At 39.7% G+C, this 144,179-nt stretch overlaps 1 protein-coding gene across 1 annotated transcript; it reads left to right on the top strand.

The window, feature by feature from the left end:
• Positions 1–39,252: 39,252 nt before the first annotated feature.
• Positions 39,253–129,785, top strand: gria1a (glutamate receptor, ionotropic, AMPA 1a). Its single transcript, XM_059345454.1, is given in 20 exon segments — positions 39,253–39,744; positions 39,883–40,017; positions 60,365–60,604; positions 65,362–65,546; positions 70,660–70,713; positions 76,619–76,777; positions 77,376–77,543; positions 78,502–78,606; positions 81,005–81,115; positions 87,303–87,509; positions 88,416–88,861; positions 107,857–108,055; positions 110,439–110,686; positions 114,910–115,024; positions 121,522–121,656; positions 124,532–124,585; positions 124,587–124,623; positions 124,626–124,693; positions 124,695–124,773; positions 124,776–129,785. Coding segments are annotated over 20 exon segments (3,057 nt in total). The 5' UTR covers positions 39,253–39,656; the 3' UTR covers positions 125,000–129,785.
• The last annotated feature ends 14,394 nt before the right edge of the window (positions 129,786–144,179 follow it).

The raw sequence follows: 144,179 nt of genomic DNA, 5'->3' as shown, positions 1-144,179 counted from the left end.
GCCTTTGGAACACTGTATTTATAGCTTGGCTACGTCACCAAACCCACTCTTACTCACTCGGTCTGTTACTGGCTCTCTCACCTTTCTTTGCACTTCATGTGGGCATCAGTGAGCGAAAGCACAATCACACATGTCTATTCAGTCTCTGGGTTTCTGTGTTTGATAGGCTTTATGTCTCTTAAAGTGACACTTAATTCAGAGAAAGCTGCACCTGTAACCCCTTCGCTTCTTTTTTTCCTTCCTCTCTCCAGTTAGTGGCATTTTATTTTCGAGCTGTGGGCTCTTAAAAATAATCAGATGTACCTCTTAGAATCACAGAGTACTTAAATGTGTTGAGTGGAATGGGTACAAATATACAGCTCGCTCTTCATTTTTTTTATTTTAATAAAAAAAAAAAGTAGGCCTTGAGCAGCAATGATCCTTGAATCATTTCTCCAGTCTTCAGCTCGGATTAACATTTTGGGGGTCGGACTATTTGTGTATTCACGGAGGCTTTGACCTTTGCTGTGATGTATAGGCCTTTTCACAAGTCGCTGACACTTTGGATTCTTGATATGAACTAATGCCTGAAGGCCATCTGTGGATCCGTGGATGTAGTATTCAGTGCTAAATGAGACTTTTCACAGCTGTCAGGGCTCTATTATTAGTGATATGCAGCCCATTAGGACAAGCTTAACATGTAATTATGAGGCACACAGTTTTCTTATGGTTGCTCCAGCTGAGTTTACTCCATATCTTGTGTTGTCCACATCCTTGGCTCGTCTCAGGAGGTGAATGTGACTTTGTGGAAGTGTGGATGTGCTACTGGTATTAAACAGCTGGCTTTGCACAGATCAGCCTACAGCTTTGATCCCTTTACTGCAAATAGATTTAAAGGTCGATAAAGGTCGTAGCCATGAGGGGCCTTTTCTGTACTGAAAACAAATTACATCCCGCTCTTGAGCCTCGTCCCCTTTTGTAGACTTTCCTGCACTTCATGTTTAAATAATGCAAACACTTGTTTACCAGCAAAACCTGACTAACCCCGGGTGTTTAATCAGTAACGGTACATGTTTAATCCTGTTGCATCAGCCAGTGTATAATCCCAAAATAGGCATTTAGCTATACAACGTTTAGCATGAACCATTGCTTTCTATTATCTGGGATCATTGTTGCAACTTGGTATGCACATGTGGAAAGGACTATGTTTTGGACAGTTTGAGGACATGTGATGTGTTTCTATGTGCTAGAGGAGCCCTGGCCCAGACAACAGACCCCGGGGCCAACAGAAGTGTCCCCAGATGGGTTGCCGTGGGGTTGGCCAGGATGACCGCAAAACCCAGTGAGGAGATTCATCATGCTTATGTGATCAACATGATAAGTGTGGAAAAGTGACACTCGACTCGCAAAGAAATGGGAAAATAAGTCACAGAGGGGTGACTCCGTTAAATAAAAATAAGTTGCAGCGTTATTAGTCACTGGTGGCTTGTCTGGAAGTAAAAACCTGCCGTGATGAATGTTCACATACTTTATTTTGGGCACTGTATTCACTAGGAATGGGGTGTTATATTGGTCAGTACGGCAAAATAACTCTTCACTTTTATTTCACTAAAATGGAAAAAGAAGATTTAACCTTACAAACATAAATCCATGAAATTAAAGCCATTTGTTACACATCTTAGTGTGTGTTCAAAAACAGATTAAGGCAGAGGAAAAGTTAGTGATAGAGAGGAAATGGTTATAAAGCAGATGAAGAGGATATTAAAAAGGCAGATACAAAAGCAGAAATCCATCCAGACCCAATGTGGTTCACTGTAAGTTATGAACTAAATAACAGATGATTAGCCAGATTTCGAAAGCCAAGAGTATAGAGGGAAATGTAAAGAGAGATTGGAAGAGAGCAAGGGTAAGTAATGATGGAACAAGATGAAAAAGAAGGGGAGGACATCGACTAACCAACAGGACATCACAATAAAAGCATAATCAGATGGCTGAAATTGCCTGTCAGCAGCAACAGTGTGATAGCATTAAAATAGGGGCATCTTTCATTTAGCTCTCTTAGCACCCTAAGTTATGGGATAAATCATTTTTAATGCATGCCATCAGTATTCACTCAAGTTAAACAGGCCTCTTGTGAGAAGACTTATTCCATAAAGGAATTGTATTAATATTCATACAAGTGCACTTCTCTGGATAGAGCCATATGTTTATGTGTGAGGAGAAGCACGGAGCATCTGCTGACACTCTGGCTCGCCAGATAAGATGCTACATGGGAAATGAGTTTTTGTTAAATCATCTGTGAAGTTTCAAACTGAAAAAAAAAAAAGACTAACGGAACATATGCATGTCACATGTATGGCATTAGATTGTTTTCAGTGTTGGGCTCATTGCTGTTATTCAACCAGCATTACTGCGTTAGCTAAATGCGGAAGTACTGTAGCTCTTTTCAGGCCCAACCCTGTTCCTTAACCTTAACCTTAGTCTAATGATTTTATAGGGCGCCACAGGATTGAGTCCTTATACCCTGAAGTAAGTCAGCATTTTAGTGCCATGGGGTCTAACCTCTCAAACTCAAAGAGGATTTTAAATGGGTTTTTGGTTAGATGCCTGAAATAAGGCCTGTGGTTAACACAAGCTTAAGAGATGTTCACGTTTTGTTGTACAACATAAAATATGTTATTAAATACTCCCACTTGTGAATTTTGGAGAGTTATTACGTGTAATTAAAAAGGCGGTTGCTAACAAGTGGCTGAGTGAATGAGACTACAGTGGTTGTCGGGGACATTAAATGTCACGCGGGACACATGGCATCTCTCTCACTAGTCCACCTCTAGTTGTGTTTTTCAGTGCTCTTGCATACTCTTGTAGATTTTAGATTATGTTAAAAACAATATATTAGACCACATATTCAGTAGTTTGTCAAAATGTCTGGTTAGCTTGTTGGAGACCACCTGAAGCATAACTTATTCACGTAGCAGTCATGTGAACGTGGTGTAGTTTACTATAGCATAACGTTAGCATTTTACTTTCATCGGCTGCTTTAACACTTCAAACATAATAAAACCGGTGTTAATGTGTGAAGATTATCCTTCCTAACAAAATGCGTAAGCATCAGAAACGTGTGTTTGCCACAGAGTTTATTTTCCACAACGATCCAAAATCCAATGCAAAAATCCCATAGGCCAATTCTCAATAGACCCATGGAGATGCTACTTCAGGGTTGGCCTACAAAAATATGTCATTTCGTTTGCTCTCTATTACCCACAGTTAACTGGAAGTGGAAGCTTATTTTGAAAAGTATCTAACTAGTTAGAATGAGAATGTGTCCACAGAAAACCCTCTCTTTACCATAATCACTGCTCTCTATCACAGTGAAGGAAAGAACATAAACACAGACATTGAGCTACAATAATGTCCTATTCGGCAAAGAGACATGGTAAACTAGAATTGACCTGGTTACAATTGTTATATAAGTACATGTGTAGCCCACTGTCACTCTATATGACAGGAGTTACTGTGGAAAATGAAATAAAAGCACAATACAGCTTGATCATTTGTGATAAATCCATATATGGTCACAGGTATGTTATCATTGTGTGAAATCTGATACTGAACTATAAACACAATGGGACCCATTGTGTCAAACATAAATCAGCCTTGTAAAAAAAGCCACATCAGTTATTAAATAACACATTAGTTTACACAATGCTTAGTAATACCCAACACTGATTGCTTTTTATATCTTCTGATTTCTTCATCTATTTACACATCTGGAAAATAGTGTATTTTTCTCACTATCTCCTTGTCTTTGCCTTTCACTGCCCTTCCCTCCTGGTATTCTTTGTTCTGCCATTTCTATCTCATAGTGTTTGCTATTTTTCTCCTGTAATCAGACACACAGATTCATCTCTGTCGCCCTCAGACACCACCTAAATCAATTTCCCAGCACTCTCCCATCTTGGAGGGCCGCTGTCAGGGTTTGGCACCTTGCAGCTTGGGACACACCTATATGCATCCACACACACACACACACACACACTTTGTTTTTCATTCATCCACACAGTCACTAAAGCACACAGACAGGCACATATAAAACACACACAGGTACACACACACACATTCATACCGGTGATTCACCACATCACTGTTCTCTAATGTCTTACTTGCTTCATCTTTGCAACATCCATTTGTCACCGCTGACAGGTCCTGGCAGCAGCATCTATCCATCTCACCTTTATCCTCACTCCGTCAGCCCACACTCTGTTTCTCTCAACCCCGACCTCCCCCTCCCTCTCCCCCCCAGCTCCGTCTCTTTCTGAACTTCAGAGGAAGAAGTAAGGACGGTACACAAATGGTAGCAATGTTGATGCAGGGCCATGTCTTAGGGTGGCACCCGACTTTGATACCAGCCGGCGTGTTCAATCCCAACACGGGGCTTTGGGTTGAGCAACCAGCCAGTCAGCTGTGATCAGTGGTGTCAGGGAGAGCATGTGATGCATTGGCAAGCAGGACTTAGCTCAGGCTGGCATCTTGTGGAGAATTACTTTGACATGGTGTCATGGCTTGTGTGTGTGTGTGTGGTTGATATGTGGCTGAGGACAATACTTTTCTAAAGAGCCACATGATGTTCAACCAATAGAAAACGCACATAAACAAACTTAGAAAAAAACTGAACTCTGTCAGTAAGCTCTAGATCGAACCTAGGGGGGTATGTCGGTAGTTTAGTCCCCCACCTTGGTCCAGACTGACCTATCTCAACTACAGCTGGAAATATTATACAAATATTTATGGTCCCCAGAGGATAAACCCTGCTGACTTTGGTGATCATTTGCCTTTTCGGTAACGCTTTATATTAAGGTCCTTGTAATAACCATTCATTAACAAGTAATAAGGCCCTTGTAAGTCCTTACAAGATGCTTATTAACATTATTGTGTGTTTATAGGCTTATATAAGTGTTAATAATGGCATTACAAACACCCATGACCCACCCATTATGTCTTTGCCATGCCTTTATTAATCTTATTTTGTTTGCTTATTGAAATTAAAATATACTTTATTGCTCATCTATTATAAGTTAACTATGCTTTTTGCAACTACCGGATCTAAAGCGAGAACAATGCCTTATTAATTGTTAATTAATGGTTATTAAGGACCTTATTATAACGCGTTACCGCCTTTTCCTCTAGTACTGCCATGAGGTTGCATTTGTTCTTTAGGAGAAGACATGTTGACAATTATTGGATGTCTCACTATTAAATGTGGTTCAACCATTCACACACCTCTCCAACATTTAAATATGTCCAATACGTTGGTTTATGGTAATAAGAAGAAATTGCCTACACTGTAAAAAAAATGTTTGTAGAAATTACAGTAAAACACTGTCAAATTACATCAGAAATAGGACGTAAAATTAAAAATTGTAGGTCTCTGTAGTAGACACTTTTAATTACCGTAAATCAAAGAATAGCACAAAACTTTAACTTTTTATTGAAGCACACAGTTTTGCTGTAAAAATATGACACTTTCATGTAAAATTAATGGAGAAATACCATGATGTATGAATGACTGACACAATTACCTTAAAAATAATGGGGGATTATTATGTCTAAATTACAGTTTTGCTGATATTTACATATAAATTTACAGTAGAAAACCCACTCACTGTATTTTTTTACGGAGAAGTTCTGGCGACCACAGCTGAAGCACATAACTGAGAAGGTGAACATGGAAAACTGTTCAGATTGTACCATGGACTTTTAAGATGTTTGATGATATCCAAGACCCAACAAAACCAATGTTTGAAAGCTCAGAGATCACACTGTAGCCTGTGAAAGATTCAAAGTAATACTGCCGATATGGACGTTGGAAATTACTTTACTTACAGAAAACAGTTAAAAATGTAAACATTGTAAATTCATTATACTTTCCTCCAATGAATACACTTGAATAATCAATCTTCAGTCATTGAAATGAACATAGGAAATTTTATACTACCTATATTTTCCATTTAAATGCTGAGGACCCAAACTTTTTAATGGAATCACTCTTGTGTAAACTTCACCATGTTAGCGTTGTCATGTGAGCATGGTTATATTAACATTTGGCTCAAAGCGCAGCTGTGCCTCACTGTGTTGCTAGTGTTGCTGTTGAATCTTGCCTTAGTTATGTGTACTTTGGGTACAATGGTATCCAAGTTGTATTTCTGTCTGTATTGTTAATGCAATACTTTTGTGAATGTAACAACCCAAGCATACTTTATACGTAAGAGTAGAGAAACCCTGCTGACTGCATGATCTATTTCTGCAGCACCTTGATGAATAAATATGCATTTTAATAAGTTTGAATACTTTTTTTTTTGTGAAATTCCAGTTAGTGTTGAGTTCAAATTAATAGTGGCAAAGTGTTGTGCAAAGTAATTAAAGTATTTGTTAATTAATGCATTATATGGCTTAATGAATGGCCTTATTAACAAAGCTGGTTAGGTGTAATATATCATGGTGATTACGCCCATGCATTAGTTGGTTCCTTGCCCTTTAAATGTGTGTACAGGAGGTACTCGATCCTGGAGAAAATAGTCAAAACACAAAGGGAATGTGTAAAAGGGTCACTTAGAAGGAGAGAAAAGGGCGGATAATGAAAGATGCCGAGTTATCTACAGTCCTGACCTTAAGAGTAGTCCTGCTCTGCCAGCTCATCCATCTCTTCCTGGTCCCTCCATTGTTTGCCCTACACACTGTGTATGTGGGTGTGTGTCCACTGATCCGACTACCCTTGTCCTAATCAAATATTGATCGCCGATCAAAGACGGGAGAAGGTGGAGTAACAGTTTTTACTTCACAGTTCTTAGTTTTTTTAATTATCAATTTTCATGCCCTCCATTAAGACAGTATGTATCCCACAATGCCTCCAAATATTAATCCCATGCCCAGTTTCACTGTAATTTCTTTTCTTCTGGGTCTTGTCTTTGGTGATGTGTCTCTGGCTGTTTATCGTTATTTAAAGCCCTTTGTAAGGCAGACGACAGCTGTTTTGTCTCGTACCATGCCATGGTGCCTTGAAGATAATGAATACATCGAGGCAGCGTTGTCGTTATATTTGCATCAGCTTTGAAATGTTTTGGGTGTGTGGCATCAGAAGTCACTTCACTGAGGCTGTGAGTCATCAGTGCGTGCTGAAAGAAATCTGTCTCTGCTTTTCAATTCTGCTCACGGTCATAATACTTGTCAACACTGGGGCATTTAACAAAGGAGCCTGGCCTCTGCCTGACAGCAGGAGCAACAGCAGGATAGTATCTAGTCCTTCAGAACACACAGCTGCATCACTACACAAATTAAATATATCATTTCTTTGAACCACATTGTCTGACGTGTTGATGTTTATTTGCATTGAATTTTATACTGAAATCAAACTCTGTAGGGGGGAGAAGCCACATGCAATGCAAAGCAATGGCCAGTAATTGCATTGACAGTGATAAATAGTGATGTGTCGAGGCAAAAAGGATCATAAATCACATGTGACAGCAGACATGGAGCGTGGCTAGAAGACGCGCAAGCATGACGGCATCTTAGGACCTGAAATTTTGTTCTTGGCCACCGCTCCGTTGTTTACTCTGCTTTTTTGCTAAATTGATCTTGTGACCCACTGAAGCTTTATGGTACCATTCTGCTGGAGTCTCAAATTGTTTTGTTTTTTTGTTTTTATCAGGCAGTAAAGTAATCCAGCCATTCGCCGGCTCTGTGAATTGGTTGATAGATCAAGTTAAAGGACGTTTCTTTAGTTTAGTTTAGTTTAGTTTGGTTTAAGTTAGTTTTTCAAGTTTTAGGTAAAATGAGGCTGCAGCAGACTTAGTTAACCTAATTTAGTGGGCAATTTATAGTCTCATCATATAAAATGCCTCTTTCCATTGATTACATATATTTTTCAAAAAGAAGTTCCTGTAGTTCTGCTCACTGTGGTTGGGATTTGGTTTAAGGTAAAGTCATGGATACGTGTGTGGGAATAACTCACTGGGAATACTGATCTTCTCTTAAAACATAAGCAAATGAATGGTTTAAAAAGGGTTTCAGTTTCTGTTTATAGTTCATTTGTAGTTCTGGTAATATTGACCAATCACAATTGAATGAGAGAGCAAAGAGGCAGAATGCGTTAATAAAAATGTGGTTGCTAACATAATCAACTCCAACTCAATTTTTGCATCTCAAGGTGCAAACTGGACTCTAAACAATGACCATTAACCAGAAGGGGATATGGGCCTGGATATCCATTATCCATTTTATAGATGGAGGCTAAATCCTCCCCAAACCGATAGCCGATTGACTCTAAGATTGGGATTAGGATCGTTTTGGGTTGAACCTCCAATAAAAAAACAATAGTTTTTTGGGTACCTGGGGAAAGTGGAAGCGAGTAGTGGTGGAAGAAGTATTCAGATCCCTTACTTAAGTAAAAGTACTAATACCACACTGTGAAATGACACCACTTCAAGTAAAAGTCTTCTATTCAAATGTTACTTAAGTAAAATTACAAAAGTATCAGCATCAAAATTTACTTACAGTATCAAAAGTAAAAGTACTCCTTATGCAGAATGGACCCACTCAGATCTGTTTTATATATTCCAAATGCATTATTGGATAAAAATATGATGCATTTATGTAAGAAATGTAACTACTTAATATACTGTAATGAGGTTTATTTTATTTTTTTTAAAAACAACAAGTGGAATTACTTTAAAAAATGTTTATGTTAAATCTCGGCCTGAAAAGTAACTAAAGCTGGCAACTTAGTAAAGTAGAAAGTAGAAAGTACAATATTTGCCTAAAATGTAGAGTAGAAATATAAAGTTACATAAAATGGAAATACTCAAATAAAGTACAAGTACCTCAAATTGTACTTAAGCACAGTACTTATTTTCCACCACTGGAAGCGAGCTACAACCATAACAATGACACATCATAACTTTTCAAATAGCTATGTGGAACTTATTGCCCCCGACAACAAGTCATTAACCCTGTTGTTGTAATTATGAAAAGATTGCCTTAAATATTGCAGAAGAAGAATGATTTGGGCTAGCACTATAGTTTGGCAGTTATGACAGTATAATTGTTTCACAGCCAGTATGGAGGAAGGACCATTAACATGTAACACACATTTTCAGTCGAGACCTTGACCTTATTTGGGAAGAAAAAAATTAAAACTGGCGACAGCATGTTAGAATCAAATTAATTTATGTCTCCATATCAGCCATGCTCTGTGAACCAAAGTGATCCTAGTATGCCCATGCTTGGCTTGCCACTCTATTAAAGTGGTTTACATTGTAAGTAAGCATATATCTGTCCTTCTTTATGTTTACAAGCCTCAGATGGTTGACAGATGTAGTTCTCTCTGTCTGTGCAGGGTCTCTCGTGTGTGAGAAGGATATGCTTTTATGCTTGTTCTTAATGCAGCGACATGAGCGTTGTAGCGTACTTACTGTAGCGTTCAGGCTGCTAATTCTGTCTATCCCCCCACATGTGCTTAAAGATAAAAAGCCCCAACCAAACTTCATTCTGGCTTGCGATCCTCTCATTTCCTGTAGAGCTGTGCTCTGGAACAGTGATCAAGATAAGTCTGGCAATTTTACTGAGCAACACTCCAGTAGAGCAACAGGGAATACATTTGTATATGGTATCCAGCCAATGCTGACAACGATTGAGAGCTATGGAAGTAGAGAGATCAATGAATAAAGAGTTTTATGAAAACTGCTGGGCTAAGCAGTTTGTGTGACTTTTGTACTTTCACACCCAACAAAAGACCACAATGGAGGGGTGCTGAGTTTATTGGTAAACACGTAAAGCTTACAATCCACTTTTGTGGTGCGACCAGCAACTTTTGAATCTTGTTATAAATTTCTAGAGGTGACCTTGATGTAATACTGATGCTTCAGTATTGTAACCAGCATCTTTTAAAGGGGCTTCAAAAGTTTTTACTGCCTTAACCTGCAGCTCTCCTAAAAGCTGCCTCTTTATTCTCCCCCTCTCTACTCATGAAATGGGTCTTGTGTGCCTCATTGTATCGCAGGGCAATAGACGTTCATGGGTAATTTCACACGCTCATAAAAATGTTAATCTGCAATGATAATACTGCAAATGGAGTTCAATAATTTGATCTGGCATGGTAAAACATCTTTGTCTGCTCAGCCTTCCCTTTCCCCCATCTGTCTCTGCTCTGTCGCTGCTCCTGTCTGGTTTTTCCTGCCTTTTTCACATGTGGCACCCAGTGTAAATTCAGCTGCAGAGACCACTGTCGTGCATGAAATTGCATTAGACATAGCTTTGCCTTCCTGGCTGCAGCCACGCTTCAGAGTCGTCTAATGGAGGCTTTTAGGCAGGGTAACTTTCAGACGGCTGGTTCAGGTCACAGGGTCTGCGGGGTTGACTGCTGGGTAAAGCCCTTCTCTCAGGGGAGAGCCGGCCCAAGCCACTGCCCATGTTTTATGCAGCTTCCAACACCATTATAGTAAGTTTACTCAGGCTGGGGTGTATGCAGGTTAGCCACAGTCTAAGCAGGTAGAACTAGGGTCAGTGATCATAATATAAATGCTAAAAAAAACCCACAAATGATGTACATCCCTCAATCCAAAAGAATTGGGACATTGTCTAAAATGTTAATATCCCACAATGTGATAATTTACTAATCCTTTGTGACATATATTCAATTGAAAATTGTACAAAGCCCATATATTTTATATGCATACACATATAAAATATACCGTACGCATATTTGCGTCTGTCTCTTTGAGACCTGGATTAGCCCTATTCTCATTCAATTGTGAAGCAAACTTTTGAAATGTGGAAAAAAAGGCAAGCCAGTTACGGCCTGTATTCATGGTTTGAAATGGATAAACTAGTGTATAGTGTAGGGAGTTGGCGCTATAGGCGATGCATGGCTGTAATCTGACAGAGTAGAAAACGTAGAGATTGTAATCTGTAAACAAAGCCAAACCAAGTTGCCTTTGCACAACTACTGCATGTTCCATGCTGTCCGGAGACGTAGAAATATTAATATATTGTCTGTGATGATGCAGAAAGTGGGTACAACTGATCAGTCATGTGATTTTAATGTACGTTGGGACTTATTTACGTGCATTAACTCAGTTTTGACAAAGCGAGTGTGAAAACTTTTTTGTAGAAAAGTTGTCTTGAATGTTTTTTTCATTCCGCTTTTCCAATGCAATACTTTTTAATGTGCGTGAAAATATATACATTGAAACACAGATGTAATTTTTTTACTGCGGTAAATGGAAAAAAATCGAATTTGGATGTCCATGATTATACAGTGATCCATACAGTTCTAAGACAACTTACCTGCTTGTAATCACCTGGAGTACAATCAATTACTGACTACCTTGACAGTGAGTGTTTGCTGGCCACACTCCAAAATGGATATAATCAGCTTTAGGTACAATAGATTCTCAATTCTGCTTGCACCCATTCAGTTGGCCAGTCCATCACTTTGATTCACACTGAAATATACAGGGTATATATACTGTATAACTGGATGTACTGCTATGAAATAGTGCAGACCTTCATGGTCTCCTCAGGGTGAACTGTAGTATTCTCCTGACTTTTCCTCTACCATTGTCATCAGGTCAGTGCTGACATCACTGTGCCTAAAAACAGCCCACAGAGCCACTGGAATATCATTGTACTTTTATCCAGAAGTTCAGTGACAGCTTTATAGTTTATGAAATCATATGCTAAACCAGGATCTGTATTTTTGGGTAAACTTAGCATTCAGGCTTAAATCTGACTAAATTAAGCACATGTGTTACCTTTGCATAATTGCATAATTATATGGTTGTGGTTGTACCTATACAATTGTTGAACTTTGAGCAGAAGCTACTGTGGCCTTTGATAGTGCCAGTGACTGTAGGCTACTGCTATTTCTATGCTTTAAATATGGCTATTGTCTCTGAGCTTTATCTAATGCTATACACATTAGCATTAATGCACATAATTTACTGCAAAAGACCTCAATTTCAATCCAAAACCGTTTTTTTTGGGTGAGAATGTGTACATTGCTTTGTAGAACCAAGACCATGAATTACACATTAGTAATTCAATTGGTTCATCTGCTTCCATAATGACATAATAATGGCACTGGAGGTACCACATTGTGGTCAATAGATATGGTAAATATGCCCAATGGGCGCCTGTGTTGAGTTAATTAATTGTAACTATCAGACACAGTCATCGAGTGATAAAGTAAACAGCTTCTGTATTGATTTTCCTCCACAGGACGGTTTGACAGAACTGAGTTACTTAAGAAAATCAGTCTTCCCACTGATAGATATTTGGGAGCACAGTGGTTTATGTTTAGCACATAACAGCACAGGGCAGCAACACATTATGCCTCCTAATGGTCATTGAATTGGATCACCAGCCACAGCGATTATCGTGTGTGTGTGTGTGTGTGTAAGGTCAGCGAGATATACAAAGTGCTGGAGGGAGGGAGAGTAGAAGAAGATGTCCACACAAAGTACCCAATTAATATCACATTGTTTCCAGTTGCTAAGCAGAACAACAGAGTACAACAGTATTTATTTGACTTACAGAGAAGGCAGTTAACTAAACATTGTTTTCAATTTAAATTCTGAATAATCACATATTTTTTGGACTTCAGCATTATTGGTGCAAATGTACTCATTTAATAATTCAATATTGTACGTAATATGGCCAATCCTTTGAAGGTTTTAACATAACTACTGCCATCTGTAACTACTGGACACAGTTGCAGCACATGGGTGATGTAGACAGGAACAGGAATGTAGAATTTTGGTTTCACAACGCCGCCTCCTGGGTCAAACTAGGTCAACCGACCCTAAACACACTTTCTCGATCTTAATTCTGCATCATCTCATTTCCGTCTTACCTCCCATCACAATTCCAGCCCAATGCTATGCCCATTAAAGGAGGACACCTCATAACAAATGTCAATATGGGTCGTAATAAACTGCACCTTCTGGCTCACAATTATGAGGATTATATATGAATTTCAATACATTGCTCTTCACAGTATGACTTTGAGCAGTGAGTGAGAAGAGCCTGATTAATGATGAGTACAAATGTCTAACATAACATACTGTACATTGAGACCTACCCTCGAGATAAAAATGAAAATATGCATCATGGGTGATTTCCACTGGTACATTAGATCATTGATTCATACTTAGCTTGAGGAATGGTTGCAAGTAATCTCATTGATATGTTACCAGCCCTATATATTCCATCATGAAAAGCCTACAGCAGTTAGAACAATATTAATCACATAGAAGGTTAAAGGATCATGTAGCTGCTATGGCTTGCTATTGGGGAACATTTGTTATCCGGTCGACTAACCACAGAACTCTTTCTAGAATTGTGCAATTTCTTATTCACCAGAAACAATAATAGGATGCACTTGATTTGACTCGAGCCTGTGGTTACATTTGTTTTATAAAATACTTTTAGCTCCACTGTCAGGCTCTAGAGATTGTGATTTTTTTTTTTTTCAACAACATAGAGTTACTATTATTAGATAACAGGATTCAGCTAAAACAAATGGATATGGATGAAGTGAACAGGTTTAGGTTATGCACAAACAAGGGTTTGTATGATATCTTTGGAATATGATGGTTTATTAAACAAAGCGGTAGCCGTTTTAAACATGTTAATGTGTAACACGTAAATGGAAGAACGTGTTTGGGTTAACATAACTTCTGTAGCATCCCTGGCTGAATGACGGTCAACTCTTTAACTGATGGTTCAACAAGATTTATTCACAACCGTAGCTCCATGAATTAAAAATAAGACATTCCTTAACCATCTTGTGAATTCACCTGAAGAGCTACAAGATGGAAAAACAATAGCAAACATTAGCATTTAGCGAATAAAAACTTCTACAATAGTTAAGACATCAAAAATAGCCACTAATATATGACAGAAGAAAATAAACTTTTACAAACCTTGTGCCCTGTCAGCCAGCTACTATAGAAGCATTTTTGATAATTTATATCAACTTTATATGAATTACAAAGCACTCATTATTTACCATTTGTTTTTCATTTTATGTTCCACTTCATTTCCTGTCACTACCTTTCAAAATAAAACCACCTGTTTCAAACTGGATGCATCTTTACAAAATAAAAGCATCACAACATTGTAAAACACCTAGAAAATATACAAACATGAAAAACGAGCTAAATACACCACAAACAACCTTGCTAAAGGTAATTTACAACTACAACTGGATGTAATTGCATATAGGTGATGTCGACGTTGATGTAGGATGTGACATGACATAAAGTTAATTTACAGGTTATATAATAAAGAACCTGACTTTTACTTTCAAGTGGGACACAAATACTGGTTTCTTGGGTCAATATCCAAGGTTTATGCCACCCATCAACCACTCCTCCTGCTCGCTCTTAATGGACTTTCTTGTCTTTTTGCAGCATTGTTTTATTCCCTGCTCTCCCGTTCCATCATACTTACTTACAACAAGGGTTCGATAGTTATAAGCCGCCCCTCCTGGCTTACAATTACGTGGGTTTTCTCTGAATCTAACCTTTCATTGGTATATCTAAGAGTAAATGAGAACAGCCTGTAACACACAACATGAAAAAAGTGGATGATTTCGTTGGACAAAGGCTCAGATGGTCCACAAAATAATGAGAAGCCACCTTGTGATAACCATTACTCTCTCTACTCTGTCATTGTTGCATGGCTAGTCTCTGTTGAGGTGTTGTTAGATAGAAGGGCAATCATGGCCACAACAAACTTTTGAAAAGCTCAGCCACAAAGAGTAGGCCGGCTTGTCATTCGTAGCTTTTCAAAGTTTTCTGCTGTACTGTGGGTGAGCCCTCAAGTCTTGAGTGACTGAATTGAAATCCTTTCGACTGGCCAGATATTGTATGACAGACTTAGATTGGCTATGAGTCACCTAGCTGTCTTTCTTCCTGAGAGGTTCCATTGTGGTTGCTTAATGAAAGCTTCTCCAGAAGTGGTTTGAGCGCCAGCATGACTTTGAGTCTTTGGTGTGTGATAGGCAGTGAGACAAATGGCTTGGAATTGACATAATTCAACCTTATTGTCTTAAGGTAAGAAGGAGAAGAATAGAGGAGGAAAGCATTGGAAATGCTACGTCTGATATGATTGATGAGGGGGAGGACGAAGGACAGACAATATGAATTTTACCTCCTCCAGCTAAATGCCAGCAGCTTGCAGAAGTGAAGCAAGCAACAGGGTTAAAGAGGTGAGAAGTCTCCCATCGTGACAGGAGTGCGGCCATTATCACGCAACAGCCATGGGTATTAAATTGAGTTATTTCTGCCACGTCCAGCTGCCAGCTGGAGATAAGCGCTGTTTGGCTGAACCTGCGAACTTACCAGCGTCTCCTGGAACCTGTCCCCGGCACCTTAATTGATGTATGCGCCTTCAGCACTGTTGCCTCATACTAACGCAACAAAATACTGTAGCTGGCATAAGTGGATTGACAGAATTTGATTTCACGAGAAACTGAATTATTGTAATGTAGGGGCAATGCATAGGATAAGAATGCTGATACGGGATAAGCATCAGGCTTCCTTGTTTGTTGTTGTGAGAATAGAAGAGATAATTGTTTTTCTTTTCCCTTTAACAACAATGAATTACATATGTATATTTACTCAGGCATAAATATGACAGGTAAGGACTGTGAACAGATTATTTACCTGCAGAAAGAGGATGACTAAAGAAGATGAAAAGGGAGTCTGTGTTTAATGCGTCTGTTTAGATATTTTCCCTCCTTTCAAGCAGATAAAGTATCCTCTTGATAATGAACAATTTTCTGTACAATTACACTCATAGAACATTCAAATTCACTTTTCATTTAATAGATGCCGTAAAAAGTGCTCAATATAAAAATACATTGATATACTGCATTATCAGAGACAAAGAACCAGAAGTCAGATGATGGATGGCAGAACTGGATATTCAAAAAGTCTGTCGATCTCTAAATCTTTCTAACCTCAATCCTGTCACCCTGTTAGCATCAGAGCACTTGTTTCTTTATGGACCCCAAGTGAATCAGGCTGCCACATCATTTCACAGCAGACACTTTGACTTGTGGGTAAAGATAGTTGGTCTCATTTGCAGGTCATCAAATATGAACACTTTTGGTTGGTAAATGGGCCAAACTAACAACCCAAAGTTGGTATTTGTCCTTGGAATAAGACCCAACAATCAACTATCTTTCTCTAGAATCACATAATGCATCTTCAGACACTAGTCTAACCAATAACATTATGGTTTATGCACTTTACATTTGCCCCCCTGGTCATTCATGCATAGAATATAACTTCGTTTGGGAACCACTGGCTTATACTTAAGAACATTTAGCTGTTCTGACAACATAAACACACAGGTGAGTCTAACAAGCTAAAACTAAAGTGGCCACTTTAGACAGGATAAACCCTTTTTTATTTCAGTAACAACGTGGCCTTTTCCCTGACACCAATCCCAAGCGTAACATTACAAGTGTGCCCAGCGAAAGATGTCGCAGTCCATTTTATATCCATCCAACAATCCATTTTCTGATGTGTAACAAGCTTAACAGCCCCACGGGCTTCCCCCTTCACCTCCACCTACTAAATACAGTGCATGTTGTTTTGCAGTGCTGCCTTCCTTTAATTTCTGTCATAGTGTTATGTAACTATCATCCAACTGCCCCCAATTCCCGGGCCCGGTGAACCATAGCAGGCAATTTGGACTGACTCAACCCTGACACTTTACAGACATGGATCCTCTGTAGACTCACCGTTCTGAGGTCATGTTAGTACTCCGGGTTGCCGCTAATACACATGACAGGCTTGGGAAGACAGGGAAATACAGAAGAATAATTAATTAATATGTGTTAAGTTTATGACAATGAGAGTATTAATTGTAATGAAGATAGGGGTGATGATAATTAGGATGATAATTTCATTCATGCTTACAACATACAAATAACATCAATTATCTCATGGAAACACAGTAAAAGCCTTTTTTAAATCAATCACCCCAGCACGAGACTCTGACCTCTAACTGATTAAATACCCCGGAGCTTCTATTTCTTCAAAGACTGTGCTGCTTTTTAAAATCTAATGAGGTATTTACCCTTTCTGTCCTGATTGGTGTTATATTTCTTGAGTAATGTTCTTGATTTTTAAAAAGCCTCTTGTTTAAAGACTACGTTCATTGGGTTTTAACCTTCACTCCCCGTTGTCAGGCTCAGAACACAGACATCAAAGAAACAGTGTTGTTTTTAATTTCCATTACATTAGCCCCCCAGATGATTGGCTCTGTAACAACCCGCAATTGCAGCCATGGCTTCAAATACCATTACCAGTTTAATGCTCAGCTTAAACAAACAAACTGGAAAGAAGAAAATAAAGTTGATATGCAATATCATACATTATGTTTTTCTATGCATTCGGACAGATTCTCTACTTCAAGATGGAGTGAGGAAGTATGTTGCTTTTGATGTTTTCCAGCACGAGGCTAAGCCTTGGGATAGGCTCTTGTAAAATCACACGAAGCTAAGTCAAGGTTGAGGATTTTCTTGGGAGCTTGGCGTAGCTGCAAGGTTAGCTAGAAAGGCTAGTCTGTTCTAGAACAGGGGGATTAGGAGCTCAAGATCAGACCCTAATCATCCTCAGGTCTGTGCGGTAAGAGCTTCAACACAAGGCCCATTAAACTTACTCATGGCCTGTCATCAAAAACAGCACAGGGCTTAATAGGCTTCTCCAATGAATTCCAGCCCACAGGCCTGTTTCCTCGTCTTCCTCTGGATTCGGATAATATGCTGATAAACCGCTATAAGTGTTGCGTGGCAATCTCTTGACCTTGATAAGTCAACCAGCCATGATGAGGGGCTAGGGGGAATTTATACATCAGCTTATCTAAACAGCTGACTGCCGACAGTTGACACAGAGAGAAAGAAGGAAGCAAAGGGAGAAAGGAAGAAAAAGAGACGGATGTAGAAAAAGGGAAAGTGAGAGACAGACAAAGAAAGAAAGAAACAAAAGGAAGAAATAAAAAAGGGAGAAAGCAGCAGGAGAGATGCTCAGTAACTTGACCTGTATCTTTGCAAGAGGCTCTTTGCCTCTTATAAATACTGTATTCCTGTATGCTAGATGATTGTACATAACAAATAACTGCCTCTAAGGAATAAACACATTTTAATTTGCCCAAGTGGAACAAATTCAGAGGGCAGTATCAGTCTTGCGAAAACAATCCCACCACAGACATTGATCGTTACAAGAATAAATGGTGTGCAAGTGACCTTTTCCTGCAATAAAAAAGCCACAGAAAACCACAGAAGCAACAGAAAAGCATACTGGAACGTCTCTTCTCTCCTTGCACAACTTCTGGAAGCAGTCGTTTAAATTGTGGACATCACCTTCTTACCTGAATAGGTTGTGGTACAACAGGTGACATCTGAAAAAACAAATCCTGTCCTTGTACAGACTTCAAAACTCTCCCTAGAATGAGTAATGAGGCATTGCTCTGTGACAACCATATCGAATGAGAGTCAATTCCTTATAGTGTCTTTTTGACAAAAGAACACTAAAAAATACATTTTTTTGGTGACCAAAATATTAGAATTAACTTTCATGAACTGAAAACACACTATGAAAGAATCAAAGTTTTAAACCGGTAGCAACTTGTCAATCACAAAGTAGCCTTCCGCTTAAGCATACCCTGCCTCATCATGCATTTTTACTCTAAATGGCACCATAATTTACACATTGTTCGTCATGCTGTTTTGAAGAAGACTTTGAACTAGTGATTAAGACCATAAACTCATTAGGAAAGGGTTTACTGTGGTAATAATCATGTAAGAAGTAGGATAATTTTCTCCTAGACTTTCATATAATCTGACTTCTTTTTCAAATCAGTTGAGTCGCCCCCTGCTGGCCATTAGAAAGAATGCAGGTTTACGGCACTTTCACATTAGCTTCTCTCTCAGGCCCAGAGGTTGCTGCTTGGAGCCAGCACCAGAGATAGCTGAATCTTTTGCCATGTGAGCCGAGATTTCTGCCAAAACCCTTTGAATACCGCTCTGCCTTTTGATGAGGGCAATAATTGTTCACAGCTCCATCGGGGAGGTGTGAATGAATTCCATCAGGTTGTGCTCCCACCAGGCCATGTGGATCATTCCACTAACCAATGTGGCAAACGTCCAAAAATTCCCAGCAGCACCACCACCACAGAATGAGCTGCCAACATCAGATCTGGGAGGTGCATAACAGTCTGAGAAGTTAATTAGTTGCACACAAATCTTGAGTCTGTAGGTGTAAAGAACATGGCTCATTTTTTCCACCCGGCCATGATAAAGAGGGCATCAAGGTGGAAATAGACAGGCGTTTCCTAACTGATGCTACAGTGTCTTGAGCATTGTGTTTATACACTGGTGTGCAAGACACTAGGGAGTAGCCAGAAAGTAAATTGCTTTACTTCCTGAAAGGTAAAGAGGAGGGAACCTGCTGATTCTGGGAACCACTGACACATGATAAAATAGGTTTTCAAGTGTATCTTTATACACTCACCAGTGAAAGGCAAGCTTTCTATGGGTTAAATCCAAATATGTGTCCTGTCTCTTATTTCCTTGGGTACCAGAATATGAGTGACTGTTCACATGATCTCATTCCAGTTCACTAATATGCAACATGTCTTCCAGAGAAAGAGTATCAACTTTCTCCTGAAAGGACACAAGGCACTCAACAAAACAAATTCTGTGAATCCCTGGAAACAGCACCAGAATGCAGGCAGGCAATCCACAATGAGGCTTAGACGAGAAAGCCCTCATGTTTCCTCCTTCATCATCAGTCCCAGTGGCTTAGATAAACACGAGGGGGGCTGGAATTAAATGAAGCGCTCCTGTACGGCGACCAGTGACCCTCTCAGGCTAGAGTGGCCACGGGAAGGGAGGGCTGCAAGAAAGAGGGATTACCTTCCACTTCTGTGATGCTGCCCATGAAGGCATGAATGAAAGGCCGCCGACAGAGGAACTGAGCCCTATGGAGGAGAAATGAAGCCCTATGGCTTTTCTTTTCTGAGCCACTGTTGGGGTCTTGGTTGCTTACGTGCACACTTGACTGAACTATCTTCAGACAGTGCATTCACTGAAAAGTCTTGCATTTGACGCCATGATTCTAGAAGAACCTAGACAGCATAAAATAATTTCATGATTCCTACTAAGGATTTTAAATTTTCTGGCTAAGTATCAGCCTCATTAATCAACAAATGATTTGGGCTGTCATGCATATTTCATGAGGTGGAAATTATGAGCAAAGGCAGGATAGGATACAAATACAATCCAGGTTTACCCCAAAACCCACAAAGGAACCTCTTCAACTCTGCTGAAAGGATTATTTACTTGAAGACTTTTGTCCCTTGTAAACATCTACAGTACTGAGAAATGAAACACTACCTTAACATTACCAATACATTTGCTAATGGGTTTCCAATAATGTACATTACTGCAATTTGCCTACCGCAGTGACGTTTTACACCCCACTATGCACATTAATTTGAAAAAAAATTGCTTCAGGGCTTTGGAGGGAATATTGTAATTAAACCGATATTACTCACTATGAGTTTGTTGCTTCTGTAGACGAACAAGGGTGAACGTGTGCTCTGTAAGCCTTACGCAAATATGGAAAAATATTCAACATAATTGCAGCAAAGTAAGAAACAAAACTCTGAGGCATTGTGAAGGAAAAAGTCAGCAGAGGACAAATGTGTGTTTCTGTTTTTAACACTTTTTTTTCTTTGTTTTTTTTATCATCAATCATGCCTAAATTACAAGTAAACTTACATCCATCACTTTAGGGGGTGGCTGCATAACAACAAATGCTTGTGGTATAGGAATAGAAGAAACAAATAAAAGAATGAGCTTGCAGAGAGGCAATAGCACAGGAATCCATAACATCTGCTCTTACAAACCCACTATAATAACACCTCCAGACTATTATCACGTAACACACAATGAGGCAAACAGTGCTATTGCAGCAGTTGGGTTATTTTTTAGCTTCAAGATATAAACAATGAGAGATTCCTAGATACATATACAACTGAAAGTCTCTTGTTGTGCTGTATAGAAGCAGCAGAATAAAGAAGTCATCTCTTTCTCAGCCAAGGGGGCTCTGCCTCACGATTACATCTTTGTCTGTGTGTAAGTGTGTGTTCATATCATACATACACATTTGCAGTATGTTTGTGCACATGCTTGCCAATGCATATTCATTATTTTTTTCTCTTTCCTATTGTTGTGTGTGACAAGGAGTTATGCATTCAATATCTCCATGTGTGTGATGCCTTTATCCCACTCTCTGCTCTCATATCTTCTCCCTGCTTGTTCTCCGAGGCCCAGTGAGCTTATCCCTCTGCTGAGTGTTCATCCAAACCATGCAGCGATGGCACCAACCCCCAAGAGAAAAGGTGATGAAACATCCCCCCTCAGCAGCTTAAAAGAGAACTGCAGTTTCCATAGGAACAGATCTAAAAGCAATTTGATTTGACGTGCAGAATGAGGCTTGATGAGCCATCATTCAGGAATGGCCCTCGAAATTCCATCTGAGACGCGTCGAATCCTCGCCACGGCTCCCTCTCTCTTTCATTTCCTCCTCTTCATTGCTTGTGTTTTCCCCGTCTCTTCTTTCCTCCTCTTCACCAGATGCTACTTTAAAGCAGGCATTCTGCAATGAATCTCATCTTTACATCATGAGGGCCCTATTCATCTTCTGATCAACCGGCATGTCTGCAGAGGAGATCGATGACACATCCTCGCTTTTCTGGAAAAGGAGAATGGGATGATGAGGATGGGGCCGAAGAAGCAAATACAAGGATGAGTTTAGGGGAGATTAGGGACTGAGGGGAGGCATTAAGGAGAAAATTAAAAAGAAGAGAGGGGAGGTAAGGACACAGACAAAGTGAACGATGAGGAGGATGGAGAAAGAGGGCGGGTAGACGATGAGACGAAGAGGGAGATGTAGTGATCGGTGACCCTGCCTTGGGGCTGTAGTCCACGCTCCATTAAGGCTCATTTGCATAATGTTCCTCCTGGCCTCATTAAAGATGAGCAGAGGTGCTAGCAACATTCTGCCAGGTAATACATGTGATAGCATCTCCTCCTCCTTTTCCCTCCTACGCCCCCACCCCGCCATCCCCCTTTATTCCATCGCCGCCCTCCATCTTCACTCCTCAACCCTCCCACCCTCCTCCTGTCCAACCTTCCCTCACTCTGTGTTTCAAAACCGCATAAGAGAGATAAAGGGAACATCTGACAGTCTGCAACCCACTCCACCTCTCATCCATCATACATAAATGCTTCCCTCCCTTTTCTTCCATCGCTGAGCTGCCACCCCCCTACTCATTTGTTGGTATATGTTCTGCCTCCCTTCCTCTCCCCCCCGGCATATCTCCGCTTGCTCTGGGCTAAAGCATGACTGCATGTCAGCAGCAGTTTAGCAAAGTACACATCTTTCCAGGAAGGAATGAATGGATTTCATCCCTACTTTTGCCTGGCTCTTCCCCTGCGTCCCATTAGAATTAACAGAGAGTGACAACAGCTCTGGTGCCAGACTAAAAGGCCACTGGCAAATGGATAGCATGTGGAAATTGTGTTTCTCCCCCTGTAAAACTGAATTTTAGTCATCAGATGTAGGCACCAAGCAATGCAAGTCAATGGTCCCCAGCAGGAGAAATCCAAAATGACATCAAATACCATCCATCACATCCCCCTCCTTTATTTGCCTTAGTCTCTTGACTTAGAGAATAATGCCTGCTGTGGCAATCAATAGATTTCCTCACAACTAATGTCACTCCCTGTTCTGCTCTCTCCCACACACCTCCTCACTTGTTGAGAGGCTAGATAGCACAGCACAGATTTTTTCTCATTTTCCGCTCACACACTCCATTTGTTTTTACATCTTTGTACTTCTCTCCGGCTCTGGTCCCTTTTTCGCTTTCTCCTCTTCTGTCGCTCCCCCTCTCTCTCCGTTTCTGCCTCCCTCTCTGTCTCTGACAGCTGTTGTTGCTTTGCTGTGTTTGCAGCCTACGCCTTATCTGGGCATGAATTCATTTAGCTGCCATTAGATGCCTCTCCACAGACCCTGCCCAGAGCTCGTCTAAAGGAGGGAACCCATTTAAACGGCATAATTCATAACACAGAGAGCAGCAGTACAGATGGAGGAGTAATGTGCTTTAATGCTGTCAACTGTGAGTAGACAAATGGCTGGTCATTAACATCCATATCAATGCATGGGGAAAAAGTAGATGCTCCAGTGTTATCATTTACATAGTATATGTTAAAGTGAGCGCTGCGTGTTTGACATCAAAGTATTCCCCTAGCAAAACGACACATTCCGTGGGATTTATGCTGAAATGTAGGGTCTTATTTTGCTCCCACTGCCTACGTATGCAAATTCTGCTCAACTTTTAAACCTTTTATCCAACTTCCCTGGATTCTCTGGCTCTCATGCTTGCCATCAGCACATTTCTGCACTCACCTATCCAGCTTTGTGCACCATATGTCCTGAAATCTGTTTTTAGACTAAATCCCACCTTCTCTTACATTCTTTCTTCCATTTCTTCTCCTCTTTTTTTCCTTCCTTACAACACATATTGAAATAATAGGTGGGACATTCTGGCTGAACTGTTTTAATCCTATTTTAAAGATAAAGGGACTATTCCATGTTAATCGGTAGTTAAACATCTGAGCGTACAAAAAGTGGAGTTCCCCAAGGCTCTATTATTGGACCTCTTCTGTTTAAAAATATATATGCTCCCATTTGCTCAGATTACAGAAAACAACAGAATATCTCACTTATGCAGATGACACACAGTTCTACATACATATCACCAAGCTTCCCATAAAAGCATCAAGTATGCGCATTAAAGAAATCACTAATTGGATGTCAAAAATGTTTCTCCAAAGTAGCCAAAGAAGAACAATTACAAGTCAGGGCTCTGCTTTAGTTGCTAACAGTAAAGACTGCAAACCAAGTGTAACAGTCAGTCTAGATGTGTATTACTGTAGTACAGTATAGCCCCACAAGGGGGCGGCACCTCTTTCCGGTTTGGGTGTGTATACAGAGCCGCCTTGGTCATTCACCATGTCTCTTGGTCTGCTGACTTTTCTCAGAAGATAACTCTCAGTATATAGTAACGAGTTGGTGTTGGTTGTGCTGTCTACCTACTGCTATCCCTGCATGATTAGTGAGCGTAGCGCCATGGAGACCTGGCTTTGTATGTTCAATGTTTAGACTCTGTAGAATAAAGCCACCGTGTGGAAATCCCCACTTCTATGTCTGTCGGCTCTCTCCAAGCTAACCAGATATGCGGAGCTTCTGCTAATGCTAACTGCTAGCCTCTCTGCCTGCACCAGCTCACGTTACACAAGTCAGACATCTCGGTGTAGTTATGTGCTATGATCTAAATGTTAATATAATTACAAAATCCTTAAGAGTATGTCATGAATTCAAGCATTATGTCTTAGCAGGAGACATAATTTGTCTATGAGTTTATTTTTAGTCGGCACTACTATACAACTATTATGTTATGTCATTATGGGTCTGTAAAAATGTCAGTCAGACAGCTGATTCACTGGATTCCTCACTAAGACCAGGAGAGTAGATCACATATCTCCGGTTCTCAGATCTTTACACTGACTTCTGCTCTGTCAAAAAAAATGGTTTATAAAGGACTGAATGTCAAGGCCCCACACTCAAAGAAGCATTCAGTTTGTATGTACCACAAACCTAATGGCCTGGTCCAACTCAGTTCTTTTGAATCAAGACTTCAGACATTTCTGTTTGCCACGACATTTTATTAAATGAAATTCTGAAATATATATTCATGTCTCTCACTGCAATTTTCTATGTTCTCTCAATGCCTTTTATGTGTTACGTGGAGCACTTCAAATAGCCTTGTTGCTGAAAGGTGCTATACAAATAAACTTGGCTCGCCTTGCCTTTGTCCTTGCTCTGCTGTATCAGTGGTGCGGCCATTAATAGTATGGTCACTTCCTCTTTAAGCCAAGTCATCAGATAGCTTTGTCACCTCCGCTCAGCTCTGATAATGTGTCTTCATATCATCTCTCTCATACAGGCCCACTCATACATATTAATTGGAAATCAAATTGAAGAAGCTCCTCCACCCCCCCCCCCCCCCTTCACTTTTGCAGGGGCATTAATGGAAACCCATTAACCTGTTAACTCCCAGCATACTGTAACGTTCAATTAGCTGACATTATATATGCATTTATTCAATTTTAGTTGCAGAGTTCAAACATCACAGGAAAGCACAAAATGAGAGGCCTCAGACGTGCGGAAATGCAGATAATGTTAATGGTATCTTTAAAGTCTCTTTTTCCCCGTGTCTGTACGCAAGAGTTTGTAATGTATTTGTCTAGTGGTTCCCCAAGTCAAACACTACACTTTTCCTTCCTGCAGGGAGACACAAAATGAAGCCGTTCTCCACTGAGATTTGTTCCGAGTTGCTGTTGTCATCGCTTCAAACTGCCGGGTCATTACTGCACCACAAGCAGCTTGGCTTAATGTCTTTTGACTTAACACTAATGACTGACTCTGCATCTGTCCCTGCAGGGACGAGAGCGGACGAGAGCACTATGAAAAGTCACTCTAACTCTTATTTGCAACAATTAAGGCGACAATTCTCATTTCATCAGTTTTGTTTAAGTATTTCCAAGAGGATGTTTGGGGTTTTCATATGGCCATTAAGACAGAAATTATGTCCTGGGAGAAGAGAGAAGAAGAGGGGAGAGGAGTCAAGACTTGTATATCTCCTCTCTCCCTTTCCTCTCCCTCCTCTCATCCCCTTCCATCTTTCTCTCCCCTCTCCCTTCCTCTTTCACCCCTTTTTTTCCCACTCATGCACTGTGCTGGATAACCCATGCATATTTAACATAGCTGCATCTTCAAAGCTATGAACTTATTCATTAGCATTTAGAGTGCTAATGAAAGCACGCAGAGTGCTAGCACCCTTGCTGTTTCCCTACACCTCCTCTCGACTCCTCTTATCCAACCCTACGCCACCCGCTGCACATTACACAATCTGCAGCACCTCTACCCCCAACCTGTCTGAGCCCCCTCTGTCCTCCTATCTCTCTCCCTTTTCGTGTATTGAGCACAGAATTCAATTAACAGAAGGACAAACTTAAAACAGACAAAAATGTGTGTGAGAGGTAAGCAGAACCCCACAGAGTTTTCTTTCTCTTATCTGCCACCACTTCCACCCAAGGTTGCTCTATTCATATTAAAACATTTTCTTTTCTTTCTTTCTTTCTTTCTTTCTTTCTTTCTTTCTTTCTTTCTTTCTTTCTTTCTTTCTTACTTTCTTTCTGTCTTTCTGTCTTTCTGTCTTTCTTTCTTTCTTTCCTCTCTCTTCTTGTTCTAGCCTGACTGGGGGGAGGAGGAGACGTGAGGAGTTCCCAGGGGTCATAAAGGTGTGTTGTTCATTCCTTCACATGCCCTCATTCTCTCTGTGTGTCTTTCTTGCTGTAATCACTCTCTCTTAGCTTCCCTCTACACACTCACAGAAAAGACAGGAAGCGGCTGGTTGCTTGGCTAATTGGACAGGAAACAATTTCCTCCTCTCCCATTCAGTTCCACTCAGTGAATGAAGTGAAAGGTGGGCTCCTTTTTCGCACAGTCGCACAGTGGCCTTTTTCCTAGCTGCTGGCCTCGGTTTCAGTCTCTCTTAGGCTGCCCCTTTTTGAAGAGAGAAGCTTTTGATGGCGAGGCTACGCGCTCATAACGGGGGTGGATCTCTACACCGCCTCCGCGGCTACAGATTCATCGCTCTCCAACACAAATACACAGGAGCCCAAGCGGGTTGCGTGATTGACAGAGAGCAAGAGAGAGACAGAGAGAAGCAATAAGGGAGAAACTGGAGGGAGTGATGAGGGAGCAGGAGGGAGAAAGACAGACGCTGGAGATAGTGGGTGTGTTGGAGAAAAGAGGGTCTGGAATGAGAGAGTTAATCTGCAGAGGAACAGATTGGCTTCCCATCCCTCCTTCCCCGTCCTTCAAAGCAAAGCACAAATTCAGCACTCTCTCTCTCACACACATACATACACACTCATGGGCATTCACACACAAAAGAAAAAAAAATACACATGGTGAACACTCAAGCATGCAGCTCACACTGCGAGTGTGCACATGTAAAATTTACACAGACACTAATAGCAAAAGGTAATCCAGTCCCATCACACACATGAGCAGGTATAGATGTATAGGCAACACACTGCTCTACCTTATTCATTGGCCCATTTCTGCTCTCCATTTTTGGCACTAAGACACTTAGGGAATGACCAGAGAATGGGTTTGGCGACTTGAAAGATATGGGTCAATAAAACACAAGGGACGTTTTAGCTCAATAGCAAATTGATTTCTCGGTAACCCGAATGTGCGTTGACCTTCACAAACCTTCACAGAGCCCTTTCTTGTGACTTTATGAGGAATGAGCTACATTTCGTCCTTGTTTGTTACAAACAAGTCCCAGTGCTGCTGCGTGGCCCCTTCAGCTGTTCACAGTACATTAGTCAATATTCTGGACTCATCACCACATGGAATAGCTCAATTGGTTTCACTGTGCTTAAAACCATGGGAATCTATGTGAGAAGCCACAGATTCAATCATGTTTTCCCATTTCACAGTAACTACTTAAGTACAAAGAAATACATAAATGAATCTGTGATTATTTATACATCAAAAGATTTTGTAGATAACATACTAGTTTTCTAGTTTAATGGAAAACTTTTTGGGCTTACTCACTTTCTTGTAGATAGTTGTATAAAGAGATCAATACCACTCTCATATCTTTCTTAAAGTTATTTGCTTCAACTTATCATGATGAAGTAAATGCTGATTGCACCATGTAATGGCTTTTCCTCCGAGTCCGATCTCCTGGGAAAATGAAAGTTTACAGCAAAGCAACTGATTATGAGTTGTTTCTATACTTGAATATATATATATATATATATATATATATATGTATATATATATATATATATATATATATATATACTACAAATGATAGCACAAAGTCATTATAGCCTTAACCAAGATGGCACATTGTCATTAGAATCAACTTTGAACTAAACAATATCACAATATTGCTTAAAACTCAATAACATAGCTTCCAGTAGCTATCCCAAGCTAGCGGAAATTGCAAAAGATTGAATGATAGCATTGAGATTGAGGTCCCAATTGGGATTTTTAGTTTTTTTTGGACAGAAGCCAGTAGCTAGCGATAGCCATGTTGATCATGCTAAAATGAACCAGGAGCAACAAGAAAGCCAGGACCACCTTATATTTTGATTTTGTACTAGCAGGAAGACCCAGTTGGCATCTGTCTTGCAGGCTTTTATTTTGCAAAGCTCTGTAAAAGCCATTGGAGATTTGCTCTAGTCTAGTGGCCTCTTGCCACTCATGTCCATTTGCTCGGCAACAATTCTGGCACAACACTCCCCACCACCATTAATCAAAAATGTTTCCAAAACACAGGTCATTTTCTGCACTTTTTCATCAGTGGATCATTTTTAATGAGAAGGAGCATCCACATTTTTGGGTAACGTGTGGCTGCACTGTAAACAGACACGCCAGTTGCTGCTCTGCTGTGTTTATGATAAAGTCCTTGCTCAAGGAGTTCTGTAGTATTAAACTGCACTTGCTGTTAATTCTATAACTACTTCAGGATTTTTCTTTAAATATGAAGCTGGAGCAGATGGGAAGATGGGAACAGGAGTGACATCACTACGTCACAAAAATGAAAAGCTTAGAAAGATGTTTTCTTCATTTTCTCAATTTGCATGTATGTTTTTTGTCCCCTGAAAATGAAGTTTCTATACATTCTCAATTGCGCTTTGAGGGATTTTCTCTCGGATTATATTTGTTTTTGACCTTACCACAAATACACGGTCACCCATAAAGTTGTAATTACATTTTTTTTACCTCTTTCCATGAAATGATTGTGACATTGTTATTTATTTTTCACAGATAAAGTGTATATCTTCTCAAAACTTTCTCTTCCAAAAACATCACAATGAAAATGAAACCACAATTAACAGAAGATTGTGTCTGAAAACAAAATTATTCAAACTTTTTGGCATACCGTGTATGTTTCACATTTGTAATGATCAAACAAAGACTTTCACCCAGGTGACAGCCGTCGGTATCCTGTGTCAAACCAAAAGTCAGCGTTGACTTATTTCAATGTGCGTAAGATAAATTTACCAAGGTACTTAACTGGTGCATGTAAATTAATTTACATAACAAACATAACTACTTCAACCCAAACTATGAATGTTTCCTGAACTTAACAAGTTTTGTCAAGTGTTTTTTTCTGTATTTGAGAATGCAATGTTCTTTAACAGGTAAGGTGCATTGCAGTTTCACCATGTTGGGCTCTCATCAATTCAAACAGAAGCTTTTTTCCCATTGCGTTTAACTGAAAAGAAAAAGGAAATGTACCGTGGTAATAACAACAGTAACAATACGCTACAGTATTCGTAGTTGGGAAGAAAGTGAACATCCCGGTGTGTTTGTGCTTGTATATGCAGCATGTGCATGTGTAGCTGACCCAGTAACGGTGGGCATGTCCACCAGTATTACTCACACTTGTCTGCTCTGCACGGCTGGAGTAGCCCAACAGCACACCGCTATATATCAGGCTCACTACTGAATCATAACTCCATCCAAACCGCAGGACACCTGGGGGGGATGCTTTTTTCACTGTTGCTGTAAACAGTTCTGCCATGTGATCAAAGCAGAGAGTTCCGTGCTGCAGAAGAGAAGCTCCAAGGTTTAACGGGCAACCAGCAAGTGTGATTTTTCCATATGGTTTGACTAGAAGTCCTGTTCCGGGGAATGATAAAGTGTTTACTCTGCTTACTAGAAAATTGTGCTGCGTTTTGGTAAGAGTGTTGCGTTTGTAGTTCCTATTTGCAGAAAGTCTCAAGTTGTGCTGTTTTTATTGACTGCGCTCTTTCTCCTCCTGTCTCTTCCTCCACCACTTCTCACTGACCTTTCCACCCTTGCTACTCTCCCCCACTTTCCGAGACTTTCTCTGCGAGTATCGAGTCAGTCAGACTGCATCAGGCGGCGATTGAGATCATTAGAGCTGCTGATTTAACGAGCTCATAGCACCCTGTGCAGCTGCGGCAGTAAAGGTTTGCGCCGCTGACAGCACACACACACACACCCACAGACGTCCAAATTGATTGGACCAGCGCTGATTTCCCTGGGCAAATATGTGATACGTGGTTGCTTTCATGGGAAGGAGCTGTCAACTCTATTGCCTGCGATGTATACTGCAACACATGAGCCGTGATATTGAACCCTGTGTGTGTAAGAGGGTGAGAGAAATAAAAAGGCAGAGTGGTTATTCAAACCAGCCTCAAAGGTTTCAGAGGGATTTCATGATTAGAAAATTAATTACTTTGCATCCAAAATTTCCTCTTTTTTTTTTTTAATGAAGATTTCCAAAGGCCTGGGTGCAGACTTCCCTCTCTTAAGCCACTGATATCAGCACTGTGTAATAATTAGAGTACACTGGCAAGACAAGTAATGTTAATAATTTTAACACTATATTTTTTTATTATCATTCCCTCTCCAACACTGTTATAATCATATGCAGTTTCCATATTGAGTTTGAAGGGATTTTAATAAAAGCAGTTCACCAAGAAACACTGGTCAGTAAGATTGACAGCTCGAGGTCCTGTTAATCATTTATTTTCCCTTGACCGTCCCTGTAAGCGTGTCTGATCTCATTTGGGCTGACCCTGTTAACCGCTCTGAACGTTAATTTGTTTTGATTGATCATAAATGCTTGTTAGCCGAGGCAGAACATTCACACAGATACGGCAGGCTTGATATTCAAAATGATTAGATAGTGAGACAGTTGGGCAACGTGTCAATTAACACCCCACAAAGTTGCTGTTGTTTTAGCACATTTACCTGAAATCCCTATCATCACTAAGGGATGTGCCATAAACAAATCTAAAGAAACCAATACTGTTCTCAAACAAATAAAATGATGTTTCTCTAGTTGTTTATTGCATGTTCTTTGCAAAAGCAGATGGTGTAGGGACTAAAAGGTTTTATGTAAATAACAAGACATGTTTATCTTCTTCAGTAAAGCAATTAAGAATACACAAGCGGTCTCATTTGTTTATTATAATTAAACCAAGGTGCAACAATTAATTCGACCATTTACATTAAATCCTTTCCACTGCTACACACACAACTTGCAACAGCAACACATTCATACATAGTGTGATATTTAAGTGTCAGTCCAGGTCAGACAACATCAGACAGTCGTGGACATGTTCTTTACTGAATGGTTAGTGACATGAAGGCTCATTGAAGTTTCACAGGTTCCTAATAGGTCTATTTCACAGGGGACTTTTTGACATGTCAGAGTAGGAAAAGAACAGGTGTAACTAATACAGTTTCTAGAGTCCTGGTGTTGTGCACTGTCACACAAGCCCTTTTCATACTGCGTTTCCACAAAAGTGCCGTAACAAGCTCTGCCGTCAGTTCCTAAGTTGAAATGATGGCAGAGCTTGTGACAGTGCCGTGTAACAGAGCTGCGGCTGTATATGTACAATAAGCGAATGGCAGTATGTGTACAATAAGGGACGACAGTATGTGTACAATAATGGCAGTAGTATGTATACAATAATAATGGCAGTATGTGTACAGTAATCAACGACAGTATGTGTACAATAATGACACAGTATGTGTACAATAATGACACATTATTTGTACAATAATGACGGCATTATGTGTGCAATAAGTGACACCAGTATGTGTACAATAACCGAAGGTAGTATGTGTACAGTAACCATCGGCAGTATGTGTACAGTTACTGAAGGCAGTATAAGTATAATAATGAAGACAGTATGTGTACAATAAGCGATGAGAGTATGTGTACAATAAGCGACTGAGGTATTTGTCTAATAAGCGACACCAGTATGTGTACAATAAGCAAAGGCAGTATGTGTACAGTAACCGACGGCAGTACAATAATGAAGACAGTATGTGTACAATAAGTGACACCAGTATGTGTACAATAAGCGACGGCAGTATGTGTACAATAAGCGACACCAGTATGTGTACAATAAGTGACACCAGTATGTGTACAGTAAACAATGGCAGTATGTGTACAATAATGACGGCATCATCGGCGAGTGCATTCAAAAGGATGGCAAAAGAACTGTGCATCTTGCTGTTGCTCGCTGTAGAGATATAACATACTCAAGCAAAGTTGTTTGCATCAAAGCAGCAAAGTTGCATTTCGCTGAACATGATTCAATTATTGTCAGACTCAAGTGAGAGGTGTGTTTCTGATGACACGGTCCACTTACGTTCTTATTACTTGGGTTTTGGTCACACAAATAACGCACATCATATATTTTCTGTCTTGCCAGCTCAGCCAGTTCACATTGATCCCACCTAAAACAGTCTCGCCAATTTAACGCCGCTGTTACTATTGCCGAAGGCGGTACAGAGCCAGGATCACTTCATTTACGCTTCTGGGAGGTTCAGATTGAAGGTGAAAGGTCAGAGAGTCGTAAATATCACGGCTTGAAACGTCAGTCTGAAAGGGGCTACTGTCATGGCTTACTGGAACACTTGAACATAACACAGACATTGCAATGTTATAAGTAACACCTGTGGTTTTACTAGTATGAGAAGTCAGAATGTCTGTTAAAGTATGAAATTGCTAAATCTGCAGAGAAATGCCCATAACTGCCCATATTCAGAAACTGAGCCTTTAAAACAACTGCCAGGGCTTCTGTAAGGTTGTCACAACTAGACTATTTATAGATCAAACTGCTTAACTCAGTTACAGTCATTCCCCAGCTGCAATGATGGTGCAGACACACTGAGAGCACAGATGTGGAAGTCCCAGACACTATGACCAATAAGAGCAGACTGGGTTTTTTTTCAGGAGGAGGACTTAAAGAGACAAATGCTAAAACAGAAAGTTTCAGACAGAGGTAGAAAACAGGTATATCAGACACACAGTTTGAGATAAATAATGTTTTTGGACATTAAAGCATGTAAACAACAAATTCCCCAAAAACTATGAACCTTAAAATGAGCATAATATGCCCCCTTTTACTTGTATTTACAATAACATATGCTATCATGGCACTTCATATACACAATTGCTTCTGATTTCTTAATGTATACAGGGATTTATGTTATTAACATAAAGCCTATAAATGTCTATAATCTACTAACAAAAAGCAACCTCTAAGTCACTCTGTTCATCATTTATTATTCACCATTTGTCATTTAATCTTTTTTACAAAAATCTATTGTAATGAGATGAACAAGTTACTTCCTCTATGGGTTTCTATAGCTTGATTTATTTCTATATATGTGTTGTTGTTGCTCGGGTAATGATAAAGATGAGGTCAATGAGCCATAATTGCACTTATGAGCAGGCTGTAAATTGATAGGTTACAGATACTTTGGTTTTAACAGTAATGCACAGTTTTTAAACTGGATTACCATTTATCCAGAGCTCACAGCGAGCTCCTATTAATCAAGATTTTTAGACAGCCTGATGAATTCCCAATCATGCCACAAAAGAACCTACATTTGAAATTTGGCTGATTTATCACTTACTTCCCTGCTTCACTTTCACACATTGTTAGGAAGCCCGGCTATGAATTTCCTCTTCGTCATCCTTCCCTTGTGTGTGTACAGCTAGACAATGGATACAAAAGCCCCCTGAGTGTGGTCCTATTGTACGCCTCTATGTCCTCCATGAGTTCATAGGTATTCACAATATTTCCATTTCCCTAGAGGGGATTAATCAGGCCATTATAATTTGTTCCCTGAAATTTGTCATGTCTGTGTGCGCCGATGCTCGATGTTCTGGAACCGCACAAGTATCGACTCCATCAATCAGTATTACCACGGTAACGTTGTGAGAGCTCCACTTCCCCCGCGGCCAGTGGAGGGGAAAGGCAATTATGCAGGTAGCATATGAGGGAGAGTGAGGTAGAGCCAGAGAGAGAGAGAGAGAGAGAGAGAACACCTGAAAAGCGACAAAAGGATAGCCAGAAAGAGAGCGTGTTTATTCCCAACACTGCTAATGGATTTCTGTTGTACTGTATGCCTGTGTGATAATTGGCATTATCTGATTGACTGTGCTCTCTGTGCATAAACAGCCTCCTTGGTTGTGTGACACTGAATGATACAAATATTAAGTGTGACCATCTGCAATGCTTTTCCATAATTTGGTAACTGAAAGTGCCAGTGATTTTCTGGTGTAACTCACTTCAATGCGGTGCTACTGCAGTAGTTTTTTGCATGTTTTTCTCCTCGGAGAGGCATCGGTTCATCTCCATTAATTTCACTACAGTACAAATATCAAACCAAAATAAAATGCACACTCTATCTCCATTGTTTTCCCTGGCTTTTAAATATATAAATCAACTTTGTGATAATTGTGGTGAACTATGGTGTTCATAATGTTTGCTTTTAATACATATATTTCATTATTACATTATGGGAACGGTCACACATGAGCAAGATTAGCTTTGGTAATACTTGCAGAATTACTTGCAGAATTGCATCTTTGCATATAGTGGACTTGGACTGGCAAATATCACCTGAGCAGGTGATGGATGTCCATGGATTTCATTTACACTGTATTTGTAAGAGTATCTTTTAGTTTGAAAAAATAGTTTGCACCTAACAACTAATGAGAACACAACAAAATAATGTAACCTAAAAAAAACAGTCTACTGCTTCTAGAAAAGAAAATATATCTGCAAGTGAAATTTTAATTGCATTTTTTTAACCATCATGATATACCGTGTATGTATTTTCAGAACCACTTAAACAAGAGCAAATCCTTTTAGGACTAAAATACCTTATTTTCTTCTAAAACAAATCATGTGAATTCTAACAAAACTTTAATACTCTGTATTTTCAAAAAATCCCAAACTTCTCCTACCTCTAAAAGGCAAGCCTCCTCTCAGGGCAGACCTGCTAAATCAATTATAGCAGCAACTGATTAAGCCACATGTCAATAACTCATCCCAATTAAGGTACAGAGCAGAAATCAGGCATGCATTGAGTCCAGGTCGGTCTGCTTCCTATCGATTCTGTGCTAATGCCAGACATTTGTCCAAGGCTGGTGTACTTCCAGTGTCTGTCAGTCAGTCAGTCAGTCAGTCAGTCAGCAAGTGCTGTAATCAAGTGTGCAGATAAAGTGAGTAACAAGCCAAAAGCATCAGAATCCATTACTGATTTCTGTATGTGACATGAAGATTGATCACTTCTGCACTACTGAGAAATCACATTGAGAGCGATGGGAGGACAATTTTCACACTATCTAGCGCTTTATGAATTGTGTTTTGCTGTGCTTCTTTTGTTTTGTTAGTGAAGGATGGGAGGCAATCGCATGCTCAATTGGTCTAGCCTGCCTTTTTTGATACAGTTTAGTGTTCTCAGAGGCAAATGGACTGGAAAATCTCATAGGATTGGTGAAATTGTTAATAAAAATCTGGGAGGCTCTTGTTTTATGCTTCCTATTTGATATAGTTGTACGAAGAGGTTAGGCCAACCCACGAGAATAAATCGCTCAGCACAACCTGTTTTATATGCTTTCTTTCATTTACTGCTGAAACGCTTACAGTATTAAAATAAACTTCTGTGATTACTGATAAACTATACTCACAGTGCCAACAAAGCAGGGATGTGAGAGTTGTTATCTGTTGTGTAACAGTGTCTGGTACATTGAGCTAACTACTATTAAAGCCAAAGAAAAAATAAGAAATACAAAATAAAGATGTATTCATTAGCTAATTGACTGAATGATGATTGATTTAAGTGAACTAATTATATAGGCTTAATTTTATTTTTCTATATACAAAAGATTTTTGGCCCCTAGTGGGCAGAAAATACCTAAAAGAACCACCAATTTACTGCTTGCTTATGAAGTTGTTGTGGTTATTACGTTAGCACACACATAGAGAAACATTATTATTCATTTGAAGTCATGATGTTGTTGCCACCTGACAAATATAAGAACAGTATAAAGTATTGACCCTTTAGCTCTGTTTTTGCTTAAAATATCTGGCTCTGTAGCAAACGTTAGCTAAATTTCGACTACGCTCACCAGCTAGCTAGTTGCTAACTTTGTCTGCTTGCTGTTGAAATTGTTTTTGGATAACTTTTTTGTTTGTAAATAGTTGCCTTTGAAGAAAATATGTTACATCTAAAATGCAAAAAAGCTTTGCAGAACTACAGAGCTTGGTGGCAATGATCTGTTTCCACACTATTAGCTACCTACAGGTGTTTAATCTAAACATAATGATTCATTTGGGTTGAATAGTCAATCTATCTATCTAAATATGGCTTACTTGATGTAATATTAAAATGCTGACCATATCCATTTTGACCACATGCCTTCTGTCAATAGTTCCTGTTGTACCTGGACACCCATCTATGACAGGTTGCCATTATTTTTGCTATTCCACATATACTGCTTGGCCTGTTTGACATATTTTTGTTACTTTGTCACCTCTGCAACAACATACTTTTGCCTCCAGCAGTATGACGTACACAAGTACTTGACAGCACAAGTGAGGTGGCTCAATTATAGGAGTAACACGCTGGGGAGTTTTTCTTTTTTTCCACCCCTCCGCACTCAAACTGGAGTGGAACCAGCAGATTTGACGGATTAGCCTCATTATACTCTTCACATAGACTTCTATTAAAAACCCTCAGACAGACACTCACATTATGATGTGATGGAGACTTATTTAGGAACAAAAAGACAGCGTATTTTCTTCTTTCTGTTACATAGTGTCTGTCTAATGGTGATATGTTTAACCTCAAACAACAAGCTCTGTGTTATTCCTCTCCTTAGCACCATAGAATATTTAGCCACCGTTACTCATGCTATTCTGAGATCTATTTGCATTAATCAGGAGTTTAAAAAAGATTGCATGGCACTCATTACACATGGGGCACGGCGGGGAAACACACACACACACACACACACACACACACACACACTCACACACACACACACACACACAAAGCACACCCAAACACTGAAGTATGCACTATGAAACAGGCTGGTAAAATATGCATAAATCAAATGTGGTCTGGCACAGAGAGAATAAAATTCCATAAGATGTGAGAAAAAACTGAAGTATTGTAATGAAAACCTGCCCAACCATTTATGTTTGAGCTAACCCCTCATCATTTTGAACAAAGGCGAAGAAAATTGACCATTCTGCCTGTATTTATAGGACATCCATCATTCATAGATTAGATAACCTTTTTTTGCTTTGTGCATTTCCATTGCTCAAGTGTGCATAGTGCGGCGGCATACTTTCTTTTAGAAAGATTTCTGCTCAATTGAAAACACTGCAAATCTAATACAGCAGAAGCTTCTAATCTAAATTTCATTTTCAGGGAGAAATGTGTTAATGGCTGCCTTGGTGTTGTGGAAACAATAAGTGATTTTAACTAAAGAAAAAGCCCTGCCTTGGTCTGATAAGTGAGCTCATCCCTAATCCTAATTGTGTCAAAGCAGGATTTACCACTTCATTTTCTAAACAAGCACCGGGGCATCGCACCACAGTGTGGTTTGCAATCAATCTCATGTGAATATCACCAGTGTCGATTAATTTTTCAATGTGTACAAAAGCACGGGGGCTTGTACCTTTTCTTCAGGAAATAATTGGCTGTAGCTGTCTGTAAATACATGGTTTAAATCATAACCCTCCTTATCAGCTGCTCGCCAGTCCTCCACAGTGTGAGAGGGAGGGGGGAGCATGCAGAGGAAAAGTCCTCTTTCACATTCAGAATTCTAAAAATTTATATTAAACCGAGCCAGTTTAAAGAATAAATCCAGGCAATATTAAGCCCATTATCCAGAGTTTATACTGCCATTCTAAAACTTCTAAAACTCTAAAAGATTTCTCTTGCAATTCAAATGGTCATGTGCTTTCAGCTCCAAAGTGCACTAATCCTTGGTGGAGATGTTTCTATATGTTTATTGTTTTTTCTATTTTATAATGCTGTATTACCAACCAAACAATCAAAATAATGATGGGTTTCCTTAAGAATGCTGAAAATGCAGGAAGCAAGAGCAGATTATGCAAACAGGAATATCATATTTGCTTACTGACCTCATACAGATGACTGACATAATAATGCTGAACAGTATCAATCTTCACAGTATTAAGCCAAATAGGATGTAAATAATTGTATATACAGCCTTCCTTAATCCTTATGACAAATTAAAGCGGTCCAATTGAAAAAAATGAAGCTGCTTTTCTGGACATTTTGTGTTTTTTAGTGACTGCCAGTGATGACGTCAGAGACTCGGTTCTCTTCACAGTAGGAGATAAAAGTTCACTCTTCTTTAAACCGCATGTAAGAAAATAACCTCACCAGAGGTTATAATTATTAGCTGTTTGGAGCTTTCAGTGACATGATCTTTATCACTAGATGGAATTTGTTTTTTTTTATGAGCACTTTAATGATTTCTCATCCATGTTGGTTTGCATATTAAGTTGATTCTCGACCTTTGAAACATCCAAAGTATTGAGATTATGATCTGGAAATGTATATCTGGATCAGCATCCACACTCTGCCAAGTGGTAGTTGTACCACCTGTTTGAGCTTCATGCTTTTAAACAGGTTTGAATTGTTGACTCTATTTCCACTATATGCAGGTACTTAAAACGAATTTGCTTGGGTGATTAACTGTTGCAGTAAAATTCAAGATGCAGAATATACAAAAAGTTAACGTTTTTCTCCTATTTTTTTTTTTACCAAGAAATGCAAAAAAACAACTAAAAAATATAAGCACATTATAAATATGCTGTGCATAGTAATGTGGGTACTTTTGCAGTGCAGGAAAGTGAATGGATATCCATGAAATCCCGTGCGCCTCCTGAGGGACCTGTGGGTGCGCTCTGAGGGTGCACACTGCAAAAAATATCCAGCCCGCAAGTCAATTAGTGACGTATGAACAGTGAAAGTGTTATATTTTGCTTATTCGTTTTAATATTGATTTTAGAGGTGAAGACATCCTTCATTTAGCTGATAAGTCACGTGCTTTCTGTGCAAAATGTGACAGAATTGATCGATATGTCTTTTCCTTTATGAGCGATCTGCTCTGTTCCACCTTGTTGCATTGGCACTTCTCACCGGAGATTGCTTTAAAGAACGGAAAATTGCATGCAAACAAGAAACAAGACAAATGATCTTGATGCATTGCGGGGGGAAAGCGCCGTTTTAAGAGGCAACATTGTGGATTGACACTGAGGCTCAACAGCTTTTGGAGACGGGCGTATTTTTTGCAGTGCGGTTAATGCTGAAGTCATTCTCCCGTCTCATACAACAGCAGCCAAGGACAAGGGAGCATCAGCAGAGAGAGGGAACAGAGGAGAGAGAAAGGTGCCTCCTCCTCTCGCCATTTGCGATAACTGTCTCGGTGTTGACTCGGTGTCGGTGTCCATGCTGCTCTAACAAGGAGGCGATAGGAGTGCTGGATTTAACTTCACACACGGACAAACCTATGCTTGGATTTCGGCTCTTTTTCCCTTCGCCAATGCAAAAGGAAATATGCAGCGAAGCTTCACCATTCTCTACACCAGTTTACTGGGGATGTGCTTGGGATCAAGCTCAAGTTTTCCAAGTAACATCAATATAGGTGAGCACTGCGCGTCAGACCTTTTGTCTCCGCGTTGAAACCTTTATTTCAAGTTTGCCTCGTGTCTCTTTTGATTTATTTGTGTGCTTTTGGCTCCAGTGTGTGCCACGTTAACTCTGCTTCTTTGCTGCTCAACAGGAGGATTGTTCCCAACCGAATCGCACGAATATGAGGTTTTTCGTTTCGCCCTGTCTCACCACCAGGACATCCCCAAACTGGTGCCGCAGGTGGATATGGTCAAGATGGGGAATAGCTTCTCCATGACATATGCCTGTAAGTAGGCTATTGTGCATTTTTCCCATTTTCTGTCAGTGCATCCTTTTTTTCTCCATCCCCTCAATCTGTTTATCCACTTCGTAAAGAGCGCTCGGGAACTCCACGGATAAAAAACCGTGCGCAGGCTATAATCGCATATATTACAGGCCCACTGCAAAGACTCCCGTGTGTTAGTAGGTTATCTTAGTAACTGTTGCGTGGGACCGAGAAGGACTTATTCTCTCTGCTGTCCTCTGCATGATTGCAGCGTGATTTTGCGCTCCGGAGAAGCCACGGGGATTGAAAGAAGAAGAAGAAGAAGACACAACCTCTGCAGCAGCAGTAGAGACCTTACAGTCATATAACATCAGGTTTTACAGCTGTATGAATTTTTTAGAAATCCCTGTGCGCCTTTTTCCTTCTTTAAACCGAGGTAGATAACAAAAAGCCAGAGCGCAGATCAAGGCTCTCAGGCGATGTGAACAAAGAGGAAAATAACGACTCTAGGTGCATTTCTAATTAGCCACGGATCACAATCCGATTATGTTTTTCTGCTAGAACACACACTATTCAACCCTCCCTCCCTAAAACCTACAACAAAGACATGCGCAATGCACGCACAATGCATATTTCAACTTTTTAGGATTACCTGCCTGATCTTTATTAATGTGTGTATTCATTTCTAGCAAACAGAGCTGAGCACGTTTTTACTTTATGTTAGGAGTAAGTGTTGCATTTTATATAAAGATAAAATGCAGGCAATGGGATGCAAGATCTATGGTCAACAAGGAAGTTAAAATAAATTAAAAAAAACATTACTCTGAGTCTTGGTCAGAGCAGTAGGGACGCCATTCTCCTGTGGGTGATAATGTGTGCCATTATGCCAGCCAAACAATAACTCCATGTCTGAGCTTTACAAAGGAAATGCCAGTCGAAATTGTTTCTTCTTTGTTAACCCTGCACTTATCCCCTCTTTGTATTCTGACAAGATTTTGTCGCCCTTGAGGCTTTTCAGCCGTGTTTTTCCTCATTCAATCTTCCACTCCTCTAAAATTTGCCTGTGGCTCACTCACTACAGCGCAAGTCGCACACTTCCAGGAGATACCCTTTGACAACTGTGCCTTCCTGACTCCCTGCCAGGTGTGTGCCTCGGTGACAGCCATTTGATTACTTCTTTCAGACATTGATTTTAGCATTTCCACTTTAAAAACGTGTCTGGAATGTAAAAACTGGCCTTTATTCCATTTCCACTGACTTGGATGCAGCCGCGGATATCAATCGTCAGCTCAGAATAAACAAAGAATTGGGGAAAAAAACCCATGATGCAGTTTTAAAAAGAGCATACAATACAATCATACTGTCATTATGACTCAGCGAAGGGAAGTCTCTAAATTTTTCTCATTCAGTATGTTGAATAGCCACAGACGTCAGCTGAGGGAGGAGGCATTCAGTTTTCTAGGATAGTTCTGTATTTAATACAGTCACCACACCAGTCAACACACTCCAATTCTCCGTTTGTTGGTTAGCATACGGTTGTATACAAAACAACAGAAAAGCAAAGCTAAAAACCAAGAATATTCAACCTTAATGGTAAGAAAATACCTCACCACAACAAATGACTCAACATCTTAATTTTTTCAGTTTAAATTATATGACTGCGTATATCGCTCAGAAATGGAAAATATGAAATACATTAAGGTAATAAATGCAGAATTTGCTAAAATCAACATACTCTAAACAGATCACTATGTTCTTAAATGACCCTTTGCTATACATTGTGAGGGAAAGTGGAGCTTGGAACCAATAGAAAGTGAAGCCACAGAAGGTAGGTTGCTTGAGTTTAAGGCATTGCTGGCTACTCCTCAGGTGGCTGCCAGAGAAACCCTGGCCTGTGTGATCACCTACTTTAAACTGATAGCTCTACAAGTCTCTTGCTGTGAGGAATTTTGTCCACGCGGCTATTATTTGTGTCCATGTAGTGCCAGTTCTCATGATTCGTAAGTTCCTGGACTTCAGCCACAAAGGTGTGCACAAAAACCTTATTGGCACAACTCTTGTCTAATGCCAAACTAAGTTTTGTCTTCAGTACCTGAGCAAACCTGGCGCCAGTTAAAGCAGCAAATCGTTCTAGCTGTGTAATTGACTACTGCTCTTTTGGTAAAATCCAGATCTTCCTGTGACTTTAATCCGTCCATCTGCCACCAGATGAGCAACTTATACGCGGTTCAGATAGCATCATTGCATTGATATCTTCTTGGGGTCAAGTGACTCTCAGAGGTTTTCAGGGAACCTTGGATTGTTCCACGATCATTTTCAGATTTTGGATCAAGATCTTACTTTGGAAGGTCAAGTGGACAATATACCCAAAGGGGTCATATGAACAAGTTGGAGTATTCCATAGGCAGTGATCATAAAATACATGTCAATTTTTGTCAATTTATCGAGTGTGGGTTCACAGGAATCCTGTTAGCTACGATTGATCCAAAGGTCAGTGCAGGAAGATCTTGCATCTGCAGAAAGGTGGCTGATGCCAGAAAGGTCATTGCTCACGCACTGCTAGTTGGACGCCTCCAAAGAGATTGCAAACCTTAACCAACAGAGCTTTGGCTTCCTCTTCTGAACATAAACTCTGGAAACAGTCGTCCACTTTAAAGCACCGGCCACTGACCCACGAACATCTTCTCCCGACTGACTGTAATCACAAACATGCTTGTGCAGTTCATATGTCACGCAACATGGACTGTATGTGGTCCCACACGGGACCCTGATGGGGCACTCATGCTAGCCCTCTGCAGTGTGTGCAGCTGTGGCTTTAGGACTGTAACCTGGGTTGGTTTTAACACCTGAATCCTGCATCAGCTGTATGATGCAGTTCCATAATCTCAACCCTGTTGTTATACAAATCATCTCTGTTGCTGGTCAGCTGTCCAATGGCACAACAATGATGTCAAAAACACTCATTTTTACTTTCCATCTCCTTATTGAGACCTGTACGTAAGTAAGTAAAAAAATCCCAATAATAAGCAAATTTACACAATAGCTAGATAACCATCATGTTATCATTAGCTAATTAATTGGCTAAAAAAATCACTTTAAAATATATGACAGCTTCTATTGCTTACTAAATACTATATAAAGTGGAGTAATTGCAGCATTTGTTAAACGACACACTCTAAACACCTTGTTATGTTCTTATTAAAATTAATATACTAAGCTGAACGGAACAGCATACTAAACATTGCTAAGCCTCCAAAATAAATTATTGAACTTACAGTTACAAATGAAAAGATTTGGCATTTACAAAGAGCTGCATTGCCTTGCAGGAGCAACACCAACAACCTAACCCTACCAACAACTGCAGGAAAAGAACAGTTAAAAGTTAAACTCCACTGCTCATTAAACACTTGGTCAGTGACTGTCTCACAGATCTACATAAGTGAACTAAAAGACCCAGAAATACTCCAACCTGATTGGTAGACACTGATTATTAGGACTGACAGAAGCCATTGAGCATTCATATCTGGCTATCTAGGAGCCTTTTCCCACACAGAGGTTTAATGTAATGTGGTTTGTAGCAGCTCTTATGAGATTTAGTTATGAGCCTAGAATTGGATTGGAAATAAAGCATTATGTGCAACAGCACTCATGCAGATTTATAGACATTTATTGCTGGCTGCTGCTGAATGTTAAACACTATCACAAAAGGAAGTTTGCTCTTGTCTGTCTTGGTACACTGTCAGAAATAATGTGCTAAATGTGTACCTCTAGGGGTAAATGGTTCCCTTACCATTGGCTTGGGAACGTATACTGTATGTACATTTTTAGCCATCAACAAAGTGCACATAGTTAGTTGAGGTCTAATTATTTACCATTGCTAATTACTATACTGCAGAAAGAAGTGGACATAGTGACATCACCCATTAGTTTGGGACTACAGCTTTGAGGCCTTCAGTTTGGCATTTTGTCAGTTTTTTGGAGCCGGAGGTGACCATATTTGGACAACAGCGTAGAGCTGCTTCATGAGCTGAGGCTAGCTTGTTCGGTTAGCAAGTTGCAACTGTGATTCAACATTATTTTCATACAACTGAACAATGACAACATTTTTGTCAGTGAAAGTTTGAGATCATGATGTATTAAAGAAGACTTGAAACTAGCAATCAAAACCATAAATTCATTAAGAAAATGTTTACTAAGGAAAAAAATCAAGTAAAAAAGAAGAGTCATTTTCTCATAGACTTCTATACAATCTGACTTTTCCACTAGGAGTTGCCAATGCTAGACCATTAGAAAAATGTAGGTTTATGGCACATAGGGGTATATAAATGTAATGTAGACCTTGGTGGACAGAAATGGACTCCTGATAGGAATAATTATTAGACCTCAAAGTATGTACCTTCTTGTGGGCCAGAAAGGCACATATATATTCCCAAGCCAATACCAAGAGCCAATACCAAGCCACTATACCCCTAAAGGTACAAATTCAGCACATTATTTCTTAAAGTTTATTAGGCACTTTACACACATTCCATGTTATGTAATATTATTTTCCTACTTTCCTACTAAAAACAGAGTTTATGAAGTTCACCCGGTCCAAAGTTGGCTTTACGGAGTGCATAACTTTGCAGATGCTTTTAAAAACCACAGTAAGAGCTGCAGAAAACATTTGGAAAACTGGACAATCCCCCTGCCGACCATCACCATCAGCCCTACCCCCAGCCATTTAGGTCCGGGGAGCCAGGCAGAGCTGTGTAATGAAAAGTAAACACACCCAAGATGCCCTCATTAATGAGATGGTCCTCTGCTCAGAAGGGAATGTGATGTGAATATAAGGGTCAGGCTGCAGCGAAACGTTTCCAGGGATGTCGCTAGTGGGAAAAAAACACGGTGCCTTTAGAAGCGGGGGAGGAGGGATGGGGGGAGGGAGGGGGGAGCAATAATGTCTTCGTCACAGCGTGCACTCAGTGGAGGAACAGCAGCATATACACAATGGGCTGTTAAAGAGCAATTTGGCAATTTAGATTCAAATTGTTAACATGCAGAATGACGTACCTGCCACTAGCTGCTCTCAAAAATCAATTTAAAAAAGGGTGAATGTGAAAAATCTGATATTTTGCAAAAGGAATACCCTAAATACCCACTAAAATCAATTATTCTGGTCTGGAAGATTTCAGGAAACTCCTTGAAACTGATTATTTGATCAAGGATCTTTATCAATATTCAGGTTTTATGAGAGCTTAAATAGATCCAGGCGCTGTCAGCACTACAGGATATCCAGAGATTTTCCCCTCCATCCAGTCACCCCTCTCAGACTTCAGCACGATGCCATCAAATATGACATCTTTTCTTCAGCGTGTCCCGCGTATCACTGCCGTCCATGGGTATGATGGTGGGCCGTGGAACGAGCGTGTCAGAAAGATTCACAGTGGCGGGAGACTGCAAAAATGAAAGTGACACCTCTTCCTGCTGTGTGTCACTCGTTGTGGAGGCTATAGAGACGTTTTTCTAAGGGAAAAGAGAAGGGCTCCGGGGCCTGCTTATAATGAGTCAGATGAGAAAAACAGCCTATTCCTGGGATTTCTATTTAGCATGCCTGTGTGGAGGAGTGTGCATGTGTGTGTGTTTGTGTGTGTGTTTGCATCTGGGTGCCCATACTGGCATCAGTGTAGGATGTCATGAGTGAGTGACAGTTCACCTCTGTAAGCATGTGTGAGTGTGGGAACATGCTCAAGGCTCTTGGGGTCCACAAGTTTGAAAAGCAGCGGGTGAATGGGCCCTTGTGCACGGAGATGAATGGAGCTCCGGATGAGGGCGATACTCATCAGCTGGCTCTTATGACTTGCCACTTCCTCCAGAAGCAAGCCCTCCCACCACACACACACACACACACACACACACACACACAAACACACACACATACACACACACACACACACACACACATGCTCAGTCACACTTGCTGGCACCTGCCTAAAGAGCAGGGGAACAGGGACAAGAGGTTGGGGGTGTTGGGTGGACTAGGGCAAAGGTGAGAAGAAAACAAAGAGGAGAGAGAAGGAAGAAACATAATAGATAGAGATGCCGAATGTTAATGGCAAAGTGATTCATTTTATTTCCTGCCTGTGGAGTCATCGGGGAAGTAATGACGATGGCAACACTGTCGGCATAATGTGAGACAGGATGCTGGAGCTAATTTGCATTTCTCTGTCTTCTTTCTTCCATTCCCATGCTCAAACTGAATCATAAAGTGAAAGAGAACCTGTATTTTTAGTTCTTAATATTTTAGATCCTCGCTCCTTTTCCTATATGTGCCTTTGCTTTCATATTCTCAGTAAAAGCACTTGCTGGACTGGCTCATTTTACATGTTTCCAGTGGTTAAAAATAACTGGCAGGGATGCTATGTGTATATGGAGATATTAGTCCCTGTTCCTCTCAGTTAGACATCACATTACCATAATCTGCTATTGACTTGGTTTGTAATAAGGACGTCACTGAACCGCTAGCTTCATGTCAAATCCCCTGCAGGCTCACGCCTATATTATCGACTCTTCTCTTTCATATCCTTCATGTGTGTGCTGAGATTTAGGCTAAGCTTTGGCTATTTTTGGTTGAAAAGCAGTCAGCAGAATATCGCACCTAGCAACAAAATGTAACATTTCAGACTGTGGAATTTTGAATTACGTGTACGTTTAGCTTAACGAGTCACTAATTCGGATTTGATTTTGTGTCCGATTCAGTCACCCTGATAATAAACCTTTCATTAAGACTAATTAGTGTTCATGGAAAAGACGATATGGGTTGTCACTGCGATGTAGGCAGCAGTATTTCCCCGGGTCTCTGAGGGTCAGTTAAAGAGGACTGGAAGAGGATCTATGAGGCAGCCATGATCAATGAACTGAGCACCGCACAGAAGCCTCCCCAGCCGATCAATACAGCACAGATGAGAGGGGGATGGGGAGGGCTTCCCTACTGCCGGGCTGAGAGGACAGATATGAATTACTGTTGGATGATGGGATGTACGTTGGTCTGTGTCACAGAGAGATCGTACAGGTAGAGGTCAAGTGCATGGGTGGTCCAACATTAAATGGGAAATCAAGACTAATATCAGTGATGCCAGTGATATTTACTGTCCAATAATGAAAATAAACATCAAAGTTATAACTATATTATCATGGTACAGGGTCACAGACTGCAGAAAGAAGCGGACATAGCTATAGTGACATCACCCATTTGTTTTGGACTACAGCTTTGAGGCCTTCAGTTTGGCATTTTGGTAGTTTTTAGGAGCCGGAGGTGACCATATTTGTACCACATGGTGGAGCTACGTTATGAGCTGAAGCTAGCTAGTTTTTTTTTTTTGTTTGTTTTTTTTTCCTCCTTTCCTCTCCTCACATGTGCTGTATTTCTCTCTCTTCCTCCCTGTCTTCCTGTCCGGTTCACTCTGTCTTATTGTTTGTGTGTGTTGTATACGTTTGGACGGGATGATAGATCAAATTTTCATTGTCCTAGAACTTGTTACTCTGTTCAATGACAATAAAGTTGAATCTCATCTCATCTCATCTCATCTCAAGTTGCAACTGTGATTCAACTTTCTTTTGGCGCAATTGAACACTTAGTCGACCAAAATATTAACGCACAGTGAAAGTTTGAGATCTAAACACACAATGTGCCGTAGAAATGACTTGTCGTCCGAAAGCATAACCTGTTTTAGTCTTTTTTTATTTTAAATGGAGCCATAACTTACAAAATAAACATCATGCTGAATTGAACAGGATGGTGCAAGGAAACAGAGTTTGATGTCATAGGTCTCATGAAGATAATCAAAAAAATACTGAGCTCAGCAGTTCTGCAGTTCCAGGACAGAAAGCTGTGTGTTTGCAAAGGAGCTGATGCTCTGACTTCTTTTAATGCACCATGCCACGTTGCAGGTGGAAGTTTATAAAATACTTTATTGGATTTGGGTTTTTTTTTGTTTTGTTTTTTACAGGAATGGCTTCAGTGACAGTGATGCAGAGGCAGAATGAATGTTCAGAGGCTAGTGCAACTGTGACTCAGCATAACAAGATAATTTGGGTTATTACAATTTAATTTTCTAATTTTGTCCATCACTTATCAGTAATAATATCATTTTACTCATCAAGTTAATTGCTAATTGAATCTGGGGACACTGTGTCATCCATAGAAAAAGTTTGACAAAGCAAAAAACATCAGCAGTCAGACAATCAAAACTATTTTATAGAGGAAATTGTAAAATAATTACCCTTGCTGATTCAACTTTGACATACGTTTGGATTATGATGAAGCAGTGTCTACTTATAATGCATGCACCGCTTCCTGATGTTGTTGGGTTACGACCAGTTCAGCCAAAGATGGATTTTTTCCTGCTTTATTTGAATTATTTTACGGGCCTGCGGTAATTCAACTGAAGTAATTCATCCCAAAGATTAAAGTATTATAGTCGGAGTCCGTCTTCAACTTGCTTAAGTTTTCCTCATCAGCATAGTTTCTTGCTCTGACTGCTAAATAGAAATGTGTGCGAGCATGTGAGACTGCTTTGTGAAGTTCTGCGGTTACACACTTGCACACACACAATAGCTAACAAGAGACTGTGCTTGAGCAGATGCATTTAATGTATTATTCAATGCAGCACATCCAATGCTATCACTTCATGGAGTTATAAGCATAAATATGTAATAATAACTCCGCAGGAAGGAGAAAAAAAAGGCAATTGAACTGGCTGTGTTGAGCACTGTAATGCTTAAAAATACTTTGCTCTCTATAGGATCTGCCAGAAGAAGCTAAAAAAGAAACGTCTGTCTCCTGGAGACTTTATTTCGGTGCATGTTCACCCCTTTTGCTCCAATCGTCCTCCCCTACAGGGGCGAACAACACCCCAGAAGGGAGAGTGTAAGCTGGGATGGAAGTGTCAAGAAGAAGGGGATGTTGGGTGGAGGTTAAGCTGCAATTTCAGACCCAGTGGCTGGTGTCACTGAGGCTCTGGGGTGTTGTATTTTATTGTGTAGCTACTGTGTCAGTCATTGAGGTACAGCTGTAGTGACTGACTTCAACAGTGCATGCATGTTCAGAGGGATTACGGGGCGTTCGATGCATTATTGAAAAAGGCGGACAAATAACAGATCACCGCTCCCTCCTGACCATTCGGGACATGACAGTTATTTGTTGAGGAGAAAACAAAGAGAATGGGGGAGAAAAAAGGAAAGAAAAGAAACTGACGGTTTTTCTCTTGGGCTAGAGTCTGGCAGGTGCTGATTTGATGAATGAGAAGGCTTGGATTTTTTTGCTCTGGAGCGCCAGGGATAGAGAATGGCCCATAGCAATCAATGTAGATCAGCCAAAACTGCTCCCCAAGCAGCAGAGTGATAGAGTGTGGAGCAGAAGGGGGACAGAGATTGTTTCTGTGGGTTGTGTGTGCCTGTGTTGCTCTGCAAAAGAATGGGAGAGGGAATGTCCACATGGGCCAGGGGGTTAGGGAAGAGAGAAATGGTTAGGAAGGAGAAAATAAGCAACCTGTCATTTAATGTCTTCACCTGCTGTGTGACCATTTTCTAAAAACCACTCGCCACATAAAAGTAACCCCGGCGGCCATCCAGTGCCTTGAGGTTTTTAGAATTCTGTGGTGTTGACAAGACACCAGTCTTTATCACACATACTCTTCTCGGAGACACACACACTTAACTGACTGTGACTGTGTCCGCACTGTTTCTATTTGTTCTCCTCATTGTCTTTCTAAGCCTGCTCCGAAACCTTCTCTGTATTCATACAAGCACACCAAGTATTTAAAACAAATCTGTCGTCTCTGGAGGTAATGGCAGCTGGGACGTGGAGGTCTGAGCTGAGACGTGTGGGGCTGGCAATTAGAAAACAATGTGTTCGGGGATGAGGACCAGGATTTGTGCTGCAGGGGTGGAGGGACGAGCGCTGGATGATGGCAGCTGTCATGTTTTTGCGGCAAAGACAGAAGCAAGTCCCTCTTTTGTCATACAGTACATCTCTGGAGCTTCTGTTGTACTTTAATGAGGAACAAAGCCTACAAGCATATTAAACACTGTGACATAGTGTAACTGCTCTTACGCTGACAGCACAAGACTGCTGTGCTGCGCAGATGCTCGCAGTGCTAAGTAACTTGCCTTGCCATGACACCAGACCTGCAACAGTTGCTTAAAGTTGAGAAAGCAAGACCACAAATATTTCTTCAGACTATCAGTGAGCAAGACTAATGCAAGATGCTATTGGTTGTGTTGTCCAAGCCCTGACCCCCCTTACTTACAGTTGTTATGTCTGTTGAGTTAAAGGACAAAGGCAGTTACAATAAAAACGGTAAAAACGGTAGCAGGTGTACTTCAAATTTCAAGATGTTTTTCAAAATAAGGGTCCTTGACTGCAGACAAAAGTGGACAAAAGTAGGGTTCTCATAGCAACCATTGGATTTTTTCTGTAAAAAAATATTGCAAGTATATTTTATTGTGGCAATCTACCTAGCTGATTATTGTTAGTTCCATGACAGTTGGTCCATCTGACTGGTCATCTAAGTGTCCCTGGAGTTTTGACCTCTTTTGCCTGACTCGTCTTGAAAGGATAACCCTGCAAAGGTGTCTTGATTCCCCAACGGGGCTTCTTCTTACTTAACTAATTATATGCTCCTTGGCTTTGGAAATAAGGCTAGATTAGCATTAGGGCTACTAGCTAGTAAGCTAGTTATTCATGCCTACTAATGTTTGCAGCTTACATAATAGCAGATAACTACTCTTTTTTAATTGATTCCACTGGCTTTTGCTCTTGTGTTTTGGGTTTGGGAAAGGCTAAGAAAAAAAAACTCCAAATGTTTAGTAAATTGCTGCTACTACAAGCCCTGTGGTCGCCACTTGAACACGACGAACAATCCAAAGTTCGGCAGACAAGTTTGGAACTGTCCTGTTTCTTGTTTTCTATTGGCAAAAGTTGTGGATAATAATTGATATCAGGTTCTTGTTTGGTACCACCTCAGTTGAGGTTCCAAGCAAGATGAGCTGATACTAGAAGTTGGAGTTAAAACCCTGCAGACCACTTACTGATCAGAGAGAATGCACATTTTTCAACTTTTAGAATATGATTGATTTAAATGAGGGCTATTTAAGTGTTCAAAATGGGAAGTAGATGTACTTTAAATTAATTATCAGCTGATTTAGTGACATCTCTTTCATAATGCAAGTCATTGAGAAAAAGTATTTTCTAATGGCATTATGTGATGAAAACCATGCTGTGTGTGCAGTGCAGTCTTTTTTCTGTTTGCTTGCCATGAAAGGATCCAATGAGAGCTAGATGTCTCAGCAGTTTCATGCAGAGACAATACATCGATTAAGTAGGAATTCTGCCTACACAGATGGGGTATTATCTGCAGTGGAAAAGCACCAGGTCCCAAAAGTGAGTCATTGGGAGATGACTTGAGCAAAACCATGCAGTGAAAATGCAGCATCTTCTCTCCATGCGATAAAGTTCCTTTATTAGTCAGGTATTTATTTTACCCAATTAACCAAAATACCGTCTGGTCATTGTATCTTTACACAATGGAATTTCTAGAATTTGTTTAAGTCCATTATTGAATTCATACAACAGTTCCTAATTAGAATGCAGTTTGTGTATTTGTCTCCTGTTGCTCCACATAGCCACCTCCATCACTACTTCTATCAGATAAAGTGTGTGTGCAGGACCGTCCCTCTGCACCTGTCGACACTGATACGCAGATGGGGAGATAATTGCTAAGGGATGATTGTTAAGGAGATAATTGGAGTTTCCATACCCCCTGACAGGACTGGGTCTGGGCTGGGTATCTGACCCGCTGCCCAGGTAAGCATTTATTCAGCAGGCGGCAGGACTCCGCAGCAAACCAGATTGGAAACGTGGTGAGAAACAGCGAGGAGTAGAGACAATGGCCTCGCGCGAAAGGGTTAGAGAGTGAGACACAGGAAGAGAGAGATGTGTTCGGAGCTGAGGGGAGTGCTCTCACACCCTCGATTACCCATTTAATGAGGCGATGCGGTGCCATTGTTTTATTACTTAGAGGAAATAGGAGAAATCTAGATTTCACCCTGTGGTCCCTGTGTTTCCCACTGCTAGGCTGGCATCTGTTCCCTTTGTTCGCAGCAGTCTCCCTATCATCTCCTCTCACAGACACTAATGCTTCTGTTTCTTCTCCTCTCCAGAAACCAGCTTTGCCTTCTGTCAGTCCTTACCTACATTTTCAAGACACGCTTGCTTTTTGGCTCATCCTTATTAACCTTCCATTACCCCTGTTTCGACTAATGTAATCTCTCATGAGTATCCAACGCTTCCCGACATTAATCTAAGATCTGTTTGGCTGGTCAACTGCTCTGATCACTGCTATTCCCAGTGTGGAAGCTTAAGAATTTAGAGTCTTCCTGTCTGCCATGTCTCCATTTTCCTCCTTTTTTTTCTTCCTTCTATCGTAGACTCACCTCCTTGTCTTTCTTTTCCTCCCTTTTACCCATTATTGTCTCACTTTTTTGCCACACACTGGTAATGCCAGTGACATAAACACAATTTTATTGCTCTTGCACAGGCAGTAAATCTCCCTTAAGCTTGAGGAGCTAAAGCTGTTTATACCAGGGAATAGCGAGCACACCTCTCTAGAGCGCAACACTCCATGGGGCATATAGATACTCTAGAGAGGTAGAAAGGAAATGAGGCAAAGCCCACCCCCTCTTAAGAACACTTTTGCATTTCTTGACTCATTGGAATGGAGTACATTGTACTGTACACTGACACATTATCAGGTAATGAATCTTTTTTTCCAGAATAGATTTGAAATCGTTTGAAGGAGATCCCAGAGAAAACTGTGCTCGCAGTAAAAACCCTCCTACTCAGTCATGTCTGGAGACATTCATGCAGATCTTTGTTGGTGCTGTGTTTCGGTCCCCTGGGTCCCTGTAGTAGGAGATTTATTGCCCTGTGTGAGTCATTCTGAGTTGGAGGGCTCACGGAGTAGGACACCCCCACCCATCACCTGAGGGATTCTTCACAAGCCAATACGTGTGAGGAGCTCCAGCGAGGACATTTTTTGTTGTTGAGGGGGTTGCAAAAAGCGTGTGCAAGTCCTTAATGCATGCATATGTGCCCATGTGTGACTCGGGTATCGACTTCTTTTGCCCAGCCGCTCATTAACGAAGCTGATTAGCTCTCTAGAAGATGGATGGGACCAGAGGGACCAAAGCATGCTCTCTGTTTTTATTACACACATCATCTGACAGTTATTAGCCATGGGTGGCTGAGTGCAGGGTGATTGTGTGCGTCTTCCAGTGTCTGGTGTCAGATGTGTTTATCTCCCCTCAAAGTGCTCTGTGGTTGATTGAGTGACCCTTCACCCTTGTGGAGGTGGTGTATATTACCGCCTGATGTGACAGCAATCTCCCTGCCATCCCTCTCATCTTTCAAAAGGATACCTCGAACTAAATAAGATAGTGTACCTCGGGAATAAAAGTCTTTACCAAGTCAAGAAAGTGAATGCCGGGCACAGTGAATGGCTTTATTAGAAAGCTGACAGCATACAGATGACAGGAAATTAGTGGAGGAAGAGATGGGGAATGATGTGCAACAAAGGTGGCCAACCAAATGTGATTCAGGGAGCTTCCAGTTCACAGTCAGCACCATAACCCTCAGGTTCATAACTGAACTAGTCAACATAAGCACCTATAAGACTAGCAGCAGAGGGTTGGGCTTTATGCCGAAATCATGGTGAACTTTAGTAGAATATTATTTTCAAACTAAAAATTTTCAAACTCTTAATCACCCCCCCCACTTTACATCCCCCCCCCACCTCCTACTTTTTTTGCACTACACTGCACTGTGAACTCATTTTTATATTTTTATGTCTATTGTCTTTGTACAAAAACGCTTTCTGCGGCTACACTTGCAATATAACTATTTTATTTTTACAGTTCTATATTTTATATTCATATTATTTGTACTTTAGTCATCAGACTGACTATATTGTCATTCAGTCAAAGTCCAATGCATTAATCTCTACAAAAAAACACAACAATTGATTTATTGATTTGTCATAAATCATTTGCAGCATGATTAATATGGGATTTTGAGACTTTTCTAGCGGGGGAGTTCACCAATTATCAATATGGCTGCTGATAAAGTAAAAATTTGAGCTCTAATCAAAATAGACATTTCCTATTGTGGATTGTGAACCAATTTTGCACCAATATGATGATGCAATGGTATTCAAAAGGAGTGCTTTCTTAACTTAATAAAGAATATTTAACATTATTATACAATGTATTACACTGTCAACCAGTTCTAGAAATAAATGCTGAGAAAATAAGAATGAATAATGTCTCTGCAAAATTGTATGGCTATCCATCTGATATTTGTTAAGATAAATTGTTGGACAAACTGGCCAACAGACCAGCATTTCCACCAACACACCATGCCGAATTGGCTGTTTTCCTCTCTTTCATATCATGATGAGTTTATCTCTGGGTGGTCAGAAAGACTGTGCTTGAAGTTGCTGCCTTGGGCTGTGGGAGATTATGACATGCATTTTACCATCAATTCTGACTTTATTGATTAAATTATTAATTGAATAATCAAAAAATCTCATTAACCAGTGATGGAAAAAATAAATAGTTGCTATTTTAGATCCTAAAATATAGTGTCCTTGCTTATCCTTGTTGTGTCCTATTTTGCTACCAAGAAGAAAACAGATTTGACCTCCCCAGGCATCACTGCGAAATCTGCAGTCAAGTGGTGTAAGGGTGACATTGGATAGACAACATAAACCCGGGTGCAGTGGTAGGATTGAGACTCACTGAATGAAGGTGTTGTGCGACTCTGGGAGTCAATCTGGCAGGGTTATGCTGAGGTGGAGGAAAGATGGGCTGGATTCAGCAGCTCTCTCCTCCTTTCCATCGTCAATGCCCGGAGGACAAAAAACAACATGATTTCCTCGGAGTGTCAAAGCGCCAAATTCACAGAATGGAGAATAGAATAGAGCTGATCAATAAATAAATGAGCTACTTAATTGGGCGTCCTATTTTGTGGAGTCCCCTGACATGTCACTCCTCGGTATTGAGGCTCTTTTTAAAAAGGACCTTTACGGATGGCTGAACAAGAACCCTCCAATCAGTATGTTCCCTCCAGCTGAACCCAGCTTCCTCCTGTTGTGAAATTCCTTCTGTACTGCTGACCTTAATGTTACACAGGATAATGGCATGCAAGTCCCAGGGGAGGAAAATAGTAGAAGCCCTGTGTTCCTTCTGTGTGTGCTTGTGGAGGCGTATAATGTATATAACATCCATATCAGACATTGTGGTTTGCATGCGGTCACAGTAAACCCATGAGTCCAGGGTACATGTGTTTGCTGAGCTAACACGCTCCAAAGACGCTCCTTATATTGATTCTCACAGAGCTGCTTGTGGCTTCTCCCCAAAAATACATTTGAAAAATTGTTTTGTGAATGCACCCGGTACGATTCAATTCAACTGCATTGATTTTTTTGACATATCAAGCAATGCAGAGCTATTGAAAAAAGAATCACAAACACACATCAACACAAAGGAGCTGCTTTGCAATACCACAGTCCTATTTACAGGGTAGTGTGTGGCTCCAATGGAGCAGCTGGGAGGCAGGTACCATGCACAAGGGCACCTTGACTCCTTCGACTGATGCTGTTTGCCATCAGAAATAAACCTGTATTTACCATAGACTGTATAAGCTATTGACATTGACAATGTCTGAAGACGCCTGAAAATGTCTGTGACGTCTGAAGAGCCAAAAATAATGTGGGTGGCTCCGGCCGTCACCATCTTTTCAATGCCTGACCTAAAAGAGGTGGAGCGTGGTTAAGCTGAGGTTGGCTGAAAGAAGCCTGGTTGCTGAAACACGCAAACTGTGACAGCACACTCCTGCCACTCAAAGCTGCCACACCCTTATTAATGCAGCGTTTAGCTAGGTTTGTGGAAGACTTCTGTGCACATATACACGGTTTGCCCAAAAAGTTGGAATAATTTTGTTTTCAGACACAATCCTCGGTTAATTGTGGTAGTTTTGAGAAGATAATACACTTTATCTGTCAATAATAAATCACATGGTTGCATCATTTTTTTCCCCCATTGGGGGATTAATAAAAAGATAAATCTTAAATGTTTGATCTATTTCATGGAAAGAGGTAAAAAATATTATTACAACTTTATGGGCAACCGTGTAGCAGGTGAAAAAGCAATAGCAGATATAAAATAAATAACTAAAGAAGTCCATTGGGGAACAACTACAACCTAGATTCAAAAAACGCTGGGATGATGTATAAAATGTAAAAACACACAGAATGCTTCAAATTCAATCAGCGTTTCAGTGTGGACATAAAATATGCATTCTTTGCACAGTTGAATACGCTTTCAAAAAAATCAGTTTGTTTTTTTCCATTTCAGCTTTCTGGGAATCAAAATATGATAAGATCTGGGAAAAATCTTTGTAAGTTTGATGAGAGCATAATGTGTCGGGTGCTGCGCCCAAGCCTTGGTTGGGAAAACCCTGTTATGCATAACTTTAAGGCTTAATATCATTTAAACAGGTGATTAAATAAAATCCACCCCCTCCACAGTTGTTCATTCACAGAAAATAAGTTATAGAGATCAAAATAGTTTTTTGTACCAGGCTTGTATATCTGCTGTAAAGTTTGGGATGTTAACATGGGGGTTTATGGGGATTGACTCACTTTTGGAGCCTCAAGTGGCTGTACAAGGAACTGCACCTGTTTTTTCTCACCACTGCATTGGCTTCATTTTTCAGCCTCGGTTTGTATGTCCATAGTGCCCATTCAAATGTTCTCACTTTAATATCATAATAATTTTCTGGTCAACAACAAAAAAAAATATGTCCTTGATACATATGTAGACTCAATCATAATTTCAAATACATAGAGATTTTTATAGCTTTATTAATAATCTAGTCATAAAGTCAAAGTCAGACTTTATTTTTCAGAGTGAGGCTGTAACGCTCCAGTAGTATTATGTGATTTTGTACTGAGCTATAAACATTCATGGGCAGTATGAAGGATGCAGCGATGCCTACCACCCCCTAGCATCACCCTCCCATCATCTACAACTTCAGATGCAGGAACAACTGTCACTAACACGCCCTCTTTGTGCAGCCGGCACAGACACGTCTGTCATTTGATATTTGGCTCATGCTAAGCAGAGGAACAGCTGCAGGGCACAGGAAACAGAGAACAGGGAAGACAGTAGCTGCGTGAGTTGTTTCTGACAGCTCCTCCTGTTGTGAGTGTATCAGTCCCTTTAGGATTTGAGTTTTTCTCTCTCTCCGTGCAGCCCTAAACTCTTTGACCACGCCAAATGCAAATCAACTTATTGTTCATTCATGGGAAAAGTTTAGAACGGGTGAAATTTTAAACTCGACAGACCGTTCTGGTGAGCTTTCCTGCATCATCTGTATGCTGAAGGGTTTTGTTGACTGTAGGAAATCATTATGGTTTTGTTTGAGTGTAAATAAAGCGTGATGCAGTGGAACTGTGCTGCAAATCTTCCATTATTTCAGAAATTATCCGAGGATTCTGCAAAGCCAAGTCAGTTTTGCAAATTTGCTAATTCCTTGAGGGGAAACCTAATTATGACAAAATGTCCAAACACTCACGATTCCCACTTCATCTTCCAAAAGTCCTTTTGCAGCTCTGAGCTACTGTAATCCCTGCCAGAGAAACAGACCGTTGCCTGGGCAACCTCAGTTCTGCCGCCATGGCAGCTGTAGCCGTGGTGAGGAGACACGGAGTGCCAGGGTGGACAGGTGTTGCCGGGGTCTTCGAGATCACTTTAGGTCTCTCAGCCTTGCCTCCAATGTCGTTACACATGTGGAGCAATGCTAACAAGCTCCCTCACACATAAACGCACCGGTTACGCCGCTCCTCTATACTGCTATCAGAACAGGACTGGAGACTGCTGAGTTACACTAATGTTCTGTGTCATGCTCTTGTCGAATTAGACGGGCACACGGTTCTCTTGCCAGCTCGGAGCAGGAGGTCCGTGCCACATGGCTGCATGTTTTTTTTGTCAGACACATACTGTAGGTATGGCAAAATGACTCATATTCAGTGAAACATGGTAACCTGCTGCAGGGCAGAGTAATGGGACACTGCACAAAAAGTCAAACAAGCTCTCATTACCTTTCATCCAGGCAGAACATGAAGGCCACCCCTGAAATTGGTCCTAGAAAATTGTAAGGGGAAATATAATGTGTGCCAGTGGAAAGCAATAGCGGAGAGGGTGTCGATTTAATAGCAACAGCGTGTGCAGACCATGAAGGAAAGATAGTTCTGTTACTGAGTCAGTGTGGCGAGGCTCAAAATGTCTATTTCAGGGCTTGCTTTAAGTAGGGTGAGTCACCAGGCTTTTGGAGCACCAGAGACTGCATATGTGTATGTGTGTTCATGCGTCTGTGCACATGTATTTTTCTGTGATACCGCTGAATTTCTCACTCTCCCTCTATCTCCGTCACAAGCGCACACATACACGTGCCCGCCCGGCGGGTGCAGGTCTGTGACGGGTTAGGCGTTTTGGGAACGGGCCATCCTCTCTCTGTCTTGCCCTCAGCTCATAGCAGAGAGCTGGCCCTCGCACGGGGACAGACAGCGACTTCAATCTGTTTGGTAAATACTGAGATAAGTAAGGCCCACCCATCGCCATGGCAGAAAATAGCCCAGGCCAGACCTGCAAGTGCAAAGATAGCTCGCTATGCTGAAAGCATTAAGAGGGCATACCCTCCGAAGTGAAGACTGTGAACATAAATTAGCTATTTTAAGCTTTTTGAGGGTGTGAAGGAAGTCAGAGTGACAATGGGAGAAAGAGAAATGGAGAGACTGACAGAGAAAAGCAAATGAGGGATGCAAACCGCCTCCTGCTGCCAGTAAAATGTCAATGGAGCCCTGGGGATGCATTGATTAACCTCTCTACTCCTAATCTGCCTTCAGCTTCTGCAGCGCTCACTGAAGACACACACACACTGGTGCTATACAGATGGACAAACTGGCCGGCTCTGCATGAACATGACACACAGTAGTTGAATGGAGGCAAGGACAGGGCTATAAGAGCTATTTTCAACTCAACATTTAAAAGCACTGTGTGCGATGAATCAGGTTTTAACTGAAAGGATGAACAAATTGTGAACAACGAGATAGATGTTGTTTTATGTCTCTTTTCATATTTTTTTCCTTTAATGACATCAGAGATATCTTCTTTTCATACATAGATGACAATGCAAACGGTGGCACGATTAAAAATTTCACACTCCGTTCAGTTCAGTTAAGCATCATTCAATTCAATTCATTCATACAGGACTGCAACTAATGATTATTTTGGTGCTTTGGTCTATAAAGCATCAAATATAGTGACATTTAATCCCGTAATTTCTCAGAGTCTGGGAGTATAATCAAGTGGCAGCCTCTAAAGCTGAAACGTGAAGTCAATGCAGAAGTGCGTAATAACCGCAATTCCTCAACTGGCCACTAGAGGCTGCCTCTAAAAGTGAGTCAGTCACCACAGACATTATAATGCACACGTTACAGCAGAAATAAGCATCTTTACAGCCTGGAATAAAAAACTCTAGAGACAGCTAATTGCATGACAACTGTGAGGGGGGCACATTTTATAAATGTCACCCATTTAAATTATATTAAGGCTTAAAGTTATGCATAACTAAGGGCATGGCCACTTTGAGTGACAGGTGGCTGCCCACACCGGTGACTCATCACTGCATTCAGCCCACCTCAGCTCACCGACCCTCCACCTTTTTTGCCCCGTCCTTCAGGCCAGGGCCTACAAATATAAATTGTTTACATGACTTAAAGTAAAAAAAATAATAATTTTACTGTAATGTTAGGAAATGTGAGGAAAAGCAGCAAATCTTCATATTAGAGAAGCTGGAATCATCAGTCTGATTGATTATTTAATCTATCATTTTAGCTTAAATTCAATACATCACTGTCTCCCCTACATGAGAATATCTATAGGACATAATTTTAAGTAAAATCATTACAAGTCTCAATGGAATGTAGGCATCATGCAGCAACAAGAGACGCAACAGCACAGATCATCAGATTGTGTTGCATTTTGCAGAGGATAAATTGGTTTATGCAAATATAAATATCTATCACATTAAATCTACTGCATTATTGAAAATCCAACAACTTCTTTACACTTTATATTTTTAGTGTTCACCAAAGTAGCAATTGTCTACTTGATGGGAAAATGTGGTATTTACTTTAACAAGAGTTAATACAAATATTCCATAATATGTCTAACTAACATTCTCTGTCTTCTCTTTCCTCTTTGGCAGTTTGCTCCCAGTTCTCCAAAGGTGTGTACGCCATCATCGGCCTGTATGACAGGAAGACGGTAAACATGCTCATGTCCTTCTGTGGCGCGCTGCATGTCTGCTTCGTCACGCCGTCCTTCCCCATCGAGACGGCCAACCAGTTCGTCATCCAGCTGCGGCCTGAGCTGCAGGACGCTCTGGTGGGAGTGATCGACCACTACGGATGGACCAAGTTTGTCTACATGTACAGTTCTGACTCAGGTAGGAAACTTTATTTCACATTGTACTATTTCATCCATTTGGCATCATCATTATTAGTTGACACCTCTAAAAAAGCTTTGCTACAGTATTATAAAGAGATGTGACTGTGAAGTGGGCTCAGCCACATGCAGCTTATTCTCTAAAATATTTCTTTTCATCATCATCCATTATAAATAGATACTTAAATATGTTATCATCTTCATTCATCTTTAACTAGCAACATTTTTACCATGAGATTCCTTCTAAATAGCAAGTCTGTGCACATTAAGACAGTCAGAGGGAAAACCAGTCGTTAAAGCAACTAGCATTAGCCGTCTTCATATTGCCATGGCGACAGCAATGGGGTCAATCGTAGCCATTGTGCAACAATGAGCAGCCATCAGAACATTTATTTCTGATGGCTGCAGACAGAAAACGCAGAAAAGAAACATTGACCTGCTCTGACTAGCAGATAAATCACACAATGGAACAAAAGATAAAGCTTTTCATTGAGCAGTCCTCAGCAGTAACCCGTGTTGCAACGGTCCTTTTGTCAGCAGCATGCCCAAAAAGAAAAAAGAAAAGGAAAAACAGAAGAAGTGCTGTAGCATACAGTTTAACCATCTTAATAGCATTCCTGCAAAACTAAAGCAGCACACCTGTCAGCCTCCTTCTCTTCCTCTCCTCTCGAGCAAATCAGCTTTACCCTTCTTATAACACCATCTGTCCCAGGTGTTGTGGGTTTTGGAGCATGACTGGGAAAGGTGTGTTATAGATTCATGTGCCAAAAAGCATGCACACTTCATATATGGAGCACATGCAAATGATTGCAACTTTTATCTGCCTGAGTGTGTGTGTGAGAGACATAAGCGGGCTTAAGTCAGCTTTAAAAGACAGATGCCATCATGTCACTCTGCAGAGCATGCTGTCAGCCAGTGACAGGGGAGATTTCACACTGGTCTCTAGCCCTATTGATTCATGATGGCCGTAGCACCACACATGTCTCACAGATTTTTTTTATCTTCTGTGATCCCTTCATTACCAACTCACAAACTGTTGGCGTGTGTGTGTGTGTGTGTGTGTGTGTGTGTGCGCGCAGGGTCACCCCTGTGTGATTGAGTGGTGGGATGGAGCCAGTGGAATCCATATCAGTGGTCCTCTGTTGCCTGGAAACTACACTGTAGTCACCCTTTCTACAGGGTTATTTTAAGCCTTTAAGAAAAATCATATTTAGTTGTGAGGAATTTATCCATTTTTGTGTGTGGAGTGTGTGTCCTTTTTGGAAACATTTTATCAGAATATCCTTTTATTTTGCACTTTGGAGTCATTATTGCCCATAAAATGTTACAAGCCATTTTATACTATTGCCTTATATATTAGATATTATCATGTATTAGATATGTATCTATATTTCAGTGTTTAAATCCTGAAGTGGAGAAGGACATACACATATACCATAGCTTTAAAAAACAAAATCTTTTTTTCTCTCTTAACATCTGTCTTACTGTCGTACGATGCAGCATCCACTAATAAAAGTGCCTCTCTTTTTTATTTTCAAAAGCCAAGAATGGGAACACAAATTTGATAGCCCATTAAACCTATCATAAACAATATTCAGGAAATGGTTTCCCCAAAGTGTTATTTTCTCTACTGTCGATTGCCTGGTGCCCAGGTCCCCATGCATTGCCTCCAGCCAGGAGGATGCTTATGACAGCCAGATTCCATTATGATATTATTCTCTTCCAGAATGCCTTTGGAGGACCATTTTTACCTTGGCCAGTCTCACGAGCCCCCCCTTGTCAGGCTGGCTCTGATTTATAGGGGGGCATCAGCCACATAGCTACATTTGAAAAGGCGAGGGGATATTTAATGCGAACATAGTGAGACCAAAAAAAAAGGAAGAAAGGGAAAAGTATGCAGTCCAGCCACAATGCAGACTGATGGGAAGATGACTCCAGGGGTCAGATGCTTAAAACTCTAAAACTGTGTGTAAGCACAAAGACAGAAACATACATAATGGATTCTTTTCATTCAATCATTTAAAAAAAATGTAATTTTATTATTATTTGTTATTGTGATATAGTACAACAAGTGACAAATTAGACAGACAAATATATAAAAAAGAATATCGAACAGAAGTTATGATTTGAATATGATAGGTCCACAGGTTTTCAGTTGTTTTTGTTAGTGGGAGTATAGTAAGTGTTTGTGTGCACGGTTGAGAGTGTGTTGTGTAAGTGTGTTTTATAATCGTGCACAAATAATTCTGAGGGTATATGAATAAATCAGAGGAATGTGCAGGATTGTGCAGATGAAGGTGGGGGAGAGAGAATTAATGGGCAGGTTAAGGTTAATAATAATGATGGTGATAAGTTAAATAGCTACAAAAATATATAAATAAGAAATCAATAAGAAAAACATTAAATAATAATTATATTAAGAATAAAAATAAAATAGTAAGAGGTTTGGTGTCGTCTGGGAAGGAGGCTGTTACCTTATTTTGAATTGTTTTTTTCTTTCCTCATGGGTGTCGTTGTCTTGGTCCGCCCCCAGACCTGTAGGAGTGAGCCAGTCCGTTATGATTGAGTTATGTTGTTGTTATTTTTATTTTATTTCTAGTTGTTTTGATTGAACTCAGCCCATACCATGTGTTCCCCATGCAGGTCTGTTCCAATAAAAGCCCCCAAAAGTATTAATGTAATGTGGGAGTAGATGAAAAGGCATGAATAAATAGAAAAAGGTGACAATGAACTGTAGGAGGGAGGAAAATAATGAGAAAAAAATGGTATAATAATAACATTATATAGTTTGAAAAAAAGTCCTTGACAGTTAAGGATGGCTCAAATGCAATTAAAAATAATGATGAAATGCATCACTCATAAATTATTTTTTTAAATAAATGTGTCTTTGATTGACATTTTACCAAATGCTGTACAACCTTCAAAAAAACTATAAAAAACATTGAAAATGATTATTTTAAGGTTATATCTCTCACCTTATTTTGCGTTCACCTTCATATTGCCTGCAGCTATCTCAGTTGAAACCATGCACACACCACATTTTTCCTTCATGAATACCGGTTTATGCATTAGAAAAGCAGTATGAATGGTGTTTGTGCATACACATCGTTTATGCACTGGCCCCAGGTCTTTCTGTCTCTCTCATTACAGAACGGAACATTCTCAACGCGAAGTGTTAATGAATAATGCACTAATTTTAGCTCATCCTGCCCAAGTGCTGGAACATAATGTACATAATGCAGAACCAGAGTAACAAACACTCACATGGAGACATTAGGGAAGCAGTAAGATAATTAAGAAAAAGAGGGAATTACAATGAAAGTAACTAATAAAGAGCCTCTTTTTACACTGCTGGGTCAGATTAAGTTGCACAGTGCTGTCCATGGTGCTGAAACCTTTCCTGACACCACGACTCGACTCCATTCAAAGACAGTAATTCTCCTCAGGACCCAGTGGCCTTATTCATGGCCATGATTAACTGCCCCCAGTGTTCCCATGCCTGTCATCAGTTTCACAGCGACTACTGAATCTGTCAGCACCAAGGACTGCAATTATTCACTAATGAGCGACAGAGAATGGATAGAGACACCATGAAAGGTGCTGCACGTCCCCGTGTACGTTTTTACACGTGGGTGTGTAATATATTTAGATGTATGGTGTCGTGGTCATATGTGGAGGTGAAACAGCATCCATCTTTCCATTTCTTAATGACCTGGTGTCAAATCAGCAGCGTGAATTGCCTGGAGAGCAGCTGGTGTGCATTTTAATAAGGCCAGGCATTCATTTGTCAGAGGCTTTGACTGCCTGTTTCATTCTTCTTTTGACAGAGTCTGTTGTTGTGGATAAGCCATATTTACATTTGCTCAATGTGCATAAAATGCCAGTATGAACACGAACAAACAGGCATGGAAGATATACAAAACACATTATGTATAGGCCCACGGTGGCTCTGACAGTGTTTGCCAGCTTAGTAGTGGAAAAAACGGATACTGCTACATCATGTATTAGTTTACATTTCCTAAATTTTTTAATTGCTATAATTCATTTGGGTAATGTCTGCCAGTCTGCTGCGGGTGAAATTACTTTATTTACTCTGTGGAACAACTGTGGCTGCCAGCTCGAGAGGAATCTGATTGGTCTACCGCCAGCAGCAAAGGAGTACACCAGTGAGTCAGATTGTAAATCAGAGCTCAAGATCAATGTGTTCTCTAATCGCCTTTTATTTCCTGTCTTAGCATGAGCCTGTAGCTCATTGGCTGCTCCACTTATTCCTCTCTGATGTTCAAGTGTCTCCGCCGCGTATCCGCGGCAGCGTAATTGAGTAACGCCACCTGTAATTGGCGCTCGGAGGACGTAAATCCGGCTGTGAGTTTGTCGTCTGCGATGATGCACGGGCTGATTATTTGTTAGTGTGAAAGTGGTGATTATTCAGACCGGCGCTGTACGAACTGCATAAGCACACCTGTACATGTCAGAGTGCTTAATGGACTGTCCCACTCGTTATACTTTATCACTGAAGCTACAGGGGAGCTTCTGATGGATAAGCTTATCGTGAGCATTTTGGTTTTCTGCACAGCTTCTGTTTTGTTCGCAAATTATTTAATTTATGTCTCAGGCTGCCTAATAAAATCTAGACACTTATGGATCACTCTCGGTAGAATACCAACGAGTCATTCATCACTTCAGTCTCTCGTCTTGGACATCTTCGCAGAACTTTCGACTATAAATGCTCACACGGTTTCCACTCTTCTGTCACAGGGCTGTCAGTGCTGCAGAAGGTCCTGGACACGGCAGCGGAGAGGAACTGGCTCGTGACTTCGGTCAACGTGGAGACCATGACGGAGGCCTCCTTCTTGAAAGTGTTCCAGGATTTGGACAAGAGGAAGGAGGGCCAGATTATCATCGATTGTGAGACCGAGAGGCTCACTGGCATCCTCAAAAAGGTAAGGAGCTTTTCTATGTTTCTGCAATGAGAGGGGATTATGTAATTATGTTGCAATTTATAACGCAATTTCAGCTGAGAGGCTGCAACCTCATAATATCATCAACAGTACAAACTATAGGTTCAAATAAACAAGTAGAAATTCAACATGATTAGTGACTTTTCCTTTTGGACACATATCAAACGTAGTAAAAGCTGAGTAATTAGCCTGCATGTTAAGTTTTAAGGACTATGAACTCATTTAAAATTGTACAGAAAGGAGTAGATAAAAATGGAGAGTGGGGGTTGGTTGGTTGGTTTAGTCTCCTGGAGCATCAGGAACAGGAGAGATAAATAAAGCAGTATTGGCATTTGGAGTCTGCAGATCTTCTGTGAAAGGATCGTCACTTACTCACCTCTGTGTGGTTGAAAGAAAAAGGATCTTTGCGTTAGAATTGACTAAACCTCCCCCCCAAAACAGAGATTGCCCGATCACGGCTTAGTAACCGTAACTAAGCATGGCAGGTGTGTCAAGCTTTGGATTTTACTGCACACTTGAGCAATGTAAGAGTTATACTTAGCATTTAAATCTGTTGGTGGTTTCTTTTTTGTAGCCTTTCCAAAACCGAATCCAAGAAGTATACTACGTTAGTTTGTTGGGCTGCAGGTATAAAGACGCCCAGTTCATGACAAGCACATCTATGAGTAACATTAGCAACCCTTACCTGCTATCAATTAGACTTGTGACAGAGATACAGTAGCTATCATACACTAACTAGCCTACTCAACTGTACATTACTCCTTAACATATTTCTCTGGTAAAATTGGAACATATGTTTAATCCTCTGTTTCAGGTCGTTTTTTTGCTCTTTTTACATTTACACACTGTGGCATTGCAGTTCGATGCAATATATAAGTCATACACCTCTATAGAATCAGCACAATCATGACTAGAAGTTTGTACTTAGAAATATATTTTGTACAGAAAAACACAGTTACAATGGCATACATCATAAATAAATAAAGAAAAGAAATGAAAGTTTAATTTCTCTGATAAATTATATTTTAAAAATTGGAATAAAATATAATTTATATTAACACCACTTTCCCCACACATGTCATGACTATTTTCCAATTATCATGACATAAATAAAATATATTACATAGATACATATTTAACTATTTATATTTTTACAAACTCTCCTGTCCCCTCCTCTCAGCTCTGTGAAAACAGCCTGAGGTTCTGTCTGATTTTCAGTGAATATTTCTTACGTGACTGTTCGTCTCAGCAAAATTAATCATGGCTTTTTCTAGTTGTGCTGAGAAGCACAACATTTTATGTTTTTAAGGATCAGGTTATTCCAAACAGTTTATTTTTGGCTACATTTTAACACATCATCAGATATCATCACATCGACAGATATATCACCATTTTAAGCTTAATTTTGGTTACTTCATCTAACTGAAACTTTTGTTACCTATGATCCATGATAATTTGGGCAATGTTGTAAAGAAAACATATATTGCAACCCCGGGCTGGGGTGGGGTTTACGGGGTTAATAAAAAACAGCCAAACAGGTTTATGTCAGACTAAAATAACAGGATCATGAGGAAGCTGACTTTTGCCTCACATGGAGCTTTATCTTCAGTTTTTAAAGGGGACGTATTATGCTCATTTTCAGGTTCATACGTTGTATTTTGGACTCCTACACAATGAAAAGATAATTTGCAGATAAGCTACCAAACTTTTTTTTTTTTTAATCAAAAACTGCATTCTATTTACATAATTTATGCTTAATAACTAGAACAGATAAAGATTACATTTAATTAGTACTAAATTGCATAACTGGGTTACATGTAACTACCAACCTCCCAACACTGATTGGCATTTGTCAAGAAAAATAGTATTGGAGCCTGCATTTATTTAGCTCTGCCTGAAATCAAATACCCATTGTTTCAAAAATTACTAAAATTGTTGAGCGGTAAATGTGCTCCTGTGATTGCAGACCTTTTCACAGCAGACGTTTTGGCATGTCATAGCAGGAAAAGCACAGGTGTTACTAATAACATACATAACAAGTGCATTTTCATTTTTCTTTATTTTTGCTCACTGGCATGGCTTACTGAGACATTTAATGGAACTAAGCCATTGTTAGCTAAATTTGTTTCACTTGTGCTTTTCCTGCTACGACAACTCAAACTTTCTGCTGTAAAAACGGTGTTGCAAGCTGCATATGTGAGAAGAAAAACTTGACAGGCACAGTAACAGAAAATTATATCCTCAGAAGTATCCACACATTTCTCATATTTGTATTGTTTTGCTTGTTGATGTCACTTGTAAGATTTATGACTTTTCAGTCAGATTTTAATCAGGTTTTTTTTCCGTTTCGGTACATCTTTGTTTATAAGAAGAAAGAAAAAAGTGCACACATGCACTTTAATGATGTTCTCACACAAACACACACAGTCCCCATCTATATGTGTAGGCTCTGTGTGAATGTTATTGATGGCCTGGTGTCTACAGTTAAGGTTATTGCATCAGTTCTCACCAGTTTACAGGAGCTGAGCTTGAGAAGTTCTCCATTCAGACGGGCGCCATCAATCACCCACATCTGCTCCCTGCCTCCACACTGTGCATCCAAGCAATGACGCACACACACGCACACACACACACACACACACACACACGCACACACACACGCACACACACACACACACACACACACACACACACACACACACACACACACCTCTGCCTCCTTTGCCCTTTAAACTCCCCCCCAGTGTTCATCTCATTCATCTCATACAGTACACAGATTCTCCTGCGATAATGTCACTGACAGTTTCCTGAGGGCGACTTCTCACATAAACTGAATGTTGATGCAGCCTCCTCAGAGAGCAATCACCGCAACAGAGGAGCTACCTCGAAAATGTTTCGCCGTACGTTCCTCCATCACAGCGACAAAAAAATGACCCGTTCTCTTGGGGCTGAACTCTGGATGACTCCTCAAATCTGCATGTATAATTAAAACGCTGCTCCCACCCAAAACATTTCCATTTGACAGTCCACTGTGGCAGTAATGTGTGTTCCCCCCCCAGTCGTCGGGTGTATTAGTGTCAGCCGCGCTGGTGTGTGTCTCTCCTCTTCCTTCCCTTCGGTACTTTTCCTTGCCGGGGGCTCGGCCGCGGGGCCCGCCTTGTGCTGGGGTCACCATTAATAACAAATGCCACCTTCTGTCATGACCTACAGCATCATTAGACACACACACATTACACAAAAACAAATGAGAACACTCGCCGAAGTACACGCGAGGGAAAATGCTCACAGAGAGGGAGAGGAGTGAACAATGTGTGAGGTCATGCATAGTGCCTGAACAGAGACAGTGGAAGAGCCTCTTATCCGCTGTCCTGGGGCTATTAATTGGATGGTGCATGGCTTTGAATAAGCGCTGCCCTACTTGGCCTTATTTTATGTGACTGCACAGTATGCTGTGATGACACACACGCACACACATTTGTTGTACAGTACAGCAGGCTCTTCATTTGGGCATAGGCGAACTTGACAGTTGCCACCAGCAGAGATGGGAGATATTTTTCTTATCGTACAACGCATCTACATTCAAATGTCAGTCAAAGTGGTGTCCAATGTGCCCATTTCATTTATAAATAAACTGGCTCTGTCAGTGCGCTACACACCTCTCGCTGTGATGTTCAAACAGCCCTGACCCTCTGTGCTCGGCTGACCTGTGACGCCTGCAGTTAGAGGGTGACAGCAACGCAGGCATAAGAGAGATGTAGGCGTGGGAGAGGGGCTTGTGCACAGTTCAGCGCTGACAGCGTTCACTATTTGATGATTATATTGTTAGATCACGGCGGAGTTCCAGGAATATTGTAAGTTATTTAAACATTAGATCAAAGATCAAACCAGAGCTCTCAGGGGAACACTATTGAAAGCAGAAGAGGAGGAGGAGGAAGATAACAGAGTACAGTATACAGTATTATATTTACAAATTGATGACCAATTTTATGGCACGCAAAAGCCTAGAGGATGTTAAGTGCTTATGTTATTTGCAGTATACTATCATTAAAGATAATTATTTGGCTGTATTTCCTGTTTTTATTCTTTATTTTTTTTAAATGATTATATATTTTGCTTTTAGACTGGTCAGCCCTGGGTGTTTTTAGGGAGCGATTTGCCTTTATTAGTGGTTATACGTCGTAATTATAATATTTTAGTGAATTCATTTAGTTGCTTCTCTTTAACATAATTATGAATAATATCAGTGGTGGATAATATGTTTCGGAGTGGGTGTCTGGCCAAAGGCAAAAAGTTTGAGAAATATCCCAAGAGAGGAGAGGAGAGGAGAGGAGAGGAGAGGAGAGGAGAGGAGAGGAGAGGAGAGAGCAGAGAGGAGTAGGGAAGAGGAAATGAGAGTGAAGAGAAGAAGACAATGGGGTGAGGTGAGGAGGACATGGAAATGAGATGGTAGAGGAGAGGAGCTAACAAGAGGGGAGAAGGAAATGACAGAAGAGAAGAAATGAGGTGGGAGATGAGAAGAGAGGAGGAAACAGAATGTTAGAGGAGAACTGAGGAGGAAGTGAAAGAAGGGAAGAGAAGAAATTAGATTGCAGAGGAAGGGAGGAAACGAGGTGAGATAAGAAGAGAAGGGAGGACGGGAGAGGAGGAAATGAGAGGGGAGAGGAAATGAGATGAAAGAGAAGACGAGGAAACAAGAGAGGAAAGGAAGGAATCAGAACACAAGAGGGAAGGAGATGAGGAATGGAATATTTTTATTCATACTTGTTTCTGACTCCAGAAGGGTCTTTTTTCTTAAAATACTTATATGACTTTTAAGGGATGGCAGCATTTTATGTTGTTGTGTTAAAGACTGTAAATGTTAAGTGTTAAGTCCCATTTTTACTGATGCATTGTGTTCCTACTCTCTGCCTGTCCATGCACGAGGTCAAGTGTTATATATATATATATATATAGGGTCATGTATACTGCACTGACAAAACCTCTCTCTCAGTTGCACACACACACACACACACACCACGCACACACACGCAAGCCTACTGTCTGTTCCGTATCACAGCTTTTTATCCTCTATAACTCCTCTGACCTTGTCTTCCAGATTGTTGAACAAGGCAAGAATGCAAAGAGCTACCACTACATCCTGGCTAACCTGGTAAGCAATCACCATTACACCTCTGCATTTTTATCTACTTAAATTTCTTCAACAAACATTTCCACATGCTCGTCTTTATACTTCCATGCCTCTCTGAATGAATTTGCATTGCTATTAAATGTGCCTTTTAACAGGATTCCAGACTTTCTGTGCTTTATTGCCAGTTTAATGGACTTGCATGCGCCGAATAATTTAGCCTAAAACTATCCGGTTTTATGTCTTTTATGTTCTCTGATCCCATTTTCCTCTTCAGCTCCTTCATATATTCTTTCACTGGACCATCTAACCTGCAGACATAACAGCAGCTCAGCAGTAGACTCAGTAAAGTGCAAGAAGGGAAATGTGTGACAGTGAGAAAATCTATGCAGACTCACAGTGACAGAAAAAGGTCAGGTGGTGAATGTATGCAAGCGTATATCCATTAGCTTGCTTTGTCTGCTGCCATTTTCTCACTGCAAATGGTGTGTAGAACCCTTCAGCACTGTTCAGACTCACTAAATGCAACTAAATGAAGAGAAAATTGACATAAACCGAAGCTGTAGTAATAACAGCATTAATATGCAGCTGCTGCCCCGAACAATTTCTCACTGCTGTGGTTTTAGATTGGCTCAATCTCTCCTTGTCTGGCCAGTTTGCCAGATTTAATTTTGAATGATAAGCCTCGGACGGTAATAACAGCTGATACGCAAAGTGGCCACAGTCATGTATAATGGGCCCATTAAAGATGTTTGTGCAAAAGTGACTTTTTCCATGCCCTTGCACCTTTTCAGAATGTTTCTAATTTACTTAGTTGTGAGAATTTCTGCAGCTGCAAGTATGTGTGTATCCGACACAACATACAGGAGAGAGCAGAGAGAAGTTTGAGTGGTTAAAATGCAGATAAAATATTCGTCAGATACCCCCCTCCGTGTCCGGTGTTAGCAAAGGCTAGTTTCTATAGTAACCTCTTCAGCTCACTGCACTGCATTAGCTCATACATGGAGCAGAAAAAAAGACACTAGTGTGTTCGCTCAGCTGCGAAATATGGACACCTGGCAGCACACAGGTACATTAGGGAGGCGGCAGTGAGAGGAGGGGGAGACGAACGCGCCCCTTTCCTCTGCTTGCATTTGTCTCCTGTATACGGAAGCCCTGAGAGGGAAGTGCCCTGTGTTTATGACCTAAGAACCAACAAGTTATCCAACATAAATGGTAGAAGAGGTCGTGTGTCAGTACCACATATTATAGCGCGTAGGTACGCATCACGGCTCACGTTTCATGGCACATATGAACGTATCGCTAGCGGCTTGCGGCACAACGGTGCATTCTAAATATAGCACACATGTACGCTCCGCGGTTGTAAAAACGGCTGCAGTTTCTGTGGATTTATGTTGTAAAACCAGTGACCTTAGGTTTAGGGCAAAAAACTTCTGGTAAGGCGTTATAAAAGACAGTTTAAATAGTGAATAAATATACATAAATGCCAGAAATTAAATACTTACAAGGGTCACGTGACTACTGCAAGTTATTAAAAAAAATTGAAATCACTCTCTCAGCTGAAAGTCCGCCGCTTGTTTGATCCATCCACCACCCAACTGAATGCGGGAATCCGCCCTTTTAAACTTTGCTTGGCTGTCAATCACTACTATGTCAGCAAGATGGTGGTGGCAGCATTACAGCAGGCGGTGAAATGCAGAAATATAGCTTGTTTTTCGCTGCCTGTACACACAACCTATACTGACATTTTTTACAGGAGAACAGGCTGTAAGAACAGTTGAAACCAAACTTATTTCCAGGACAATCATTCTAACTGCCTAAATTGTTTTTGAGAAAAAAACTGTTGTCATGAGAAATCTTTTATTTACTTCTTTATTTTTATTTTAATTTTTTGGTCAGAATAAGTTTTCTTAAGTTTTTCTTGTTGTAATGCTCATTTTAGCCACAAGGCCTCGTGTTCGGTCTGCTTGGATGAATTAAATCTTGAAAATCCTATTAGTCCTATTTAAATCATAGGGAAGTTGTGCACTTTTCAGCCCCTTGCTGTATTTAACAAACAAACAAAAAAAACGTGGAAGAAAAGTTTTGTAAAAAATCTGTTCTCACAAAAAGTTAAAAGAGTAACTAAGAAAAAACAGCTTGGCATTTTTTTCCACCTGGTCATTTTTCCCCCCACCTTTGACAAAAAAAAGGATTTTTTATCATCCTGGCATAACACTTTTTAACATTTTCTTTATCCATAAACACAGTGGAGAAAATAACTCTGGTCTACCAGATTGTCTTTTATAGATTGTATTATACTGTGTTGATTGTGTTATACTGTGAAATTGACTTGGCACAGCAGCAAAAACAGAAACAAAAGGTGTGAATATAAATAAAAAAAATGTTTTTCATTTTATCGTTTTGTCCCTAAGAGCTTCCATACCTGTGGCCATTTTGATTAGGGCATGAAATGATCTGAATTTTATGCTAGTTAACAGCTATTTTGTTTTTGTTTTTTACTCTATTTCTGTTTACTGTATGGTGGTGAAGATCAGAGAAAGTAAACAAGTGAGAGTTTGAGATAGACATATGGCCAAGAGAGAGCCGCCGTTTCAAATTACATGAAACAAAGTAACATCAGAGAGGAAAGAGAAAAGATAGAAAGTTACGTGTCGTCAGAGATGCCGGAGAGCAGGAGAGACACCAGAGAGACACCTTTTCTTTTCATCAGTCAAAACTTTGCTCTTAAATCTGAGACAAATCACAGACAAATCTTCTCTCCCTGCTCCATCTCTACTCCCACCCATGCCCACTCATCTGCCTCTTCTTCTCCCTGCGCTGACAGGCAGCCTGCTGAGAGAACCCAATCTGCCTCTCTGCCGCTCTGAAAAACAGCCTTCTCCACATAATAGTCAAGGGAAAAAATACATGTAGAAGATACCATTACAGTAAATCGCTTCTCTCTCCATTCTGCTGCGCCCAAGGCTCCCCTCGCATTGTTCCCACTAGTCTATAAGGTTTTGATCCTGCCATTGTTAACAGTAGCCTATGAGAAGTCAGTCTATCAGAGATTAGCTCCGGACTGAACACGGACATGAAATGAGGTTTTCTTTCTCACTTCTCCTTCCCCTCAGGAAAGACGGGGATGGAGTACGGTCAGTGGGATAACCACTCTAAGTGAAAAAGAAGGATTTGTCCTTACTATTGCACTATTAACCCTTGCACTTTTGATGGTAAAGTTAAAAACAGCAACTACGATAAAGTGCATCTTGCAGAGTTAACCCCTGAAAGCCACTTCTCAACCTCTTTGGCTTGTAAAAATGAATCATCACTGTAGGATTGTTGGATTTATTCCAATCATCTGTCAGGGTTCTGGCTGTCACAACCTTCCTGGCTCGACATCTCATCCTTTTAAAGTGGAAACATGTTTCACCCAGCACTCACAATAAATGGTTTTAAGGGGTTCTACAATGTATCAAACTTGAGAAAATGAGACGCTCCCTAAAAGACCTTAAGAAATTGTCATATGATGATGTCCTTAGTAGTCATAAGATGTCCATCATGATATTTTACTATTACTTTTACTTATCAAATTGTGATTATGTGATTGTTAGTATGCATTCCTTCGTAATTCTCCACAGCATGCATTGGTAAACCCAGCACACTTGATGCTTAGGTATGTGTGTATTTTGAGGAACAGACTTTGTGTCTACTGTACATTTGAGTAAGATATTTATATGTTGACCAGGCACTGACCACTTCCTCCAGCTATGACAGTCTAATCGTAAGCTATGGCCAGCCTCATGACTCATATATGTTTCATCTATATGACACGTTAACTATATATGTACAATGTTCAGCAACCTGCAATGTCCAAAATAGCTGGCATCGTGCCATGACAACCAATGTGTCCAGTCTCTGTCACAATTTATGCATCTTCTGTCAGCATGGCAGAGATGAGTCTGACGTCGGATATAATAAATGTGCATTAAACAAACACTTCTCCATTTGTTCTGGCATTAATTCAATAATATTCAGATATCTCTGAGGGTTATAATAGAGGACTCTGATTACTTACATGTTGGAATTTGTTCAAATTAATTGTTGTAGTTGGGATTCAATCAAAATTGATTTGGGGAACTAGTGAGAGCCTGAGTGTCCTCCTCCAGTAGAATAATCTGGTCAGAGCCTTTTTCTAGATAGAATGTAATATGTGACAGTCCTACCTGACCCCGCCCTCCTGTGGTTCACAACTCTGGGGTTGGGACCCCTAAGGCAGCTAGATCTGAGGTGTCACAAGTAGGCCTGTCAGGATAACACATTTTTTAGGACAATATATTTTTCGAGAAACTATTATGATAAACGATAGTTTCGTTTATGTTGTTTTTACGACAATTTTATGTGAGTGATATAATGATATTAGAGCATAATAATCCAAGTACATCCTTTTCAGCAGCAATGAACTTTTACATTTTAAGAATATGAAACACTGGAATGGAAATGCGAAAACTATTATCAAAATATCCAAGATAAATAAAACATAAATAAATGACACTACAAACTACAATCAAAACAAATAGACTCTCAGGCCCTGAAAAATATTATTTATTATATAATTGTATATTATAAATAATATATAAACAGCTGGAATGGCTGCTTGGGAAATATAGTTTATTTTTGTCAGTTCCTACTGCCTGTCAAACATTTACAGCATTACTTTAAAAAGCACAAAAAGTCTGTGTTACAACGCAGTCTACTATTAGAGTGGCGTGGCTCCTTTAAGAGGCAGGGTTAGGGTTGTGTGTGTGTGTGTGTGTGTGTGTGTGTGTGTGTGTGTGTGTGTGTGTGTACAGGTGCATCTCAATAAATTAGAATATCATAGAAAAGTTTATTTGTCAGTAATTGAATTAAAAAATCAAGGTGGAAATAACACATATAGAATTATTACACACAGAATGAAACATTTCATGTCTTAATTTATTTAATTTCTTCTAATTATAATGATTATGGCTTACATTTAATGAAGACCTAAATTCAGTGTCTCAAAGAAAATGTAATATTACAAAAGACCAATTTTAAATAGTATGTTTATTATGGAAATGTTGGCCTCTGAAAAGTATGTCCATCTATATGACTCAATACTTGGTTGGGGCTATTTGACTTGAACTTCTAGAAAATAGACTTTTCCATCATATTCTAATATATTGAGATGCACCTGTATGTGCGCGTGTGTGGAGTGAGTGGACGAGTAAGAAAGAGCGAGTCCACTGCTAGGGTTTTCAGTCGATTCCTGTGAGGACTCTGCATTGCAAGCAGTCGGTGCAATCATGCATTGAGCAAGTGAATGAAATTGTAATTCCCCGGAGCTGTGTTCCGATATCCATACTTACTTGAGTACACCTAAACGCAGTACACTATCCGCACTTACTAAGTATGCAGATTTCAGCAGGTGAGTGACGTTCCAGATCTAATACTCCGTGGTGCACTTACCAGAAATTATGAATGCGACAGCCGCCGCGGCTCGTCACCCGCCAAAAACATCCCGCTTTGAACGGCGAAAAAAAAAACCCTTTATGTAGTTTAATCTTTACTTCTACAATCCTGCAATATGGCTCCATTAACGCAGCAAATCATTTCAGCCGCCATTAAAAAAATTTTTTTCGAGCTGAGCGGCTCTGCCTGGCTCCGCCTCTTCCGCTACGTAGACAAGATGGCCGTTTAGGGCGTAAATTGTACATCGTTGCACACTCAGCGTTTTGACCCTCATGAGGGCATCATCCGGGTCCTTTAGGTACACTATTTTTCGCCGCGATCGGAATCATAACACCCTGCGTACTCATACTAAGTATAGTAAGTACGGGAAGTATGGGTATCGGAACACAGCTATGATCTCTTTTCCTACCTGTAAGTCTCTCTCACCTCTCCTCTTGTTCACTTCTTGTCCCAGGGCTTCCTGGACATCGACCTGACAGACCTGAGGAAAGGCGGGGCCAACATCACCGGCTTCCAGCTCGTCAATAACTCTGAGCCCAGCGTGAGCCGCGTCGTCCAGCAGTGGCTGGAGTTTGACAACAAAGACTCCAAAGTGCCCAAGAGTGGACTCAAAGTACTGACCTCTCCTCATTCTTTTACTCTCCTTCGTCTATCTTTGAGGCATTAATACAACAAGTTGTAAGGTTGAACAGGATATGCTAATATAACTAAATCATGATGGACATCTTTCTCCGGAGTTGTGATAACATTTTCTGCGCAAGGTTACGGTTACCTCGGCCAAGAAGGTTTTTATTTCCCCTGCCAGTCAGTTAGTGTGTTTGTGACTGTCAGCAGCTTCTTGTGAAGAACTAAGAAATGATTTTTATTAAATTTGGAGGAAAGATAACCCTTGATCCTATCGGAGTTAGGTGATTCAGATCTGAGATTTCTGCTATTAAATTACTATTGATTTTTATCCATAACAACTGTCCAGCCAGCTGAGACAGAGGATTAATTCCAAATCCAGAAGTCTGTGTTTTTACAGGGTCAAGAAATAAACAGAAAATCTAAGTAATAGAAACGATGTCCTTGGGTGTAAAAGCAATGCCGGGGGAGACTTTTGGAGTTTGCCAATTTCTTTAGCTGCTGCCATGCCTTTTCACAGCCAAGAACATTATCCGTTTTTATCTCAGTGTTTGCTTCAGTTTGAAAGCTCTGCCCTCTCTTTACAGTACACAGGCGCTCTCACATACGACGGGGTGAAAGTCATGTCCACAGCCTTCCAGAATCTAAGGAGACAGAGGATAGACATCTCTCGCAGGGGCAACGCTGGAGAGTGTCTTGCCAACCCACCAGCTCCCTGGGGACAGGGCATAGACATCCAGAGAGCCTTGCAGCAGGTCTGTGAGCATGCATAGGAGCACATAATGCATGCACACACATACACATGCATACCCCCTCACACACACTTGTGCAAATTCTTGAGTGGCACATTGGCTAACAGCTCCTGAGTTGGGGCTGGCTGAACAAATTAGGTCTCATTCTGTCGTGTAAAGTTCACATTAAGTTGTAGGAGAGCTCTCCAGTATCAAATGTGACATCATGGCTAGTAAACAAAACCTGCAGGCAATAACACTCAGCCGTGATCATCATGGAATATGACATCAGCAATTGAGTTTAGAAATGTAATATTTGGCAGTGGAAATAGGAACGTTGGACTGGCCATGAGAGTTCATGTTGTCCCATGGAGACATTCGTGCATGTATAAACAGGGACATTGAGGAATAAGGACATTATTTTATTATATCTGAATTTAGATTTTTTTTAAAAGGCTTTGCATACATGCAGTTGTCAATAAATAACACAATAAGATGTGTTATTTATGTGCTCTGGAACAGCATTTACATTAAGTATGGAGTTACAGTAAATGTTTGTGAGTGTATGAGTGTGCAGCCCGAGGCTCTGTCTGCAGAGTGGCTGTGCAGAGGCCTGCTCAGTGTCAATCTAACCATCTGCCTGCGGATGGACTGGAGATTGAAGCCGTGTTCGCTCAATTAACTCCATCACACAGCCAAGACAAACACACAGCACTGTACACATACACACGCAAACGATGTCTGCCTTTCACGTCCGCAGGGACCGGGCACTGTGGACCTTCACAAATGAATGCTATACAAACACATGCAATGCTTAACATGCATTGCGTGTAAGCGTGACATTAAAATGCTGGCTGTCAGTGCAGACATGAGGAAAATAGACTGTATGAATATCATGCTTCACGGCAGCCATTATTTACCCATATGCCAGGCGGGTTGGTGCCTGTAAATTACTTATTACATATCTGTGTCTCCATTATAGGTCCGTATAGACGGATTGACTGGTCACATTCAGTTCAATGAGAAAGGCCGCCGAACCAACTACACTGTTAGCGTCATGGAACTGGCCCCCTCCGGACCGAAAAAGGTAAGTCTGCAGCCCGAGGCTCCAATTGAAGATATTTACTCTCAGTCAAGGACGCTGTTTAAAAACTGTGCATGCATGCTCATTAGTAGAAGAACCTTGTGGTTGATTTTAGGTCCTTACACACTATTTAATTAATAAAAGAAATGTCTGGACATTTTATTTATCAAACTTTAAGGATTACACTTAAACTGAACAGCTTTTCCAAGTGGTATTATTGCTCTCCATATTCTTCAGTGCTACCGACAACACAGGACACACAGAGAGGATGTTAACATGATTTCTGTTTGTTAATTTCACATGAAGAAGCAGATCGATCCAGTCAGCCGTCTGTTTGTTGATATATCATTAGCAGCAAGACAACCATAGCTGCCTGGTTAACATTAACAGTCGAAAGCAAGAAGCAGTCATAAGAATCTACAAACTCTGATCTCAGTGCTATAATAAAGGCACAGTAAAACAGTAGTGTTAATAAAAAGGTTTGTAACTTACAGATCTAGCTTAGCAGAAAGAACGTTTTAATCACTCTTTGACTGGGTTGAGTTAATCTGGTGGTTCCATTATTCTTCTTTTTCATTATTTGGGGATAGCTACTGTAAGCTATATGTTAAGTTGCTTTTATAGCAGCATAATAATAATAATAACTTTATTTGTATGGCACATTTCATACATAAAATGCAGCTCTAAGTTCTTCACAGTATGGCAATATAAACAATTAAAAAATGAAAACACAAGATAAAATCATTAATAAAATATAGATAGAGTAAAAGATGCAATTAAATGGCGGAAAAGTAAAAGTGGAAGTGGAAAAAGAGAGTCTTCAATTGATTTTTAAATCAATCAGCAGAGCTCACAAATCTAATGTCCAGCAGCTGCTAACATGCTCTCTGATAAGGTAACGCAGTGTTTATCTGTAAGTCTTTTATTATGAAAGGTAAGAACAGAAGGCGTACAGCTGTAATTCACTGTGATTGACAACATGGGATGGCATAAAGACTTTGATCTCAGTTCACACTACGGAGCCTCAGTGTTACTATTTTATTATCTACAGGCACAACTCAAGCGCTATCCTCCTCCTGTTTTGGGCTGTAAATCAAGCCTTCATTTTCCAAGGAGATCAGACCCAGTGTCATAGACTTGCTCAGAGAAACTGAGGCTTATAGGGAACCAATGCATTAAACTGTGCAATCAACATTTAAGTTCAAGCTAGAAAAACTGTCTGTTGCCACTTTAAGAGACAACTTGAGAGTAAAAAAGATTCAGACACATTTATCGAGCAACTAACTCTTCTTTACACTGCAGTAAAAGTGACATTATCACATGATCACATTATTCATTTCCTGTATGCTTTGAGGAAAAGAGACAGGAATTATTCTACATCCTTTTAAAAAAAATCCTTAGATTTAACTCAGATGATTTTCTGCAAAAGCATGTTCAATTTTTATTACCAAAAAGTTTATTGGAATCACAGGAAATCTCCAGTGGCAAATAACATGTGAGATGAACAATGATGCAATGCTTTTATTATATACTGTGTCAATATACTGCATAAGTAGAGATGAAATCAATTTAAATTTGAAAAAAGTACTTCAGAGAAATCTTATAACATGAAAAATGTAATACCACACTGACAAGTGTGCAATGTGCAGTGATGGAACAAGTATTCAGATCCCTTACGTCAGTAAAAGTACTAATACCACACAGTGAAATAACTCCACTACAAGTAAAAGTCCTGCATTCAGAACTAACTTAAGTAAAAGTACAAGAGTATCAGCATCAAAATGCACTTAAAGTATCAAAAGTAAAAGTACTTGTTATACAGAATGTCCCAACTCTGATTGTTTTATATATTCTAAATATATTATTGGATTAATATTATGATGCATTTATGTTTGTAAATGTATCATTTTATCAAGGTAGGGCTCATTTTAACTACTTAATATAATGTTATGAGGTGTAATTAAAATTAAAATAAAAACAAGTCAAAGCACTTTAATTGTATTTTTCATGATAAATCTCGACCCGAAAAGTAACTAAAGCTGTCAGCTAAATGTAGTGGAGAAAAAAGTGCAATATTTGCCTCTAAATGTAGTGAAGAAGAAGTATAAAGTTACATAAAATGGAAATACTCAAGTAAAGCACAAGTCCCTCAAAATTGTACTTAAGCACAGAACTTGAGTTAATGTACTTGGTAACTTTCCACCACTGGTAATGTACACCTTTTCGCATCCTATCAGATGTCAAAATCAAATGCAAAAAGTGATTAAAACAATCCTGATTTATGTTATTACATTATTTTGTATGTTTAATAAAGAGTAATGTCTTTAGTACAGTCACTTCTAAAGCTGTCTCAGTAGGTGTGTGCAATTTTTTGACATTTTCCATATTGTCCTCATCTTAGGTCGGCTACTGGAACGAAGATGAAAAGTATGTGACTACTGCCAGCTTTGTGAGAGGCAGCAACGACACTTACGGCCTGCAGAACAGAACTTATATTGTCACCACTATCTTGGTGAGTAAAACGCTGAGATTGAGGGATTTTGGGAGGGGAGGGGCTGGTGAGATGGGTGAGACTGACACATAGAAAGGCAGGCTAACATTTTTCATTTTCTTTCATGATAGAGTTCCTAAAGGTTCAGGGCCTTTGAAAGAATTCAGCAGACATCTGTGATTGTACCTCCCTCCCTTGCTTCCCTTACCAACTCTATTCTGCTAACTCTTCTCTGTCTGACTCGTGCCTGCTCAGAATCACAATCACAATCACATCATTTGGCAAGCACAATACAAGTACAGACTTTTATCTTGAGGACACTGACTCGCAGAATCCCACTTTACATATTTACAGTACATTTAAAAGACAAAACAAGGACAAAACTACCTTATGTGTAATGTTAGGAGACACAAAGTGTGTGTTCATCTTTATGCTATACATCCCTACATACTGTAGCAGAGGAGAACACTCATTTCTGAGGCGGCGATGTGCCAACATGCCCTTATATCTTTGTTATCTCTATGTTATTGATATTATTTTCTGTGGCTCAGCTCTCGTCCTCAGGCTGTTCAACACGACTTGTTCAGGTTGTGTTCAGTGCCCTGGCCTACATTACAAAGGCGGAGCTGTTGGGAACTGTGAATGAGGTTGAGAACATTTGAGAACAGTGCAGCAAAGATCCAATCTGACCAGCTCTGGAAGCAGCTACTGTAGGTTATTGTGACCTATCTTTTAAAAGAAAGGAACATAGCTGGCAATAACTGGCTCATATACAGTAGAGGATCATAAAGATTGTAATATATATATCTTTGCAGCACAGGATGTTCTCAGTGGCTGCATGCTGTTGAAAATTTAATATCATGGAATCCTCCATGTCTGTTGATGCCTGGAGCCTAGTGCTAAGTTATTTTTGTAATCCTGGTATGTAGTAGAAATGTCTTTTATCTCTGACACCATGTTGTTTTGTTTCGACTTCAGAGCTACTACAAGAGCTTTTATTTTGTGTTGATTTTGGTGGACAAAAGCATAGTGTTTCTACCAGCGCCATAGCCTCGTGTTGTAAGGATCTTTATCTGGGTAGTTTGCGCGTTTGTTTATGTTTATGTTTTTATTAAAGGATCCCCATTAGCTTGTGCCGTGGCAGTTCGCTAGTCTTCCTGGGGTCCACATTCCAACAAGTAATACTCAACAGTCCTACAACAACTTTAACAGTAAAAATACATTCCAAAATACATTAGAAAAGTGCAGCACAAAAGTTCATTACAAAATGCAGCACAAATTTAAAAGACAGTTTGTAGAATCAAACCATTGAATTATAGCCATTTGGATTAAATGTTTAGGAATAATTGGTCTAATGCATTTGATCAGAAAACAAATCCAAGACAAAAAAACCAAAACAAAACAATACAGCTTTAACCAGTATCATTGATTGTAATCCTGGACATCATGAATCCAGGCAAACATCGCTTCTATAAAGAGTAGCGTCCTTTCAACCAAAATAAACAAAAAAAAACAAAAAAAATTTAAAGAAACCCCCCCAAAAATATAATAAGCCCTACACCTAACATTAACCACTGACAAAGTACATCTTTAATTTCTTTTTGAAGGATATTTTTGCTTTTTTCTTGACGGATATCAAGTGGTAAATCATTCCATATTTTACTTGCTCTATAAAGCACTGTTCTTTTCAGAGAATTAGTTCTTGGATGAGCTTGCACAATATCACCCTTGTCTGCCTTCCTGGTGTTATGTTTATGCACAGTATTACAAAAAACTTGCTTAATGTAAATATCGGCTGATGTAGCAGGGAATCTGATCCTGTGAAAGGCATGAACAATAATCACATGGAAATAACCAATATTTTTGCTGATAGCCTTATAGGTGCATCTCAATATGTTAGAATATCATAGAAGAGTTTATTTATGACAGTAAATCAATTCAAAAAGTGGAAAAAATACAGTATATCAATCCATTACACACAGAATGAAAGATTCCATGTCTTGATTTATTTAATTTCTAATTATAATGAAATATAGACCTAAAATTCAGTGTCTCAATGTTGGCCTATGAAAAGTATGTCCATCTATCTGACTCAATACTTGGTTGGGGGTTTTTGACTTGAACTACTGGAAATGGACTTTTCCATCATATTCTAATTTATTGAGATGCACCTGTATTAACTGATTTAGATCATATACACTGTAAAAAAAAAGATAAACAATAGCTACTCAATAAAATTGAGGCAACAGATTGCACACAATATTATTAATTAAATCTAACTAGGTTACAATTTGAGTTAATAACAACTTAACAGGAAGTGCCTGTCAATTAAAAACGGACTAAAACTATTGTGTTGGATTCATTCAAAATCCTCTTGATTTAGAATTACATACACATAAAGATTATATTTAATGTGTTCAAAATAAGTAGATTCTATCTCAAACATTTTTATATTAAAGTTACTTAAACAACTGCCTCAAAATCAAGGAAGCCTTTATATTTAATACATTTTATCAAGTATATTAAGTAAAATTAAATGACTACAGAATAATTTATTAAAGTGTAGAGGCATCGCTATTAATTATTATTATTGAGACTCTTTGATAACCAGAAAAAAAACTCTGAAGCTTGCAAGCATGCGTAAAAAGAAAACCACACTAGCTCACATTTGAAATTCTACAGCAGACTTCAGCTCTGGCAGGTAATACATGTGCAGCTGATCTTCCTCCTGTGAGGGTTAATGGGGTAAAGGATCTCAACTATGTGGTTTCCTTACCGCTCACCAGATAAAGTGCTGGGAGAAGGTGATGGTGCTGAGAGACAATGTAAAAAAAACATTCCAATCTGTGCAGTGTTTTTATAGAGGCAGGCTTTCAGTCAGGGACCTTGTAGCATCAGCAGAAAACAGCTGAACACGGCAATATATTGTGACATTACCAATGAAAATCATCTGATAACACTGCATTCTTGTTACATTGTACAAGCCGTAAACACAAGCACCCGAGTGGGAAAAACACACCAGGCTGTATTTAAGATAAGGGGAATTTCTGACGGCAACTGTATTTCTCAATTGGAAGCAAAAATTGCCCCAGAGTCAACAAATTGGTGCTAAAATGGTGTGGTTCAATCTAAATAAACCCTGCATTGAGGCCATTACAATCAATCCAACTAATTATAAAGGAGCTACATAGCTTACACAGTTTGTTTATACCCGATTTAACTCCATAATGTTGCACAATAAAACCAGCTAATTTATGCAACTTTTACATGAATTGATTAATGCATTAATACTCCCAAGCAATACCAACATTTACTCAGGCTTCCTATTCTGCCAGCATACATCAGTCCTGATGCAAACTGCCCTGTGTAATTTGAAAATATAACTACACCAAAAGAGTAGATCAAGATATAGAAATTAAGATTTGATTAAAAGAAAGTCAAAACTAGTCACGTTCTGTGTGGTCATAATTATGGTTTGAAAGACTTGGTCTATTTGCGTTGAAAGATAAAGGAAGACTCACCCTGCAGCTATAATTTCTTACATTTCACATGCCAAATAAAACTGTCACATAATGAAGCCCTAGTTTGATGAAACAGTTCAGTTCAGATCTGCTCACAACGTATGTAAGGCCATTCAAAAGTAGCCTAGTTTGAACTCAAATGATCTTACAACACACTGAAAAGGTCCTCTTTTTTTAACATCTCGTAAATTACTTTTTTTTTAAATGCTGTTACTTCAGAGATTTGCTTAAATTTTCAATGTGTTCCTGCTCAGGGTGTCCTTGATAATGACCGTGTAAAATCTGAAATCATTTTACTATCACACCAAATTAAATTAAACATTGGCAACCCACGGTTCAAATAATTTAGCAAATGCGGATGAAAGATCAAATTGTTAAAAGAAGCAGCATGTGCCACTCCAAGGGGGAAGAGCATGTTTGCAACCTGTCCTTATCCCTGATAGTTTAATTGTGTATGGCCATTTTATTGTAACATTATCCAAGTAAAATTATTCAAATGCATATTAATGGATACTTTGAAAACGACTGGTGGTGCTGATGAATGGGTGCTTCACACAACTGGTGAGGTATATTAGACTACAAAGGTTTGGAGTAGTCTATTGGTTTCTCATTAAATAAGAAAAAGATTATGGAAACATCCTTATTTGAACCCGAAGGTTGCAGTCTCCCTAGAGAATGGACCTAAAATAAGTCTCTCTGACATAATCTCTTATCAGTGTCCCCTATTCTTGGAAGATAAATTGGTTCTCTGTCTTGGAACCTAAGAGAAGCGATAAGGTGTGAACAGTTATTGGGCTGCGGGGTAGCAGTAGAGTTTTTACACCGTCTAACTTTTGTGCTCGCTGATTCGTTGCTTTAGGCGGTGTGTTGTTTTGGCAATGTGAAGGTATCATTTTGTGCTTTCCCACAATCCCTACTGTCCCAGCCCATGCACACCGACCAGGCCGGGGTTAACAGGAGATCTGGAGGAGTGAGGCAGAGCATGTTTAATGGAGCGCTGGAGCTTTGTGCCTTCACGATCGTGGCTTTACACTAACACCAGGCCATGACTTGAATTTTAGCTTTAGTATTGGCATGTTCGGAATTGGTTATTAATGGCATACTTGCCGTGTGCAGCTATTAGAATATATGCAGTTATTTTAATAGCCTCTCATGAAGAAATGGCAGCATGCAAGAGCAAATTATGTCATTTTCACAATTCCCTCGAGGTCTATTCAAATTGGTCTAGGAGGAATAAAATAGGTTGATTTCTACACTTTTACCAATGGCAAAACAAATCAATTTTAATTTTTTTTTCCAATCTTGTGTCTTTGCATTTGTACACATAATGTGTGTTTGAAATGTGTTCTTGTGTGTCTGTTTTATTTTTAACACAGTTGAGTGACAGCTGATCTCAGTGGAAGTGTAAGAGGTCAATGAGACTGAGTCCTGGAGGGCCTTCTGTATGCCATGTCAAGCCTCTGTGTGTGTCTGTGTTCAAGCATGAGTTTGTGTGTGTGTGTGTGTGTGAGGGCACGTGCATGCTCATGTGTGTATCTGTCTTTGTCTGTGACTGCGAGTGCAAGTGCATACCCTGTCGAACCTTTTTTCACCACTGTCTTTCCCTCGGGTGCCGTTTCTCTACCACTGGGCCTCAGGGTTTCCATGTGTAACAATGATTACCTTCACCTTAACCATAAAGAGCAGGAGAACTCCAGATAGCTGTAACATACAGAGGAACCCCCCACGCCCCCACATCTCTAGACCCTGATGAAAAATGATGGCGGGATTTGCTCCGCTCAGCACAGCCTTAGCTAAAAGCAGGCACGCGTAACAACTAGTGGGAATTGAGGCCGTCCAAGAGCTGGTGGACAGTTCAGACTGAGTTGACTGGAATTCTATAAGAAATACATTCTTCTTAAAGGCAGGAGCAGGGGCCCCAGGTGTCATGTCAGCTATAAATTCTCAAGTGATCCAATCAGTGTGAGATGTACAAATGTCGGTACGGTATAAGAAGAAGAACAGCCTGTCTCTGGAGCAGAGGTCGGACATGTCTGCTTCACCATCTACATTACTCCAGCAGACACACACACACATGCACAAACACAGATACTTTTCAGACCTGGTGTCTTCTGGTTTAAATAACCTCTCCAATTCCTCTGCTTTCTCATGACCTGCTTCACGTTATCAACACTCCTTTCAATGTAGCAGCGTTGTCCTAATGATCATACTTATGCACCTTTTGTGTTTGAATTACACACCGTACCTTTAAGGAACAAAGCCAAAATAATACCTCATAATTTCATGTAATTATCTTTTCTCTCAAACCTTTCACACTGAGATTTTTATTTTATTTTTCCAAAGCCTCAGCTATGAGCGAGGCTAAAACATAAGTGATCCACTGAAGCATAAAATGCCTCTATAACATCCATTCCCAGATTTTTAAATAGTAATAAAAAATTTATTATCATCCATAATGCTGTCACTGACTTAATTAGCTTAACAAACTGTCCTGCTGTAAGGCTACTTACAGAGACAACAGCTTGTGTCAGAAATGATGCAGACCAGTGTACATACAGTTTTCACATCAGCGAAATTCCATAATTATTTCACAAACTGTTCTGTGATTTCCTGTATGTTATTACTGTCACTGGCTGTAATTTAAATAAAAAAATGTTGATTGCGTGGTTGCCCTTATATCCTTACAGGAGTCACCATATGTGATGCTGAAGAAGAACCACGAACAGCTTGTGGGAAATGACAAGTACGAGGGCTACATTGTCGAGCTGGCTGCAGAGATAGCCAAACATGTGGGCTACCAGTACAAACTGAAGGTTGTTTCAGATGGCAAATATGGAGCCAGAGACCCGGAAACCAAGATGTGGAACGGCATGGTGGGAGAACTGGTGTACGGGGTGAGTGGAGAGTTTTGTGTTGGACTATTATTCCTCATTTAAAGGAGCAATGTGTATGATTTACTGGCATTAAGCTGTATGGTTGCAGATTCCCTCCCTTTCCAAGCATGTAGGAGAACCTAGGGTGCCTTTACATAAATCTAAAAATGTCAAAGGCCTTCTTTAGAGCAGTAGAAACTTGGCAGTGCACCATGATGGACCCCATGGAGGAGGACCTGCTCCCTATGTAGACATGCAGAGATATTTATAAGCTAGTGAAAGCCATGGACTTTATAAAACAAGGACATAGTTGATGTGATGTCAAACACAAGGTTGTAAAGAGACCAAAACCAGTTTTATAACAGGCTTTAAACATGTTTATATCTGTAAAGTTAGGCATTTTAACATGGGGGTCTATGGGGATCAACTTGCTTTTGGAGCCAGCCTCAAGTGCAGTTTTTGGCATTTCTGCATTGACTCACTTTTCTGCCTCGGAGGTTACCGATTCATGAAAACATAACAAATCTTAGTTTCAAATGATTATCACACTAAACATGATTGTGAATATTAGAATTAATTTCCGGAAAATAGATATAAACTTCTAATGTGAATGCTCCTTAGCCTTGACATGCCAGACCAATCCATTAAAGTAAATAATTGTCTTGGTCTTTAAAGACAGAAAATGTGTGCCAGTTTGGCATGTTAACATGCTGATATTTCTAATGAGTACTAAAATATGACCACGGAATGAAGGCATTGCTAACATTGCCATTCCTAGAGCCATAAATAGTGGCTTTTTAATTAGATTATTTGCAATAGATGCTTGATGAAGACATTCCTGTGCTTTTCCCTTTAACACACACATATTGAAGAAGACACTATGTTTTTTTGTTCACATGCCTGCCTGCCTCTATGTCCCTCCTTCAGAAAGCAGATGTGGCTGTGGCCCCTCTGACCATCACCCTGGTCCGTGAAGAAGTGATCGACTTCTCCAAGCCCTTCATGTCCCTGGGTATCTCCATTATGATCAAGAAACCCACCAAATCCAAACCTGGTGTGTTTTCATTCCTGGACCCGCTGGCATACGAAATCTGGATGTGCATTGTGTTTGCCTACATTGGCGTCAGCGTCGTCCTGTTCCTCGTCAGTCGATTCAGCCCGTATGAGTGGCACGCTGAGGACTACGAGGAGGGTGGTGAGCCGCAGACGCCCACCCAAGCATCAGCCTCCAACGGGGTGCAGCAGGGCCAGACACAGGCACAGCAGAACAGCAACCAGCAGAGTCCTGAGCAGACCAATGAGTTCGGCATCTTTAACTCCCTTTGGTTCTCCCTGGGCGCCTTCATGCAGCAGGGCTGCGACATCTCACCACGGTAAGTAAACTTAGGCCACAAATTTTGAAGTATTACAACCACGGTGCTTTAAATCTCTGCTTTTGTTTGTTGATACACAAAGAGACACTAAGCGCCACCTACGTACAATATATTTCTGTCTGCCACACCAACGCTTCAGCGTGCTGTGTTGCTTTCTTGTTCAACTCAGTTGGGCTTTGTTTATTGAGATTTTGTTCTTCGCCAGTCACTTGTCATACAGAGCGCCGATAAAAGTTTGATGAAGAGCAGCAGAGGGAGTTTATGATGTGGTCATGTTGCAGAGTGTTGTGTTTCCATTCTCCTGTTTCCAGATACTTCCTGTGGAGGTATAAACATGCCATTAACTTCTAGGACTATAAAAAGTTTTTTTTTCGGTAGTTCTCTCCAAGGTTTTCAAGATGTTGAATCTATCCACCAGTCTGTTGGTCTGTGTATCTATCTATCAATCAATCTGTGGGTGAAGGTAAATATAAGTCCCTTTCGAGAGTGTTCTGGAGGATCCTGGTGTGAGCATTGAGTAGTATGTGTTGGCTTCCCCTCGAGTGCTCTCATGAGCAGTGGTATGAAACCATTCTCAAAAGGTCACCAATTAAAAATCTCATTAAGTGTCTGAAATTAGAGACACTGAGGTCGACTTTCTGAGCTTTCCAGGGGGACTAGCAGGAGGAGATGAGAAGATAATGTCAGTATTATCACTGTTAGCTCTGAACCAGCAGAGACAGGTCATGGATAGACACAGAGCTTCTTGTCTCTTTAAACATTAAACTACATACATTATGTACACGTTCAGCGTGGTGCTGCACGCATGCATAATACATCTGCCTCCACAATGACATTTATTTTCTCATGCTCACCGGATTGAAAATGATATAAGGAATCAATAGTTTAAAAAAAAACAATGTCTTGTTAATCACCAGAACACACTTTTTTAGGTTTAAGGTTCATTACTATTGTAAAGAAACCATACTTATAAAGAAAGTGGAAAAGTAGTTACAAAGAAAAATGTTTACCGTACACAGCAGCGCCATTTGGGGCACAATGTTAAGTGTCTTCAGTGTTTTCAGCATGAAAAAAGGGATTTTAAAAATTGCTTGTGACGACAAAAATCGTCGTCCAGACTAAGAAAAAAACAACCGATTAGTCAGCTTATCGATTAAGAGGTGTCAGCCCGAAATACCTCAGAGACAGATATCTCAAAACCAAATTATCTGCTTGACAAGAAACCACAGAGGAAGGAGAGAAAACCAACAAATCATCCATACTATGCAACTAAAATAGATGTGTGTTCCTACCTTCTAATAAGACCCACTTGTGACACTTGTGTCGTAAATTATATGCAAAATATGCAAAAATAGCATATTAATCAGACTTCTTTTTGCAACCAGTGGCCATAGAAAGAATGCAGGTTTAAGACACTGCAGAGTTGGCTTCACTTTCAGGCCCAGAAGTTTTCATTGGTTGGATGTGACAAAAGATAGCTAAAACAGTCAAATAATGCTCAGATTACTTGAAATACCAACGTTGACTTTAGGTTTCATTCGGAACAAGACGTACGATATTCTCTTTCCTGTTTTTGTTTGCATCCTCACTTCTGCCTTGGCTTATACACTCCATGGCTTCACTTCCACCTCGGCTTATAATTAATACGACCACTAGAGGGCGATGATCAATTATAGACATAAATATGGGTAATTTTAGGCTGCTTTACAAACACACTGGGTCGTTTTTTTTTGGTGTGGACAGTCAGTAATTTTGTTGCATGTTAAGTGAACTGACCCCTGCGTCCTCTAAGTCTGAATGTGATTATCTGAGGGGTGTTGATGAGAAATAGCATCAGCACTCAGTCAACTTTCCCCGATTGAACAGCTGAAGGTTAAAGAAATTACAGCAGTTTGTACCAGTCCGTTTGTATCTTGGCTTCCATCTCGTGACATTTACAAAATGTATTTTCAATTTGCTCTTACCTTGCACTAATACCAAAAGCGAGGGAGAAAATCTCTGCACCTACAGGCCTGCGTGCTGCAGGTGCTCAGCAGTACATGATGTAGATACCGGATCCCTACTCCCACGGGCCTTCACCTGACATTTACCATTTTCTGCCTGGAGACTCCGCTGTGCTTCTTGCAGGATGAAGCCTATTGTCCGAGCGTTCCTTTCTTACAGGAAGAAAATGCATCTTCAATAACTATTGATTTCTTTGTATGCCTCACAGAGAGAGAGAATGTCACCATGCATCTGCAAATTGTCCATTCCCTGTGGTTTCTCTTTGTATGCACATACACACTCACACGTTTTGTTGTGTGTGCGAGCATTTGCGTGCATGTCTCTGTGTGTGTGCTTGACCACACATGGGTTCACGCGTATTTGCTCAGTATTTGCATTTGTTTTGCTTGGAGGGAAAGCAAGCGCTGCTGATGCAAGACGTTTCACTGACTGTTAAAAAGCACAGAAACAGATTGTTTCTTTACTTGCAGCCATTCTGCTGATGCCACATTTGACTGTAAATTAGCCAGATGTAAGACATTTTGCATTTCATCTCCAATTGTACAAAATGTAGCAAATCTGTTAGCCTGAAGATCCATTCACGCACTGATGAAGAGAGATGTGACACAGTAACCAAACAGTTTGGTACTCTGTATGTCCTCATTTAAATAGATTTCAAGTAGATTTCCTTGGTGTCATCAGTCAGGGTGGCGGCTCTAAGGTCTCTATTCTCCAAGGACTTGAGTCAAATGTCTCCTGTTTCTGGCAATGTCCTTCCAAGGTGACTCTCACTGTCCCTTTTAGTTTTTTTCATTCAGGGGTCAGTATGTCAGCGGTACAAACACTGACCCCAAGTCAGTTAGCATGTGCCGCAGTCCACGGTGCAGCGATCAGCATGGTGGAGCCTGCTTGGTGTCTTGAAAACCAACACAGTAAATGTTTCACCCCGCTGAATTCTGCCCTGAAGGAAACATCTTCCCCTTGAATATTTGGGTGACCTAGTTGCTCTAGTTAGCACAGCAAGCGTTCACACATGGAGGTGCATGTTGATGTATCTCCTTAAGCGTTATAAAGGACATGGCATGTTGTTGCTTGTGTTGTGTCAGATGAAAGCAATAATTCTTGTGACCTCACATGAACACAGTGTATTGCATTTATGCTATAGGGATTTGAGAGTCTTTTGTTCAATGGTGCTTTTGTGAGAATATTATAGTTATTGTATGCACATGAGTATTCTCATTTCTTTTGTATTTGTGCACTTTCTTTTCATGAATATCCAGGGTTTTTTGTGTCCTGTGTTTGTTTAAAGCAGCAGCTGGTTAGTTGGTAGAAATAATTTGACATTGTTGTTTTAGTTAACTGGAGCTAGCTGGATATATTTGGTAGAATTTGTCCATAGCTTCCTGATAGAGGCAGGTGGCACGTGATTGGCTAAAATAAGAGGGGCTTGTGTCATGAAAAATATACATTAAGAATACAGTAGGCTATAGTAAAGTATAATTGGAAAAAAAATACAACAAAAAGGAACCTGAAATTTAGTAAACTTAAACTCATATAGGGCAAATGAGCTCCTAAACCCTGAAGTAAGTTAGCATTTTAGCGCTATGGGGTCTAACCTCGCAACTCAAAGAGGATTTTAAATGGGTTTTTGGTTTGATGCCTAAAATAAGGTCTGTGGTTAACACAAGCTGAAGAGATGTTCATGTTTTGTTGTACGACATAAAATATACTAGTAAATACCCCCACTTGTACATTTTGGAGAGTTATTATGTGTGATTAAAAGGCATTTTCTACAATAATCCAAAATAAATAAAAAATTCCATGGCAATGCTACTTCCGAGTTGGCCTACAAAAATACGCCATTTATGTTACAATGATATCATTTAAAAAAAAATGTAAATTTCTGAAATATTTAACAAATTATTGCTTCATGTATGTATTTTATCTGAAATTGTCATGTGATTATTCATTTCTACTTATTTTTCCGAAACTGTCATGAACCTGTGGCTTCTTATAAGTTAGACTGATTTATTATTGTTATAAAATAGGCAGCGTGGTGGTGCAGTGGTTAGCAACATCACCTGCTTGGTTCTTTCTGTGTGGAGTTTACATGTTCTCCCTGTGTTTGCAGGGAGAACATGTAAACTCATGTGCACTTTTTCCCTCGGGCTTCTCTGGCATTCTCCTAATTGTCTGTAAATTTCCCCTATGTTTTAGCTGCTTGATAGTGTGGAGATAAGCGGTTACAGATAACGGATGGATGGATGTTATACCGGAACAAAAACATGTAAAAGAGGTTCTGTCTCTGAATTAGCTGACATTTCTGAGCATGTGCCTCTAAACCGCTCGTCACTGTGTCTTTGTCAGTAATAGGTGAGAACAGAATGTTCTCAAGGTGCATTCAGCTCTGAAGTAGGCAGCTCAAAGCACCTCACTCTTTATGCTTCTCCATTTAATCAGAGACAAAAGGCCAAGGAACAACACTGACGATCCACTCTGTCCTGGATTAATCCGTAGGCGTGTTTAATTTCCCTGTCTGCATATATCTGCGTGTGTATGTGTGTGTGCAGGCTGATTCTATTAAAAGCAAGCACTTATTGCCATTTTCTTTCTCTGCTGTTGCGCTGCACCTGATTGGTCTGAAGGTATTTCTTGGCCTGGCAGCTGTGTGTGCGTGCATGTGCACATACAGTGTGTGTATACATGCTTGTAGGCATGTGTTCAGACATTAATATGATGCATTACTGTGTACAGTACTTAAGTGTGTGTGTATTAGCCACCCTGCTCCCCCTGCTATTTATTTTCTCTGAGACCTTGTTTACTGTGCTCTTTCTAAATGTCAGCACTGTCAGTCAGGCCCTCCCATAAGCCCCAGTCCGTGCTGTCGGGCCCTCCCTGTGTTTATCTCTGCAGACAGGTGGACTCTGAGAGTGATCCCCCCCCACACACACACACCACTGCATCCATCTGTCCGTCCGTCCATTTACTTCCTCTGCTATCACCTCTTTTCAGTTGTCCTCTCCTCTCATCCGCTCTGCTTTCTATCATTTATAACCTCTTTCAGTGGTTGTGTTTAGTAAAGAATTGATAATGTGTGGCCTATTCCCTCTGATCTCATGGCTTCAGTGGTGCTTCACGTTTCACCTGGCACACCTCACATACTGGGAGGTCTAAGAGTGTGATTTTATCTATTCCTAGCAATACCAGTGGGCGTTTTAAGTTTTACAGTAGTCTTTTCGTGCAACTTCTCAGATCAGAATCAGAAATGCTGGACGGATTTTAAACATGCAATATGTCATTTTCTTCTGCTATGGGGTCTCTCATTCAAAATGATGACAAAAGACAAAGTTTGGCAACATCGTAAAGTAGTATGGCATCATGGGAGTTGTTCTCTTCACCATTGCTACCATTGCAGTCAGCTTCTCCTGGTAAGGATTCCTTCAGTGTTCATTTTTCAGGGAGTTTTTACCGAGAGCCGAATTATCCACAGAGGTCTCCTCCTCTCTCAAACAATCGACATGACGATCAAAATCAGTAAAAATACTGGAAAAGGCAGTTTCAAATTTAAAATCAGTATTTTTGGCGGACAAAGGGTGTGAGGAAGGGGCTCAGCTTGATTCTTTGATAACTTAAGATCCAGATTTTCTATGACTCAACTCTTTCATCTGCTTAAAATATATGGTTGATAACTATTTTTTATAAAAACCTTCCCGCAGTCCAGACCCATTGAGAATGTGTGGCGCATTAATTGCAGCCAACGAAGACCCCCGACTGTTTCACTTTCAAAATTCAACAACTGCTGTCCTCAGTTCCTTAACACTTACTGAGCGTTGCTATAAGGAAAGGTGATGTAACACAGTGGTGAACCAGTCCATTTTTTGTTGCAGTCATTTCATTCAACAATGAAGTTAAAACATTAAATATTTTGCCTTTGTTCAGTTTTCAACTGAATATATGTCAAAAAGGTGTCACAACTTTTTTGTAATCGGGGTTATTATGTAGGTTTGAAAATTGTTGGAAACATGTAAATACACATGCCAACAAAAATATAAAATAAGGTCTAGTTGTTTTAAGACATTAAATGCAGAAAAGTGACATCTTGTTTCTTGTATCTAAGATTTGTTCAGATAATTTAAAATGATTGCAGCTTGATAATTAATTTCATGCAATATGAAAAGAAGAAGGAGCTTTCCTCACAAATAACTCACATTATATTTTCTTATGAAATCTATACATACCATAGCTGCTGGAAACACCAGTGGTATGCTTTTACTGTGAAGGATAAATTGGGATAAAAGCTGATGTAAATCCAGGTGTATTAGAGATTGCAATGGAGGAATTTACTTCTGCACAGCGCTGACAAATCCTGTCAAAGGGGAGCAAATCAGAAAACAAGCTCCTGTCAGTAAAGACAGTAAAAAAGTACATTACAATAGTACAATAGTATATACATTCAGCTGGACCTGTACCTTGTGGATTTAAACTTGGCTCTCAGTTTCTGTGTGAAGCTGGGTGGGAGCTCTTGGCAGGCGGAGAACCTGAGTAAAAGGCCGTGGGTTCATGATGTTCCTCCAGTGAATGTGTTTGAGATGTTTATGTCTGTGTCTGATATCTGTGTATGCGTGACTAGGTGTGTGTGTGTGTGTGTGTGTGTGTGTGTGTGTGTGTGTGTGTGTGTGTCTGTCTGTCTGTGTGTGTGTGTGTCTGTGTGTCTGTGTGTGTGTTCTTGTACTTCCTACATAGTGAGGGCCGGAACATGATTTTAACCAACAGAGTGAGGACATTTTTGCAAAGTGAGGACATTTTGGCTGGTCCTCACTTCTTTAAAGGTTTTTTTGAGAGTTCAGACTTTGTTTTAAGGGTTAAAGGTTACATGATAATGATAATGATAATTAACTGAAACTGTATTGTGTGGTTTCAAAACTAACTTCAATTATAGTGAAAATGTCCTTCGTTTTCGTCTTTGTCAACTTTTTTCATACATAATGAAGATGGATAAGGCAAAAGAAACAAAGGCAAAATTAACTGTGACCTCTTTTGATCTCCCACCCAACAAATACCCCATTACAAAAAACTAAAACTAATAAATACTAAACTAAAACTAAAGCATTTCAAAAAAATAAATACTAAACTAAAACAAGCAAACTCACTCTAAAAACTAATTAAAACTAAATTAATTTGAAAACAAAAATTAATAACAAAATTAAAACAAACAAATGAAAAATAAATAAATAAATAATAAAATAAGTAAAAAAATAATAAAAATGAAAAATAGTACATAAATACATAAATAATAAAAATCCCCAAAACTATTATAACCTTGCAAGGGAATTCACTATTTCAATGCGGGCCTTCACAAAAATAGAAGTACAAGAGTGTGTGTGTGTGTGTGTGTGTGTGTGTGTGTGTGTGTGATGGCCCCATGGAGTTGTCTCCTCTTCTCAGCGTTGCTCTTGTTACATGATTCTAGACCAAAATAAATCAGCTCTGTCACTCACACCCCGCCTTCCATAGCAGCAATTTCTCAGCCGGGCGGTCAGAATCATTCAATAATGGATCAAGTCTGTGGTGTATTATGGTAACTTGTGTGTGTAGTGGGGAGGACAGTATTTCTCCAACTGAGTTTTCTGTCATACGGTGACACTTGTTGTTTATTTTTGTCAATACTGGCTTGTAGTAAATCTATTCTGAACAGATTAAGAACTTTAATATTTAAGATGCCAGAGTGTCCTCGAACGCACCACCTCGAGGAGCTTTTAAAATGGTCCCTGCCTGCAGCTGCATTAGCGCTGGATGATAATGGAACTTTGACGAATAAAGACTTCGAAATGTTCACCGTGGGAGAGAAGCTATCACAAGTTTTCACTTCTTTTCAACTTCATATTCATCGTGCACCCATCGAGAATGGAAACAACTGGCTGTCATCACAGTGTCAAATCTAAAAAAGTAATGTATTACAGTCTGGGATAACTTGTATGCATTTAAAGGGCTAAGTAATGTGTATAGAATGTATGTGTTAGTCTTATTTTTATATTCTTATTCTGTCTTGAGCTGCTGTGACAACTAAATTTTCCCACTGCGGGATGAATAAAGTCATATCTTATCTTATCTTATCTTATTCTAAAATAAGACCCCCATCCATGAGTTTTTAATGCAGTCAAAGCCTGCTTTACAATCATAAATGTAATGTCTGGTATGTTGAAAGACCCTAATGTAAGTCTATTTAAGTGTTAACTCAGTAATTATCTGGATTATTTAATTTATTAGTTAATTTATAATTTTCAATCATTCATTTAATCAATCAAACTGTATTTGTTGACACCTTCACATAGGTTATTGCAGCTAAAAGTGCTTCACAGATGTCTGACAAGTCAACAAGAGGACAAAACAGCAAAAATCATTTTAAAAAAGACTTAATAAAAATGTAATATTAGAGCCCATTGAAGACAATAGATTATGAAAAATAGATGGAATAAATATAGAAATTATTTTTTTAAATAGTCACAATAAATTTGATTTAAATGTTTGTATAGAAATAATTTCATAATAATAAAGTATAAATAAATAAATATATTTAAAAATATATGAATATAAAATAAAAACATAAAAGAGAGACTAAAAACAAAATTATGACAAATAAAAGTGATAATAATTATAATGGCAATAAAAACGATAACAACCAAAAAAACAAATACATTAAAAAATAGGATAAAAATTACCACTTTTTGTCATTATTTTCATCGCAACAGTAAATGAGCTTGTGTTACAAGCCACAGAGTTACATAATTGTGTTGTTAGTGAGTTGCTGTCAAACAGTTGGGGAAAGACTTAGTAGGAGGGAATGATTTATTCATAAAGAGACGGTTCAGTTTAGTTCACGGCATCACTTATGTTTTATTTATTTGGAGATTGCATGAAGGCAACTTTTGATCATACATGCATGCAGCGATCACTGGCAGCAACTCGTGAGACACACACACACACGTACACCCCCAGAGAATCTGACTGGGGTATCACACTTTATACGCAGACAAAGACACCATCCCCTCTGAGGCGTACACTCCGTCAAATCTGCATTTAAAACACACTCGCACTGAGGCACACATATGTTTACTGCAGCAGCGAGGGGGCTTTGCTGTAATCAAACTGTGACAGTGTATGAATGTCTGTCTTGCAACCATGAATTATACACCAGGCCCAGGGCCACATGGGAAATCTACCTGGACCAAAGTATAGGTTGCCAATAGTTTGACTGGAAAGATGCGCGCTGTGATGCTTGGAGGCTTATCAGTCAGTGTTTGCTACCCTGTAAACTACGAGGAGCCCTAATGAGAGCTTTCAGTCTGTAATAGCAATTCTATCCACTATAGGGGTGGCTGCCCTTATAGAGAGAAAGACAGGGAGAGGGAGGGGAGGAGGAGGAGATGACTAAAGTCTCTCTCAGCTCAGCTGTACTGTTTGGAGTGCAGAGTGTGCTGCCATGGCAACCGTAAAGAGACAAAGATTTTTCTGTGCAGCTTCACATCAAGTGTCTCTGCTCTGTAAAACTACAATTGAGGGCACATGCATGTCATCGCTTTGTGTTATTAACCATCTAAACTGAATGCACTCTTAAGTCAGTTTGTATGTGGTATTGATTCTCAGTTGTGATCTATCTGTGTTTGGATTCCTGTTTTCTGGCTGGAGTGACTAAGAGGCTGTGCGTATGTGTGTGGGCGCGTAGCGAGCGCTCTCACAGCTCGCCAGCACTGACTTATCTCAGGTTGCATGAGGCTAAGACAGTATCCGTGATATCAGTCAGCGACCCCTGTGCACAGCCACAGATACAGTGATTACAGCCATATTTCAATCATATCGATTCCTCTGCAGCAATCAAGAAACGGCTTGGGGGCTAAACTGTCAAGACCTGCACGAGCCAAATGTTGCAAAGCAGCATTTAACTCAGCTGCTTCAAACAAACAAACATGCATTGAACAATACTGAACAATATTGAACATAGCTTTCTGAATCAAAACGCTTTTTGTCAAATTGCGTATTTGAATGAGTGTGATTACAGGCATTTGGTGATGTTGCTGCAGGCTGGTAACAACATTATCATAATATTCTCTTTTCGACTCAATGGCATGGTAATACTGACCTTTAGCGGGAAAGAGAGAGAGAGAGAGAGAGAGAGAGAGACAGAAGGGGGAGATGTTTTAATAAATCATTATTTTTTGCTCCCTGCTTAAAGCATGCATGTTAGCTCGGCCTTGAAGATGAAAGCACTCTGAAAATATACTATCTAACAATCTAGTTGCTATCAAAACAAAAGCAACAAAGCAAACAAAAATCAGAAGTAAACCACCACTTTGCGACAATATTGGCCATAACACATTCTCATCCCCCAGAGCCTCATTTAGCAATATCAAGACAGAGGGAGAGACAGAATGAAGTGGTGGAAAGCTTCAAACACACTGTAAGTGTCAGATAAGTGCATTTTCAAAAAGTGTCTGTTGTTTTCTGTGGCCCACTGTGCACTAAAAGCATCATGTGTTGCACATCAAACCAATTTGGCGTGTCTGCTCGGAGCTTAGTTCAATTTTGAAACCGCAGCAGAGGACCAAAATTGCCCTTTTGCGTGTGGTTTCAGGAACCACAGTGACCTATATGGCGGCAGAGTTACATAAAAAGGTAATCACATTTATAAATACTTTATTCTGGTTAATTATCCAGACATGCTCGCATTATTATGCATGTTTTTAACAGGCTGTTTTTCACTGAGGAGGCTATGGGGAATCGAGAGCTTAATAAAACTTTTATCAAGTCATAACATTTACAAGCAACGAAGGCATAGTTGAGGAAACGCTAATTAACAAAAGCCTTGTGATATAAGTCAGCAAATTGAAAGGGCTGTAAAACCAGAGGAGATGTATGGGCAAAATATGAGTACAGTAATTAATTTTTTGTTGATACATATTCGCCCCAAATGATGTGCAGAGTGCAGAATAAATGATGAAACATGTTGTTGTAATTTCATTCAGATAAGATGAAGCCCAACATCCTCTTACTGCAGAGTTCAACAAACACATACAAATGACCCTTGAACTGGAACTAAAGACACAGGAGGCCTGTCAAGCTTTCAGGGTTTTGACTGATGCTCGTGTTTAGATGGTAATGTCAAAATGTTGCATATAATAAACCTGCAAGTCCGAAAGCAGTTTAAAAGCTTCAAAGCAACTGGGATGAAAAATTGGGCTCCGATTAGCTTTTTCCTCTTCCCACTGATTGACACATCTGGGTGATGTTTTCGGATGTGCGTTAGCATATTGGATGTGTTTCCACACCATGACGCAACAGGGAGTTATAAGTAAACATTTGCTTAATATAAAACAGTATATTACCTAGAGGGCTTAACAGTGGTGTAGTGGCTAGCCAGTCGCCGGTTTGACTCCGGCCTGTGTGGAGTTTCCTGGTGTCAGTGTGGGTTCACAATTCAAAGTCCAAAAGTAAACATGCACTCAGGTTAAATTGATGACTCTAAATTGCCCATAGGAGTGAATGAGAGCATGCTTGTCTGTCTCTATGTGTCAGCCCTGTGATAGTATGATGACCTGTCCAGGGTATACCCGCCTCGACCGCCGGTTAAGGATAATGAATGAAAAATATTGGCCTATCAAAGGCCTATCTGTATCGGTGTATATTGCATATATATATGTATATATGATTTATATTCAATTTCTTCTTGCTTACCAGGACATCTATGGATGGACTGAGTGTTTCAGAACAACAGCTCTTGTTTATTTTCTTTAAACTGAAGCATTCAAGAGAGTCCCAGTTAAACATCAATGCAGAGACATTAAATGGGTAAACATTCGGCTTCTCTCTCCTGAGGTAAACTGTGCAGCATGAGCAAATAAGTGGCACATTATCATTTCTTAATATTGTTAACAAAGTGACGTTCATGCACCTCTCCTCTACCGTCTATGTGCCTTTTGTTTGTTTTTACTTTTTGAGATGTTATAAATACTCAATAATGTTAAATTGAACATCGTCAAAACGTTATATATTATATATACTATATTATTGTTGACGATATATATCGCCCACTGCTATATATAATGCAGAAAATGGTTCTTGGTGTGGTTTAGAAATGGTATAAGCTATTGATTGTTTTGACTGAACTGAACAGCAATGATGCTTATTTAGCTATGTATTTTATTCCTATTTATTATTTATTTTCTCAGTTATCATTTGTAGAATTGGCTGACAATGAAACACATTGTTTGTATAATGAATAACAATGTTAAATGTTATTTTGTATATAGTTTTATTTTTGAGAAAGTAGCTTTCTGGACACATTTGCAGTGTGGTAAAAAAAAATAAAACAGTGCACAATCCACATAAAAGAAGTCTATTTTCATTTCAGCAATTACTGTATCGGTTATCATTTTTATTATTCCCTCCTCTAAAATCACTATTGCATCGGCCTTAAAAATCCCATATCTTTAATATTATCTAACTTACCCTGCTGGGAAAAGCGTTGTTGTTCCTTTATATGCTTTTCCCCCTGAATGATCAATAACTACAGGTGCCTGACACTTGATTTAAATGTCCTCTTTATGCATATTGTAGTGTTTTCTGTCTACTTTTCTCTCATGTTTCAGAACTATTATTCCAGAAATTGGCTACTATTTTCTTTCTGATATATCTCACTGACGGATTCGTTCACATGCAAGGTCTAGCAACAGTTACCAGGGGGGCAGGACTTAGAAAAAGGGTCAATTAAATAATTGTAATGAATCTCCCCAGAAGCCACAGCCTTAGAAAATTAGATAGAAAACAGACACAAAGACTGCACATTGAATATCCTTCCAGACAAAACTAATGGAGTAGCCCTTGACCTTGCTGTCCTTATATTAAAGAGAAATACTTATATTTTGCAGAAATAATTGATATGCCCAGCAATACAGGATAATAATATTTACTTGGACTTGTATTTATTTGCTGAAGCTCCAGAGAGGATCTTTGTGTGAGGGCACATAAAGATACACACAGTCTCACTTTATCTGCTGTGGTCTCATTAGTGGCTGCTTTCTGCTGTGATGTTGTGTTTTGTTTTTACATTTTTATTCCATAGAATATTATTATTCCATTTTTTTCCACATCTTGGAGCTGTAGTTGCTAAGGATGTTTCCTGCAGTTCACCACTGCATTGGCAGATTAGTCAGCAAAAACGCTCATGATCTGTTATTACACCGAGTCTGTATACGTATGTGTGTGCGTGTACCTCTCTGTCTGCTGCATCCGTAGGTTTTTCTGCTTCTGTGCATGCAGCCCTGTCACTCTCATTCTGTCTTTTCTAATGACTTGCACTAAATAGGTCTCGTCTCGTCTATCTCGTCCTCGTCATATGGGGAGTGGCTGTGCCCAGTCATTGAGAACATACAGCTGTCTTGTTAATTTTGGGGAAAAAAAAAAAAAAGCGGTGTAGCAGAAAACTCCTTTTCCATCCCTGATTTGTCTTAGAATCACACCATAATTAGAGACCATTTTCTTTCTCATTTAAACCTCTGTAATTCCTAATCCATTGTAATGTGGCCATTACTGGCTCATTTTTTACACTTGCTAAAGTCATTAGTCATTGCTAATTACCATATCGAATAGAGGAGGCCAGCCGGGGGAATTCTAATGAGAGTTTAGTGCAACAGCAGATTCTCAGGGAGCTGTGGGTGGAGATCATATAGCAAAGGATGAAGATCTGGATCTGACATACTGTAAAAAGATGGTCCAATTCGTTTTGCTGTCCATCAAACACACACACAAGTAGTTTTAGTCTGCCTTATGTGGGAGCACATGAGCATGCACTACTTGTAATGCTTATAATACTGTACACATACTATCTATACACATACTTTCTATCAATCTTTATACCAATTTTATAGTCACATTGGATCAAATGACAAATGTTCTTGTGGAAGTGCTCACACATGACGAACCCACAGATGATAACTTTCCTTCTGCTCTACAGAGAGTTTTAGCGTCTTTCAGCTTATTGTTTTGGTTGTTTAGCTTGCAACTTTACAGTTTTGGTTCAGTCTCACAGCTCTCATCCACCCTGTTTCCAGCTGTAGCTGTGGCTGTTTTCTTTTAAAGCCCCCTTCTTAATGTCTCACTATTGGTTAAGTCCCCTCACAGGAAACACCTCATTCATGCTAGAACCGGAGTCAGTTTCCTAAAGTTTTCAGCTAAAAAACTGTAAACACACTGTTGACATTTAGCCTAGTGGATTATTTAGCAACTTAATAGCAGATATTTTCCTTAGGAGTCAGTAGAGACCCGTGCTGGAAAAACATTCAGATCCTTTACTTAGTAAAAGTAAAAGTGCTAATACCACACTGTCAAAGACTCCATTAAAAGTAGAAGACATGCATTCAAAACTTACTTATGTAAAAGTACAAAAGTATCAGCATCAAAATGTAGTTAAAGTATCAAATGTTAAAATATTAATTTTGCAGAATGGACCCACTCAGATTTTTATATGCACTCTAAATATTTTCAGCATTTTAATTTTGTAAAGACAGGGCTCATTGGAACTTTATATACTCTTATGAGGTTTAATTTTAAAACTTTTTTTTTTACAGTAAATCTTGACCTGAAAGGAAAGTAAGGAAGGAAAAAGTAAGAAAATAGCTGTCAGCCAAATGTAGTGGAGTAGGAAGTAAAATATTTGCCTCAAAATGTAGTGGAGTAGAAGTATAAAGTTGGAATGGAAATACTCAAATAAAGTACACATACCTCAAAATTGTACTTAAGTACAGTACTTCAGCAAATGTATTTAATCACATTCCACCACTGATGGAGACCAAAAACAGAATCAGAATTGATTGATTAATCAGCTTCGATGGCTGAGTATATGAGGAACATACAAGGAATTCGACTCCATCCGAGCCAGAAGGGTAGTGAAACTGTCAGGGTGGCTCCATTGTTTTGTATTTGCTGGATGTGTTAATGTAAATTACTATTTTTGTCAATGGAGTCTGGTGGCTTTGAAGAAAGCAGAGATAATGACCCTCATTTGCCACATATTAACTTAAACAAGGCTGTCTGATGGCAAGGTAAAGTGTTGAAAATATTCTTTAGGTGGCTTAAATGTTTAGGTGCTGCCCCCACACACAGCAGTACAGGTGCATCTCAATAAATTAGAATACCATAGAAAAGTTTATTTATGTTGGTAATTCAATTCAAAAAGTGGAAATAACACATTATATAGATCTATTATACACAGAATGAAACATTTCATATCTTAATTCATTTAATTTCTTCTAATTATAATGATTATTGCTTACATTTAATGAAGACCTAAAATTCAGTGTCTCAAAAATATTTTAACATTACAAAAGACCAATTTTAAAAAGTATATTTAATATGGAAATGTTGGCCTCTGAAAAGTATGTCCATCTATATGACTCAATACTTGGTTGGGGCTATTTGAACTACTTGAAATGGACTTTTCCATCATATTCTAATTTATTGAGATGCACCTGTAGTTTCTTAGTACTGCTTCTCCAAACTGGTGATATGCTGACCACCATCTACTGTAGTGAATACACTGACTATCTATAAGTACCTCATACAACTCCACTCCAAAAATCTGATCTATCCCTTTAAACAATTTGCATACACAGTTGTATTGCCTTCCTGTATACATCCCTGCTGTAGAGCGAGTGCTTCTGCTGCTCCCATTACTATTCCTTTTCTTCGTAATGCAATAAAAGGGGAAGACTGAATAATTGATTAATCATTGCCTTAACAAGACTATGAAATTACAGTGCTACTTGGAAAGATTTCCCGTACTGTAATAAGACAGCTTAGTTAATGTTTTACCGAGGCACCAAGGTTGGCTGCTGTGCAATAATGTATGAGGAGCGGAAAGGAGGCTCAAAGGAAGCGAGTTCAAAAGGAAACAAACAGAGACAAACAGGTCTGTGTTTGCCAGTCGCTCCTCTCAACTGGGGACGAGGACTGCTGCAGGAGAACTAACACACACCCACACACACACACACACACACACACACACAAATCTCTCTTTCTCCCAGTCACACAGTAAATGGTGACCTGGTTGTTCTCTTGCACAGACAAACTCACACACACAAACTCACACATTGTCTTCAGGAAGAAAGAGTATGCATGTTTGTTTCTATGTGTGTGTGTGTGCATGCATAGTTGAATGTGTCAGTGTCAGTGCCAAGGTGTAGGCCATTGTTGGCTTGGCCCAAAACAAGCTCCTGTCAGCCCCTCCAGCACATGAAGAGACAGGCAGGCGGCACAGCGGAGACACAGGGTGGATGGAGGGGAAAGGAAAAAGAAAGGAGAGGAGGAGAAGAGAGCAAGAGAAAGAAAAAGAGGACGAGTGAAAGAGAAGGATTAGACAGCTGTTTACTGCCATCTCTAGAGGCCAGCAACAGTCAAAGCTAAGGAGTTTGTCAGCCTCTGGTGGTACTATCCAGTTTACTTTTCATCTCTGCCATTTCTCTCCCTCTGTCTCTCTCTCTTTCCGCCTCTCCCTCGCTCTCACTTGTGTTGCTGTTTTAAACTAACACACTTTCTCTCTTTCCTCACATTCTTCGGGTAGTTCTTTGTTCTATCTGTGTTTCATCCTGAAAACATCTTTGGGTAAAATTCTTATGCAAGCTCCTCGTGAAAAGAGGAGAAGCAATTAGAAAAGTTAAGTTACACTTAGGTCTCATTAGCACTTCTCTTCCAGTGTGATGTTGTGATATTATGTCAGGCAAGATGAATAATAGTTCTTTCTTACATAATGAAAATTGTTTTGATAATCGATTAATGATTCCATTCTTTATTCTTTGTTTTTCAGCCAAAACGTGCCCAAAAGCAGTGGTGGAAAGTAACTAAGTACATTTAATTAACTACTGTACTTAGGTAATATTTTGAGGTACTTGTGCTTTACTTGATTATTTCCATTTAGTGTAACTTTATACTTTTACTCCACTACATTTATCTGCCAGCTTTAGTTACTTTTCAGGTTTAGATTTAACATAAAAAACATGATCAATTTAAAGTGATTAAACATTTTTTTTAATTAAACCTCATAACAGTATATTAAGAAGTTAAAATGAGCCCTGTCTTTACAAACTTCAAACACTGCTTACATAAATGCATCACTAGTAATAATCCAATAATATATTCAGAATATTTAAAACAACCTGAGTGGGTCCATTCTGCACATCGAGTACTTTTACTTTTGATACTTTAAGTACATTTTGATGCTGATACTTTTGTACTTTTACTTCAGTAAGTTTTGAATGCTGGCCTTTTACTTGTAGTGGAGTAATTTCACAGTGTGGTGTTAGTACTTTTACTGAAGTAAAGGATCTGACTACTTCTTCCACCACTGCCCAAAAGTCACTAATTATAGCCACTCAAATGTGAGAATTTGCTGCTTTTCTTATTCTTGTCACATATGATTTTTTTTCATATATATATATATATATATATATATATATATATATATATATATACGTGTGTGTGTATGTATGGTATCTATTTGAATACTCCTTGTATTACTCCTATGTGTGTATGTAGTTTATCTTTTGACATTTCTTTTTGCATAATTGTTGTTTACAGTTTGAAAGGAAAGCTAACATACCACTTTATTTATATGGAAAGGGAATTAGTCATGCAGCTCAGTATGTTTTTTCTTTTATGCAACTAATACAGCTCATTGGCCTTAATTTGTTTGGATGCTGGGAGATGCTGCTAGTTTTTCTTAAGTAATGCTTATATAATTACATAGAATACCAGAGCTCACTGCCTGAATGAGTTTTACCTGAAAGTCTGGCTACCGAGATGTTGTGTGTCGTGACGACTATCAACAGTGTGTTCATTTTTTCACTTGTGTGACTGTACGGGGCTGAAATGGAGAGTTCTGACGCAGGAGAATTGTGAATTGTTTGCTGCAGTACTAAATAAGCACTGTATCTAGAAAAGCTTGTTGCTTTTCTCACTCCACAGAAAAAGCTTAACCTTACCCCTACCCCTTTTGAACAGTGATCAGTGAACAAGTCAAACACACACACACACACACCCTGCAGAAAGCTCTGCATTCTCCCAACTGATTTTCAAAGGCTCTGCATCCATTCTGTGTTTGCTCTGCGCTCGCTCCCTGACTGCTCTTTCATCATCCACCCGTCATCTGAAAAGCATCTTAAATGATTATGTTTCAGCTTCTCCCTTTTTTTTTTTCATACTTAATCTCGCCTTCATGTTCACGCTCCATTTGGCTTGACGGCACAAAGGTGAATCATGAAAGCCTTTTTTGTTTCAGATTTGTGTCATTTTCATTGCGTAAGCTCCGCCGCTCTGTGCCTCGGCGCTTGTCGGGGACCCGATATGTAACGCAACATGATTTCTGCTGTTGCTGTTCAAGCTGGCTTCTCTTGAGGTGAAGAGACACACGGAGAGAGAGAGAGAGAGAGAGAGAGAGAGAGAGAGAGAGAGAGAGAGAGAGAGGAAAGACAGGGATTTGACTCAGGGGATTTTGCTCCCAAATCATCCAGTTGCTTTTTTTGTTTTTTTGTTTTTTTGAAAGTGCAATTAGAGCAGTGGCTAAGTGTCCTCCTCTGCCTATTAATCCCTAACAATTAATGTGCGTAGTTCCATGAAACATATTGGCAACTTTCTTAAAGTGAGATTAATTTGGCGGCAGGAAGCTGAGTGGGCCTTTGTGGAACTGGTTATCTTTCCTTAGCACATTGGTCTAAGCTCTCCAAGCCTGGTGGAACGAAGTGTGTGTGTATGTGTGTGTGCAAAGGGAGTGTGATGCAATGTGGGTCATTTGGATGGTGTGAACATCACAAGGTTTTTAGATTGCTTTTCTTGATTGCGTGCAAAATTGGCCAGGGAAAAAAAAAGAACGATGCTATTTATTTTCCAAGTCACTGCATTAACATATAATTGATTCTTGATTGTTTTCTATTTGCGACCAACCAAAGATCCTGCCCTTCTGTTTTTAGCTCTCTGTCTGGCCGAATTGTTGGAGGCGTCTGGTGGTTCTTCACCCTCATCATCATCTCATCCTATACTGCCAACTTGGCTGCTTTCCTGACGGTGGAGAGGATGGTGTCTCCTATAGAGAGTGCTGAGGATTTGGCCAAGCAGACGGAAATCGCCTATGGAACGCTGGATGCCGGCTCCACCAAAGAATTCTTCAGGGTGAGAAACCAAATGTCAAACATTCAGTCGAAAGTCAAATACCAGTTTGAGAATCATGTATTTGCCTTGGTGTTTGGTGCATACAATAAATATTCAAAACAGTGTTTCCAACAGTCATGGAAACATTATTAGACCATTGTTTTCTTCAATTTCTTGTTCATTCTAATCCCTGGTACAACTAAAAACAACAAAAATAGCTCATAAGTGTTTAATTTAAGAGCTGATATCTCACCATTTTCCATGGTTTTCTTGTTAATAACCAAAATCATTATCAAGAAAACCACAAAAAATTTACCTTTAGTTGTACCAGGCATTAAAATGAACAAGAAATTTAAAAAACAATGGTGGTGTAATATATTTTTCTATGACTGTAAATATGGAATAGAAAAATTACGATAACATAAATACAACTCATACTTTAGAAATACTATAACTTACATACAACTCTGTACAAATTGAATATGATTACTTTGAAAAGGGAGAGCTGTACAGTCTTGTACAAGAAGTGTAAATGTATTTATCAGAGCATGTGCAAAATTTCACAGCATAGAATGTATGTGCAATGAGAAACAATAGTCCAAGGTGTGTGTTAATATAATGCATAGAGACAGATGACTATGGTAAAATTAAATTTACAATAAAAACAACACAAAACAATGCACACCAACGCAGTCATCTGCAGCTCCATCTTGGCATGCAGAGCATTTCTTGCAACTGCTTCACAATCGTATCGACTCGTGTTTCACCAGCTCGATGCTTGTAATGTGCAGCAGCAGCAGTGGGAAATGTTGGCTTTGCATTATCAGTAACAGAATCAATATATCTCTGCTATAGTGTTAGGAGAGTAAACAGTAAACATTGAGGCTGACATTAATGAGATCAAATTACAAACAGTAATTGCTGGACTACATGCATGCATCATGTCCTGTTGATCCGGTGTGGAAATGGCGGACTCTGCCACTAAAAATTAAAACTACTGTATAGAGAACTAGCTACAGAATGTCAACACATTTAGGCAGGAGTTTGTAAGATTAAGTTGCGACCAACTGAATAGCTCTCCATTCATCACTCCCTCTCCAAGCCCTCAGGTAACATTGAAAAGCGAATAGCTGTCTTTAGATCCAGTATTTGGTTTGTCCATACATGCAGTGGTGGAAGAAGTATTCAGATCCCTTACTTGAGTGAAAGTACTAATACTACACTGCAGAATTACTTCACTACAAGTAAAAGTCCTGCATCAAAACTTACTGAAGTAAAAGTACAAAAGTTTCAGCGTCAAAATGTCCTTAAAGTATCAAAAGTAAAAGTACTTGTTATGCAGAATGGACCCACTCAGATTGTTTTATATATTCCAATATATTATTGTATTATTATACATATTGATTATGTTAGCAGCATTTTACTGCTGTCAAGGTATAGCTTATTGTAACTACTTGATATACTTTTATGTGGTTTGATTTATAAACATACATACACATCATAAATTAATTAATATATTTTTCATGTTGAATATTGACCTGAAATGTAACTAGTAACTTAAGATGTCAGCTAAATGTAGTGGAGTAAAAAAGACAATATTTGTCTAAAATGTAGTGGAGTAGAAGTATAAAGTTACATAAAATGGAATTACTCAAGTAAAGTAAAACTACGTCAAAATTATACTAAGTACAGTACTTGAATAAATCTACTTAGTTACATTCCACCACTGCATACATGCCTACTGTAGAAACATGGCTGGGGCCCTAAACAGACATGAAGGGTTCATTCTAAGGTACCAAATACTCAACTTAGTTTCAGATGATTATCCATGAATGAAAAATTTAATTATGAATGCTATATTCCATTTAAGCCAATACAGGTGCGTTTTTATAAATTAGAATATCATAGAAAATGTATTTATGTCAGTAATTCAATTTAAAAAGTGGTAATAACACATTATGTAAATCAATTACACACAGAATGAAACATTTCACGTCCTAATTTATTTCATTCTAATTATAATGATTATGACTTATAATTAATGAAGACCTAAAAAACTGGAATATTACAAAAGACCAATTTTAAAAAGTATGTTTAATATGGAAATGTTGGCCTCTGAAAAGTATGTCCATCTATATGACTCAATACTTGGTTAGGGCTATTTAACTTACTGTACTACTGGAAATGAACCTTTCCATCATATTCTAATGTATTGAAATGCACCTGTAGGTCCCCCTAAATCCTATTTGGTAAAATTACTATAAATGAAAAAAATCAAACCATAATAATATCTAAAATTATAGCTTTAACACAGCATCATACAGAATTAGGATAGATGATAAAGTATTCACACTGACACTTTCTCTGTCTTCCCATCTCCTTCATTTACAATTTTGGTTGTCAGAGGTCGAAGATCGCCGTGTTTGAGAAGATGTGGTCCTACATGAAGGCGGCTGACCCGTCCGTGTTTGTCAAGACCACAGATGAGGGCGTGATGAGGGTCAGGAAGTCCAAGGGCAAGTATGCCTACCTGTTGGAGTCCACGATGAACGAGTACATAGAGCAGAGGAAACCGTGCGATACTATGAAGGTGGGAGGAAACCTGGACTCTAAAGGTTATGGCATCGCCACGCCCAAGGGCTCCCCTCTCAGGTAAGCCCCTGCCACTGCAGCGTGGCTGGATAAAAGCCTCCCAGAGCTTTTATCTGAGCTTGTGCATGAGCTTCATCTGTCACCTATGGATTTGTCCATTGGCTTCACTTCTTGCTGCATCTTTATTTATGCATCTTTTTATCATAATAACCCCACATGTCAGCATTAGTATTCTGTTCCACATACTCTGAATGCATTCTAATCAGACATAAAATGCATGCCATTCATTTTACAGTACTTTATTCAACTTTTTCCTTCTTTTGCACACTATCACAAAGACATTCACAACTTCATCATGCCCCTTTCACCACTTAAAACACTTTTGTTTGTGCCTGTGTATGCATATATGCAACGAGCCTATTCATAGCTGACTTGTGAGCACTAGCAGAAGTGTAAAGTAGGACTATGAGATTCTCTTTAAGCAACACTTGTTTTCCTGCTGCCCTCTAATTACATCCCAAACCTTCTTCATTAGCATTTGTCGTGGCTGGTTTCACGTCTGCCTCTAAAACTGAAGCATCCCCTCAAACACACAGCAACGCTCATACAAAATGCAAATGCACCTCTCACAAAGCAGCAGGGCCCTTGAAAGCAGGATTACAGCTTAAAGGACCACATCCCATATGGCTACTTTTCCCCTTCCGCCAAGGCTCGCACCTTGAATGTGAAGTCAGCAGAGTTGAATTCATTTTTGCCACATTCAATGTGATAATTGATGTCATGAAGGATAATTCACACTGGATGTACTTTTTCTGCCATCGATGTCCGAGAGCAGCAGCTGTCTTTTCATATTGCATTAACACCCTTAACCAACTTCCCATTCATGTTTGTCTTGAAACTACAGAGAGAGCACAGGAGCTGGTGGCATCTGAAGCTTTTAATCTATCTCTAACAGGCCTAATTTATTTTAATGAAAGGAGCCATATGGGGAGATTTCATTCAAACTGGCTAAGGATTCTTTGGGGGTTCCACATTGGTTGGCAGCCAAAGGTCAGAACACGCTGACTAGAAATGTTGCCTTTGTCTAACTCAGGGGCTCCATTAAAATTTAATGCAAATTACATTCCGTACAGCAAGTAAGTGCTGTATTAGTGACAACTGGTGAAATTAATCTGCTCCCAAGACATACAGTCACATCGGTGCAAACTTACAACGCAGCAATGATATGCAGTGTTGAACTGCTGAGGATGGCCCCATTATCTCCCTCTCTCTGTGTGAGTGATTTATGTTATTGTCTCTGGCCCTTCACAGATGTCTGATACTGAGTTTCATGAACAGAACAAAATTCAGGATTGCAAGTGTTGCATTAAAGATAGGAAATTTTGAATAATTCAAGTATTTTTTTTATGGTTGAAGTAGAAATTGAGTATTTTTGCTGCTCACTTGGGATCAGACAACAGTGAATGTCCACTGGATTCAAAGAGTTGGGTTCAATCACACCTGCAATGCATTGTTAATGCATCACTTTGCACAGAGTTCTGAAAGTAAGGCTGCGCTGACTCGACTTCTTTTCTCTCTATGCCAAATCCAATACCTAAACACAGGCTTTCTCCTGATGCCAACTACAGACAGGGAAACAGGGCTCTTCTTTTTTCTTTTCTTTTTTTAGTACAAAGTTCTGAACAAAGGTAGACCATCAAGTTAATCTTTTCAAATACATGTGGCGTGAAGTTCTTCCTTTGAGATAACTGGTGTTTACAGATACAGACCTTACAAACAGCACATGCACCTGCAAAGTTGGGATGCTATGTAAAAATTAATAAAAAAAAACAGAATGCATTAAGTGTATTGAGTGCATATACTGTATTTACAAAAAACAAAGATGTCCTAGTTTTAGCATTAGATATCTTGTCTTTGTGCTGTATTTAATTGGATATATGTCACAAACGAATTGCAAATAATTGCATTCTGTTTTTATTATGTTTTTCACAGCATCAAAACTTTTTTTGGAATCAGTGTTCAAAATAACTTCCCTACAAGAAGTGCAAAATAATCTAAATCCATTTTTGGTTAGCCAAGTAGGAATGCCACTATCATCAGAGTATAAGTTTACTGTTGTCTTCATATTAAAGTGGCTGTACACTGATTTCAGAGCCTATCAGTTGCCTGCACACAGCTCTCAATATGGTGGTGGCTGAGCCGGTAGCTATATGCTAACGGTGCTAGTACCAGGACCAACAGGCCTAAAAATGGCAACAGTGGGGACACAGCTAACAGTGTAACCCGAGGGGAACTGATGGGTGGCAGTGCAGAGCAGCGGCTGCTGTGACGCACACAGGGACACACATACACTAAACACGAACGTGCTGTCAGACAAGCTACCACAATTTTTAGTTGTTTGTTGTCAACAAAGAAAAGAAAAGCTCAGATTTAAACACACACAGCGGTAGCGTGACTACATTCTGTGGTCAGGACACCATTACTGCATTATATCTTCACATGGCAAGTGCTTTTTACTGCTTTATTAATGTTCTGACTGTACAGACTCTTTAAAATGCATTTATTGTGCTTCACAATTGGAAAATAAGAGTTTTGCAGGTTGCAGAGCGCCTTTTTGTTGAAGCCTACAATTTTTAAAAAATAACAAAGAATAGCATTTTGCCGCAACTCATAACCTGTCCTTGAAAAATGGTAATAAAACATATTACATTGTGCGCTTTTTACACTCTTAAGATTTTTCAACTGAAGGCTTTAAGGGTGCTCCTGCAAAAATGCAAGCTGCATTGAGCAGAAAAATGCTAGACGCTCAGGGATGCTAAAGCAGCGAGCAAAACACTCGAAACCGACTGCAAAAAGCCACCACTGGCTACTAAAAGCACTGTGTCTGATCGAAAACGAACAACAGTACCTTAATCAAATTTAGCTCACTGCAGCAAATTAACAGAGCAGAAAAAAATTGAATGTCATAACAGATCTGCTTATTAAGGTCAGCATTAGAGCTGATCCCAATATAACACATCTGAACACCCCTACTGGCATCTGAAAATATATATGCATTTATAATATTTATATTGCAGGCCTGATTGAAAGCAGCACTTTGAAAATAAATGCTAAACTGACTCTTCATTTCACAGGATGTACAGACGGCCTGTCTTCAAACTGCACTCTGTGTTCAGTCTGGGAAATGTTCTGTATTTATTCTCCCTGCTTCATTCCTTACATGTATGATGTCTAGCCACCCCCATGTCTGCCTGACTGTTAATCCCATCCCACCTAACATACAGTCTCGAACCAACTGACCAAACTAACCTGCAGGTCTTCATGTCCACTCACTTTGACTTCTTTCCTTCTGTCTGGGCTGAGAAAGAATTCAGAGGTTTTACCAGCCCTGAGGATACCTGTGTTCCCTACAGCTGTGTTGTGCACTCACGGCCGGGGACAAAGACTCTCCTGCTTCTGCTGCTGAGAAAGGCAAAATATCACCAAACTAAATTGTCACTGCACAGAAGAATTGACACTGATTTTAGGAGGAAAAAAAACAATCTGGCAAAGGCTGTAATCTTCACTTCTTTTATGCAAATTCTGATTGCAGATTGTGTCTTTCTGTGATTTGCAGATGGGGAGAGTCTTTGTCCGCGGCCAGTCAGCTATAGGAAATACACACCCACACTCACCAGGGAGAGAGAGCAAGCCTTGAGGAGATGCTTTGGATGAGCTGGTTCATAAAGATTCATGCACAGGACTCTGTCTATAGTTGGTCTCATGGTTTCCTTTCAGTGTGTTTAACAAATAGATTTGTTGAAGAATTGAACCTGACAGTTAAAACATTGAAAGCCTCTGTCTACATTTGTCTCTGCTGATAGTTCAAAATTAATCAACACAGACTTCTATTCACCACCATGCAGTTATGGGTTGAATATTGATAGGTTAGTTACCATAGCAATCCGTATGCTGGTGCCACTGAAAGGAAATTACCATCTGTAGACAGACTTCCGCATCCAAGGCATCTCCATTTATAGTGTCTGCTCTGCCTCCTTCTGAGGCCCCTGCTTGGTAAAACCTGACTCTACGACTGTATGGGCGCTCAGCATTTCAGCCCATTGCAGATACACAACTAACATGTGCATCTAAAGCCAGTACTCCTGCTTCATATCAGTAGTTTTACGCAGGAGTTTCTAATTGTAAGTCAATGTTGTCATAATCACCACCACCATGCGACCAATCTCTTTATATCTGTCCCATAGAGTGTCTCCTAATGGCTATCGTTCTATATTATTTTCAAGAAACCCAGTAAACCTGGCAGTGTTAAAACTGAACGAGCAGGGCCTCTTGGACAAATTGAAAAACAAGTGGTGGTACGACAAGGGAGAGTGCGGCAGCGGGGGCGGGGACTCCAAGGTCAGAGCCAGTTTGATAAACCCTGCGGGTAACCCACCCACCACTGGGAGTGGGGGGTTGTGGGGAGGGGGGTAACCGGCAGGCCCACGCTGCACTACCACTCAAGCAACACTCAATGTCTCTTTGGTGTGGGGAAGGGCAGAGGAAAAGTGCCCATTGGGAGGGGGGTGATTATTTGGCCTGCAGTGGATACATTTAAAAACTACAGAGGGGGGACTTTTCTGTCATGTCCCCTGCTTAAACAAAATGAACATAGTGTAATTAAACCAACTGCATCTCTGGTGCTCAATGATGTTTTAACCCTCTGAACCCAAAGCAGTTTTTTGTTTGTCACATTTAACTTACTGTGGCTTCATTCTTTGTAGCAATATGTAAGTCTTGCATCTCTATGGAAACAACACAATCATGGCTACAAGTAGAGAGAACTCTTAACTCTTTAAGCAGTATAACACTGCTTCTATAATATCTATTATAATGCTGGAAATCACACATTTCTTTGATAATTCTTTTCACAAAAGTTGGAATTAAATGGAATCTATGAATACAACATTTTTGCAAGCGGCCATACGTTTTACCAGTATAGGGGAATAGGGCCACACATTCTCTACCGATTGAACTATTAACATTTTTACAACCTCTACTTTAACAATCTATTTTTCCTCTCCCCTTGGGTCTGTGCAAACAGCCTACAGTTTAGTCCAAGTTTTAGAATTTAGAACAGAATTTAATGGGTTAGAGCAAAAAGTTCATTTTTGGCCAAATATTAAATGAGACAGGTTGCATAAAGTAAATTTTATAAGATATTACTATTTTGAGCTTAGATAACAGAGCTTATTTTTCCTGATGGAAGCGTCCATCACACATAATTTGTTCAAGGATTGTCAGAAATTTTAAATTCCAGTGATGATTTTTATTTTTCCAATTTCTGGCTACAACAAATATTGTAATTTTGGCAATTTAAAAAGCAAAATAAAACATGCACTTCAAACCCTAGCCAGCAGGTAATGGAGTTCAGAGGATAAAAGCCCCATGCATCCATTTAGTTTGGCCTTGGGCTTGATTTGTTCCATTTTGGGAGGGGGGATCAATCACAATAATTTACTTTTAACAAAAGATACAATTGGAAAATCCATGTTGCATAAGTGAGGGTAAGCAGTGTGCCGGTTACCCAAAGTGATATAGTAATACACATCTACTGCCTTAGGGAGCAAGCCAACCAAGCTAGATGGAGTATTAATGCATATCACTTTGTCTCTGATGCTTCTAATGACGTTTATGCTCTCTATATATGTGTGTGTGTGTGTGCGTGTGTGTGGTGTGTGAAAAACTGTTTGTTTTTTTGTTTTGTTTTTTAGCAAGGTCACATGAACGTGTGTATGTATTTGCTGCTGTGTGTCTCTGAACTAATAACATAAAATAACATGGTATAATATGTTATTTATGTTATTTCCTTATGGTTGGAAGAATCCCAGTAAACCTAGCGGTGTTGAAACTCAATGAGCAAGCCGTCTTAGACAAACTGAAAAACAAATGGTGGTACGATAAAGGGGAATGTGGCAGCAAGGACTCCGGAAGAAAGGTTAGTCTCCGACCTAAACCTGTCACCTCACAGCACCTCCCAGCACAACCCCGCCCTGATCCTAGACCAGCTCCCAAGTCCAGCCCTCAGCCTCTATTACACTGAGCAATACTCCCCATGTGGTTCCAGTCGTACTGCTGTATTGGCCCGAACATAAGACAGTGCATCATGTTTTAGGATCATGTTTCACATACTTGCACATTTACAGAAAAATGTAGACAATAATATTAATAAAAATAATAATAATGATCCTCAAATCCACTGCAGTTTTTTAATTCAAGTTATTTTTGCACCTCAATTAGCTCTTGGTAGAATTTAGTTATTTATTGAAACTTATGGAAAATCAATACATCAGTCTACCAAAACAAATAGTATTATCCTTTTTTCCTTATTTTAGTTTTTGCATGCTCTGTAACTCCAGCAATGCTATATAATTACTCAAAATACAAATTTAAAATACTAATTTGATTACATCCCTTTGGCTTAACAAAAATCTACTCCTACTACCACACGGTCACCCATAAAGTTATAATAAAATATTGTTTAACTCTTTCCATTAAATAATTGTGACAATGTAACTTATTCTTGACAGGGAAATAGGGATATCTTCTCAAAACTTTATTCATAAATCAATCTATTTTACACATATCACAATGAAAATGAATCCACAATTAAGAGAGGATTGTGTCTGAAAACAAAATCATTCCAACTTTATGGGCGACCATGTACTATAAATCTATACTGTTACTATCACGGCTATAATTTGTACTGCTGCTGCTGCTGCTGTTACAAATTCAGTACCTAAAATGTAGGATATTGCTAAATTAGTATTTAAATGTTTGCTGTGTTTTAGCTGACTGTGCAGTACATTTCTGCTGTAACATTAACATGAGGCAGCAGCAATATTTTATATGTAAAGAGAGCTTATGTAACTGGAATCATTGTCAATTAAAAGAACACAGTAAATGCTTCAGGATAGGGTAAGAGTAGTAGAAATAGAGTGGGCTCATAAAGTCAGCAAACTGAGTCATAAAAAGCTAAAAATGTTGTCTTATATTCGGGCCAGTACTCTGGTAGTGCTCTTATGTCTCTTTTTTCCCACTGAGTTTGTGTTGTCAGAATTTAATGTTCATTACCAGCGTGTAAATAAATATTATGTGGTGCATTAGTTCAGATTGTTACAATGGTTTGTATTAGTGAATACAGTTGAATAAATCCTCTTAAAATAGTTTTCCAACTTCTAAAACACACACACATACACACAGATCAAGTGTGATGATAACCTTGAGTTTGTACTGTCGACTGAATATGAATCACTCTGAGAGCAATTTGCAACTCTTTCCCAAGGAGAAAAATAAGAAAAAGAGAAACAGAAGGATGTGAGGAGGACAGATGATGACATTAGGCCATTGGACTTTGTTGAACCCTTCAAACATGTTGAGCCATAACCTTTGCGCAATCCTGCCGAGACCTCTCTCACTGAAGGGTGTGTGCATGTAGGGATGCAAACCCTGTCAATCTGCTAGATCAACCCCGAGTCACAGCAAGTCTGCCACTGTGCATTTGCATGCATTTGCAGTTTATGTTACCTGTCACCACACTACAAGTGCCAAGACTTTATTTTCTTCTTCCCCTTCATATTTTGATCCTTTAGCGCAGGACTGTGTCAAACCATGTGCAACGATGGGCTGTGTGTCCGGGGAACACGTTCGAAAGAAATATTTTCTTATCTTTGCTAAAGCGAGGAGTTCCATTTAAGGAGAGATTTAGTGGAATACACTGCCATTGATCAGTCAAGAACCTCTTTGCAGTACAGTCACATAAGTCTATATTTAAATGTGGTTTACTGGGAAATTTTAAATCCCTCTATAGTTAATATTTATGTGGTTTGGATCATAACTTGACTTTAAAGGAATAATTTGACAGTTTGGGAAATATGCTTATTGACTTTCTTGCAGAAAGTTAGATACCACTGGTATGAAACTAGAATCAGCAGGGGCACCTCTAAATTTAATCACTTACCATGATATATCTTCTTTGTTTGATCTTGACACAAACAAAATAGTTTTTGTGAATGTCTTTGTGTTTAGAGGACACACAAATATGGACATCTGATTGCTTTGTAACCTCACAGCAATGATTGAACTTGTCAAGTTCCTGTAAAACCTCACTGTTACTTAAGTAAAGTTCAGAGATGCTGGTCCCTGGATAGTTTCTGGACCGTATGCCAAGCTAAGCTAAATGCCCTCTGGATCAAGCATTTTATTAATAATATCTGTATGCTAACTATGTAGCTAGCGTCTCCTGCTGGTTAGCTTAGCTTAGCTCAAGGTAACAAATTCTGCTTCACCCGCATCTGTAAAGCTCACAAGTTAGCACATTAAATCTTGTTAATTTGAGTCAAAAACTAAAGTAAGCTAACTAAACCATTAGCTTTTTACCTGTACGAGGCTTTGAGCTAATCTAGGCTAACTGGCTGCTGGCTACTTGGGTAAATTTTTGCCATGCACAGATAACTGTGTGTTGATCCTGTCATTTAACTCGCGGGAAGAAGAAAAAAAGATATCCATTTAAGATAAATTAACACTCACAACCTTAGTATATGATTATTTTTGTTTGGGGTAATTTTCTAATCTGCTTAAAAATCTCATAAGCTCTTTAGAGCAACTCAAACTCACTGCTCTGAACAGTTACTAGCAGGGTGAAGAACTAAGTTTCATTAGTAACTCATGTCTTTTGTTGGTTTTAAAAGTATTTGTAAGTTTAGACACGCACATTTATTCAAAAACATTTCTAGAAATTTGGCCTCTACCCTAGGAAGCGCTCCAAAAACAGCTCCAGGGGATAAACATAAATTCAGCAAAGTAGAAGGAAGTAGTCTCTGAAATTACCCAGTGTTGTCCGTGTTCAAAGCAAAAGCTTGAAAAGTCGTCCTCAGTAGCACATGGTTTCACACACATGCGTTGGTATAAAAACCTTATTTACATTGCATAATGCTACTTAATTCGAGGGTATATGTTGATAATATTTGGTCAGAATACAGACTTAATGTATTGAAATGCAAATGTGCCTTTTATTTAAGTGAATAGAAGTAATACAAGCCTGCACATGGAGGTAAAGTAGAGCTATAATAAAAATGGATTTACATGCTATAACATACTCATTAAGCCCTTTTGTTCCACGAAGAGCCCTTTAGGTTGAATGATTTAAGTCTTTATGTTAATGATTCCATTTAATTACACACTATAAACGGGCATAAATGTAAGTAAGGGCCACTGCGATAGAGCATAATGACCTATTATATGGAGCAATGTCAAACCTAAGACTTGTTTGTGCTGTTGCTGCATGAATGCATGTGATGTGGGGTGTGAACACTTTACCTGTACCTCTTCCCTCTATGATTTCAGAGAACAAAAATGGCTATAAGTGTTTTAACTTAGAAGGTTAATATAGGCCATGTTTGAAATGCTCAGAATTGTATACGTCATAGAAAATATAGAACTGTATATATTTTCATTATCTGGGGCCTGTCTCACAAAGTGAGTGTGATATACTCAGGTTTCAATAATATGGTTGATATTTTAATATCCTAAGTAGCCTGGAACAGGGAAATAAATAGCTGTTCGTTTCTGTTATGATGATGAAAAAAGTGTAGAATTGATCAATTTAAGGGAAAAAAGCAGAAAATTTTCATTAATGTTGCTTGTGTTAGTGGAGAGAGGAGCACTGCGGGAGTTTGATTTGTGAAATTAAAAAAGACTTGATAAAGGCCTGTGACCGAATTGTAGCTTGAATAAATCACTGGGAGTTAATTTTCAACATGCAGATATTCTTTTTTAATTAAAAGGTTGCTCCTCATTAGGACACAGTCAGAATACTTTTTAGGGTAGTATTTATATGACAGCGTCATGAAGCATTCTCTGTTCCTGCAGTGAGGGGATTTGAGTGCTACAGTCTCCAATTACAAGACCTGCTTTGTTTCTCAGAGAGGAAGAGTGACACTACAAATCTTAAATATATTTCTGATGTATCAAATTGTCTTAGGGGGCAGGGAACAAAGTATGCCATTCTGTGCTCTAGTATCTGTCATTTTGATGTTACTAGCTTCGACTCTAGCTGTAGTGTGTGTGTGCAGGGATGACATGTTTTTAGCATCCGCATCACACTCAATTTATGTGAAACCAGAATTTGATCCAAAGTTAACCAGCATACATATTTAATCTTACTTTGTGAGACAAGCTTCCAAAACATGTTTTTATTGCTGATGTTTCTTTTCTGTGTCGAGTTCTGTGTGTGTGTGTGTGTGTGTGTGTGTGTGTGTGTGTGTGTGTGTGTGTATGTATGTGTGTGCTTTACTTTACTACCTATCCAACAGGGGACCTTAAAACCAAAGACACAGTTTGGAGGTCCTCTGTTAGTCATGCTAAAATCCTGTCTAAAACTCTTTGGTTATTTTTTTTTCTATTTTTTTATTCTTTTTATCTTCTCAACTAAAAAAATATCATTATTATTCCCCAACCTTGATTTTTTATTATGTTTTTGTAAGAAAATATAAATGCTCAGCTTCAGTCTTTACCAGACCTTTTAAATTGTTAAGTCCCCAGAAAACACCTTGACAAGTATTTACAAGCAGAGTTTTTGTAATTGACTTTTATCCTCAATCTTTATTTATGGGAATGTTTATTGACTTAAATTACAGAAGAAAGGTCCACACTTGTATGTGCGTGTGTGTTCTTGTGTGTGGGTTTTTTTGTGTGTGTTTACAACCTTTCACTTGTGATTCCTGTTTGTGAGACTAATGTTGTTCCTGTAGTACGTGTGTGTGAATCAGTCTGTCTTCAGTTTTGTGTGTAAACCTGTAGATAGTGTTTTGTTGCCACTACCCCTCCTCACCACTCGGCTCCTTCCTCTCCTCCAGGACAAGACGAGCGCTCTGAGCCTCAGCAATGTGGCGGGAGTCTTCTACATCCTGATCGGCGGCCTGGGCCTGGCCATGCTGGTGGCGCTGGTGGAGTTCTGCTACAAGTCCAGGACCGAATCGCGCCGAATGAAGGTGTCCACCGCGCGAGCCGCTGCCGCCTCAGCCGCTCAGGCCTTTCACTGCTCAGCCTTAGACAGTGGTGCTAGCGCCCCCTACACAGAGCTGCAGAGCTACGGCCTGTACGCCAACAACACTGTTAAGATATAAGGGCAGAGCACAGCCACGGGGTAGGAAACGCTGTGATTCAAACCATGATGATGATGATGATGATGATGACATCCGCCTCCTCACCCTTCCGCCCATCTAACCGTGATCACAGTAGGGCCTCTCACGGCTTCCACCGCAGTGCAAACGCTGTCCTGTACCTCTCTCTATCTCTGCCGCTACCTCGCTCAGTCTTTACGTCACTGATCTACTGCAGTGTTGTTGAATCACTTGATTTTTAAATTGCCATTATGCCTGTTTGACCATGATCTAAAGTTTACATTTTTAGCATTATAGCTGATATGGAAACAAAACAGTCAGTTTTCCTGTGTCAGCATTGCAGGGTTGTTGGAATCTTTAGCATGGTTTGTCTTTAAAGGGACAGTTCACTCCCCAATCCGACATACAGACAGGTGCATCTCAATAAATTGGAATATCATAGAAAAATGTATTTATGTCAGTAATTCAATTCAAAATGTGGAAATGACACATAACATAGATCCATTACACACAGAATGAAACATTGCATGTCTTAATTTATTTAATTTCTTCTACTTATAATGAGTATGGCTTACATTTAATGAAGACCTAAAATGGAGTGTCTCAAAAAAAAATAGATATTACAAAAGACCAATTTTAAAAAATATGTTTAATATGGAAATGTTGGCCTCTGAAAAGTATGTCCATCTATATGACTCAATACTTGGTTGGGGCTATTTGACTTGAACTACTGGAAATGGACTTTTCCATCATATTCTAATGTATTGAGATACACCTGTACTTTACCTCTTAGCTGTAGTACTATTTATCAGTCCAGATTGTTTTGGTATGAGTTGCTGAGTTTTGGAGATTTGCTCCTAGCTTGTGGAGATTAGTTTATAGCTAACCAATACAGCTCGCTCACTAATTGCCTCTGAACAAGCTAACGTTACAGTTCAGCCGAGGAGGAAACTATTATAACTTACATTTCTCGCTGTTATGAGCATCTCGTCCATTAGTAGATGCATGCTTCCATCTGCGTGGTAATACGGCTGGCAGATGTAGTTTGGTAGAAAGAAAATAATTCCTAATTGGGATTTCATGATACCCTAAATTTAGCAGTCGATACAAATATCAGTGGAATTCCACAATTCTCTATACCTATGTTGCTACCATGGTATCCACAAGCTGTGTGCCATTTACTTCTATTATATTAGAGGTATAAATAGTACTACAGTTAAAATATGTATTTTTGATTTTGGGGTGACCTGTCTCTTTAAATGTACCTGTCTCAACCCTTACATTTTATTGACTACGTGTTGATATTAATATCTCATTTATATCAGTTACTTTTAATGTTGGATAATATAAAATCTAAACTCAGTACTTAAATACACATTACACTTATTACAGCTTACGAAAATGTTCCTTCTAGTTTAACCCCATTACTACACTCATTACAATAATCTCTTAGCACACATTCACAAATGAAGACATTTCACTTTGCAGCACAGGTATAAAGGCAATTTGAATCACAGTGGTCCATCTATCTACCTCTGTCGCTCTGAGCAAATCTCTCCCCTGCTCCTTCTTCTCTTTTTGCTGACTGTCTCGCAAACGCAGGGCCCATTGTGGTGAACATCCTTTATATGTATACCATAAGGCAGGCCTGGTACATGTGTTTCATCACTGCTTTAACCTAGAACAGTCTAACACAAGCTGTTTGTTCAGAAATCTGAGAGTAAAGACTTGTTGCTTGTAGTGCCTTATTTGGAGATGTGAGTTTTCTCCTCCGACACAGCAGTGGTATCTTAGCTGTTAGTCATCTGCTTCGTGGATCAATTTGCAACAAACAACCTTTGATTCATTCTTCCAACATCAAAGCCCCTCGCTGATATACTCTTCATGTACGTAGTGAAAAAAAGAAAGCCAGGGCCAAGACAAGGAGTGATCTTCTACACGAATCTCTTATGTTTTAATCAGCCCACGAAGAGGTACCTGATCAGTATGCTGATGAGATTGGCGAGCAGCCTATTAGTGCAGCAGCGCCTTTATGCTGTTTGGCTTGAAAGAAACAACAACGCCGTTCCAATTAGAGGCCGGTGTAATTCTCCAATCCCCACGCAGCACTCACTGGTTGCTCCAGATCTCACTCGCTTTGCCCAATTTAATCAGCTATAGAATAGGGGATGCAGGCAGACACCAAACAGGCACATACACACTCGCACATGTGTATCACACATCATTAGGTCGGCTTTCGAGCCTGGTGGCTTTTATTGTGATAGACTGGAGAATGGAGCTATTAACCCAATGAGTGAAGCCTCAGCTCCCTTTTTACTGCCCACACTTCGCTCTGCTCCTCCTGTTACAAATTAGGACATTGATGCACATCGGCCAACACCATGGTTTACCACCCGCGAATATCACTCAGGCCCAGATAAAGAGGATGAAATGTAGCGCCCTATGACTCCTAACAGCTCATTCTGCTCTTGAATCTTTCGGCGTGCCAGCACCACATTCAGATAGTGACATCAACAGCTGCTTATGCGCATATATTTATGTATCAACGTAGGAGAAATTGCATAACTTATCTTTATTCTTCTATGGCTGAAAAACCTTTTAAAGGACATAAAATACTGTGCACTGCTAGCTCTAACTGTTGCATAAGCTTTCTCTGTTCTGACTAGGACATAATGCATGCATGTGTATGAGACTTAAATAAAGTGTGTAGACTGACAGTAATCCCTTTGTTTGTCCCTGACAGCAATCCATCAACGACGCCATGCGCTGCTCCACCCTGACCAGGATGAGTGGCAACGGGAGCGGCGGAGAGAACGGACGAATCCTCACCCACGACTTCCCCAAGACCGTTCAGACGCTGCCCTGTATGAGCCACACCGCCAGCATGGGACTGGGTGCCTCCGGCATGTGATTATCACATGACTGTGCTGGCGGCGAGGAATAGGCAGGGTGGGGCAGGAAAAAAAGAGCACAAGACTCTAATGACCTCAAAATCATGGCTGTCTGGTTTGACCCATCTATTCTCCCGGCTGTCAGCGCGCCCGACTTGAACAAGACTTTACCTACTGCCAAAATGCACTCTCAAACCGCTCCTTACAAACTACGAACAGAGACTTGCAACATTTTTTTTAATAAGTGGATGTTTGCAAAAGAGATATGGGGAAAAAAAGAAGGGAAATGTGCTGCAATAAAGAAGCGGGCGTGTTTTTGAATTTTTTACGGTGTTCATTTGTGTGGGGAAAAAAAGAACTTTATTCTTCAGTGTGACGCCTGCGCTGTGCCATTTCGATGGAGCTGTTTGACGTTAGTCTGCGTGTGCAATATCTTCACCTCCACTGCTGACCTTGTACTACCTAGATGCTTTCTGATGGCTGACGAAACGTGTCTTTGCACAGATGTGGCAGAGGAGGACAAACACTTGTGACTGCTACGATGATTTAATATTGTTTTGGGACATTCCCGCTCTCTTTCACTCTCACATTTACACGCCATTTTGGAAGGACAAAGTGCTCCGTGTAGCATAGCCAGTTTTTATGATATAGTATATGGTTTACACTGTTGTTGTAAGAGCTTTGTCAAAAGTAGATTGATTTATCCTCGACTGAAGGTTAACGCTGTGTAAATCAGCAGCTGAACAGGCTACAACAAACATGCATTGCTGCTACACCTCATTTAACACATCATGCCTTGTCTTTGTGCCATATGACCATTCTCACAAAATGCACACAGAAACACTTACTGGGTCATATGTTTGACCAACAGATAAATAGAGAGTTTTACTATTTAATGATCACAAAAACAGTCAGAGGGCAAATTCAGAAATGCTCACTTTGACCCGAGAAAGGTGATAGAATAGAGAAAAGACACATTACTCTGTGGCTATGTACAGTACTGAGTGACCTTACACTGTATTCTACTGTTGTGACATTCATAGCATATCCATTGATATACTAGGGAGTCTATCCGCAGCACATGTCATATAACAAAGATCGACAAATTCAGATATAATCTGGAGAAAATAATCCTCAAACTATTGTTGGAGCTGTTGCTGCATATTTTACTCCCTCCTGTGATGTATTTTCAGCTCTATTCAGTTTTAATGAAATGGGCAGCACAGCTATTCACTCTCAATTCATTGAGATCCCCTGCAGATTGTGCATGGCCTAGAAAAGGAAAGTTGGCCTCCTCTTGCTGTTGCTAGCTAGCTCAGGAAGGAGGCGGGATTAAAACACTCGGTGTGACTGACAGATTCACAGTTACTTTTATCTTTGTTTATTGGATATCAAGGTTATGTGGTCACCGCACTGCTCGGCTGTAGAGTTCTCCCTTTCAGATCATGTAAAGGAAACAGAAATCAGAGTGGCAGGCCCTGAACAGTAGAGGGCAGAGATGACAAAGGGCAGACAGAGAGTCTGAGTTGGGCATGTTGGCCTTAAAGGAAAAATCCACCTGAAGACACTTCAGTACTGCTAACACAAAATGACTATTGGTGATGTACTTTGCATTTCTTGGCCTGTTTTGTCGGTTTGCGGAGTATTTTACATTCTCATGACTGACCAGCATTGACAACAGCAGAATATTTAAAGGACATGGTTATATAAACTCGTGAAAGGACATGATAACAATATGTCGGGTGTCCTGTATTTCTGTGAAGCAGTGAGGATTTGGCAATATTTAACACAAAATGTGATGACAGTTATCAGGTTGCCGTAGGCCACTGTCAATCAAACCTGATTAAACCTACTGCACCCACACAGTCCTGATAAAGCTGATTAGTTCTTAAATGTTAAACTCTTATTGAATAACACTTGCAACAACAACAAGTCTTCACTGTGCATCTTTCATGATAAAGTTTCTGCCTTTTATTTTTGTAGTGGATTTAATACTTTCTGATTTCCCTACCCTGCCACTCAATCAACCTTGATTCCTACAGATTCACATACTCAATACAGCTCAAAAAGCATAGTTTCATTTGTAAAATATGCTTAGTATTTTCCTAAAATGGCCAGGTACTGTAGGTTTAACCAAGTGTCACTCAAACTGGAATAAATAGTGAATTTGTCTGAGACTATTTTCAGCAGTGGATTAATACACATTTGGTGCTTTAGTAACTTTATATATAGCAGCCTGACGGTGTGGGATTTACTAAAAAAAAAAAAACGGTGCCCATATTTATGATAATGAGGGAAAATGTCAGCCAGTGCAGCACCGGGGCTCAAGGATGTGTTTTTAATAGTCAATCTTAGTAAATGTTAAAGATCCCCATAGATATTATTGGATGTTTTACAACCTCTAACGCTGTGTCAGCCACTGCCAGTTACAGGCTAACAAACAACATAAACTAGTAAAACATTTAATGTTCACTTTCTGTTCTGGTAACGCCAGCTATTTGGTGCACAACAGACTCCTCGTCTGAGTCTGGAGGCTCAAACATGCATGACTGAATCTCTCCTACATTTCCTCTTAAGTTTCATTCATGCTCCCTTTACGTACAAAAGTTTCAAACTTCCTTTACATTGGTATGGATGTCAAGAAACATATCCACTAGAGGGCAGGGCTGCTCAGAGGCAAACATGGCAACAGTTGAGCTTGTAATAATGTACCACTTTGCACCATGTGGACAGAGATAGTTTTATTTTTTACTAACATCACCTAAAAAAATTACCCGTTTTTAAAAATTCTTCTTCTGATCCTATGATTGTGTCTTGCCTAAACTGTTACAGACAGAAGGCTCCATTTACATATCTCACGATGAGCATTACTGATCTTTAACACATCTCACTGGTCAAACTAGATGGCGGTGGTGGCATAGACTGCATAATAATAGTGGACTGAGTCACTGTGATGTCAGCATATGGTTTGTGGACTCTGGATTTGAAGTCTCCAGTTTTGCTTTTTGTCCATCTCTAACTTGGTTTATGGCCGTTGCCAAATTGTATTTTTGCAACCAGCACATGCACAGAACAGCGCAGGAGTCGGAACGACACTACAACACTAACCAAGCTAGCTAGCTAGGTAGCTAGCAAATGGCAATTGTTATTTAAACTACAGCAAACTCCTTAGAGTTTCTTTTAGTCCAACCGAACACTGAGCAAGACATTTTTAGATGACCAAAATGATGTAGTTAACTTTGATTAATTGAAAACTAACTGTGAAAGGGTCAAAGCTCAAAGACGGGCTGTGGTCGCGACCTGTCAATCATAAGTAAGCTCCACCCTAAAGCGTAACCTGCTTTATCGTCTATTTTACTCTAAGTGGGACCATAATTTGCAAAATAAACATCTTGCTGTATTGAAGACATGACTATAAACTCATACTCAAAATGCAGCTTTCATGCACTTCTGCATTGGCTTCACTTTTCAGGCCCAGAGGTTGCAGCTTGGCGTGGCAGAGACCAAATCCACAATTTATCAGTGAGGGGGGGGAAGAGTAGATGTGCTTCCAACCTGTTTTCCAAGGTGTTCCAAATATCAATCCCCGCAGACATTGTTGGTTTTAGTCTTTTCATGAGAAATATTCACAATAAGAGAGAAACTGAATGTTGCCAGCCTTATCTTTTCAACTCAACAGTCTGAGAGGTGAAAACTGTCAAAGCAGGAAAGAGACCAAAAGCAGTTTTTCACAGTGCATCACAGCCAGAGGCTATGTAAAGGGTACATTCTGTGCCTTCTTCCAACACGAGCATCTTTCCCTCTTACCTCTCACTTTCCCTCCCCCCACCTACACAGATATTTCACTGCAGGGTACAACAATTTCAGATACCTGGATGATCAGAAATAGGAAATCTTTCAGTTAAGTCCGAGCAGATGAAGCAGGTTGGGAAAAAATGGCAACATAAGTCCTGAAATGCACTGAACATCATCATCATCACACATGGTCGATATATCTAAGAGTTCAGCAGTGCCCAAAGGTGTGATTTTACTTTAAGGTGACTGGAAGGTTGTTGCTTGAAATGGGATTTTAACTGCTGCTGGATGCCAGAGGTCAGCTTTAGATTATGTACCGCACACTCCAGCTGACCTCTCGTTTCACAGCAGAGGCCAAGCGCCTGTACAAAGGCAGCACTCATCCCCTGCTTCCACTGCTGGCCGTGTATTAGTTTTCTTCTCCTCTGAGTTTCTGCTTTAAAAAAAAATACGGTACCAAATCTAATGTATGACCTCTCTTTCTCTACATCGTCATACAAGCAAGAAAAATGGGCAGTCAGAGTTTACTGAAATCATACATATCTCCACCTATTATGTATATAAAAGGCTTTTCTCTTCCCCCGAGTGAAAATGTTTGTTCTCCTCCCAATCAAGCCTCAGTGTACCTGAATTAGTTACCTACCGCGTGAGTACTTTTCCTTTCTTCCCTCATCTATGCGTCTTCTTTTGCTGATGTTGTATTAATTAGAACACAGCACAGCACTCTTCAGTGGAGGCTTTACCTCCAGACAGATGTTTTATATGCCATAACAGATTTGTAAAAAAAAGAAGAAAAAAAAGACACTAAATGTTTGTATTATAAAGGAGAGTCGGGGTGCCGGAAAAGTGTTATACACTTTGATGGTTGTAAAAATTAAAACACACACACACACTGATGTTGAATAATCTGTAGACGCTGATGTTGTTTAAAGCCAGTTTTGAGTTAATTTCATTTTATTTTGTTGCAATTTCAAAAAGGATTTCCTGTTGGTGTTTTTTAAGTGCTTGAAATTTAACACCATTTAAATATTTCTTTGTCGTTTTTCCTTTTTCACAGTATTTTATTACTGGAATCTAATCAACAGTTTGTTCATCAGAAACATCATTATTGTTGTTTTTTTAAACTATGGCAAGGGTGTTACTGAGTTTTAAAATTAAAATGATGGTCAATAAATGGGTTCACAGTATAAAAAAAGTAAATAATACAACTATTAGGAACCAGACTTTTGAGAAATAAACGTTTTTTTCTAACCAAAGTGTCCTGGAAGGAAGTCATCATGCTTTTGTAACTGAATAAAGGAATAAACTATGTATATTTGTTCAGTTTTATTTCCACTTGAGTCATATATCTTACTCCGTGCCTCGGGCGAATGGGATATGTCTTTAGATATTACAAGCAGAGTAGAAGAAAGCGCTGCCTGGGTCGGAGAGGAGTGCAGTGATCCAAAAAATAATCTCTGTCTTGCGTGAACAAAAAAGCCTCTGTTACATGAGCTGAAAGATAATTAAAAAGAACCAACTTGTGTCGACTTAATGGTCCTCGCAGGGGTCGTAAAGATTATGGAGTAAAGACAACATTTAATTAAGGAGCGCCTTCGCATGCATCCTACAACTAATTTGCTATTGTATGTATATATTATTTTCACGTATAAAGGCAAGTGAATATACCTGCAGTCAATACGACAAGAAGAAAACAAAGGACACTGTCAGTACCTTAGATTATGCTTTTGCAGACATGTAGATAACAAAGGTGGGGGGAGGGAGAAAGAGAGAGAGATGACGTACAACAAAGGTCCTCGACTGGGTTCAAACTGGGGGCATTGTTATTTTTGTGCCATTTCTTATCCAACATCCATAACAGAATGGGTTGTTTGCCTATGACTAATAGATGGCTGTTCTATTTAACATTGTATAACACTGTAAAACATTGCGGTTTTAAAGATGTGGGTTAAAGTTATTAAAAACAGAACTTGGCTAGGTTAAGGCAAAAAGACTACTTGGTAAGGTTTAGAAAAAAAGTTATGGTTTGGGTTTAAATAAATATGTGGCGTGGTTACATATATGACGTGGTACCTGAACAAATCCGGCACCCGTTCTGCCTTGAGCATGGACGCCTGGCCCTTGCACCTATGCAGGGTGAGACTTGTCAGCAAAAAGGAAGGGGATTCATCATGACACACCCTCACCTTTGCCCTATGCGGACTTTGTTGCTTTTTATACCACATCACCTGACTTTGCTCTAAGCCACTCGAGGTCAGTCCTTAGCATCAAATCATCGTGATAAGCTGTTTGCACGGACGACTTATACACCATTTTTTGGGTAAGGATGGTCTGGTCTTAGAAAAAGATTTTTTAAACCGGCACAGTCATAGCAATTCACATATTTAAGATGACAGAACTATCCGTAAGGTGCCCCCATTAGTCCAAACTCAAATCTTTCTCTTAACCCTCCAGAGTCCATGAAAGCACCGGCACATTACTTCTTTATGACATGAAGACATAAAAATGAAGCCACGTTGAGTCTTGCCGTCAGCTTCCCTCTAAAGTTCTGGCTTCAAACTCCATGCCAGATTTTTTTCATTTGATGATATTCAGCCAAGTAAAAGTAAGAGATATTGTCAAATATATTTAGTATAAAATATTAAACTAGATATTATCCTCATTTTACCTGTTATATGTTATATATGCAACCTGTATTCATATTTGCAATATTTAAATATCTGTGTTTTGAAACATAATCTTCAAGATCAGATTTTATGTTTCCTTAGTTTCTTTTGGGTTCAAAATTTTGATAAAATAAGTCAAAGTTAAAAATTAATTATCAGGACATATAGGTGAGGTAACACTGAAAAAAAATGATACCAACATTGCAGATTTTTAACAGATTTTTTAATAGACATAGTAGCCGAAGATTTCAGAGGGTTAATGTTTAAATAATGACATTACAATTAATGCTTTTTGGTCCAGTACTAGCACATAATTCAGTCATGAATCTGTGTTTTTACTAAGACACAACTTGAGCCTTTTCTCCTACAAACTTGGGCTGACCTTCTCCATAATGCAATCCCTCCAATGTCACCATAATGCAAGAGATAAGGCCACTCTTGGGCAGTGCAACATCTGACAACACTACTTATAAGGCTGATTTTGCGAACCAGCTGTCTAGACATGGACCAAGATTAGCATTCATTTAGATTACTTTGGTAAATTTAAATCCAATATTCACTCCTGTTTTAGCTCTGTTGGTCCCCCACCAACTCCTGTGGGAATGTCTGGCTCTTTAGTTGCTAAATGCTCCACCATTTTCACCAGCTAGCTGCTAACAGTGTTTGTCTTAAAACAGCTGCCTACTGCACCTGGAAGCAGCAACAAACTTATTTGACTGACTTTTTCTTTTTTTTTTTTACTTCTTCCATAATACCTTAGTCGTGCCTTTTCTAAGCACTTGGCTGTGATGTGTGATTTTTTAAAATTCAGTGAGGAAAGTCATTTGGAATAGATTATTATGTAAATGTGGAATATGTTGCTACAGCACTAATGTTTGTCGTCTAGACACTGTCCTCATCACTCTTCAGAAGGAACGGCAAGCTCAGCACAGCAGGAAGTGGGGAGAGATGAGAATCACTTCCCCCCTGGGGCAATGTGAACTCAGAGCCCACAGGTGGATGCTGGGGTGGAGGTTCCACTTTTTGAACATTTTTGTTTTATATTTTTTTAAACACTGTACTTCATATTTATGTACATTTAAAACATGACAACAATTCAAAGAAACATATATATTATAATATATATACGGCAATTTTTAATTTAGTCAAAACTGCACCTCTGCATCCAATCTTCAACCTTTTCATTATGAAACGGTCAATTCACCAAATTGGTTATTACCACTTACCGTGACATGTCAATGAAGCTGCAGTCTAGACAAATTGTCTGGCTCAATACACAAATCTGGAAACAACTGGAAATAAACAAGTCACTATGTCTTTGGAGGTTTCTCCCTAATATATGCACGTTTGAATGTAAGGTGTGCAAAGAGGTGTACAATTTTCTACTTTTACCTTAACTTCCTATGTAATGTTAATTTCGATAATGACATCTACGTTTTTTTCACCATGTTAGTAGCCTGACTAGCGTAATTTGCAAGTGTGCATTTATCTGAAAACTTTATTTTTTTTTTCTTTCCAAAGGGCGGTGTCAATGGGCACAGACCAAAATGCCTCTGGATAGACCTTCAACCAATCACAGCAACAAAACTTAGGCCCCAAACAATCGAAGCAACAAGTGTGTGACACATCAGCCTCCCGTCAAAAATATGAATATAGGTCGTGTGTACAGGCAGCGAAAAAGGAGCTATGTCTCCATCTTTCAAGGTCTGCTGTAATGCATCCGCCGCCATCTTGCTGCCATAGTAGTGATTGACAGCCAAGTGAAGAGTTTAAAAGGGCGGATTCCCACGGTCCGTTGGAGGCTACGGTGGTGGATGGGTTAAACAAGGGGGAGTGGGGTTTGCGTCCCATTTGAAAACAAAAGTAAGCCATTTTTAACTTAAGTGACGTTGTCCACGTAAGTTACGTGAATCACGTTTTTTTTACATAACTCGTGGCAGTCACGTGACCCTTGTAACTACTTCATTTCCGGCATTTACGTACATTTATTTACAGTTTAAACTGTCTTTTATAACACCTTACCAGAATTTTTTTGCTCTAAACCTAAGTTCAGTGGTTTTACAACATGAACTTGTTGGAGAACTTGTTGGACACATGCAAGTTACCTCTGCAGATTCGTCTGGTTTCCATGTTTTCCATGTTCCATGTTAAAGGTTACCTAATGACCACGAAGTAAACATTACTGTGTGGGCATCACAAATTAAAAAAAGAACATAAAAATGGTGTCTGTTGTTTCACGAGCAAACCGTGTTAATTGGTGACTCAACCGAATGCGTCAATGTTGTTGTAGGCAGCTGTTTAAAAAAAAACCATAACATGTAGCATTACGTGTCCTCCTTCTATTTTGCTTAAATCAACATAAATATACTCTTTATTTTATTTATGCCAACCATTTGGGCCAATGTAACACTGTCACTTGTGAAACTGAAACACCAGCAGCCCTATATTTAGTATGAGTGACTTTTCTTCTTTTAACCATTGAAAACGTAACTGCTATTTGGCAGCAAGGCAATAATGTTTACATTTTATGTCAAAGTTTATCATCAGTTAAGCAAGAAACTGAATCATTACAACTTGCTGCTCGATGGCAGAACACAGAAAGCAGTCGCTGGGTTTTGTCCGTATGTGCACAAACACTGCTTGATGAATAATTTACATGTTACGTTATTAATTATTCTTGCTGGATTGCATACATTCACCTTTGTAAGTTACATTCGTGTATAAAAGGTGAAACGAAACCTACCATTTAATACTCGGAGGATACATTTCACGCAACAGTTGTTTCTCAAATTATTATTCAGCCTGGAAGAAGGAATAATTAATATTATGATGAAGATGCAAATATAGAATGTGCCATTGTGTGCTGTCGTGCTTATTGTGTATGCCTATATTTGTGTGTGTGTGTGTGTGTGTGTGTGTGTGTTACATAGAGATAGCAGGGTGTCATGCTGTGTCACACCCCATGATTAGTGACATCAACTACCGGAGAGGCCCCGCTCTCTCTCACTCTGACAGCCAACGGCCTACTGTATAATTAACATCTCTCTCTTTGTCTTTTTCCAAGCTAGGTGTTTCAACAGGATATTGGCTTTTTTTTCCCTCTCACACAGTTCTGAACGTTCTCGTTTATGACTTTGGTAGAACGTGTCTGACGAAACCTGTCATACACTTTTTCAAATGTGATTTCCAGCACCACTTTTTTGCACAACATATAGTTTTGTGCCAACTTCCTGTCGTCGCTTTAGGTCTAGTTTGTGATTGTAATTGTCCAGGGACGGTCCAGTGGACTTCAAGATCATGACACACAGGCGCCTCAGATGAAATTTATCTTGGGAGTATGAAATCATGTCCACAGGTTTTAAGTAATCAGTCTTTATCTTAAATTAAATCTGGATGCGTTACCTGTCCTGGAACTTAATCACGTCCTAAAATTACCATGTCCTTTAAAACTGTAATGTCTTCAGGAGTGCAAAAAAAAAAGAAAAAACACTTCAACAGCCAAATAATGTAGATTCTCAGAAACACCTGCAGGCTTGCAAATGATGGTGAAGACATATTATGCAGGACCGAAGAAGATATTGAAAGTGAATTTTCAACCCATAAAATTCCCAATTAACTTTATTCTTAGTAGCCTAAGTAGGTTTAGAGGGAAACTTATTTTCTCCCAGATTACGTCAGTTTTAAACTCATGGTTAATGTTTTGAAACACAGTTTCGTTAGGTTAAGGCAACAAAACTACTTGATCAAGTTTAGTAAAATCTGGTTAAAATGAGTACTTTTGTCACATAAGTAACATGAATTCAGCGCTGACCTTTGGTTTCACAAGGGACACGTGGTCTCCTTGGTAAAATCCCAAACTATCTATCATCCTTAACTTCCTCCCTATGCACACTGACTGGAAACTTCTTCAGAAATTGTGTTCCCCTTGAAACATATTAAACAATATATTCATGATGATGCAGTTTCATTTTAAGGAAAGGTAAGTAGGTTTAGAAGGAAACTTATTTTCTCCCAGATTACATTTCAGTTTTAAGCACATGGTTAATGTTTTTAAACACAGTTTGGTGAGGTTAAGGCAACAAAACTACTTGGTCAAGTTGAGTAAAATCGGGTTAAAATTAGTACATTTGTCACATAAGTAACGTGATACTCGTGTTGACCGTTGGTTTCACAAGGGACTCGGAAAAAATCCCAAACCATCTATCATTCCTAACTTCCTCCCTATGTAGACTCTGATTGTAAACTTCTTCAGAAATTGTGGTTCCCTTGAAACATATTAAACAATGTATTCATGACGATGCAGTTTATTTGTATGGGAACGTAATGTTTAGGAGACCAGGCTGGAATGCTGGTTATTTGTGTCTAGGTGCAGATTTTCTCAAACACTGTCTGTGCCTCATTAGAGAGCCTTTGATGAGCAGCAGCATCATACCTGCACAAGTGGACCCACACATACTCACAATAATAAGCATATTTACAGATTCCCTAATGGGTACAGTTGTTTAGCAACTGGGAAAGTTTCCAGACAAACACAGGTGTACGCTCACACAAGTTAGTCTTGTGAATGTGTAGATGTACTTTTTGTCTCACTTGTCCTTTAGTTACTGTTGCAACACCTCATGCTTTCCATTCATACTTGACAGATCTGCTATGTCTACAGCGATTTCTTGTACAAGCTGGAAATATAAATAAGCTGCACTTGGATGTTTTGATATTTCTTTGCCCACATCAACTTCAGTGTCTGTGTGTGTGTGTGTGTGTGTGTGTGTTCCAGTGCTTGTGAGAATATCTTCATTAAGTCATAATTTTGGGTGGTTTTGCTTGCCTTGAAAATATTGTTTGTGTGTGTCATAGTGGTGCTCTGTATTGATTTTTGCTGCAGGCATTTTGTTTTATAAATGAGGTCCGTTCCCAAACTCTTTTCTTCTCTTCCTTTGCATTTCAATGATGTTGTTATGAAGAGAGGTGGTCTAACTTTGCTGCTGTGTCTCCTCCTGGCATGTGAGCCATGTTCTTTTAAATAGAGGTGGAAAGGAAATCAATAGCGGTGAAGATGCTGCTGCCAGCTTGTGTTGAGGGGACGGAGTAAAGTCTCGCAGCCATCAGGGAGGAAATGCTGCTTCTCTTTGGAACAGCATGAGTAAACTGCCTCAGTCTGCAGCAAAAGGGCAGACTCACACATATCCTCATGGATGTTGACTCTTCCTTATTATCTTAGTCTTGGAAGTCACTTGTAATTCAACTGTCTCTCTTTCTGTCCTCTCTTGTCCCTGCCCTGTGTTCCCTCCATTTGTGCTGCATACACCCACAGGCAGCTGCAGGCAGTGGCTGCACACATTTCTGTGTGGGAGTTTTCTTCAGCACATATACATGAGCAAATACATAGACACAGACATGGACATGGGTGCGCATAAGCCCAAGCACACACTCTCCGCCTACAGAGATGCTGCAAGACTGAGTTCAATGGCATGTAGCACCTCTCGTCTCTCATCCATCCAGCCCTCGGGCCATTTCTCTCGGTCTGAGAGACTGGCACTCACAGCAGGATGAGATCTGAAGACGGCATCTAACACATTGGCAATCCACAGAAATTGCCTCAGGACAGGCTTTGTGCTTGCTTGATTTCTAAACATACATACTGGTATGTACACATGCATGTCTTTCTAACCACACACACATTTATAGAACATTCAAAGCATATATAGAGAGTGATGTAATAGCTACGTTTGCATCTGAACGCTAATTTCAATAGCTCAAGTCGAGATGGTTCTTGATCAGCTGAAGTCAGCCACCTGACTACTAGTCCGACCGAACAATATGGTTCCACTCAAGCTGGAACCTCTGTGCCAGAAAAGTAAACATTTGTTCCCATGACCAGCAGGAGACAAATCCACTGATTGCAAAAATCCAGATTGTATAGAAGTCTATGAGAAGAATTACCCTACTTCAAGCTTGATTTATTTCCTCAGTAAACATTTTCCTAATGAGTTTAAGGTCTCAATAACTAGTTTTAGGTCTTCATAAATACAGCATGATGTTGTTGTTTTTTTAATGTGGTTCCCATTTAAACTATATAACAGGGTATGCTGTATGGCGTATAGAAGCTACCTTGTAATTGGCAAGTTGCTACTACTGGTTTGAAACTTCACCAAAGTAAACTAACCTTTCGGTTAAGAAAAATGCCTTGTACAGCTTTCAGTTGTACTATGAGACACTTCAAGGACTCAGCAGTTAATTTTGAATTACAGATTAATCTTGCTAACCAAGCTAGCTAGCAAGCACCAGCGTTAGCTGCTGTCACTTTCTGTCCAAGCTAAAAGTCAGAACTGAAACCCAACTTTCACTGTTTCAATTCCAATATTGCTTTGATACAGAAACCAACACAACAAAACACTGTACGGCTGAATAGACACAGATACTACACTGGCCTGAGGCAGGACACTCTTAAATATTGCTTCAGCACTCCAATGGTCAGTACACACATCAAGGCTCACAGTTTGAAGCTTCACGTATCCCATTAGCTGCTGATTTACAACTAGAAATGTGGGTTTATTGCTCTCTAAATGAAAACGTATGAGGCTATGATGAGTTATTATCCAGTTGGAGCTTTATTGGTCCTCCTACGTCTCTGTGGCGTTGAGGGTCACCCAGAGACCGCCTGAAAGGGACAGTCAATCACGAGACAGAGCCTGTTGGTCCGATGCTCTCAAGATTAACTGTCCCTGTTTGAGATATGTGCTTCCTCATTGTTGGTGGAACAGAAAAGTTGCTCTGCTGCCAGACCTCCTGAAGTTAAAGGAAAGCTGGCGCCCTGAACCCAACTTCTCTTCCTCTGTTTTCCATCTGTCCATCTTGGTGGACGGAGCAGGCGTCGGCCTTGAGGGGAAGATGGATGGAGGTAGTAAACAGGCGCTGGCTACAGAAAGAACAGGAGAGGGAGTGAGGGAGAGATGTATGGCAGCCCACATCGCCTCAGACAGAATGACAGATGAGGGGATTATGGAGCAGGGCTTCTTTCCACAGTGATCAAAGTTAGGGACGCTCCCTGCACAACACAGGTAGACTCCCAGCCAATCTCAGTGGGGGATAGGGTCAAAATCCAAGCAGCAGGAAATACCCCCCATTTCAATGTAATATTTCACTCAATAGGCCAGAATTCCCTACTTACATCTTTTCCCTGCAAAGCAATGCTTCAATTGTCATTTCCATTTGTTGAAAAGGAACAGTTTTTTGACAAAAGGAGACATTTTTCATTCTACCAGTCAGTGCATGCTGGTGAATTCGCTCCGAGCAGTGAGTGGGCAATCTCTTCAGTTTTAGCAGACAGTTTTTCTGTTCTCTGCTCTCAGTGTCAGAGTTCACTTAAAAACACTCACATCACTATAGAAACATTCTTAACTCAAAATTTCAGCCTTCTCCTTCAATACCCAATGCATATTTAGTAGGCACACAAATCAAATTTGCCAAGACAGTCACATTACCTTAAAATGCCTCACTGCAATAATGGCACATTCAGACTAATGCATTTATCTGTATAACTCTGTGAGTGAGTGCCTGGAGGGAGCTGGTATCTATGCATGTATGCATAGATGCATGCATATATAAATGCACGTGCAGGTGTATATGCACTGGTGTGTGAAGCGTGCAGGTGTGATTTTGATTTCGGTAAACACGCTGTGTGAAGTAAACCCTGAATAATGGATTCAGCTCCAGTAAGAGTAATCAGTGAACCCTGAGCTCAGCCTATTGAAGTTTAATAACATTCTGAATGTCAGAACACATGACAGCAGAGAAACATAATCCCCTCTCCCTGTAGAGTGAGGCCACAAACTAACTCTCCCTCCTCTCTCCCTCTCTCTCTCTCTCTGTCACAAACCATATACACACACATCAACGCTGGTAAAGCCTTTCAGATTAGCTGGTGTGATTTAAACAGCATTTAAAGAGCAGTAAATAAGGGAGAGTTCCAGTTGAACGGAGTTCACATATCCCTGTCCCCTGCAGGGAATGGAGATATGTTTGTTGCAATAGAAGTAACACAACGCCCTCTATGGCATCTTTGTGTTTTAGGCTGTGTGACTGTGTGGCCTGTATCAATGGTAAACACCTTTCGTATATGAAATCATGACTTGTTGATAACTGAAACCTTAAAATTCAGATTGTAGTCACTGAGGCTAAGCTAATATGGGATGAAGATATCAAAAGTCCTGTACACGGCTTTCAGAAAAAAATCAGAGTCTGGGAGGGGACTGGCTGCATACGGCTCTTACCTCTGACATCGCATCAGGCAGCAATCTCCGTGTCTGAGCATGGAGGCAAACCAGGAAGTGCCTTAAGCTGCATTCTACCGAAAATTCCAGCAGGAGGCGCTAAGTTTGGCTGCAAAAAAAATCCGCCCATTCATTTCAGTGCAAAATTTTAAAACTTCTCACTTGATTTATTACCTCAGAAAAAAATTTCAGGACAACACTATGGTCTCAATCGCTAGTAAAAAATCTTCTTCAAGACAATTTGATGTCAATAGTTCTAATAATGGCCCCATTTAGAAGAAAATAGAAGATAAATAATCATATGATTTGGGGCGTGGCTACCTTTGATGTGTCAATAAAGTTATATATAATGTCATATAGATAGAAAAGAGGTTTTGTTCAGTAAAAATGTCTTGTTCAGCGTTTGGTTGGACTAACAGACACTCCAAGGAGTCGCTGTTCATTTTTCTGAGGTAACATACATTTTGTTTTTGTTTTTCGCTAGCCAAAATGAACATCCCAGTTAATGCTCCAGTTAATACTGACATCTCTCGGTCGGGTTGCCGGTGTAGAGAGGCGTGTAGTCAGTGTCGTCAGATCCCTCTCGCTCCTCCACAGTCCAAATATGGTCTGCTTCGCGTATCGGAAACAAGTTGGCGACGAGTGTAACGCTCGATGCTGCAGTCCACAAAGCAATTGGTGACGTCACGGTGACTACGTCCATTATTTATTTACAGTCTATGCATTGCATAGAACATAAATGTCTGCAGCTAGCAGTGTGCCCGCACTAAAGGTGCTAATTGCGCCAACAATGACAACAGTGCTGACAGAGCTAATACTGGTAAGGGTAGTTAGCTTACATTCATAAAGGTGACCTGGCTTCCAGCCAGATTGTTACATAAGCTGTATAAAAATACTGGACATAGTCACTGACGTTACCAATTGATTTAAAAAATGGAGACCATTGATCTGGCATTTTGGCAGTCACCATTTTGGATTGGGAGCTAAAAGGCTGCTATGTTACTAGCTAAAGATAGAGCCAACTAACAAACGTGATTAGCAAGGCAAGGCAAGTTTATTTGTATAGCATAATTCAACACAAGGTAATTCAAAGTGCTTTACATAAACATTAAAAACAGCAAGACACAATCGAAAACAGTAAAAACAGTCAATTAAAACAGGGAAATGGAAATAAAAATACAAATAAGATCAAATAAGATACAGCAGGATAAGAAAATAGATAAAATAATAAAAAGCACAATTCAAACATTGCGTAGTTAAAAAGCAAGGGATGCCCATTATCCAAAATGAACAGCCGACTCTTTAGAGTGTCTTTTAGTACAACTGATGCTAAACAAGAGCCTTTTAAGTGACCAAAATTGGTTTTGGTGAACTGAAATCACAGTGGGAAAGGGTCAAAGGTCTAAGACAAAAACACACTGCACCATATGGTAACAACCAGTGAATCATAGGGTAGCAATCCCCAGAGCATACCCGCTTTTATAGTCTTTTTTCACTTTAATGGGACCTTAATTTACAAAATGAACATCATGATGTATTGAAAAAGCTTGAAGCTAGACCATAAACTCATGTTAATGTTTACTGAGGTAATAAACCAGGTGAGAAGTCAAGTAACTTTCAGATAATTCTATACAATGAGACTTCTTTTTGCAGCCAGTTGAGGCGCCCTCTATTTGTCATTTGAAAGAATGCAGGTTTAAAGCACTTTGGCTTCACCTTTTAGGTCCAGGAGTTGCCACTTGGGCCATTATCAGCGGTAGCCAACATATGAGCCCTTACTCCCATCGAGAGCAGCTAACAAAAAATAGAAGCTTGGATAACAGCACACACAGGTGAGTATGACTTCATTCACTGTTCAGGATTCAATCACTCACCTATATATTTGTTTACTGCTAAATTAATCTTCTAAATGTTGTTTACAGCACCTTTGATGACAAATCATGATTCTTTCTGTGGATACAAAGTGAGATCAGATCGGGAAAGGAACACAAACATGGTGGTGCAGGTGTTACTATATATAACAGCAGAAGCTCTCAGACACCTCTTGAACTTTCACCCCCTTAAAAACCCTGTAAGGTAAGCACATAATAATATTCACACACTTCATCCCACACATGCTCTTCACATAAAGTGGTGAGGTGGGTTTTTGAGGATCTCCATCACAGGTTTCAAATTCTGTTTAGGATTATTTATCAATATTAAAGCAGCAGCAAAGTTGGCTTGATGCAAGTTATTTTGTTTTTCCCATTTGGGCTTCTACAGTAGTACTGTACTGTATTTTCAATCTCCACCCCAGTTTGACTCTCTAGACACAAACATCATTATCATTTTCCTCCACCTTTATTTCACCCCGAATTTACACTTTTGTCAGAGAAACAAATCATCATTTATAATTTATGGGCCCCTGCAGTATATCATTCACACATAAGAGCTGTGATAAGTTGCAATGCACAAATTCAGTCTTTTTCCATTGCACCAGCCCCCTCGGAAATATGATTACCCCCGTGGTGCACCCCACTCCCCGGCCTCCCAAAGCCATTGGGCTATGGCTGATTCCAGGTCTTATACAGTGCCAATTTTCATATAATATCACTGGTATCAGGGAAAAGTGAAAAGCAAAAGAGCCTTAAATTGTGGCCAGTGTTTTCTAAGGCATTTTTAAATGCTATATTTATTTCTGATAGAATTTTCTGATCTCCCCCTGCATCCCGTGGTTCTTGGTCCCAGTAAATACTGGACTTCTACTTTATTTGTTTGTATTTCTTAATATTTTTTGTTTCTATTCCCAGGAAGTCTATGTTCATTGTTTGATACTATTTTTGATTTTGATTTTGGTTGAAATATTAATATTTGTGGGAAAAGTATTCAGATCCTTCAATTCACTTTTAGGTAAAAGTATTAATACCACACTGTGAAATTACTCCAGTACAAGTAAAAGTCCTGCATTCAAAACTTTCTTAAGTAAAAGTAATAAAGTATCAGCATCAATATGTACTTAAAGTATCAAAAGTAGAAGTACTCGTTATGCAGAATTGACCCACTCAGATTGTTAAATATATTCTAAATATATTACTGGATTATTATTATTATTGATGCGTTTATGAAAGCAGTGTTTTCATTTTCTCAAGTTAGGGCTCATTTTAACTACTTAATATAAGAGCTGATATCTAGCCATTTTCCATGTTTTTCTTGGTCATAACCAAAATCATTATCAAGAAAACCATGGAAAATGTCTAAATATCAGCTCTTAAATTAAATTCTTATGAGCTATTTTTGTTGTTCAAATCAAATCAAAATTACATTATTCATCCCCGAGGGGAAATATCATTATATTTGTCCTAACAAATGTACTTTTAGTTGTACCAGGCATTAAAATGAAATTGAAGAAAAAAGTGGTCTAATATTTTTTTCCATGACTGGATATAAACAGCGCTGTTGCATCAGTGTCTGTGCATATCAAAATTCTTAATGTCACATTCATGGGTAACCTAATGTAAAGCACTGTTATATTTTCCCCACTCACTGGTGATTTCCATAATGCAATGCCTTTGATTTTTGACATTAAATAGGGAACATGTAAATAAAGTTTACAAAGGAAGACAGGAATAATGAAATCATGGTGGCTAACGATGCCGCCTGTATCCAAATGCCTCATTATCATGAGTTTGCATTAATTTGGTACTTGAATGCCTCTCTCTCTCTCTCTCTCTCTCTCTCTCTCTCTCTCTGACTGTGCCCTCTCACTCTCTCACATATTTCATCTTCTCTCCACACCACCCCTTCTTCACGTTTTCTCACTGTCCCCCCTCTAATCTGTAAAACCGCACATTTGGCTCGGCACAGAGAGTGATGAGAGGAAATGTCACATTCTACAGCAGCAGACCATCACACTGGAATGTCAATTGGCCGACTGGTGTAGAGGTGGAGGGATGGAGAGATGGAGGGATGAATGGGCAGAGGAGTGGAGGATGACAGGAGCGGCCCTGTTCCATTGTGTGTTTTTTAAAGACATGGCGTTTTTTGATGATTATTCTAATCCCACCAAGGACCTCTCAGCCCGAACTGGGTGCCTTATCTCCCCTCCGCAGTCATTCTCTCATTAAAACACAATCACAGGCCACCAACTCTAATAAACCTTCCACTTCCTCTTTGAAAAAGGACGGGGGAGGGTGGTGGTGAAAATTCAGATTACAGTAGGTCTGTCTGCCAGTCCCTCTGTACGTGACATGGGGAACAGGAATGCTGGTTCTAATCACTTCCAGTGCAAAAAGGCCATTTAAAAATCATTGGATTTGGTAATTTTTTTTATATATAAATCCATGTTGAAAAAGGTCACTCTTTAATAAAGGCTATGGGGATTATAGAGTGCCGAGTGGGATTTAGGTTGTATGTACCTTGATTGTTTTTTTGGTTGCCTTGGCGAAGCGACTTGGAGCACACTTCTGAAGTCACTGCTCTTAGGGCAACTTGTCCAAAGTTAACATCAAGCCAAACACTGGCAGGCAGTGATGCTGCAGCCTGCAATCCTTTCTGACTACCATATCCCACCTTCTCTCTGTGTGTGACACACACACACACACACACACACACACACACATAAACACACACTCCAGACAGGGTTTTAAACCCTCTTTAATCATCAGCTCAAGTGAATATTTCAACCCCTGCCGCTTGGCTTAAATTCAAACGTGGTGCAGTGAGTGGGCCAGTTTGTCGCCTGTCTCCAAATGTCTGATTATATATTGTGTGTGTATGCAGGACTGGACAAC

This window comes from Centropristis striata, chromosome 12 (assembly GCF_030273125.1).
Source record: "Centropristis striata isolate RG_2023a ecotype Rhode Island chromosome 12, C.striata_1.0, whole genome shotgun sequence".
Taxonomy (NCBI): Eukaryota; Metazoa; Chordata; class Actinopteri; order Perciformes; family Serranidae; genus Centropristis; species Centropristis striata.
The sequence above is the reverse complement of the archived record's forward strand: the minus strand, read 5'-3'. Positions and strand labels throughout refer to the sequence as shown.